At 44.3% G+C, this 144,179-nt stretch overlaps 2 protein-coding genes across 9 annotated transcripts; both read right to left on the bottom strand.

The window, feature by feature from the left end:
• Window positions 1-25,889: 25,889 nt before the first annotated feature.
• LOC135313243 (homeobox protein HMX1-like) lies at window positions 25,890-28,349 on the bottom strand. The gene is made up of 2 exons (XM_064450806.1): window positions 28,045-28,349; window positions 25,890-27,445 (listed from the first exon to the last, which is right to left on the bottom strand). The coding sequence occupies exons 1-2, from the start codon at window positions 28,262-28,264 to the stop codon at window positions 26,868-26,870; spliced, it is 798 nt and encodes a 265-aa protein (XP_064306876.1). The 5' UTR covers window positions 28,265-28,349; the 3' UTR covers window positions 25,890-26,867.
• Window positions 28,350-36,195: 7,846 nt separating this feature from the next.
• LOC135313030 (homeobox protein HMX1) lies at window positions 36,196-118,492 on the bottom strand. Of its 8 annotated transcripts, none has more exons than XR_010372580.1 (3): window positions 118,124-118,492; window positions 115,235-116,055; window positions 36,813-36,865 (listed from the first exon to the last, which is right to left on the bottom strand). XR_010372580.1 is itself a non-coding variant. In XM_064449049.1 (2 exons), the coding sequence occupies exons 1-2, from the start codon at window positions 38,766-38,768 to the stop codon at window positions 36,291-36,293; spliced, it is 846 nt and encodes a 281-aa protein (XP_064305119.1). In that variant the 5' UTR covers window positions 38,769-38,906; the 3' UTR covers window positions 36,196-36,290. The 8 variants fall into 8 exon arrangements, 1 of the variants encoding a protein (XP_064305119.1); XR_010372577.1 differs by lacking the exon at window positions 36,813-36,865 and adding an exon at window positions 56,021-58,725; XR_010372579.1 differs by lacking the exon at window positions 36,813-36,865 and adding an exon at window positions 98,978-101,556.
• Between the last annotated feature and the right edge of the window lie 25,687 nt (window positions 118,493-144,179).

The following is a 144,179-nucleotide window of genomic DNA, read 5'->3' as shown; positions in this document are numbered from 1 at the left end:
GTTTTCACTGGTTTGGAAGGGGAGGGTTGTTAATGCTCTGAAGTGCATTGAGGACATCCACTTGTTCCTGTTGGGAATTTTTTATGTTTTCCCCTGGTTTTGTAAAGCACCTCTAACGGTGGCAACTTCCCAGTCTTTGCTGGTTCAGGTATTGACTTACTCCCAGTGTCAAATATAGAAATCCTGTCTGCGATCACATGGACACTGCCATTCCCAGCCTCCATGCTAGATTTCTTGTCTTGATATTTTGAAACTTTAAATAGGTCCTTATAGACCTAACAACTGTTTTTTTTCCTGGTGTGGGTAATGGTCTTTTTTTGGAACAGAAATAATTCTATCCACAGGTCTAAACCTGAGCTCATGCTTAAATAATTTTCTGGGCCAGGTTCTGATTAACTCTTGCAGAAAATTCTGCTCAAAGGTAACAGGCAGCAACAATAAAATCCTAAATTCATAAAACAAAAATAAAACCCTAAAATCTAGAAAACAAAATAAAATTAATAAATTTTGATTAATTGTATAACTTTTTTTTTTTAACAATTTTTACCAAAACCTGCCGGTTTCATCTTCTTAGGCTTAACCAGGAAAGCAGTTTACGTTTTCAGCTGATATGCTCAAGTGCAAAATCCATGTCTGCTGAAAATGCCCATGTATCAGCTCTGTTCAGCTGTAAAGTGTGGAGTTATTACCTTTTCCTTTGCCTCTGATATATATTTCCATGGCCAGAACTTATCTAAATAGTTGTCAGTTGGGTTGGCTTTAAGCACCCTCTCATACCGAGATGGAAGCAGACAGGTCTGTGACCATGCTTCCAGCTCTGAGGCAGGAGCTGAATGAGAGCAGAACAAAAATAAAGTGCTTAACTAATAGAGATCTGCTTCATAAAAAAACTCCACAGTGATGCAGAACATACAGATACCACTAATAATAGCAACCAAGCACAGAGAAACTCATCTGGGACATGTGAATAAAATTATATATTTAAACACCTTTCCTCCATGGGGGGGTTGGGACACTGAACAAATATAACAATATATAAAATTGTGAGAAGAAAACTGCAATGTATAACACATGACAATATTTCCACCGTTTTATAGGAAGCTTGCCCAAACGGAGCCTTTGAAAGCTACTGTGGAAGCAGGGGAGTGGGAATAGAGTGCCTGGAGATTGCAGATGGGAAATCTGACACTCAGGATTAAAACTGAACAGTGTCCGGTGTCTATAATAGCTACAAATGAAGGCAATCAATACCATGTACAAAATACCACTGTAATGCTCTATAGTCTTAGATATCGCTAAATGAATACAGATGGCATGTCTTCATCTGAAGTACTTTGATCAGATGGAATATAACATAGATTTTTGTCCCTAACAAAGCTTGACTCAAAACAAGACACAAAATGTAATGGGCCAGAAGGTCGCGTTAACCTTGTGGTTTTATAGCAGAGTGCAGTGGGAGACAAAAATGGCCCGATGTTTAGAAGTTTTGCACATGGGTAGAGCCAGAAAGTCTGGCTGCTGTCTGTTATCCTAGCATTAGCAGGCAAACGAAGAAGCGTTAATGGGGGTTTAAGGCAAAGACTGGTAACCTAATATTAGTGAACCAATATGTCTGTCACTTTTGTGTTCATTAGTTTGATCAAGCTGTCAAAACTTTAGGAGACTGAATGATGGAAATAAATCTAGCAATTCCCATTTAACAGCCAGCACTATTTCTATCTGTGTACAGTCTGCTTCAGCATCCTTCACCAGTGTGGGACTATAGTAGTGTGTCAGATGCTGCAGCATTTTGATATACAGGCTGTGACAGGCTGTTGAATGGTTTGAAGATGGCAGAAAAAGGCTGATCAGTAGGTTTATCGAGAATTCAGATATATCTTCTGAAAGCATCAGTAAGTTTAATAGAAACATTTCCTTTCAATGCAAACTATAACAATAACACAGCAGCTTCTATTTCATATCATTTCACAAACATCAGTGGGTGCACTTTCCCAGCAGCCTTTTGGGATAAATCAGAGACTTATTTATGGCTCTTTGGCAAACTGAAGCAGAGGGATTCATTTTGCCAAAGACAGCAGCCTGCATTTGAGCAGGCAACCCCATTTTTGTACCAATCTAACAGTGAAGTGTCTGGCAAAGCCAGCTGTCTGCTTACAGGCACAAGGCTGGGGCTCTAGAGACTCCTCAGATCCTAACGTTCATTTCCAAATCAGGATACCCTACAAAGGGAAATGGTTCTTCCAAATGAGAAGCCAGCCTTCACCAGACGGTGTCTGTACCATCACCTATGGCCTTGATGCTCAGGTCTGACATGTGTATCAGACACTATTCCTGTGCCTAAGCGGGACCGAGTAAGGGATTTCTGTAGAAATACCATCATTATTCTCCTGTGAAAATCAATCTCCTGCCCTCCATACCTTGATGACTTTTGAAAATACTTTTTCTTTTTTTTTTTGTGGAAACCCATAGATGTCAACAAGCATTGCTGCTTCCACAGAGTGTCATTATCACCGCTATAATAAACAATCTTTATGGCCTCAAGCTGAATGTAATATTTCAGAGTTAAAGGGCCCCAATCAATACTTTCATTATCTGCACTATAAATTATCCATTAATGGAAGCTCATCTAGGAAAGGCACCATCTTCTTCTCCCTGCACCTCCAAATGTTGCTCCAGGCTCACAGCTGGCATTGCAGGTTGTACAGCTTTATGAAGAATGTTTTCCTTAAGAACGGCCAGGAAGCCTGCTGGTTCAGGGCTTCGGAAAGCAAGAGGGGAAGAAAGCAAGGGAGCAGCCAGAGCTCTTTTCCTCTTTAAGAACAGCAGGAAGATAAGAAATAGGTCATGGCAGACTACTCACCTGCTTTGTAAGCTTCTGGCAGGAATGAAGCTGATCAGAACACTTCTCTTTGAAAAGGAGAGAGTGTACCAGGAGCATGTTCTTCCTTCTCGTTCAGACAAGAAGTTCTTTACTCAGTTGTGCCCAAGAAGCAGAATTTGGAGCTTGAGATCCACAAAGTGTCACCATAGCTAGATTAAAGTACCGGAGAATATTTAATTCTGCTGATTTTACTGAATCCTTTCTCAGATCTCTGAGGTACCCACTAATTCCACCAGAAAAGTGAACAACAGCCAATTGATAGATTTGAGTATCAGATGACTTTTTATGCACATTGAGCTAATTAAGATAAAAGGGGAGGTAGATTACCTTAATTGGCTATTTTCCTAACATGACAAACCCCAATATTTTATCCACATTCATACTTTAGCTGAGTTTTTTTAACTCAGGTTAAAAGGTTTTCATTAAAGTTTATTGGGATCGAACTAGTTTATTTACAAAAGGAAGATAAATCCAGAATACAATGATGTTGGTTCAAACCACAGTATTAAAAGAAGCCTTTGCTTCCTGAAGCCCCCTTTGATGGTACCCCTTGGGCACATTAGTCTGAGAGTTCAAACCCTTCATAGCTCTGATACAATCAAGAAAACTGGAAACTAGTAGTATCATGCAATGGTATAATCAGGTATTTTGCCTTGCCTTCACCTGTGCTTGAACTCATCCTCCTTGACTATATACCAGCTAAACAGAAAAAAAAAAAAACATGTAAAAAGAAAAAGGAGCAGCTAGCACAAAGCTGGGGAAGTGACAGGAAAACTCACTTCAGCAAGTTATGTTGCCTGGTTAAGACACAATGAGAAAATGTGGGAGCAAGCCTGCATTTTTCACCATCCATGTGCTGCCCAGACAGCTTACAAATGCGCAAGTTCATTGTCTGTAGAAGTGTTCCTAACGAGCCTTTGTATTTGGTTTGGAGGGGTTTTTTCCCAACTTGCTATCCATGTATGTGACTTTTAACATATTCCTGATGAAGGAGAAACTAGTTGCAATACAATATGAAAGGCTTCTTTAACCCCCAGAGCATCCCAAAGGATAGGTTTCTAGGACTGTTGAAAGGAGCAGCACAGCAGTGGACATTCCTCCAGAGCAGAGGCCCCCGTCCCCTCAGAGCCAGCACAGGGTCGTCTGAGCTTCCACAAAGTCACAGCTCTAAAAGACTCAGAGAAGCACAGAGGTACTTATAACTGTTCAACATTTGACTGCCAGTGAGAGATGTAGCATGTTTGTTTCAGCTGCTCTCCTCAGAGAAAGGGTTGTGAAAGATTCTCCCACTGCCACATCACGTTGGAGAGCTGCCCCAAGGACAGCCAAAGCTGCAGCTACACAAGTCCCTGGACTCTGTCGTCCTTTATGCAAAAAATAATTGATGGCAGTGGAGGATCAACTTTTTTTCTTATGATTAGTAAAACATTTTACTTAAACTGTCACATCAGCCAAGGCAACTCAGCCTTTTAAAAAAGTCTCCTGATTCTCAGCAAACCCTTCAGCCTAGACTTGATGCAAAATGGCCTGACTGTACCTAGGACTAGACTTCCTAACTATGACATGACAAATGAATAATTTGTTTTGTCTGTATTGTCACAGCTCTTGCAGTTATGCCCTTTGTGCCAAGCAAAGAAAGAAACAAAGGTGCCACAGAAGATTTTAATTCGGATGTGGAAAATACAGCTGACTCACCTTCTGAAATTGAGTTTCTAAGATAATAATTTCTTGGTTTGTCAGTGACATACCAAACTTTCAGTCTCAGTTTTCTTGACTGAAGCAAGTGTTTCTCAGGAAAAAAAGGGCTAAAATATCTTTTTTCCTACAGAGATCCAGATTGTATGGAGAAATACTTTTTTTTGAAGTCATTCACCCCAAACTTCATTTTACTTGTATCAAAAATTAAAAAAAGACTTACAGAGCCCTCTCCTCTTATTTATAGTGCAGAAAACTCACTTTTTTGAGGGAGTATGGGGAATAATTCAGTTTCAAACTGTTTAACATTTCACCTAGAAATCACCATGTTGTTGAAAAACATATATTTTGGTCTTCTCTTTTTAACATTTTGACCTCACTTTCTAACTTCCAGGTTGCCCATATGTGCTCCTGCCTTTTCTTTCTCCCATGCAGCTCCATAACTGTACACCATATCCTGAATCACTGTGTAGGTGGCCGTACAAACACACGGCCGAGCATTGGGGTGAACTGTTACCACATCCTACATGTGCACAAGTTGTAATTCCTTCCAAAATACTCAGAACAATGTTGTGTGCATTTTTCATGCAAAATTTCAATCCTCAGCTTTCAACAATCAGGTCAAATCTAACACAAACCCTTGAAGTGAAAGGTAACATGACTGTTCTGCTGCACATGGCCTCTCCATTTCTGTTTTACCAATTCCCTTTTAATAAAACTGTCAATATCAATGTATTTTAGACAGATATTTAATCCTCATATAACTGTCAACTAGAAATCACCAAAACAGTGAATCTTACACTCAATACCTTAAGCCAAGGTAAGTACTTACTTAGAATCAAAAAATAATTTAGGTTGGAAGGGACCTTTAAAGGTCATCTAGTCCAACCCCCTACCTCTTCTTGACCAATATTAACCCAATCCAAGAATAAGAGCTATTAAAATGATGTCATTGTGGTTTAGCCAGCAACTCAGCCCCACACAGACTCTCACTCACCAGCAGGATGTGGGAGGGCATCAAAAGGGTAAAGCTCATGCATTGAGATAAGAACAGTTTAATAATTAAAATAAAACAATAATAACAACAATCATGTAATGAAAAGGAAAATAACAAGAGAGGCAAAACACAGGGAAAGGGGAATAAACAACCAAAACCAACAGCACATAACACAGCCACCCACCAGCCTGACAGCACAGTCCCCAAGCCACAACACTCCCCCATGCACCAGCTCTCCCAGTTAATGGACTGGTCATGGCATCACATGGTACAGAATGAACATCCCATTGGCCAGTCGGGGTCAGCTGACTTGGCCATGGCCCCGCCCCTCCCAGCCTCTTGCCCACGTGGCAGAGCGTGGGAGACTGGGAAGGCCCCTGACTACAACAGGTGCTACAGTGATGAGAATTAACTCTATCCCAGCTAAAACTAGCACAGATGCTTAAGAAACCAAGAGACATGTCTTCAGCTGCTGTCATTAAATTAAGGGATAAACAATCTGTGGTTGCTGAAAGCAATCAAAATATGCAATATTAATTCTGTTCTCACACTATTGAGCTGTTCAAACTTGCCTTTTTGGTTTTTCTCTCTAACCTTATAGCCTCATAGTCATCACACCCTCCAACTTAAGCTTAGATCAAAGGCACTCTGAAGCAAACATGATCACTTTGTGAATACATTTGTGATACATTTTGGCTATAGTCTAGCCAAAATGCATGTAAGGGATATTTCACACCAGATATTCAGACTGAAGTCAGGAGGGTAGGATGGGCAGAGGTCCAAGCTCTTTAGAAAGCTTCTCCTCTCTTTAGGCACTCTAGAGGACTGCTATGGGGTGTTTATTCACTTGTGGACAGGCAGGTGAGGAGCTGAGCAATTTGCCCTCTTTCCCCACAGCAGGCAGCAAGTCAGCAGCAAAGCCAGAACTTGCCTCCAGCCTCTCACCTGCGGAGCTCTCTGCCAGCCACCAAGGTCATACCTTTCTTCCTGGTGACACAGAAAGTCTACAAAGTATTCAGTGTTCATATTTACCATGGATAACAAAAAACAGCTGGGAGGAAAACCCCTCAGATTTGTTTCTTACATCTAAACTTGCTCATTTGTCCTCAGTCTATACCTCTACCACACACTCGGTGACAATGAGTTGAATATGGACTTTTTGGGAACCTGAGGCAGTAGGGCCATAAATGCCCCTGGGGCGCTTTGAGTAAGTCAGGTTAAGAGCTAAGAGTGTTCAGCACCTCTGCAGGTGTCTCAGCATGCTGCCAAATCTAGCCTTCTCATTTTTAATTTCCACCTTCAGCTATTTCAAACTATTCTTAGCAGCATCCATGCTTCACACCACAGCTTCACTGATATTCTGCAGCCTTGAGATATTTCGTATTCTGGGTGTCTGTGTGCTGATCTTTTAGCTCCCTTTCTGCTTGGTTTTGTGTTGCCTTGCCTTGGTGGTGCTACTTTATCATTTTCCTCCTATCTTTTCCTTTGATTCTGAATGGGCTTAAAGTTCACAGGGGTACCAGTATGATCAAAAAAATTGGGTCTAGCTACCATCTCTCCAGCAGCAATGTTTCCTCTGAAGTTGACCACCCAGGCTGGATCTTCATTGCTTTCCTACAGCACTCCGGTCACTGTACTGAACTCACTTGTGCTGTAGGAAATTTATACATGCTCATGTCCAGCTATTTCAGAATCGATCTATATCTTCAGGTTTCATGAGCAGAGATGCTCTAGGGAAATGAAGGCTGAGACTTACCATGAGTGTCTGTGGGAGCCAAGTTTTCTATTTATGTTCATAAATCTTCACTGGCATACACAGCCATGGGCTCAATACTACATTGCTCACCTGAGCAATTACCACTGATCAGCACAGCTCCCATGGAGAATTATTGTGTGCATGTGGACTGAATACAATGCATGAACCGAAAACCTCCAAATGCTGTTTATTTAGACAGGAATAGCAGATTTCTTACAATGAGTATTGAGGAAGTCATGATTTCTTTCTAGACGTTCCTCTTAAAGGAGAAAGATGGTAAACTCTCTTGAGTTATTTGTGAGTTGCTGTCTGTTACAATTGGAAGTACCTGAAGAGGACGTTGTGGTAAAAACACATTACATCTTCATTTCATAATTCAAACCTGCAGAAGCAAAGCCAGATGGGAAAAATTTTCTATCATGCACTGCTAAATTGTACAAACTCAGTATTAATCACAATGAGAGAGAAAACTTTAAAAGGGAAAGTAGTAAGAGCAGCTACAAGTTGTATCAACCTGCAAGCCTTGTCTATTTTATTACTTCCTTAGCATAACACAGTGAGAAATATATATTTCATTCACTGCTGTTATTGCAATTATTGTCAGCATCACAAATGGGAGGCCTGTCATTGAGAGAAGTTGATGAAGATGGTAAAATATCAGTCTTGGCTGACAAATATGAGAAAAAAAATTACCTCTTATCAAACCACTCTGGTAACAGCTTGACTCGTCTATCCCCAGAAAAAACTAGCACCAGGGAAACCTGCCAGGTGGATAAGAACAAGATAATTTGAGAAATAGACTATAACTTTTCTGTGATGAATAAACGACCTCATGTTCCTTCATGCTCTTATCTTCTCTTTAACTTGAAGTGTGACATAGTGAGAGGCCAGAACAATGTCAGCTGAAATATGCATTATGCAGACCATCACGACCTCTCAGCTTTCTGCTGAATAATAAATCACAGCAAAAGGTAGATGAGAAAGGACGGGTAATTCAAACGAAGAGTATTCTCCTTCATTTATGAAAACCAAAAAGCACCTACAAATGACAAACGTAAGGATGAGGGTGGCCTGGGGATTAAGGCACAGCTTGGTATTCACTGGGCTTGTTTCAACTGTTAGTTTTGGCAGAAATTTGTTTTGGTCCCCAGCTCCCTACAGATTAAGGAAAACAGACTATTTGTCTCACTTATTTAGATCAACAGTGATGAGTAGTAAAATCTGTTTTATACTGTGAGCACAAAGCCACACAATGGATCCCTTGGGCTGTCTAGTGTCTTTAGATATACTATAATACAAATGCTCAAATGCATTGCTCCGCTTAAAAAAAAAAAAAGCAATCTCTTCTATTCAACTCGGGGCGGGGAACTCAGCAACAGTAGCTGTTGTTTGAAACATCTTCTGGGAGCAATAGCAGGCCTGTAACCATTTTCCTGTGAATTTTGTGAGTTGTGTTATATTCATTGTACAAAGAACAAAATATTAAGAGAAAGCTAGACAGAAGAGGTGCCTGCCACCAAGCTATCACTTCATTGACAGCGCCACAGAACACAAATTAACCAAACAAAACACACTTTATTGTGGTAAGTTGAGTTTTGAGTCAATTTTCCAGTTGAAACACTTGTATGGAAGCAACTATTGGCCTGCCTTCGAGGGCACAGTCCAGTGCTCATGGAGGGAACATTAGCTCAGGACAGGACTAACAGGGCTGCACTGAGTAGGCTGAGAGCAAAACCAGAGATTCCTGTAAACCGTGCTCTGCTTCTGGCATCAGGACACAAAAGAACTTTTTCTAGGAAGCTTAACTGGGCATCAATGTGGAGAGCATCTAACAGCTTTAAGACACAGGAAGAGCACAGCAACAAAAAAAATGAACATTTAGTCAGTGGATAAACTGGTGAATCAGATTAGATTAGAGAGAACAAAAGATAGAGGGAAAAGAGCATCTAAGTCATAGCAAGATCTTTAGAGTCTGTGCAGCCTCTGGAGCATCGCAGATATTCCAGATCTCATGTGAACGGAGACTTTCAGGATTTTTCTCATTAGCTACCACCGAGTTGTGTGAAAATAAGGCCAGAAATGGTTCCAAGACTGTTCACGTTTACAGAGGAATATGACAAAAATGGCACAAAAGGATCTTGATGCCATGCAAACATAAAAGGACTTCTAAAAGTTATCTGAATGGAAGCTGTTTAGGACTCAGTCTGATCCTTTATGCATTAAGAGGGGAAAGAAAACATGCGTACGCTTCTTCCGATGTCTTTAATGAGACAGAGCTTTAACTGGTGAATGGACAACACTGATGTGGCATCACGTTTCTCATTCAGCTTTAACATAAGACACATGCAAGTTATTTTTGTTTGTATTGGGCTGGCAGATGCATCCATTTGAAAAAATATGCAATGGGAAGCTTGCTAGACAGTGACGCAACATGATGTGCAGTGCCAAAGCAAACTTTGTGTCTGTTTCTTTTCACAATGACATTAAATGAATTGAAAATAAATCCACTGAAGTGACTGGAATTACACTCATCTAGAAACCAAGCTTGAGTGTCTCCCACGTAGTGTCTTTGCACAAGCCAGGAAGCCAAGAGGTCCTTATTCCACAGGTCTCCTTATTCCCTGACCCATTTTGAGTTTTGGGCACTTCCATGCCAGTAAGCATCACCAAAGTATATTCTTCAAAGGGGACTTCATCTCCTCTCCAGCCTTTGAACATCCTGAATTTCACAGGAAGGAGATGATTGGATTCTTAACTCTCTCTTGGAATGGTTTTTACTCAAAGACATGTACAGTAAAACAACATAGAACATAGCCCACAATCTTTCCAAGTCTTATGCAAGAAACCTAAAGAAGTAAAGCACCTTTAGACTCCTTTCTTTGTCACAAACTTTCTCCCTTTAGCTATTGCAAAGTAGCAACTACCAACACCATGTGTGTATGAAGGACTCTCCAGCCAAGAGATGGAAAGACCTCACAGTATAACTCATCCTCAGCAAGGCTCTACACCAACAAACTTTGCATCATCCAGGACCTAGCTTTGCTCACCTCTCAAAAATAACAAGCCTGTACAGTCCTATGCTTCTTACGTAGGAAACTTCCCTACAGAGGTCTCTGTCAGCGACTGCCTTTATACTTCACTAAAGTACATACAGCCTTTTCCCCTCTCTTAATCTTAGAACAAGTGTTTTTATCAGATGGCTACTGCAAATGCTACTCAGTCCCTGGAGAGGTAGTTTACGATTATTTAGATATGTAACCAGTTTGTAGGCTCTTTGCCTTTCTTGCAGTCATTTAGCAATTATGGTTGCTTCTTCTTTCAGGAAGCATGCATAGAAGATCCATAGAAAGCTTTAACTTGTGTGGTTTGGGCTTTTTTTTTGCTATTGCTAGTCAGAACATTGAGCCAAAGCTGAAGAAACATGAACAGAACTGAGTATTTTTGTAGGGTAATGGTTGGATCAGTTCATGCATGCTATGAATCTCCTGCATGAATCTTCTTCTTCAGGATGAAGTTCATTTATAAAATCTGTAAAAATCTTATTGTAGACTTTTTCCAAGCCAATTTCAGGCTGCAAATCTAAAAACACTTATTCATATATTTAACTTGATACACATGAGCAGTTCTATTGATTTCTCTTTATATTGAGTTCAGTGGAGCTACTCACATGTGTCAGGGTAAGCAAAAGCATAAGTGTTTGTGGGACAGTGATTTAATTGCTCTGATCTCAATTTTTTCTTTGTGAAGGATTGACTGCTAGAGGAAACCACCAAAGCAGACAGTAAATTTTCCAGCTCTGGTATTTTCAAATTAAGCTTGCAAGCATCGCCTGGAAATATGCTTTATCCAGCCCAAGACAACTTAACTGAGAGGTAAATGAGTGAAATATAACAGTCTGAAACAGGCAGAGAATTGGGGTAACAGAGTACTCTTCTCCGTCTTAAACATAATGATCCTCTGAAAAAAGTCTTCTTCACTATGTATCTCTCTCTCATCCTTTTCAATCTAATATCTTTACATTTTTATACCTATATGTGCATATATATGCAGTATATGGTGATATATATGATGTTACAACACACATAATTCTACTCCATTATGTACTTACTAGGAATATATGCTTTGGACTGAAGGTAAGAGACAGAATATTACACATATATGGAATAACCTGGTAAATATTTATGCCTTTGGTTTTTCTTTCCTCTTTCAAAGCAATTACATTTTTGCTGTCATGAAATATTGATAGTCCAGCACAAAGTTCTACCTTGCTCTCATTCCTTTTTAGCATTTAAGACTGTTGTTGGCTTTTCCTTCCCCCTCAGTAGTTTGAACATTAAGAGGAAAGACTGAGCACTGAATCTCACTCAGTGTACACCAGCCTACCCTCATGCTGACCATGTTCAAGAAACTGCATGAGGAATTTTCTTTTTTCTGCTGAGAAGGAGAGGATGAAGGAGGAAAGAATGACCAATTATAAACTCTGTTGTGTTTAGATGAAAGAACCTTTTTGTGGTATTCTTCAATCTCTTGTTTGGGCTGTCAACAGCAATTTGATAAAGAATGTTCCTATGTCTGACCTGTTTTTTCAAGATAGTAACCTATATTGTGTATCATCTAAAGCCAGGGGATAATCATCCATTATACTCTGTACTGCTGTTCCTGCAAGCTGAGCATAGCTTTTAAAACCCAGATAAGTTGATTGATAGTTGTGTTGAGAAAGCTGCTACTAACGATATTTTAGTTAAAGGGGGAAAAAAATTAAAGTTTCTTTAATCTGATTCTCCCCCACCCCCAACACCACACTTCAGAGGCCAAAGCTCATGATAACTGTTTTGTGGTGAATGGTCAATTGTTACAAAATTCTAATTGGTTCTGGGTCAGTCCCTTTGAAACGGCTGCTGTGCTCTAGTAATTTTTTCAATTAATTCTTAACAACTGACAAAACTTTGGATCTTGTCAAAAAATGTTCAGATTTTTATAGTAGGTAAGAACATGGAACAAGATTAGCCTGGATTAAGAAAGATTCTTACATACATTATCACCAAGGTTATAATTATGGTTTAGCGCTCTGTTTTTTTTCTTTACTCTCAAAATAATGATTAACTAACTCAGCAGGGTTTTCATCCCTGTAAGTACTTACTGAATACTTTTATAAGGATAAATTGTACAAATGCATATATGTATTCCTTGGTTGATTTATGAATAAATTGGGCAAATGCAAGGTTCAGCTGGGAATCTTACCAGACACATTTTCACAGAACTAGCTTTTTGGACATAGACAAGTCCCGTACGGAACAGGACCTGTGTTAGTCAGTCTTATGCCCCCACTGACATAAGTCAAGAAATGGCTGAGGACCAGTTCTCCAGCAGTGTTACTTAGAGAAGCCTCAAGACTAACTTTCTTTTCTATTGAGTTCAGACTTTAGAGGTGAAGCAAGTTGAAGGACAAAGTCAGACCACATCTTTGTCTTTCACCAGAAAGTCCCCAGACAGACAAAGAAATCACCTTTAAGGTTTCTTTTCTACAGCAAAAAAATTAGCCTTGAGCCTAGGGGCTGATTATATCGTTTGCCTGTAATGGTCCTTCCTTCAGCAGAAATCTTAAAAATATACAGGCAGGCATATCAAATCAAAAGATATATTAAATCAAGATTTCATTAGTAAATCGGATTAGATTGTAGACACCAAATTATCTATAACTTGTCACAAATCTTCCAAGCTATCAGTAAAGCTTGATCATTTACATAGGATAGAGTTCATAGCTCTGTCATTTCTTCATGAAACCTGAAGAAATGAAATTTGGGTCCTCTGCAACTCCAAACTCTGGTGTGAATCCCGCTGCCGTAACTCAGGAAGAGACACACTGGCTTAACTAAAGTTATGACAGATTTATACCCTTGCACCTGATCATGAGTTGTCATCCACTACACTAAGAAGAGATCACCTTTAATCCACTTCACGCATTTAAGCCAGCTTGACCTGTTCCACACTTTCTGTACAAAGGTCTTTTGTGATGGTGGTTTAATGAACTCATTTTGACCACATTCATTTAAAACCTGAATCTCACCATTGGTAATATCCAATACATACGGTATAATGTAAATTAAATGTTTTAATCCAACAAGAATCATAGAATCATTAAGGTTGGAAAAGACCTCTGGGATCATCAAGTCCAACCGTCAACCCAACACTACGATGTTTCCTAAACTGTGCCCTGAAGTGCCACATCTACACGTCTTTTAAATACCTCCAGGGATGGCAACTCTACCACCTCTCTGGGCAGCCTGTTCCAATGCCTCACCACTGTCTCAGTAAAGAAATCTTCCTAATATCCAATCTAAACTTCCCCTGATGCAGCTTGAAGCCATCTCCTCTTGTCTATCGCTCGTGACCTAGGAGAAGAGATCAGCCCCCACCTCACTGCAACCTCCTTTCAGGCAGTTGTAGAGAGCGATAAGGTCTCCCCTCAGCCTCCTCTTCTCCATGCTAAACAACCCCAGTTCCCTCAGCAAGTCCTCATAAGACCTGCTCTCCAGACCCTTCCCCAGCTCTGTTGCCCTTCTCTGGACACGCTCCAGCACCTCGATGTCCTTCTTGTAGTGAGGGGCCCAAAACTGCACACAGTACTCGAGGTGCGGCCTCACCAGTGCCGAGTACAGGGGCACGATCACCTCCCTGCTCCTGCTGGCCACACTATTCCTGATACAAGCCAGGATGCTGTTGGCCTTCTTGGCTGCCTGGGCACACCGCTGGCTCATGTTCAGGTGGCTGCCAACCAACACCCCCAGGTCCTTTTCCTCCAGGCAGCTCTCCAGCCACTCCTCCCCAAGCCTGTAGCGTTGTGTGGGGTTGTTGTGACCCAAGTGCAGGACCCGGCACTTGGCCTTGTTGAATCTTATACTGTTGGCTCCGGCCCAACGATCCCACCTGTCCAGGTCCCTCTGTAGACCCTTCCTGCCCTCCAGCAGATCGACATTTCCACCCAGCTTGGTGTTGTCTGCAAACTTACTGAGGGTGCACTCGATCCCCTCATCCAGATTGTTGACAAAGATATTGAACAGGACCGGCCCCAACACTGAGCCCTGGGGAGCCCCGATTGTGACCGGCCACCAACTGGATTTAGCTCCATTCACCACAACTGTCCGGGCTCAGCCATCCAGCCAGTTTTTTACCCAGCGAAGAGTACACCTGTCCAAGCCATGAGCCACCAGCTTCTCTAGGAGGCTACTGTGGGAGACAGTGTCAAAGGCTTTGCTAAAGTCCAAGTAGACAACACCCACAGGCTTTCCCTTGTCCACCAGGCAGGTCACCCTGGCGTAGAAGGAGCTCAGGTTGGTCAGGCAGGACCTGTTTTTCATGAAGCCATGCTGTCTGGGCCTGATTCCCTGGTTGTCCTGCACATGCTTGGTTGTCTTCCCTGCCAGTTCATCTTGCGGCACCTGGGGACAGACTGCTCCTGCACCTGCAAGACTTCCTTCTACAAGAAAGTCCAGTCTTCCTGGACTCCTTTGCCTTTCAGGACTTCCTCCCAAGGGACTCTCCCAACCAGTGCCCTCAACAGGCCAGGGATGAATACCCTGACTGAATTCTGGGGGCTGAATACCCTGGGGATACAAAGGTCACTGATAATTCTGCAGACCGGTAACATTCACTGAATCCTCATTTTCCAAATGCTATAACTATGCTGTTCCTTTCCCCTACTTTGGGTTCTCTTTTCATTCTTATAGAGCCAATCAAAAATGTGAATTTCTGACTTTTTTCTCAGGGCTCAATTATTTCCTTGGTTCCTTGTGTAATAACTACGTTACTGTTGATAGTAACTTTTTGTGTTATTGGTAAGTTTTATTTTGTTGTGTAGGCAAGTGGGCTCCTGATTCTGCAAGATTTTTCTCAGAACGACTCCAACAGTTTTCCATCTGGAGAGCTTGCAGAATTGAGCCCTTAGTTATGAGGAATCTGGTTTCCAGTGGTAATGTGTTGTGTTCTCAGGATCTAAAAATTGAACTTAGGTGGCACTCAATCTGATATTTATAGATTCCAAAACATTTTGAAACAGTCCCGATGCCAGAAGTGTGACAAATTCTGCTCAGTTCAATTTCTGTACTCCAAGTTCTCAAGAGTCTGTATTACTTCAACCTTTTATAAAAAAATGCCAGCATGTGTTATTCCTTCAACAGGGTTACATAAGCCATGGAGAAAGGGCATGATTTCTCATTCTTTTCAGGGAATGATAAAGGAAGTATGGTGAAACATGCACACCGTTAGCGGAGTTGCAGTCACGCTTCTATTTCATGATCCAGAGAGTGGTCGTGGAAGCCTGTCAAAGTGCACAAATCTGAGCTGTTCAGAGCTAATTCTTGCCGGTTGTGTCAGGCTCCATTTACTACACTTGCACATGTAATATTGCACTCCTCCTCAACGTTTTTGTTGTGAACTAATCTATGGACTACTTCCAAAATATAATGAAAGTCAGTATTGATTTCACCATATTGTCATTGGAAATACTTCTTGAACAGTCTGCATGCATGGACTTGTGCAACAGAATGTGACTGGGAGGGCGGGATTATGTGGATTTTGTGGATATCCAGGTGTCTTCACAGCCCAAAGCATAACTTTGGGCTGAGTTGGCCTTTAACATGACAAGAAAACAGCCTTAAATCCAAGAACAGAACACAGATTTGAGTGATTAAATTAGTGAAAAATACTAAAAAAGATCTGAATTTTGCTCCTCTGTAATCCTTACTGGGTTTTTTTTAATCTGTTAATGAAATAGTTTTCCAGCCTCACAAATACTGTAATTATAAAAATGTTCCTACTCCAAACAAATCTGCCAAAAAGGGGGAAAATCAAATATTTGAAAATCATTGAAATTCTCTAGTTTGTCAATATTTCATTTCTAATTCAGACATTTGAAAATTTATTCAGTTGATCTGTAATTTTTTTCCTCTTTTAGGAAAAAAAAAAAACATTATTTCAAATCACAAAGTTAGCACTTGTCATTTGAAAATGTTGCATCTAAGAATTCTGGTGATTTTACAGTGTTTCCAGAATGCCCAAAAGCCATGTATTTCAGCTAAATACTCCTTTTCCCATGATGCATTCTGGATAAATTGGCATTTACAATTAAATAAATATTTTGCTGAAAAATTTCTTACCAGATCTACAGCCAGTATTCCTGTCTGAGGGGCAATAATAAAATGAAAACATGAACTTTGATATTCTAGTTATGATAGCCACTGAGATTGTCTTTCACCTGTGGGGATATCAAATTTCTGTAGGCCTGGGGACTCATCCTCACCCTGTCACAGACAACCACATAAGCCTGAACCACTTGATGAGTTATCCCTCTCCTTTAATTGTCCCCTTTTCATTTTTTTCTTCCCTGGGTCAGTATTACCTACCCATTCCATAGCAAGGCAAGATATATTATTTAGGACCAAATTAGACCTTTGAGCCACTAAAGTGCCCTTGGGTTCCGGCATGGACAATTAGATCTGCTGGTCAGAAGCAACAGTGGTGGGAGGACACCAACACCAGCTCTGAAAACCTAGTAGGTTAGGTAGTGTAGGTTATATGCTTTACATTTGACAGCCCATTTCTCCCACAGCAGTAATACAAGGGACTTGGCACAAATCTGAGTCCACACTACACCTTTCCTAGAGATTAGACCCTCGTGGTATGTATGTTCCCCTCACATCTATCTTCCACCTTCTGCCCTAAGGGATTATGCTGCTTTTCCAGTCATTCCCATCTGTTCACGCATCACAAAGTTGCATAGGCAAAATGCTCATGCATGTGTTACATGAAGATGTACTAGAGGTTATATACGTAACCATCGAACATCTTAACTGATAGAAGGTATTTCTGTTTTGCTTATCTGTATTAGGTGACATTCAGGCTCTCCCTAGCTGGACTCTGTTCTCCAGCACACACATATTGAGAAAGCTGGAGTAGATTTCAAGTTACTTCATGTTTACTCAGCAAGGGATGTCTAACCACACCATCATCATCATCACTGATGTGCAACACACTTGTATTTGTCAACCTTAAGATCACAGCCAAGATGGGTCCCATTTTGCTGTGCTAAATACATAATAAATTATATTTCTTCTTTACCATTTTCCCTTGGACATCATATTTAGGGCAGCAAGGTCACTGGCAAATGCTCTTGAGAGAGGTGTTGCTTACTTGAAAATAAGGGTAGGAGCCATAGATCTGCTTCTGTGAGCAAAATATGTGGTGTTATTGATATGCTGTGGTTAGATTGCATAGTGGAAGTGGAAGTGAGATAGATATATTGACAGACAGAAAGAGAGGTGGGTAGGTGGGTAAATGATAGGATTCATTCTATAAATAAAACTGAACAACATATTAAAACACTGACCCTGAACAAAAATAATACAGAAAACTGTTACTGTATTGTAGCATATTGCATCACTGAAATATAAAGAAAAGGAGATACAGCAAACTTTTTTAAACTTAGTACATCACCGGCTTAGGTACTACTTCACTGTACTTTGAGCGTATCTGGCCTATGCTTTGGGGAAGAAAAGAAAGAAGAACACACATTATAAAGACTTCAGGAAAGGGTGAAGAAAAGCCACATCAGTGGTAGAAGGATTGGACAGGATCCCAGTTCATAAGCCTGATGGAAGAGATTACACAACAAGTCCTGATGACACTGTAAACCTCTTCAAAGTGGAAGTTTCAGACAATGTGAAAGTGATCAAACCAAGGAATATAGCCTAAAACTACATGTCGTGTGATCCAAGCCATTCATTGCAGGGCAGGAGGGAATCGTATCAGACACAGCAGTTAAGCATTGGGAGAGAGGTAATGGAGGTAATTGAGGCACAATCACCACAACTATTCAATAATAGATTAGATAAGTAGTAGAAATAATGTAGGGGAATATCCTGCATGATGCAGGGAGTGGAACTAAATCACCCAGGAGGAGAATAATTGCAATTATAGATCTGTTCCACCATCACTAGAAAAGGGTGGTGCCAGGTGCAAGTATTAATTTCATTAAAAACTGAACTGGAATGTACATACTCTCAAACATAGCCAAAAGCCATATGTATTCTATCTAGGAATGAGACTCAACCCCATTTCAGACCTATATATTTTTGTGTTAATTGTCATTTTTTCAAAGTTGATGCTGTCTGACACTGGAAAATTATTTGTCCTACAAAATCTGCTGAGGATAAGTCCCTGCTCCTTCATTTTGTTCATACTGGGAGAGTGTTATGTTCGATTTGTGAATCTGATATTTCATTGCAGTTTTTTTGCATGTTCATAAAAAAGGCCTTGGAACAATCTGAGTATATAAAACAATCCAAGAGTATAAACAGTATATTCCTCTGGGGCTTGTGGCAGAAAGCAAAAACAATAGAAAATTAGTGCACATAGCCTTTCACAAGATGCAAAAGCTCCTCATTTTCTTTACCCATTTCTGAGAGACCAATGTATGACTTGCCTCCAGTAAATTGAGCCATGGATTTCTTACCATTTTTATTGAGAGGAGTACACAGAATCTCTTTCAGAAAAGACCTGATCAAAAGAGACTCTTTCCAAGCCACTTGACTTACTTTGGTATCATGCCCCCGTGGGTCTGCTAGACGTGTTCCTCAGCTTCCAAGCAGATCTGTGAGGGTTCGAGTAATCTAATCAAGGCTGACAACAGCGCTTTGCCAAAACATAGCTTTGGAGTGAAAAGCCATATGTTTAAAAATGTGTGCCTTTCAGAAGTTCCCAGAGCCTCTCCCCAAATTGCTTTCACTTACAATGTTTCTTGGTGTTTGCTTACAGTAATCCCCGGGCAGACTTATGGTGGAAGGTGCTTTCAGTTCATCAAGTGCCGTCCCCTGCTATTACTGTCACCCTCCTAAGTAGCCCCTTTCATAATAAGGAGTCAATTAATTCAACAGAAAACATGAGAATCCATTGGTCCTGGCATCTGACCCAGGGCAAAAGATTATACAATAAAGGGACAAGTAGGCGTATTAGGGACATTTCCCCATTGATTTAGATCAGAGTCCAATGACATGGCAAAGGGGACTGTGTCAGCCATCTGCTATTTCTGATAGCGATGCTGATAGATTCTCTGTTTCTCTTGACGCATGTAAATGACTGAGAGATTGAGTTTCTGATATTGGGAGGCTTCATTAAAGGTGGGATTTGTCTTAATAACTGAGTTGTTAGCCTTAATACTTATTTTCAAACTATTTTGCATTTCTAAATCAGAAATCTTTTCAAGAAAATAATTATTCTTTTGGGATAAAATTCATCTAGCAAAATAACACCATGGAAGCATTAAGAAACAGTTGTTGCTTGATATATTTTTTAGTTCTGTAAGCTCCTTAATATGAAGATGTAGCTTTATTTTCCAGGTACTTTTTCACAGATTTCATAAGGCAATCTGTAAGTTCAGGACAATAAGCTCACCTCTTTTTTAATTTAGCTGCTATCTTTTCATCTATTTTCTTAGATCCCAATTTTATAACTTTTACCATATGGTTATTAAAAGCTTATTGACACAAGGATATATAAACTAGTGCCATTCTCCTTATCCATTAAAAAGTCAGGTTTAGGAGTCTGGGGAAGCAGATACATATGTGAAGTAATTATCTAACAATGGAAATTGAATACAGATATTTAGTTACAAATCCACAAATTGCAGGCTTTTTTAAAAACATATGCACAACCTACCACACAACATTTCCTACAGAGTAATTAGAGTTCTTTGCATCTATAATTTCTCATTAATGACTCTCTAAGCAACCACTGAAATTACACAGTAATATACCATAACGGTTCCAGATTGCTTCACTTGTGTTGTACAAAAAGACAGCGAGCATGCATCAAAGTTGTCAAAAATCCTACATGTACAAAATGTTAGAGTGCTATAAATAAAACTTATTTAACAATTTAGCATTTTTTAGTATCCCATTATCTGTTCTAACACATACAAATATATCTCAAAATACATGAGCCTCAGCTGTTGACTAGGAATCAGTGTACAGATATTATAAATCTCAGTCTGCATGGAAGAACATGGGGACGTTCAGATCTTCTTCTGTTCACCCAAAGGATTCTCTCCAAGTTCAGTAACAGACAGTGAAAGATTCAGTAGGCATTGCAACCCTAAGGAAAGAATAAAAGACTTTGGTCCACGAGTCCCAGCTATTGATTTGCAATACAGATATAAAATTGTTACTTATTTACAAAAATGAGAAATAAGGAATGTTTATGTTGCCAGGAGTAACTTAATGAAGTATATACTTCTTAGTGAGTATAGTCTCTACCTGTGTATATTGATACATGTCTTCTAGAAGTCTGGAACTCAGAAAACATTATGGTTAGCTGGTAGCCAAATCTCCTTTCTGATTTGAATATTGGTGTTGCTTTAAAAAGACTTAATAATCACACAGAGGCATTATTTTTCAATAAAATATTCCATTCATTCTTTCCTGTTGTGTTGGCTGTGCGGATAGCTTTGCTTTTCTCATGGACGGTCACAAATAGAACTTTGAAATGTTCCTAGAGAAAAATCTACAGGCTGAACAGAGGTTCTTGTAGCTGCCCTATAGATGGCTGTTGAAAGAATTGGAGAGCTAGATCTGGCAGAGTTGGGGAGGAGAGCCAGGATGAAAGCTGATCTAGATTCAATCAAATGCTGATCCTCATCAATTGCTAGGATGCCATCCCTACTTGAGAAGAGCCATGCTGTTTCAATAATTTAAATCCAAGATAGAAGAATACCATGAAGAACTTCCCCAGTTGTTCTCTCATATGGGTTCATCCTTTAGAAAGGTCATAATTCTGACCTTTGTAAATCTCAGTATGAAAGTATTGAGAAAAATCAAAACTGTGGGAAAGTATCTGTTGCTTAATAAGGTGTCGTTTCTTCCTATATAACAATTTGCAATCAGCTGGTGAAGAAGGTTTGCACAAACCAGGGTGGCTTCTGCTCCAACCAGACCAACTCAGACATGACTGTCCCAAAGGGCACATGTGACAGAAGTAGACTGTGGAGAACTGAAATCCAGATGTGTGTCTGTAGAATGAGGTCTTTACCTAAAGCTCTGCTTCTGTCCTTAAACCACCTCGTCGATTCTGGTCTGACACAACACCCAGTTGTCCTGGTAGACTCATGATTTGTATCTGATATATTGGGTTGCTGACTCCAGATATGACTCCTGACCCTCTGACCATATACCTGCTTCTAAAAGCAGCCTCTGTTGTCCACTAGGTCCTAAAAGGCTCACAGCTGGGCACAAAATTTTACTTGAAAGTCTGTTACCTGCTGCCATGCCTCGGCCCTCTTTAGAGCCCCCTTCAGACATGTCTGTGTCCTCCTCCCCTGCTTTGTACCTTCTAGCTACTGCACATTTTCTGACCTTGCAGACTTTCTTTCCTTGTATAGTCTCAATTACTTTTTGTGCAAAATAACTTGATTTTGATGATACAGCTGGGAAAGTTGTGCTGTTTCACACTGAGCATTCCTTTACATTTCTCTTTTCTTAGGATGTTTTCTGGTCTCTGATGGATTTTATATGAAGACCAGTACCAATGGAATTGGTTTGTTGAGAGCAGAGAAGAGGCAGGTATGATTGTCGCCTCTGTGCACTGATTGCATTGCAATCACCATTTCCCTCACCAGAACACACTGTCTTCTCTAGAGATAAAATATTCTCCGAAATAAAAGGCATCCTGCTTTTAGGGGTAGAGCATTTCACAGGTGCTGCAACACAAAATGGGACACAAGATGAATATTTCTGATACTATACTGTTTGGTGGCCTTTAGCTTTACTAATAGACAGTTTCCAGATTTTTATTTTAAGCAATTTATGTATGATCTTTAAAATAAAGTGACAGATGAACCGATCGGCAATCATATCTCATGATGTAAGAGCATGTTCAACATCAGTATGAGGCAAATGTAGATGCATGGAGCCTCTCCAGCAAATCCGTATCTCATTTTTTTCAATATGGTTACTATTTCACAACTTAATTATGAGGATATTACTACTTTGCATACTTTAAAAAGGGAAAGATCTTAAGGACTCACTCTGAGAAATTCAGTTCTAAGTTAGACGTGTTGTAGAGGTCACACCCTTGCCTTCTAACCATGTAAGGGAAAGCAGAATCAGGCCCAGCCCAAGTTTAACCTGCAAAATGAACCCACTGCAGACATTCACAATAAGAGGCAGAGAAGAGACACCACTGGCATCTTAAGAAAAAAGTGCAGTTGGGCCTCCGCTGTACAGAAGATGCACAGAAACGTTTTGACTGTGTCTCGCTCCAAACCAATTTTTTCTCGTTCATGATGATTTTGGATGACTAATGTTGTGCCTTTTCCATGATGCTGTGATTAATTCTCATCTGCCTCAAATTTGATTAATCTTACCTAGATTCCAGTGAGTCTCCCCTGGGAAGTAAGGCTATGGCTCTTCTTTCTTTTCCTAATTCTAGTAATGTAACTCTGCAGTGACATGCAGAGCATGAAAGAATCCTGCATTTTGGGGTAATGCTGCAAGCCTTCCATTAGGCAGATGAAGCCCTGCTTCTGCTTATGAACATACAAAAGCTGCAGTAAATTCAATCCTTTCCTTAAAAACAGGAAGACAAGCTACCATTGCAGGTTAACCAATTTTTAAAAAAAATCAAATCAGAGGCAGGGTAGAAGGAGCAGGAGAGTTTTTCTGTACTCTAGATCAACCCCTGCCAAAGCCAAAGAACTATGCTGTGTAGCTTTTCTCTCTATAGTCTGTACCATACCTTCCCTCACCTTGTGGAGGTGAGCACCAGCCTGATTAGTAGCAGAAGTCCAAATAGCAGGGGAGATGACAAGAAGAGCTGATCTGTAAAGATGTCTGTGTACACAGTGACTAGAGAACAGCAAAGCAAAACAAAATGGTAGCAAGTGCCTGGTTCAGCCTCCTGATCAGGAGGCTCCAGGAGGAAACCAGTCCTAGGGGAGTTTTGCAAAACCTTCCAACAGAGCAGGCTAGTGAGAAGGCTTACTCTCCAACAGAAATAATTAGATCTTCTAATTCTCAGCATGCTCTTGAACAAGAAAAGCTCCCACATGCAGCAGTGTGATTGATCATCCTAATCCCAGGGAATTTTATATCGCAGGTGAGATGAAAGTCAAGTTATCTGGAGCTGCTGCACTTAGGAACAGCCATCTGGAGCTTTTACAAAGAGATGAAGGAGAGAGAGATGGAACGGCTCTTTTAAGCCCTCATATTGCACTGTTTCATGTGCAATACATTTATGTGTGTATCCAGTGCATTTATGTATGTATCTAACTGCTTTTCACACTTATTTTCCTGTTGAGAAAGGTTGTGTTTAATTACAATCCTTCTTTTGGAAGGTTCAGGGGCCAGGTCTTAGCCATATCTTTCTTTTCTACTCAGTTTATAGAGTATTCTGGGGTAGCCTGTCATTACACACGAGCTATGCCTAACACAGGGGATCTCCCAGCACAGGTAGGGCCTCTAGCTAGATTTCTAACGAAAAAAAAAGTTAACTGTAGCACTGTATATGAGCTTTTAATAGAGAATCCCTTCAATATGGAAGCACATCATGCCTTCCACCCACTTCTCACCCAGCTGCACTATCTCTTTTCATCATGTCAAACTTTAACAGCACGTTTTTAAATCTCACTTCCAGCAACTAATCAGTTCTAGCACTGTTTGGTTTGGGAGGGTGTGGGGTGGGTGTTTGTTTGTTTTGTTTTGTTGTCAAGCTGTTTGTAAGCTTTTACAGAGGGTTTTTAATTTAGTTCTGTTGTTGTTTGTTTTGGTTTTTTAAAGTATCCCATCAATAGGTTAGCCGTTACTAATCTGCTGTAGGGTATCTAGTAGCAATCTCTTATTGTAGTAGGAACGATTTGTAATCGCAAATGCAATTGTTTTAAGCTCTAAAAGAAATGTCAGTAATATTCAGTGTGATCAGCAGCGACTGCTCAGCTGGGAATCCTGATACATCGTGAACTTGGTTTTCTTCAGAGAAAGCCACCCTGCCACTGGCCGTGTTCCGCTGAGTAGCAACAGTTCGGTTACTATTTTTGGCCAATGGTCTCGATACCAGCAATTCTATCTTGATGGGGAAGAAGTATTTCGGGATGGCTATTTACTTTCTCCAGCTACCCGGGTGTTTCAGGCATTCACCGACCGTAGCATTACCGCCTAAAGACCGTAGATTTGCGTTGGTCGGCAGCAAGTTGTGAAATCGGAGTGTGGAGTAGAACGAAGATCTCCTTCTGTTGGGGTGGGTTTTGTAAAATAACTCGTCCCGGGTTTTAGGTCCGTATTTTCTTCCAGTTGCCTCTGTAACTCCAGAAACAATTCGGAGATCCAATTGATAAAACAGAGAGAAGAATAAGACTGAAAATTGTTTGATAAATGCAGTGAAAAGTAGATTAATTGTCGCATAGTGACTTGTCAGATAATTATTTTTCACCGCGGAGACATCTGAGGCTGCAGTTATGTGGAAGGGTAGTTTCTTTAAGTGAATTTTAGTTCCACTTTAAAGAACTAAAGCAAGGGACCTTAGTGTGTAGCTGCTGCATCTGATCAAACTTCCATTGCTAGGGATTTGGGAAAAAAACGGATTTGCCTTTACCGGTATTGATTAATCTCGTGTCAGTAATCAAGTAAGGATGCATCAACACTGGAAATATTAGAATTAACAACTAAAGGGACGTTCCGATACAGATCATCAGTTATGAAAAACTAGGCACAGGCGAACCATGTCACATCAGCCTCGGAAATACGGACACCATCGCTTATTTGTGTCTCCAAATGTTTTTAGACATGGAGTAAGTAGCGGGCTCAGAAAAGCTTAATTTCTTTAACTATTATAAAGCCACATCACAAAAGAGGGGTCGGTCGTGTGGGCCAAACCGTGAATTCGTCGCCCGCACCTTCCGGGAGCTGCAGTTCGGGGGATCCCGAGCTCCGAGGCGCGCCCGGCAAGTCCCCTTCAGCTCGTCGACTTCATTGTGATGTCCTTGCAATAGCCTCGATAATATTTTTTTCCTCCAGAGCAAAGGCATCTTGTGAAACTCCTCCTCTACTTGACACTAATTCGAGACCGATTAAAAAGCGAGAGGAGAGGTCAAACAACGCTTCCAGACCACCGCAGCCGTGAGAAAGCTTCACACAGCCGCCGAAGCCGCTTTCCAGAGCTCGGCTGGCGCAAGGGGCTGCCTTGGCACCGGCTCCCCGGCTGCGTTGCAGCCGCCGACAGTCCCTGCAGCAGCACTTCCCCGGCTGGGAAATAAATCACAACAGCGCCTTCGAGCCGCCGGGCCCCGCCTGCGCTGGGGTCTCGCCGCCGGGCTGGCCCACGCATCGCCACGGAGGCTCGCTGCACACCTGTTATAACTGTCCACGGAAAGGCAAATGGAAGAGTGGGGAAAGGAGACAAAGAACGTTCTTATCTAGCCGAAACACCTATCGCTTTTTTTTCCTACTGGCAAAATAGACAAGTTGCCCGTTTTCGCATGCACAGGTGAATTTCGTAATGCCACGATTGTGTTTCGAACCTTTATTTTGAAAATCAAAACCATCGATGCACTCTAGGCAATATCTTTCGTTTGACACTGCCTAGCAGTAACTGTACGGCAAAGGCATTCATTCCAGCTTTCTGAAAAGGTTTATTTCCAACCTTCGAATATAAAGCGTGTGAACTTGGAAACCAAAACACGACAAATGCGTTTGGAAATCTATGAAAAAAAACAAAACAAAACAAAACAAACCCAAACACCACTTCTTTACTCTAGGGTAGGAGATAAAATTGTCCCACGAGATTTCTGGGGGCGGGATTAGCACAAGAAGTGTGAGAGAGACGGCTTGTCCTGTTCTGCAAAAACACCAGACGAGCCACAGTTTGAGAACCAGTTAGCACAAGAAGTGTGAGCGAGCGCTTAGGGTTTTTCGTGAGGGGAAGAAAAAATCCTCAGAAAAGCCAGTTTAAGAACGAGATCTGAGGAAAGGTCAGAAAATGTCACAGATGGGGAGAAGTTAATCTGGGGGATACTAGAGGTGGAGAGTTTGAGATAGCAGAGCACATCGCGGCCTTCGCTTTTAGCAAGTTGTGTTACAAGTGACTCGGTTCACGGTACAGCGACGGCCACGGCGCTGGGGCAGACGCGGGGACACATTCCCAGTGGGCTGAGGCAGAGCATCGGCTCCCCTGAAATACGGGCACGGGATAATTTGGGAGGGAGGGAGGCAGAACACATCCCGGTTTCTTTGGTGGCTCCGTGTTGTCTCCTCCGTCCTGACCAGAGAAAAACCGCTGCAAGAGCGAGGGCGGGCTGGCAGCGCCCTTTGAAGCTTTAACATCGTGTCGGCGGCCCACGGACACGGGTGAGGGGAGCCCTTGCGGCCCCTCCGTGGGCCGGGGGACGGCTGCCGCCGGTGGTGGCGAAGGCGGACACCCCACCGACACGACACGGTGGGGGCATAAATAACATCGGGGCGGCCCCCGGCAGGAGGAAGGTCGGGGGCCGGGGGGAGAGGCTATACGTCCCCGTCCACCAGGCTGAAGTGTTTGCCCGGCCCGGGGAGGCAGAGGTAGGGGATGGCGCTGCCCGGGGGGAGCAGGGGGAAGGGCAGCGGCAGCAGGCAGCGGCTAAGCACGGTGCTGTCCTTGTAAAGGGCCGGGAAGGAGAGAGCCGCGGGGATCGGCGGCTCCCCGGGGGGCTCCGCCGGCCCCGGGCCCTCGGGCTCGGCCGACATCTGTCTCTTGAGCTTGTTGCGGCGGTTCTGGAACCAGATCTTCACCTGGGTCTCGGTGAGGTGCAGAGCGGCGGCCAGCCCGGCCCGCTCCGAGCTGCTCAGGTAGCGCTTCACGTCGAAGGTGGACTCCAGCTGGAAGACCTGGCTCTTGGAGAAGATGGTCCGCGTCTTCTTCCTGCTCCCCGCCGCCGGCGACCTGCCGCTCTCCCCGCCGCAGGCCCCAGCCTCCCGCGGCGGCTGCCGGGGACCGCGCAGCCCCTCCGAGGGGAGCGGGGAGCCCACGCGGCTGCCGCCGCCCTCGGCCTCCCGGCGGGGGCCGCGGCTCGTCCCGTCCGCCCGCAGCCGGCGGGGCTCGCTGCCTGCAACGGCAAAGCACAGCATCAGCCCCCCGCCGCCGCCTGCGCCCCCGCCCCCGTCCCGCATGCACGCACGGCCCGGCTGAGCGCTGGGGAGCGGGGCCGAGGCCGGGGGTGGGGGTACGATGAGGAGGGGGCTGCCGAGAGCTGGCCACGGCCCCCCCACACCCTCCAGAGGAGACAAGAGTGAGGAGCTTCCAGTAAGGGTCTAAGGAAATCTCTATGCCGGCTGCACGATAGAGCAGTCGGGGGCTCCTGGACACGGGACGAACTACCATGGAGGCCGGGAGGTGGGTAAAACACCCTGGAAAAGCCCCTGGAAGCAGGTGGGTGCGGGTGCGGGTGCGGGTGCCGGCGGCATCTCCTCGCTTCCGTCCGCGGAGCCTCGGTACCTCCTCCGGCTGCGTAGGCGCCGCGGCTGCGTGGGCGTGTATGTGTGTGTGTCTGCGTGGGCGCGGCCCGGCGGTGCTGGGGAGGCCCGGGGCAGACCCCCGACGGGTGCCGGGCTGCGGGCCGCGCCGGGGCCACGGCCACGGCCCGGGTGGGGACCGGGCTGCGACCCGACGTGCGAGACAGCCCGAGGCGGGCTGTCGGCTCTGTACCCGTGTTGCTGGAGCCTTTACTGGGGTCTTGCTCCGAAGGCCCCTCTTCCTCCTCCTCCTCTTCCTCCGCCTCCTCCTCCTCCGGCAGCGCGCAGCGGGCTCTGCCCTGCTCCCGGGCCGGGCGGCGGGGGCCGGGCTGCAGGATGCTGTCGATGCTGAAGGCCGGCGGCGCGGCCGGGACCGGCGGTGGGGCTCGGCGGCCGCCCCCGAGCTGCACCATGGCGCCGAGCCGAGCCGCGCCGAGCGGAACCGAGCCGCGCCGAGCCGAGCCGTGCTGCGCCGCAGGACTGGCTGGGGCGGGAGGGCGGCCGGGGCGGGCGGAAGGGGGGGGGTGGGGAGGAGGAGGAGGGGTCGGGGCGGCGGAGGGAGGGGATGGAGCTAGAGGGAGCCAAAGGACTGAGGACGGGGGGAGGCGAGCGGAGGAGGGAGGGAGAGGAGGAAAGAAAGGGAGCGGAGAAGGAAAAGGAGCAGGAGCTGGAGGGAAGCGGGGAGGAAGAGATGGGGGGAGAGGGCAGCACCTTCCCTCGCTGCTGGGGGGGAGGCAGAGCCAGGCCCAAGAGAGCCCACGGGAAAGGCGCAGAGGAGGTGGGATGGCAGGACGGAGATCTCTGGAGTGGAGGGGGATGGAGACAGAGGATTGGAAGCGAGAGCAGGGGAGCGGAGTGGAGAGCGGCAAGGAAAGGCGATGATGGCAGTGAGAGGGGCAGGAGGGAAAGGGGAAGCTGGGAGCCGGCGAAACCCTTCGTGTGTTTGTACAGCGCCTGGCACGACTCCAGGCAGTCCGCTGAGGTCGTTTGCTGCAGATTATCGACGCCGTTGTAAGGGGATGGGGGACCCTGGGAAAGACCAGTTCATACAGCCCGAGCCCCTTCCCCGTGGTCCTTCCACCTGCGGACCCTCAGGCCGAGTGTGCCGAGTTTCCCTGAGGAGAAAGGGAGCCCCTTTCCTCCCGAGGAGCCCCGTGGTGTCAGGCCACCCCAAAATCCCTTCCCCGTTGGTCTGCAGGGGTCTTCTGTAGTTTTCAAGAGCTAAAAGTTGTACGAGATCCTGCACTTGGTACGGGAATGGTGGGGAAGCGCCGGCTGGTGTGCATGCGTGGGCGTGAGAGCACGTCCGAGGCGTGTGCCTTTTGGAGACGGAGAAGCCCTTGCCTGTGCTGTGGGAGATGCTGGGGGACTTGGGGAAGGATCGGTGTGTTTCTGTATGATCTGGAGAACTTTTGCTCCCCGCCACCTACCAGCACTGCAATGTTTTAAAGCCCGTTTGCACTTCTCAAAGCCAGCGACGTTAGAGCCGCCATCAGTTGTGGATGGCAGGGAGCCCTCTCCTTCCCCGCGCTCGGGTAAAGCCAGGGAAATGTCTCCAACCGGCTTTTAAGAGGCCTTTTAGCCCCAGTCTTGAGGTTTCCACCACCAAAACTGCTGAGAGCAAGCGAGAAGCCCTTGAAAAAGAGTTGACAATAGAAGGACAGACAGGCTTTTAGATATTGTGATGCAGAGATTCTGTGAGCTAAAATCGGGGCATCATAAGGCTTTGGATCGCGTTAATCTTTAACGCACTGGTACTTGAGAGAGCGGGTTCCAGCTCTTTTTCCTGAGAATTTGTTTCACTTTAGAAATGCACTCAGATTTTAATGCAGCCGCCTGCTGGAGAGCTGTACATTTTCCAGTAGGCAAAGAAAAAAAAAAAATCTCCGTCTTCCATCAACACGATTATTGGCCAAATGCCCAATTCGTTACATTTGTCTTGCTATCTCCTGTATAAGCCGGTGGTCCTGGTGGAGCGAAATGTCCCATTAAGAGAGAGCGACAGGGCGAGAGAAGGAAGAGGGAGCAGGGGTACAAAATGCGAAGAAGCGGCTGAAAATATAAATTAAGAAATGCCGTGTGAGCTGCTAAAACTTGGAACACGGGGGCCCTGGATGCCAGGTCGGGTCGGTCTGTGCCCCTGCGCCCCTGTCTCGGCCTCCCTTCCCGCTGCCTGTGAGTAAGGCACGTCCCAAGTGCTCACATCTGTTCTTGCTGCAAATCATTTCCCCTTTCAGTCCTGCAAAAAAAAAAAAAATCTTAAAAAGCAAATGCATTGACTCAGTGTGCTTTCCTAGAAGACGTTTTCTTGGAAGAAAAAGGAAAACTTGAAGAAGGCAGAAAATAAGAAGGAAATTGCAGAAGGAGACATAAGTTTTATCTCCTATTTTTTTCCACCGCGGTCCCCTCCGCCCCGCGAGCGGTCCGAGCCCAGCCCTGGGAGATGCGGCCCCGTGACACCCCGCCGGGAAAGGTCTGTTCTCCTTTCCCAGCCACATTTGGCAGCTTTACAAAACGGACTTCTCCCCCCCCCCCCCCCGCCCGACAAACTGTGCAGTGAGGGAGCACACGGCGGTGCCGGACCTCCCCGGCCGCTGGGGCAGGTTGGAAGCAACTCATGGCACCAAGAGGCCTCCGGGGTCCCCTTGCAGCGAGTCCTACAAGCCAGACCCGCACCGTGCTCCTCATGCCCTCTGATAGGCCCCCCCTTATCTTTCGGGGGAGTAAAGACTTGGCTCCGCACGTCAACAGGTAGATCCGTACCCTGCAAAACCCAGACACCCGCCTGCGAAGTGCACCCGGCGGAGGGAGCGCTCCAGGCCTCCAGCAAACCCCTCCGAGGCCCGGCTCCCCGCATTTGGCCCCGAGCTGCGGAGGGGAGCTGTGTGCGATGGGGTGAGAGCCCTTGCCAGAAGTCAGAGGCTTTCCCGGGTGCCTGGCTCCCGGGGCGTGGGGGGCGCAGCCCGGGCTGGGAGCGGCTGCGGGGCGGGGGCGGCTTCGGCCGGAGTCTCCGCTTTCTGCGGGGATCAGCTCCCCGCGCTGAGCCCGAAGGGGGTCTCGCTGCCCAAGGGGGGTCCAGCGCGGCTCGTCTCCCGCAGCACCGCCCCGCCCCGCCGCAATCCACCCGCCAGGCTCCTCCAGGCCGTCGGACAAGCTGCTTAATGACTCCGTTTAAAAGCAACAACTTTCCTTACAATAGGTAGAGCTTTTCCAACACTTGTACTTTTTAATCCCGCGCTTCATTTGTATTTTATCTGGGAGGAATCTTGTCGTCCGGGACGTGTCACGACATGGCGGCCGGTACCGGTCGGCGACCGCGCAGGAAGAGCGAACCTTTTTCTTTGAATAATATATTCCTGTACTAGAAACTAACATCATGCTGAATGGAAAGCCTTTGCCTGGGAAAGCTTTTTACCGGAAATCACTCGGCACACATATCTTTATTTCCATTTTAGCTCAAAGCAGAAAAAGTCTCCTGCTCTAAATCTAAATCCGATGGGAATGAAATCTGATTAGATTCTAGAGAAACGCCAGAGAGTCCGGCATTGCTTGGCTTACGGAATCGGGCTTGTTTTACCCGCCGATGTGCTCGAGGGTAAAACCAGGCCCTCTCTGGGTTTCCCGTCGGTCGCAAGACCCGCGCTCCCCCGGCACCTGGCAGCGGGTTCGGGCCGGCCCGCGGCGCTCCCGGCACACGGCCCGGGCGAGAGGGTCCGAGCCCCGCCCGGAAAGGCCACCAACAGAGCCGGGCGGCCACCTTAGCGCCGCAGGTCCCTCAAGTAAGCCCGGTTTTGCGGCTCGGCAGTAGCTGGGTGTGGGTTGCCGGGGCCATTGCTGTCTCCCCCCGTCCCCGGAGGGGTTTGGGCAGGGCCTCGGGGCACCGGAGACACCCCTTGCTTGTGCCGGGCATCTCGGGCAGGGCGGGAGGGAAGACAACACGGCTTCCCTAGCTGGAAAACAACTCTCCCCGGAGTCCTACAGGAAAGCAGCTACAAGTGTCACACCTAAAGAGGCTTTCCGGGGACCTGGGCGCACCAAGGCGACTCCTTCACCCCAGAGGTGCGGGACACAGGCGGATCGGGCCCTGATGTGACCCCGGGACAAAGCATCCCCTTTCTAAGCCTTCTGTTTCCCTCTGAGGTCAGTTCAAAGTCCTCAGCTAAATCGGCTTCCTGCAACCTCTGCACTTGATAAGAGAGGCGTGCCGTAAAATCCTAGAGGGGATTTTGGAATAAAGTGAGCAACTCTTGGCTGTTCAGTAGACTGGAATTAAGGAGAGGAGAGGAGAGGAAAAAGAAAAGAAGAAAAGAAAAGAAGAAAAGAAAAGAAGAGAAAAGAAGAGAAAAGAAGAGAAAAGAAAAGAAAAGAAAAGAAAAGAAAAGAAAAGAAAAGAAAAGAAAAGAAAAGAAAAGAAAAGAAAAGAAAAGAAAAGAAAAGAAAAGAAAAGAAAAGAAAAGAAAAGAGAAAAATGAAAGTTTTAAATTTTAAGCGCACATCTAGATTTTCATTAATATATTTTCTAATAGACATTCTTGTATCTCACTACATAGAAATTAAAGCATGGGATCCGTAAGAAGAGTAGGGAAACTCAGGGTAGTTAAACGAAGCGTTAAGAAATCCGCCATAAAGCTATATTCACTGGGAATGGGACGGGAAATGTAATCAAACTGCCTGGCTCTGATTTGAGGCTGAGAGCACTAAGTCCTGCGGCTCCGCTGGAGGCCAGAGCGAGTCTCCGCGGATCGATGGTGAGCGCGGGGCCCGCACCCCGCCCGGCGGGCACGGTCGCGGGGGCACAGGCAGACGGTTCCAAGATAATGCAGTATAAAGGGGGGCGGGGGGGGGGGGGGGAATCGATCCAAACATATAGTTCAACAGTGGAGCCAGCGCGCACCTATGAGATTTATCAAGTATTGATTGCCATGAATATTTTAGACCCATGCCTACCAGAAAAGTTATGGGCCATCTTAAGCCGGTGAGCAATGCACCATTTGCAAAGTAGCCATTTAACAAGGTGCTTTTCAGCATATCGATCATTTTCATTTAAAGTGTAATTAATAATAACATCTCACGGAAGCTACACCTGGAATTTATTTCAGAAGGTCAGTTCAGATAGTATTTTGATTTTCGTTTGATTTGCTTAAAAAAAAAATCTTTTCACTGATTATATTTATTAGCGTCCAATAAACACAAGTTATCTTCGAGAGCAGTCTGGCAAGGTTTTCCTTTGCCTCGCCTCTGGAGTGCCATCTAGCTAAGCTGTTGTAGCAACATTCATTAAATAAATGTCAACAGACAAGGATTTATGCTGCATAATAATATTACAGCTGTAGTATAACTGGATTTATTTTAAAGCTATTCTGAGGTTGCTTTGATCTATAAAGCAGCAAAGTATGCCTCTATACGTTGCAAACGGCCTTTGAGAAACTACTTTGAGCGTTATAGTCCGCCAATATTCTCCTCACAGCGTTCTGTTTATAGAAGCAGCACAAAGTGTGACTCTTACCTCTTTGATTTGTTTAATAAAAAATACACACAGGGAAGAAAACTGCGAGGAATCTGCTGTCCTGATTTCAGGGATGGGTTTGGGGGGTTTTTTGCCTGCTTTGAAACGGTCAGTATACATTCACCAGTGACTACGTCTTCTGCCAGCTGTTTCTCTACATCCGGCAGAAATTTCTTGCCATCAGGTACGATGAAAAGCGTCATTAAGAAAGCTACGAGGTAAAGAAACCTGAGGTGTGTATGTTCCTCCTTTCAGCACACACTTTTAATAAGCCACTGTAAAGCACTTTCTGCACGTACAGAATAAGGCATACGTAAGCACTTTTTCTTAGATGAATTCACGTCTTGCACCTTTTTAATATTTTACTATGGTCATAAGTTACAAATACAGTGTATGAAAAAAAATCTGTTTATTGATATAGTCGGCACGTCTTTAAAAAACAAACAAACAAACTAATGTCAAAACACATTTTAAAAATCCGATTTATCATTTAGCCCTGCCAGTTCCTTAACTTCAAGAAAAGAATATTTAGTAGAATCAGAAGTATAATAATCTCATACGTTACTCCAAAGAAAAGGCATGTGGAGAGTGGCAGGCGTGTTAAGTTTCGCGTTGGATTACAATCTACTCTGATATGACCGTAGCGAGTCAGGATTTTACTCCAGTAAGGAACACTGGGAGATCTGGGGAGCTGGATATGACGGGAGAAACGGTCTGGTAGCTTCCAGGTTCTGAAGGGTCTCAAATCAAGTGTTTGCGCCCCGAGGAAGAGCCCTCGCCCCGGGTCACCTCCTCCGCGCTCGAAGAGGCCCAAGTCCACCCCGCCGCTCCCCGCGCGGCCGGCGGGGCCCGGCCGGGGCACCGGCACCCCCAAACCTGCCGCTGCCCAGTCCTTCTTACACTGCTCGGGCTTCAGAAGTGTTCGCCCCAAATTCGGGTGTTTGATGGATATGCAAAAAAAAAAACAAAAAAAAAAACAGCTGGCGAAGATCTCCCGGCGTGAGACGAGGGATTTCAGAGCAGTTTGGGGGAAAAAAAAACAAACAACGACCAAACAACAAAACCAAACCAGCTCCCAGAAATGGGGCTCAAGTCGAAACGAGCATCCCGGCAAGCGAGCGCTTTCCTCAGGAACCCGGAATATATATTTCTATTTATTTATTTATTTATTTATGTCTCGAGTGATTTTGAGGGTTTCAGCGCCCTGACTTCAACTCTGCAGGCTGATGCCCAGAGCTGTGTTTCAGGCCAAAGCGAAGAAAAAATATAATAAAACCACCAAAACAAAAACCTCCAAACACAAAAAGTGGTGGAGAGGTTGTAATCCGCCCCTGACCCTTCTTCTCGGGTTTCGTATCAAAGCTGAAGCTCCGCCGCACCCTGCCGATCGATTTCATAACAAGAAATCATGAGATTGCTCCAAATGTAATGCAAAGCGTAGGAAATAGTAAAAAACAGCTCGTTCTTCCTTCACTGGGGACTGGTCAGCATGCACACAGCCCAGCAGATCAGGGACTCGGCTTTCCCTGCGGGGACACCGAGTGCTCCGGGCTGGTCGGTTCAATTCCATCTGATTATGCCCCAAAATGTATGATCAAAGCTTGACCTTCCACCAAGGCTGAGTTTTATAAGGTCACTCCCCCCTTAATATTCGGAAAAATAAATTCCAACCCTTGGAAACAATGACGGACCCCGATATTCATATTAGCATTGGGCAGAGAGGGGGAAACAAAACAGTTATTAAAGGAAAAAAATAGCTTGACATGCATAATATTTCATATACTATCACATTACAGGTTAGCTTGCAGAACTAGCCATACAACTCCCCAGTCTGTCGCCATCTGATTATTTTCCTTCCCTTCCTTTTTAATTGCCAGTGCGAACTATTAATCGATTACACGAACCGACCCCGTAAGAGACGGACAAGCCGAGGTGCGTTTTCCTCAGCCTCCTCAGGAGACCGAAGTAAACGGCAAACCCACTGGTAAAACACAGTATGTCGAATTATATATATACATATATATGTGTATATATATATATGTATTTAACGGTGTATTTAGCCCATAGTTTCTCAGGGACATAAAACGAAAACAAAGAAACCAAATCCTCACAGCTCGGACTTCAGCGGGGCGAATTCATCCCAACAATTTGCCTTCAACTTGTTTCAAACAAAAAAGCCAGCACCGAGAAGGACCAGGGGGCACCAGCACACGCTTGGGGATCGATCGTATGGAAATGAGAGTAACAAGGGGCGGGGGGGGGGGGGGATCTGTACGAATTAAGTGGCTAAAACAAAGGGCCCTGGAGAAGCTGCTGGAGGCGGGATCCGCAGGGCCCCCGGCTCTGCACGGGAAGCAGCCGGGGCAGCGGGGAAAATACAAGCTTTCTCCGGCGGGAGCGCAGACCCGGGGCGGCGGGGACCCGGGGAAGGTCCCCTGGCCACGGCGGGGACCCCGAGACTTCGCCGGCCGAGGGGGGGGAGGGGGCGGGGGGAGCCCCGGCCTTTCCGTACATTCGTCTCACGCTCGGCAGCAATGCGGGGAATGGGGGGGAGGGAATGGGGGGCTGCTGACCCCGGGAAACGCCGGTCTGTGTCACCCGGGGGCCGAGGCGGCGGTGAGGGCTTTGCCGCTGCTACGGGGCTGCATTTTCTTTGGATGCGCGGCGGGGGGAGCCCCGCCGAGCCGCTGCCGGCTCACGGCTGGGGGTCCTCGTAGTCCTTTCGGTTCCCTCCGGCTGCTGCGCGTCGCTCCGAGTTAACCCCAAAAGTGAGTTTATTGCACGTTTTTTAAAAAAAAAAAAAAAAAAAAAGGTCGAAATGCAGAAAATAGAGAAACGTGTAAGGTGGAAATAAAAAGTCCGGGGAGGAAGGGGGGTGGAGCTGGAAGCCGGGGGAGGGGGCGAGGGGCCGCGGTCTCGGCCCAGGTGGGCGCTCAGACGAGTCCTGTCATCTGCGACCGTAGGAAGGGGAGGGAGGCGGCGGGGAAGGTGCCCAGGGGGTAGCTGACGCCGCTGGAGAAGCCCACCAAGGGGGGCGACATGTGGGGCAGGGTGAAGCCCAAGGCGCTCGCCGGCGAGTTCTCGTGGTACAAAATGGGGACCCGCACTATCCTTTGGGCGGCGTGGGAGAGGTTGGCCGCCTCCAGGTCGGCGGCCAGCTGCCGCTTCCACTTGTTGCGGCGATTCTGGAACCAGATCTTCACCTGGGTCTCGGTGAGGTGCAGCGAGGCGGCCAGCCCGGCCCGCTCCGAGCTGCTCAGGTAGCGCTTCACGTCGAAGGTGGACTCCAGCTGGAAGACCTGGCTGCGGCTGAACACCGTGCGCGTCTTCTTCTTGCGGCCGGCGGCGCGTTGCTCCGGCTCTCCCGGTTCCTCGCCGCGCTCCTCCTCCTCCTCTCGGCCTCCCGGCGGGGGCCGCCCGCCCGCCGGGCCCCGCGCCGCCGCCCGCCCGCCGCCGCCCGCCCGCTCCGCCGGTTCCTCGGGCAGCTCGGGAGAGTCCCGGTCGCTGGCTGCGGAGAGAGGCAGAGGGCCGGGACGTGGGAGCGGCGGGGACGAGAGCATCGCCCAGCCGCCCGCGGCCCCGCGGGGAGCGCCTGCCCCTCGCCCCGCTCCCCGGGAGAGGCAGCAACGCGGCCGCGGGGAGAGCAAGGCCGGGGCGCCCGAGGGGCGGGAGCCGGGCAAGGGCGGCTGCCGCCGCTCTGCCTCCGCCGACGGGCTCCCAAGCGCCGGCGAGGACCTGCGCCCCCGCGCACGCGTGCTTACACAGGCACGCCGAAATCGCGTTTCGTGTGCGTGTACGTACACTCGGCTCATTTATGTGCGTGCGTGTATACACACGCAAGTGCACGCACGTACCGAAGCGCACACATAGATGTGCATATAACATACATATATACGTTTAGATACGTGCTTAGTACACGTATCTGCGTACGCACATGTATGTATAGAAATATACCCCTACTTTTTCATATATGCATGTACACATACGGACACACGTGTACTCGTATTTACACACACAAGTGTACGCTCATATGTACACATATATACTCACAAGTACGTATGCAAGTACACTGGTGTGCGTAAGGGGGTGAGAACAGCAGTGCGTGTGTGTATCATAAAGGGAGGTAATAAAGAAATAGTTTCGCTTCACGAGAACTAGATAAACCAAACGGATCGGGTCACCTACTCTAGTGTCAGGGCATTGCCTCCCAGCACGTTTCCGCGGAGTTTCCAACATTGTGCTTTCTATTTGCAAATTTAAAGGGGAAAAAAAGATATTTCCTACTCCTTATAGAACAGAGGGGGAAAAAAAGAAAATTAAAAAAGCGAGAAAAACAAGGCAGTTGCTTCGGGAGTAGTTTTCTGTTTCTAGAGGTACTTTTGAGAGGAATAAAAAATATTGATAAACCCATCACTGTAAAAAGAAATTATTCGCATTACAAATCACGCCTCGTCTCCTTTCTGAGCAAGCGTGAGAACTCTACAGCTGCTATAGAATCAAAGAGATGCGCCAATATTTTTTCTATCAGGATAAAAATAACCGCCGATCGCGGCCCTTAAACTTTTTCAGATGTTAATTTCTGCCCCTGAACTCAGGCTCTCCCTCCCGCGCCCTGTCCGGCGGGACCCCAGCCCCGGCAGGCCGCCGCCGCCGGGGCCGGCTCTGCGGGAAGGAGCGGCGGGGGCCCGGGGCCCCGCACCCAGCCGCTCCCCGGCCTCCCAAATTCCCCGCTGCGCTGCCAGGGTCGGCGCTCCCAGCTTTCCAGCTCGCTGGGGCGTCAAAACAGCCAGACCCCCCTCTTAAAGAGAAAGAGGAGAAAGAAAAAAGGGGGGAAGGCATAAAAGGGAAAAGAAAAAAAAATCCCCGAGCGAGTAAACAACCCCCTGTAGATCTCGGGCGGCGGGGCGGAGGCTCCAGGTGCTGGCACACCGGCAGGATTTCGGGAGATGTGCCCTGGGCGGCCGAAATCGGGGAGGCAGGGCGAGGGCTGCGGGGGGCACTCCGCGCATCCCCCTCCGCGCCTGCCCCCAGGGGCCGCGGCGGGACCGGAGACCCCCCGGGGGGAGCAGGGACACCCCCCCCCCCAACCCGCGCCCCCCCATCCCCGGCCGGCGACTAAGGGTAGGGAAAGGCGACTTACTGTCGGGGCTGGCGCAGCCCAGGAAAGCGGCGTGCGCTCGGCGGTACCAGCCGACGGCGGCGTCGCGGAGGGGGCAGCCCGGGGCGCCGAGGCGCAGCGGCGAGCGCGGCCCGCAGCGGGGACCCCCCCCGCCGCCGCCACCGCCGCCCGCCGCCGCCGCCCGCCGCGCCCCGCCGCCCGCCGTGCCCTCGGTGCCCAGCAGGTCCTCGATGAAGAAGGACGAAACGCGGGCGGAGGTGGAGCCGGCGTTTTCCGTGGCTTCGTCCGGCATGGTCGGAAAGAGCTGCGGGAGGGGGGTCCCGGCTCCGCCGGCGGCTGGGTCCTCGGCTCCCCGCTGCCCCGCGGCCGCCTCCTGCCTCTGCCTAGCCCCGTGGATGCTCTCCTGGTATAAAAGGGTTTTTTTCCGGAGTAATCATTTCAGATCGCGGTTTGCCATCATTTCCTGCAAGCTAGGAGGGGAGGGGGGAGGGGGAGGAGGGGAAGGGAACGGGGAAGGAAAAAAAAAAAAAAGCCACCCGACAACCCATCGGAGGCGCCAGATTCTGCGCGAAAACGATAATAACGAAATAAAAATGTCATGCGAGTTAAACGCCGGGCACGAGCGGGGGGATCCTGCGATGGGAGGAGCGCCGCGGCGCAGGGGATTTCCGCGGGGAAGCGCAGGGCGCGGAGCGCGGCGGGGCCGGGGCGTGCGTGTGTGCGTGGGGGGTGTGCGCGGGGTGTGCGTGGGTGTGTGTGCGTGTGCAGTGCGGGGTGCGCGTGTGCGCGCGCCGCCGCGGGGCCGCCACTCACGAGCTCCTTATTTAGGTCAATTAAGGAGCAAATCCCGGCGCGGGGGGGGCGGCGGTGCCGGCCCCGCACACGGGACGCGGCCGGGGGGGGGCTCGGCCGCTCCGCGTCCCGGCGCTCCCATTGGCTCCAGCGGGCTCAGCGGGCAGCCCAGCCAGCCAATCCGCGCCGCGGGCATTGCAGTTATATTAATATCATTAATAATAATCAGCAGCACACCCCCCGCCCCCCCGCCCCCCCGCTCCCCCCTCCCACCCTCCCCGCCGAGCGCTTTCATGTCTGCGGCGGCGGCGGTGGACGGAGGAGATGCGCCCTCCGCCGCCCAGAGAGCCTGCATCGGCCCCACGGGACCGGCAGCCGCCGCCGCGGGCCGCCGGCGGAGCGGTGAGGTGCTACCCCTCCCGGGGACCCCGGGCTGGGGCAGCGGAACCGGTGGGCGGGAGGCGGGGGGCGGCGGCGGGGGGACATCTGCCCCGGAGAGCAGGCGGTGTCCGTCGCCGCGGGCTGTCCCGCCGGTGGAGGGGGGTGCCCGACACGGGGGGCGGGGGACCCTCGTCTACAGGGTCTCCCGAGGGCCGGCTGGGGACATTTATTTTCCTTTTATATATAAAGGACACACGCATATGCATATATATGCGTATTTGTGTATATCTGTGTATATATATACACACACATGCATATAATGTCTGCACAGTTTATTTAAGACAGCCAGCCCCGCTGGTCGCAGGCGGGGCCGTCCCCGCCGCCCCGGGATGCGCTGCCCGCTCCAGCGCCCAGCCCACGGCTGCTGGCGTAACCATGCCGCAATCCAACTTTTTAATTTATTATTACTCCGGTAATTCCACTTCATGGAAAGCCGTAAGGCCACCCGCCGCCTGCCCCGTCTTGCCGGGCCCTCGGGAACCGCCCGCCTGGGGACAGGGACCCGCAGCAGCCCCGCAAGCCGCCGGGCCGGCAGAGCTGCCCCCTGCCTTTTCCCGCGCGACGGCGGGTTTGCAGGGGGACGAGCCGCTCCGGAGCGCACGTCGGAGGCCCGCGGAGGTTTGGGTGAGTACACAGACACCCTGCCATGGTCACCTGCAGGCCAGCGCTCTGCGCGGCCTCCTCTGCCGGGGTATCCCTGCTTGCTCCCCTTCACGCTCCTCCCGGAGAAGCCCCCCGTTCCCAAGCCCCGCCTCCCCCTCCCGCTTTGAGCGGGGGCGCCCGTTGCGGCCCGGCGGGAGCGTCCGGCGGGGCCGGGGCGCAGCCGGGTGCGGGGCCGGCCCCCCCGGCGCGGAGCTGTCCCGCTCCCTTCCCCCGGGGGGCGGTGGGGACCCCTGCGGTCCCATTTAGGGAAGAAAAAAACCAAACCAAACCAAACCAACAAACAGACAAAAAACCCCAAACCAAACAAAAAAAAAAAAAAGAAAGGAATAATTCCACTTCCAAAGACTCCAGAACAAAGTACAAACAGCCAGAGCTCTGAAGTGGACTCTGGGAAAGTAGGAATACACAGAGGCACACGTTCGGCTTTCTGTCCTACCTGGGCAGAGACCGAGAGAAGTCTGGCGAGCTGTAAACCGGGAGAAAGTGCGTTCGTCACTTGTTGCACAGCACTGATGTGAACGAGCTTTGCTTTTATGCTGAGCCCATCTTGGTGCGCGTTGCTGGGTGGAAAATATGAGTTTGACGGATATGTCTTAAGCATCCATAAACCGTCAGGTCTCTTTGACTGGCAGACTCAGAAAATATATGTGTGCTTCCCCGAATAAAGAAAAAAGTGTGGACCCTGGTTACTTCTATACTTTTTATATACAATGTGCAGACGATATGCATGTGTCCCATACCCATATTTTATAAAGTGCTCCTACAGTGTGGTCATGCATCTCATGTAATATTATTTGATTTCCATCTAGAAACTTAGAAATAGTATAATAAAATTAATAAGAGTAAATTTGCTCTTGCTTCCTGCCCCCCCCCTCCCCCCCACCGTATTTCTTTAGCATAACTTATAACTGTTGGTGTGCCATACTGCTGACCTGTGTTTGTGAAAAGTCATGTGTACTCAGACATACTGCGGAAACACCACCTCAGGATGAGTATAATTCTATGCCTGCAAATAACAACACTTGCACATACGTGTCCGTGTGTACGGGGTATTTTTTTTTAAGCTTGTAGTTATGTTTACTTACCTTTCACATCGCTGTAGTCCATGGCCCCTAACACTTTGTGCTTATTATGATGATGAGGAGAAAAAGGGCGTGTGTTTACTGGATGCCTCCCTGCAGACCCCCGGCCGGGCTCCGCGTAGGGAGCAGAAAAAGCAGCCAGTGGCGGTATATTTTCATAATTTCATGTCAGCAAGACGTCCTGGGCCCCTGCCCGCACTCCTCCGCGGGGCTCCGGGCGGCCGCGGCGAGGCAGGACCTCTCCTTCCCCCAGCTCTCACCCACAGCCACCTCTTTGCAGCCCAGCCAACCTTTATGTTTTGCAGGCAGCTGAGAGGCGAGGCTTCCCCGGGGCAGCTAGCTCCTGCCTGCCGCCGGCGGGTCGGAAGGGATTTCCCCGTGTTTTCGGCAGAGGTGGCTTTGAGAACACATTTACACTATCGGTGTCGGGGCCCCTTTCTTTTTATCCCTGCCTCTGGCTGTTTCTCTCCCAGGTGCACGTTTTTCTCCAAGGATTTGTAGACCTCCAGGTGCGGGGCAGCCCTGGTAGATGCGGGCGGTGGGCTCTCTCCTGCTGAGCACCCCTGGCTCCCGGTCCGTGGCGGTCACTGGCGTGGGATGCCCGTGGAAATCCCGCCCCGCCACCATCTCCGACGGCCCTTGAGCCTTGGGGCAGGGTTTGCCCGACGTGGGTGCCAAGCACGGCCGGCTGCCACGCAGCGGGCAGGGGCGAGTGGGGGTTTGGGCCGGGCTCCGGAGGGAATCAGCAGACGGAGGGCTACTTTGGGGCCGAAAACGTGTCTGTGAGCGTGAGAAGCGCCTCCAGCGAGCCGCGGCGATGCGGGGCCGGCCGCTCCCGCCGCTGCCCGGGCGGCTCCCGCGCGAACTGGAGCGGGCCTGCCCGCAATGTGAATGCAATTACCCTGCCGGTGTTTGATGTCTCCCCTTGCTCTCCCCCCGCCAGCACTGCCTCGATGTGTCGTAAAATAGAAATGAAATCAAAGACAGGCTTTAGCGCTCGCTACCTAACCTCTGCTCCTCTCTGCTTTTAAGGGCCCGCGGTCCATTTGGAGCCCGGATCTTTGCAGAAGGCGTTTAACCCCCGGCGCTGCGGGCAGGGGTGGCTTTCTGGGAGGGGGAATCATCTCTCCCTTCTCCGTGCTGGACAGACCGCTCAGTTCCTGTCACCCTCCTAACACATCAGATGGCAGCGCTGCGGGTAAGGAAATCCTTGGCCAACATCTGCCTCTGGTTGATATATTTATATATGTGTGTGTGTATATGTGTGTGTTTATATATGTATGTATATACTCACAAATAAAAATAGTTTTTTAGCCAGGTTCGGTTTAGCTATAAAAATAAAACAAATAAAAGTCATATTCGCGTCTTCAGTAAACTGTCGGGAGCCACCAAAACGCAAAAGCAGATACAAGGATGCAAAAAAAGGGTTTTTGGGGTCCAACGCTCCTTCTAGAGAGGCAGAGGTGGTGGTGGGATGGTTTGGATACCTACTTAAAAAAACCAAACAACAACCCACAAAAAAGCCAAACCATTTAAAAAAAGGTCAACCGGAAGATAGTTGCTCGGCCTCTAAAGCTCTGTGTAACATCTTCCTCCTCCTCCTCCTCCTCCTCCTCCTCCTTCTCCTCCTTCTCCCGGGGACTGCTGGGGGAAAGGGGTCCGCTCAGCTCCCGGGGGAGCCACCAAAACCCCTCCCGCCGGGGCACCTCCCGTCCCTGCACGGAGTTCGCCAGGTCTCTGCTCCGGCTCCGCCGCCTCCCAAAAGCCGCGGGTGCGGAGCAGGCCCCGGGGGTGGGGGGTGGCGTCACGTCCCGCTGGCCCTTGCTGGGACAAGCAGAGTGGGCGTTTCAGGGGGGTGTCCCGCCAGACACCCCTCCTGCCCCGCCTGGGTGAGGGTCCTGCGGATATCATCTCACGGGGATTCCCCATTTTGGGTGGCCTTTCCAGCAGGGAACCCTCAAGGACAACCCGGCCATGGGACCCCCTTTTTTCCTGCAGGTAGAAAACCCTAAATCCCTCCAAATGTGGGTTAAATAGCACTTCAGTGCAGCAACACTTCGTGCAATTGCTTTTTGAATTTGCAGTTAATTTTAAGGGGGGTCCCTGAAGATGGGGAAACAGAGAAACTGATATTTATGGTTTAAGGTTTTTTGTTGGTTTGGTGTTCCTTTTTTTCAGTAAATTATAAACCCAACCCTACTGGATTGTTCGCGGAGTGATACTGGCAGAGAACTTTTCCCCTTTCAAGGACCCTGCACAGCCCATGCTGATTCCCATGAATGTATTCATTATTCACAGATAGTCGCTAAGTGCTCTGGATGGAACCTTCCAGCCCGTAGCATGTCCTGACTGTCCGTGATGCTTATTTATTGCTTGTTATAGATGTCTTACAATTAGGAGCATGAATCGCGTTGCTTAAGTGCTGTTTCCTTGCTAAGTGAGGGGTACTTTAGCCCATGATAAATTACCAAACTGGGGAATAACCTTGGGTATGTGAATATATTAACGAAGAAAACACTTTGAGAATGATTTTGGGGAGTATCTATGCCCATGTGCTAAAATTCCAGAGCCCTTTCAGAAATATTTATTAGTTGTCTGACTGGAGACGGGGAGAGAGGGAGAAAATGGATCATCAGCAAATTATGTGATATCTTAAAAAAAGGTAGTCCCTACTGAGAAGAGCTAACAATTATAATACAGTCCTGTTTTAAAGAGACTTTTCCAGAAAGGTCTTTGGCACTGATTTCCTTACACAATTTTAACATTAATTTTTTTTTTTGTACGTACAGTGAGAGAATGCATGGTTTTATTGGTACTGGTTAGGGTCAGCCACAGGAGAATTATGGAGGTCATGTGAAATAGGTGCCAATAAAGCTTTTATTATTGTTATACAGACAAAAGAGCATTATGGAAAAAGATCCTTACCAGACTAACCACGGATATTTTGTTCTGCTAACAATCAAGTTGGAAAATACAGAGACACAGTAAAAAAAAAAAAAAAAAGTGACTTTTCAGAGCTATTGAACATTAACCTATTATCCATAAGACTTTTGGAGTTATTTTCCCTCAGAAAATGAAGGTCTTGATTTTGCCTAAACCAAAAGATTTTGGGGGAAAAATATTGCACTGTCACAACCTAACATAATTTTATAAATTTTGAAATAATGTTTTATATTTTATTTTTGTGTTATGCAATATAAGAGAATGAAACTAGTTTTTTAATTAACAAGGTAGGCTTTATCTCTGGTTTGTACGTCCCCACAGTTTGAACATGAAGGTTTTCAGCCAGAGTTTGAAGTTGAGGATTCTGAGGTAAAATTTCATTAAAATTCTGTTCTCCTTCCCTCATCCAATCTTGGATGATTTTAGTGGAGTATTAAACCATTGTCAAGGACAATGTAATGAACTTCCCTGTGTGTTGATACATTGGATTCTTAGATCAAACTTCAAAAACAGTTGGAGCTTAGTAAATTGAGTAAAAACTCATACCTTCTTAAATCTGATTGACTCAGGAGTTTTAGATTCATTCCAGGACACAGCCAAATTCAGCCAGAGAAAGTATTAAGTACTTAAAGTACAAAACATCCTTTGTATTTATACAGTTGTGTAAAAGGAAAATTGATGCATAGATCAAAGTTAGCCCCTAAGTAACATTAACATTGGGGCAAAAATTACACTACCTTTCGCACTTTGATAGTCAAATGATTCAAACTGTGTATTCTAAGGGAAATATTTAAGAAAACTTGTGAAAGTTACATGGAGCTTTAGTACATGAAAAAAATCACCTATATTTGTGAGTTATATTAATAAGAAGCAAGTGAGCTCTGCATAGATAAAAACAGAAAGCATCTCCTTTCCACTGACTTGTAATTCAATAATCATAAAAGAGGACACCTTATCAGCTTTAAAACTGCCATTAGGTCAAGGAAACCAGTTTTCATTGTCATGAAAGATGAAGAAAATTATACTTTTGCAAATCACATTTGAGCAAGGCATGTAGATTTCCCCCCAAAAAAACTTCTACCACCAATGATATATATACAAATGTAAAACCATGAATTTCTGAATCAGTTCAGAAATAATCTTTATAGAAATCAAAGAGTAGTTAGAGTTTATGTGAGTCATTAAAACCTGGGGATGAATGTAATTTTCAAATTGTTCTGTAATGTACTATAAATGGTTTTGCAGTGCTCCAGCATATGTGGAGAGACATATCCAGAGATAGATACAGTTACACACTTACAAATATGTTTATTATGGTATAGAAAAATTACATTTTCACATAGCATGAAAGTAGTGTTGAAATGCTTTTAAAAAGGACTGGACCTAGTCAGAATTAATATTGTAGTGAACTCAGATCCCAGTGTAAATACATGGAAACCCCAAATGCATTCACTTTCTTGTCCTGAATTATTTTGTTATCAAGTCTGATTAGTCCTAGAAAACCCTGAAGCAGTAGGAAGGCTCGGTCAAACACTGAGTGAACTCGGTGGTAAAGCTCTGTTTGCTTTCTCTCGGCAAGCAGCACTGAGATGTGCTATCTTCCCCAGGATCTCAGTGGGGCTCGGCAGGAAACCCAGCCGTATCAGCTCCTTCTCATAAGATTCCCCTTTGACTTCACAAACTCCCCGAGTTGTGTTAGGACAGAGCGAGCCAGTTCCCACAGTAATTCCTCATGAAACCTGAACACCACGGCCCACATTCTGCCCTTGTGAGGACATGAGAAGTCAACCTAGAAATTTACACAGGCCTCTGGCTATGAATAATAAAATCTACACTGCAGTTATGTGAAATTGGAGCGATAAGTGGGCTTGCTGCAGGAAAATTTCCATATCACACTTTGTAAATCCTTGTCTTACCCAGAAGAAGCTAAAGTGTTGATTTAAATGGAGACAGTACTGGAGAGATGGGCAAGGACTGCTGAAGGTGAACCTTCACTGTGCGTCACAGGGGTACGTCCTACCGACTAATTAGGAAGAGGCACCCATGCCCCTTTTATCTCCTCTCATGCAAAATTCTCCTCCCACATCTACTGGGGGCCATGAATCAGACTAAGTGGAGACCCCTACATCTAACCTTTTCATCCTATGCTTCTCTTAAAGAAAACGCATATTTAGCTAACATTGTCCACTCCTGCAGGGGGGTAACTGTCATATAAAAATGTCAGATGAATCACTTCCCACGTCTGCTTCCTCCTGGTGGTCCTGGGAAGGCTTTCTTGCCACTTTGTGACAATACATACCATGGCGCAGATGGGTGAAGGGCAGCCCTGCAGAGCGGTGCAGCTAACTGAATTTTGTAAGGGGAGGGCACTCAGTGGGAGATATGACTGCTCTCTTCAGTGAGCATGCTGTTATAGCATGGCGTCTCCACTCCCGGCCACAGATAACTTGGTCTTCCCTTGTTCTGCTCAAATGTTTCATGTGACTTGGCTTTCTTGGCTGAGCGTGTATGGGCAAGCTCAAAAGGATCATGCCACAGGCTTAGGCAAATGCCTGTCCATAGTCTTCACCATAAACTTACTCCCTGACAGATTTTGGCCTTTCAGTCCCCTTCCAGACTGTGACAGGGCATTTATAGCATAGAAAATTCCTTGGACTGATCCTGGTAGGTATCAGACCACCCTGTTTTGGAGTGGGAAAGCATGTAGTCTGCAGAGCCAAGCTGTGTCGTGCCACTTGCTCTTAGGACTAGAGGATGGGGCTAGCTTCAGGCCAATCTGAAGCACCAAAAATCCTGTCATTCACCTGGCAAGGGACAGCAGTTTCCTTGGATAGTAGGAAGAAAAGGTGCCATGTCGTTATGGTGTGCAGTTAATGGTAGTTTGGGTAGGCGGTGTGTATTTTGCAAAAAAGAGTCCCTCTTACCTTCACGCCCTCCTCTCCCCAGCCAGCATCCTTGCAAGAGCCTGGCAAACACCAGCCCTTTAGCAGTATTTATAGCTATATCTCTATCTGATGAGCCACTCTCTAAAAGTAGGCTAACTCAAAACATACCACATCACTGCTTGGAAATGCAGATGTGAAAGGATATCTGGTTCTAATATACAGATCACCTTATGGTGTGGCAGGTTTCAGTTTCCACAATAGAGAGTGCATTTGTGCTAGGAGTGATTTAGGCCATTTGGGACCTTCAAAAGCAGAAACCCTTCATGAACCTTATTGGAAATGACTACACTTGGTGAAAAAAAAAAAAAAAGGGAAGAGAAACTAGAGGGGTGATCCAAGATCACACACATCTAAAGAGGGGAAAGGAAGCCTTTTCCAAAATGTTGCTCTTTCTCACAGAAAACGCCTAAGTTGAGTGTGAGACAAGTATGTCCATTCCTTTGTTGAGCTATGAAGTCCTGCTATTGCTGATGGAACTGACATCTTATTATGAAAGGCCACCTGGTTTAGTTCAAGACAGTCTGTTTATTAAATATTAACAGTATTGCCCATAATCTTTTCTATTGAATTTTCCATGTTGCTTTTCTTTTGCTGAGAGAGGCAATGAAGAGGACAACAAAGCAGGCTTTTCCTTTCAGATACACCTGGTGGATTTGAGCTCTGATATTTCTCTTTCCCTCACTGCACGGAAATCCCTTAGGAAGAGCAAAATATCAGCATAAAGATTGGCTGTGCAGATTGGAAAGAAGGATTTTGCCCTTGGGTCCAAAGGCTGGAATGTTTTCTGCAGATCATAGACTCCATAAAACATATGTACTTAATAAATAAGCAAACAAGGCTTGTGCTCGAGTGGGGCTGCCATGCAGTGAAGGAGAACAACATTTGGCAAGTCGGGGTCGGGGGGTTGACACTCAGGTCCTTTTTATCCCAGAGCCACTTTTTTGCAAATATCTAGTTTTATTCTTCACACCGACTGTACTGTTGAGGTGCATGAGAGGAATGTTTCAGAAGCCTATTCCCAGTGATCTGAAATGGTGTTTCCTCACAAAGCTGACTGTCCCATGCAGAAAATGGTCAGAGAGGTAAACCCGATGAGCTAAGAAGGCTCTCCCTTATTCACGTCTACTGTCTCACTGTCTGCACAGGTCAGCAGGGAAAACAACGGAGGGGAAGTAGCTGGAACCACGCCAGCACTCCGGAGTTTTGGAACCCCTCAGCAGGAGCTTGGGGTCTTTTTGTATCCCTCCGCTCTGGAGCTGTCAGCAGGTAACACACTCTGTCGTATATCTCAGAGCTGCTGAAACACTATGTGCTCTGTCTCCACCTTTTGCAGAGCTTGCCTGACCCTGCCTTGCTTCTTACTTAGGGTGAGGTGGTTTCAATCCCCTCTGCAGCCCCGACAGGTCATCCAGGCTTGGTCAGGCCTAAGAAGCTGTCCTCTTACATTTAGCAAAAGAGAAACATGTCCACCATCTGCTTGCAATTGCTTTCTAAGATGCCAAGGGTAGCCTTTGCTTTCGCATGTCTCCTGAACATTCGACAATCAGGATATTCAGACTCTGCAGGATCTTATCGATACTTTTTGGTTGTCAGACCAAAGGCCTGAACACTACCAGCTCTCCACAGGGTTTGGCTGGGATGGAGGATAAGCACATTAAACAAGGTGGCTGTCCACAGCAGCAAGCACGTTTCCAGTGTTCCGTGATGCCCACTTGGGGCAGGAGCCAGCCAGAAGTCAGATATTAAGTCTGATAGATTTGTCTTGACTTTTCTCTGTGAGGGGGCAAGAAGGGAACCTGCAGAAGGTGACCCATATCCCCTCTCCGTGCACCCCTACTTGGCAGGGATGAACACTACTGCAAGTGCTGCCGAAGGTCACTGTAGAGGACAATGACATTAAACCAAACACCTAACTTCTAGCCGGTTGATGCTGGTTGAAATGAAGCCTTCTTTTATTTCTTCATTTTCTGGCTGCTTCTAGCTGGAATAATTCCTTCCCCTTCCTCCATTAGTGCCTTTTAGTGTGAAGAACAGCAAAAGCAGACTAAGGACCTGACTCATCACTCCATCTTCTGCTCATCCTTAAAAACCACAGAATCACAGATTCACAGAATGGTAGGGGTTGGAAGGGGCCTCTGGAGATCAGCTTGTCCAACCCCCTGCCTGAGCAGGCACACCCAGAGCAGGGGGAACAGGAACGTGTCCAGACGGGGTTTGAATGTCTCCAGGGAAAGGACTCCACAGCCTCCCTGGGCAGCCTGTGCCACTGCTCTGGCACCCGCACAGGAAAGGAGTCTTTTTCTCATTTTGAGGTGGAATTTCCTGTGTTCCAACTTGTGCCCATTGCCCCTTGGCCTGTCATTGGGCATCACTGAAAAGAGTCCAGCCTCATCCTTTTGACACTCACCCTTTAGATATTTATAAGTATTGACGAGATCCCCCCTCAGTCTTCTCTTCTCCAGGCTAAACAAACCCAGGTCTCTCAGCCTTTCCTCCTAAGGGAGATGCTCCAGTCCCTGATCATCTTGGTAGCTCTCCGCTGGACTTGTTCAAGCAGTTCCATGTTCTTCTCAAGTGAAGGGGCCCAAAACTGGACACAGTACCCCAAATGTGGTCTCACTAGGGCAGAGTAGAAGGGGAGGGTAACCTCTCTCAACCTGCTGGCCACACTCCTTTTAATGCACCCCAGGATACCATTGCTCTTCTTGGCCACAAGGGCACGGTGCTGGCTCAGGGTCACCTCGCTGCCCACCAGCACTCCCAGGTCCTTCTCAGCAGAGCCGCTTTCCAGTAGTTCAGCCCCCAGCCTGTACTGGTGCAGGGGGTTGTTCCTCCCCAGGTGCAGGACCCTACACTTGCTCTTGTTGAATTCCATGAGGTTCCCCTGGGCCCAGCTCTCCAGCCTGTCCAGGTCTCGCTGGATGGCAGCACAGCCTGCTGGTGTATCAGTCACTCCTCCCAGCTTGGTATCATCAGCAAACTTGCTGAGGTTACACTCTGTCCCATCATCCAGGTCACTGATGCATATGTTAAACAGGACTGGGCCCAGCACAGACCCCTGGGGTCTTTACCCCAGGATATGTATGCATATAGCCTCAAAACTATGCCATGCAAAGGTACACAGCAGCCATTGCCTTACATAAAATGGCAAGTTTTATGTGACTGTGATTAAATTATTACCTGGTGTAGCGAAGTCAAAGTCAAGTTCAGTTGAGGATAAAAACCACAGTGTTTGTTTAGATTTGTTATTTTAGTCTACAGGGAAAAAACCAATTTTTTCATCTGGAACTCTTCATTTCCAGGATGATTTTAATTGTTTTATTAAGCACAACAACTATATTATTCTCAATTAACTATGTTTGGATATGTGTATCTTATCCTCATGTTCAATTCAGAAGAAAAAAACTGAAAATGAAATATTTCCTTGGGGTTTGTGATGGTCATTGAAGTCTTGTGGGCATCTCTGGGATCACCCGTGGATTAAAAAGACTTTGATTCTGAGTGAGAAACAGCAAGCATAATTTTGTCTGATGCTGAGTTGTTGTTTTCTGTCCTTTGCCGATATTCTGAGAGTTCCTACATTCAGGTTTTCCCTTTTGATATATCTACTAAGGCCAATTTTAAAAAATTGGAAATCAACTGAGATTTGGCTCAAAAAAAGGTACCTTAGTCTTACAAGGTACAAATTTAAGTGTGCATTATCCCTGAGAAAGCTGACTGGGGAATCTGAACTACTTCTTTCCATAAGGACCAAGTCTACAGTCTGCATGAGGCACAGGAAGGATTAATCAGGATTTAAGTAGTACTTGCACCTTGCTGATCCTAAGTAACCCTCAGTGTTATTTAGAGAGCTTTGGGAGCCTTGCTGACACATATCGAGGATTTACAAATTCTTTAGATTAGATTTCAATTCAGATTAATATTCCAGATTAGATTATTACTACCAATTTTGCAAACACTGATGAATCCTAAAGGTTTTATCGGTACATAATCAGAAATTAAGCAGGATATGTAGAAAGAGACTATTTAAAATTCTACCATAATCAGCATGTTTAGGAAAGAAGTATAAAAATCTTAAGGCTGTCTTTCACAGAGTCTGAATCTGGGGACAGTAGTTTGGATGTGAATGAGATCTGAGGAAAGTAATCTAGAATATGTACCTTTCCCTGTGTTGGGAATATTCTGAATAAGTGTCTGGATCTGACCTATTTCATGACCATGATCTTTGACCATAGGCCACACGGTTGTTGTTCTGGACTTGATTTATGTCTATTCTGCAGTCTTATCTGATGTTTCTCCAAGGTGCACATTTAGCCAGACTTCCTTGGTATGAAACAGTACACCTGTAAAGCAATACACGGGAAAATGTTTTTGCTAGCAGGAATCAGCATTTGCATCTTTTCATTGTGTAAATAAAATCAACAACAACAAAGTATCTGATGACTCTACACTTATTTTGAAAAAGATTAAAATATTTATCTTTCATTTCCCCCCCCCCCTTTAGTTTCCTCCTCTTGTACTGGATTGTTCTCTCAGGGTGTTTTAATCTGCTTTCAAAATGCGTGCCTGTATTTACTTGCATGGAAGAAAATGCAAATATTAACGTAAGCGAAACCAAAGCGAAGATAAGATAACATAGAAGAAGAACATCTTCGTTAACCCTCGCCCGTATATATGATGTGTAGATGAGTTTTAATTGCTTAAATTCCAGGGCAGGTAGCTACCGCGCTGGGTCAGCGTAAATGCGGAACAAACCGGCCTTGTCACAGTGCCACCTCGAGGACAAATCCCTCCCCGGATCAAGCACAGACCTCTGCAAAGCGCTTTCAACCCGGACCGAGGGGTGCGTTTTTCTCATTTCCCTTACTAGAAGCGTGGCCAAAGTGAAACACGGGTGAGGTCCGCGGTGTTAAACGGCTCCAAAGCGGCCCTGATACTGCGGGAGCCATCGGGATGTTCACAGATGTTGCGAGAGCATAACGCATGTAACTGATCTCAAATAAAAATGATTGCTGTGGTCTAGATGGATTAAGACTTTTCCTAGCAGTTCTGTATTGCACAATCCAAATGCATAATAAACTTAGATCTGTACGTTTGCCAAGTTGCAATTTATAAATAAAAGGATTCAGAGCAAGCCAATTTTCCTATTTAGTTTTAATAGCTAATACTCTGAAAACGTCAAGGCTAATTAAACTGTTCATTGTCCTGCTGTATTTAATTATTCAGATATTGATCTAACATCTTAACACACAAGACAAAACCGTGACATATTTTATATTTGGAAATGGAAAAAATAGGAAGCAGACCTGGTCTAAAAATGATTTAGCAGTTAATAACTGAACTCAGAGAACAGTGTTTCCAAGTGTTGAGTTTTTCATGAGCTACACAGTCTTTGTCTATTAAAAAAAGAAGAAAAAAGAAAAATGAAAAAAGACAAAAAGGGGAAGAAAAAACCCAAACCCTTACAGAATATTGCTACAAAGCCTGACTCAATTTTTACATCTAGTTGAAAAAATCCTACACAGCACATTGCCAAAACCATGCGTCCATACCAAGATGAAGACAAGACATTTGGCTAGGGAGGTTGGAGGAATCTTGTGTCCAAGTTCTGACCCTACCTGAGACAACTTCTGACCTTGGACTGAAAAATATTTAGCCTGTCTTGTTCCACCACCACCTGAAAACTGAGCCTCATATGTTTCCTTCTTTTACTGTTGTCTAAATTTAGGTCACCATCTTCCTGATATGGGACTTGGTCTTGCTGGGTGTTTAGCCTTGGGTCTAAAATAGAACCCCCACCACAACACAGAGCAAACCACACCGTATGGACAACCCACCAGTAAGGTTCTTCTGAAAGAATGAGTTTGTGTTCCTCCTTTGGTTCTTATTTTTTCCCCTTTTTATGTGTTGGAAATACCATCACATTCTTGGGAAGCATTCTCATGACTTCTTTGGAAAAGCTATTTTCTCTCTCCCGACCAGAATCTGTGAGGCCTTTGGAGAATGAGAAACACAGATGTTTTGGGTCTGCCAGCACCACTTCCTTTTTTATTACTACACACAGCAGAAGAACAGAACCTGCATTATCTGGAGTGGAAATCATCTATAATTTACAGCTAGCCTAGACACCCTAAACTGTACAGAAACATCTGAACCTAGCACACAGCCTGTCTCATCCACAGGACACATTTACCGGATGCACTGTGTGTTAAAAAAGCCTACTACCCTCCACTGACTGTGAGGACATCCCATGGGGACTGGCTGAGGTACATAGTTACCTTGCTTAAATGTGGCTACTTAGTGCCCTTTGATATTCCTAAAGACATCCAAGATACTTGCATAGGGCTTCAAATATGACACAGAACTGCTGGGAGACTCAGGTGATGCCAGAGCAGGACCTTTCAATGTTATATGGCTCAAATGACATTAGACATATTGCTTTGGCAACCGATTTCCACCTGAAAAGACAACGAGAGAAATGCCATCATTAATGTCTGTATTTTGTTCAGAGGACACACTGAAAGATGAAGTGATTCATCAAATCATAAGCAACTATTCACTCTGGATTTGATTCTGCCTGCTGCGTGTAAGTCCTGTGGCCAGAAGCTCCCTGGGGTGAGGGCTATGTGCGCCTTCTACTGATCAAGAAAGCAACCAACCATCATAGAGCAATTCAGTTGCATTAGCTGTCTATTTACAGTCCCTCTAGTAATGGTCAGAAGGTCTCCTTGGACTTGGTTTGGGGAAAAAGTAAGAAAGGTAATGAAATTACCGTAAGACAATGAGCTGCACAGGCAGGCCTCTGTGCAAACCTCTCAGGTACTCCTGACTCCTCTGAAGTGGAGACTTCATTGCAAGCCTACCGTGGATTGCTGACCCTGCTCTGGGGACCTCTTCACACAGGGCAGCACAGACCAGGGACTTCGGAGAGGCAAAGCCAAAGCTGTTGCAGTGGGGGAGCATAGGAGATGGCAACAGGCTGTAGGAAGGGCTTCCTATGCCTTAATCTGTTGCACTTCCGTTCAAGACTGTGACCCTACAAGCTGTTAAGGTCCTATGGCTTGTAATTAGATAGTGCTGGGATAATATTTTTCTTGGGAGGAAGTAAATTTAAACTTCTAAAAAGCACCATGTATTTCAGTACAATGGCTCGGCAGGGGGTTGACTTAAAGCCTGCCATTTGGGAGACATCCGCATCATGCAAAATGCAGCGTGCTTTGCTTTGTATCGGGAGAAAACACAGCTCGCCCCTTAATTGGATCTAGCACAAGTTATAGGTAGAATACAGGAAAGACACAAAATAGCACATGGCATATGGTCATTATTGCACAATTCACTGGCTGGTGACTCGGTATGCTGCGCCTCCAACTTACAGTAACTGACACCAGATAATGCAGTTGGGATTAATCCAGGCCTTATGAAGTGTTCCAAAAACTCAAAGCTGATTACTATGCTTGAGATTCCCAGATTGGCATATGGTGTTAAAACCCATTGTGCAATTCAGAAGAAAACATAAATTCTGCAAGAACTGTACTTTGCCAGAAAGAGAGCCTTCCCCTCAGATTATTTACTGCTAATTGCAGGGAAGTGTCGTACATATGCCAGTACATTTCTTTTTGAATCTACTAGTCCAGATCCTGGTGCCCTTTTAAAACCTACCTTATTAAAACCATCAGAAGAAAATCTGGTTCCCAGTCAGGCCAAGAGAGTAGAATTGGCTGTCATAAACTATAGCAGATCACTTTGCATTCGCATTAAAATCAAGCTTAGTAACATTAAAGTTGCTACATAGTGGGAAATTCCACTTTAAATTCCTTCAACATCTGTTGAAAAAAAAAATCAGCTGTGACTATTTCCCTTCAACTTCTCTTTTCCTTAGGGTGCTCGGTGCACAGATGCAAGTTTATAAAGGCTGTACTCAGGGTGAGGTGTGAGGAGGGTGAGCAGAAGGACTGCAGCCAGGCTGAACTGGGGCAGTGAGATCTGCTGATAGGTGTCGGGACTGAAATTTCACCTGACCAGAAATTGTTTTAACACAGTGAAATTATTCTAAAATTGAGTTGCTTGTTAAGCCTTTTCTCAATGCATCCTTGCTGTTCAGATTTTGGAATTGGAGCTGGAGCAATCTGCTGTTACACGGCTTTGGGTGAGCAAAATTTATTTTCATAATATAGCATTTTACTGCAGCTCTCCGAGACCTGAGTTCTGCCATCTAAACAGCACCATCTTCAGGCACAATTTAAAACCTATCAATTACCTAGCAGCGACCCAGCCGTTCCTCATGTTGGGAATGCTCTTTTTCTGGTGCTGTAGTTGCAGTTCTCCTCCTGTTTTCCCCTGGGCACTGTCTTTAAGTCTCGACACTTGTCAAAATTAGGCTATCATCAACTCAAAATGCGACAACCAACCTCCTCCCAGCTGCACCCTTTGTGTCTCTATGATCGAATCTTTCCTCAGATGGACTCTTAAATTTTCTTTAAATTGTTTTACCATTATACCTGTTTCATTCTGTTTATTTCAATTATTTCTTGTGGTTTGTTTTTTTTTTTTTCCAGTCTCCTCGATAGAAAGACCTACTTTATTTTCATTGGTAGGTTCAAACGGCACATTTTAAGTCGCTGTTTTTAACCTTGAAACAGACAAAGAGATTTCTAGACCAATTATATTTCATTATCTACTTGACTTGAATATAGGTTTTTAATCCAAGCAAAATCTAGTTAAGTAAAAAGAAATACATAAGTTATTAGGCTCCGGCAACTGTCTTTGTTTCATACGTAAACCAAACAAATCTGGGCTTGGTGAGCGCTGAAATCACAAGAAAATGCAACCAGAGGTACTCTTCGTAATGTCATCGTAACCGCCTGCTGTTATTTCCCCTAACGAAATGTCATTTGCATTGTTTATTCCTCAGTTTAGTTCTCTTCTGCGGTCCGCCGGCAAAGCAGCGGCAGCGACCTGCGCCGCAGGAGCGTGTTCCGTTACGGCGCGGTGTGCTGGAGCTGCGGGGCAGCGCGGGGGGACAGGCAGAGCCCGTCCCTGTGCCGCCCACCGCCCACCCACGGTCTCTGTGCAAGGCGGGTTGTAAAGCGACTTACGGGGGTGTTCAGCCTCTAAGAAACACAGTAACTCTTTCTGCCCTTTGTTTGCCAGGTAATAAATGGAGAAAAGACGCAGTTCCCCTTTCCTGCCCTCTCGTTGCGAAGAGAAGAATGATGCTGGACTCTAGGGAGGGTCTCCACACCCAGCGTTGCCTCCTCCACCAAGTTTTCCCCGAATCCATAGGACCTCTTGAGCTGTGGGGACTTGCAGCACTGATGGGAAAGCACACGTTCTCTTGCCTTTGCAGCATTAGACCAACAACATGGTGACACTTGAGGCTTTCGTTAGTCTTTATTTGGGAAAGAAAAAATCTTCAGTGCTGAAACTACCAGATTTGCCCATTTTCAGTACATACAGTTTTACAGCAAGAAGATAATTTAATCGAAAGGTTCTCAGCAAAATTATGGTTAACCTCTGCATGGCGTCTGTAGGAAATATTGCAGTAGGCAGCATGTTACAGGGTGCATTTTAACGCATGCACTTGACGGACGCAGCCACGGAGTGAACGATCACCAAATGAAAGAGAAGCAAATGCTTTCGGGGCAGGCCTGTCCTGGGGTCCCGGGGTCCGAGGGGCACGGGAGGTCCTGGACGGAGCCCCCCGGGTCGTGTCAGCGCGGGTGTGTGTGGGGGCGGAGTGGCTGGAAACCCAGACGTGTAGCTCTTCAGACATTGCATTTGTTTAGAGGACAAGGTGGGCAGAGCCGGGCCGGGCGGTACCGCCGTGCCTCGCCCCCGTGACCCCGGATGCGACGCTGGGGGGAAGGGGGTGCACGTAGGGATGGGTCCTGGTGTCAAAGTGGGGCAGCAAGATGGTCAGCCGCCCCGGATGGGAACTGGGCTGTTCGTAATGAAGGGGCTTTTGATGTCCTGCAGTCAATGACAAAAATCTTCCAGCTCCCCCACCCCAAACTTTCCTGTGCCCTACTTCTGGGCGAGAGATCGCCTTTGTGGGTTAATTTAAGGAGACGGAAGAGGCTGCGGTACCGGCCGGGAGGGCAGGGAAGGGGTGGGAAAGTACGGAGGCATGCCGGAGGGGCCGGCCGGGGGCAGAGGGGCAGCGCAGAGCCCCCCACACCTCCACCCCTTCTGCAGGCCGATGTTCAGCCCGGCCCCAAACCCGCCCCGCCGCTTCTGGGGAAGGAGAATGCCACCCGTGTCTGCGTCCGCCCCGTCGGTCAGGCCCGGCTCGCACGGGAGCCGCAGGTCCCGCACCTCCTGCATGATCGTGTCCAGGCCCGGGGCCAGCTCCTGGCCGTGCCTGGGGGCAGCGCAGGGGTCCCCGCGGCTGCATTTAAAGCTGCCGTGTCCTCCCCCGCCCCGAGCGGGGCTGCCGTCGGGTGGGAGCGCAGGAGACATCCCGAAGCCCTCCCCGACAGTCCGGACCCATCCCAGCCTCCAGCTCCCCCTCGCTCCTCCGGCGGCCCCGGGGACCCGGGCTGCTGCACCCGGCGCCTATTTCCGCTCCTGAGAGTAATCAGGGGCAGAGGAAAGGATTTTGTGGTTTGGGTTTTTTTTTAAAATGTTATGTTTTTAAGAAAACCCATTTTTCAGGTTAATTTCTTTTCGTCACAGCCACTCGGCTCTGGAGCCCCAGGTTTCATGGCCTCCCTTAGGAAGATTTAATGAAGTGATAGCACCCCTCCCGAAGCATTTGGGGTCCCCACCACCCTCCCCGCGAGGAGCCGGGGCAAGCAGGGACCGGGCAGTCCCGGGGGCAAAGCGGGACCGGCGCAGCCCGCCTCTTCGGCGGTGAGAACAGACTTCTCCCCCCACCAAAAACAGCTTCTCCGCCCAGCTGGGAGAATTCGTTCAGCGCCCAGTGCCCCCGGGGGGGCCGGGCCGCCCCTCCGCGGCACCCCCGCCCCAGGGCCACCCTTCCCGGCGGGGCCCCGCGTCCCAGCCCGGTGCGGTACCCGAGCCGCGGCTTCTGCCTGAAGAGTAACCCAGTCCCGACCGGCCGGGTGCTGCTTGTTCGATCGCTTCCCCTCGCCCCCGGATAAACTGATGATAATCCCGTGAATTTCTAAGGCTAACGCAGAGCAGAGCACGATGCAAGGCGAGGGGACCCTCACAGAGCCCTCCCGAAGGAGGACCGTCTCAATAATTTCACTTCAGGAATCTGTGTCTTCCCTCCTTTGGCTTTATCCCAAAGCCGGGAGATTTTTTGGTGTTTTTGTTGTTGTTGTTGTAGTTGGTGGTGGTGGTGTTTGTTTGTTTTGTTGTTGTTGTTGTTGTTGTTTTTTAAAAAAATTATTTTTAGAGGTGTTGCTGTCTTTATTGGCTGTTCGGGAAATGAAAAAGAAAAAGATAACATTTCCAGAATATGTGGTTTCGTTCAGATAAAGTTCTTAGACTTTTCCCCGCCCCCAGCTAACACTCCCTGGGACTGGACCAAACAGGGTCTGGTCTTAAATTAATATACAAAACCAAGGTGACTATCCAAGATAAAAGATAAATACCCAGCTATGCAGGTGTCATGTAGGAAGCCCCTGAATCCTGGCGTTCACTAATCTTTTCTAGGTTTGACTTTATGAATGCAAAGGTCTTTTAACATAAGTTTTGATGCTTCCCTAGTGTGCACATCCTCAGTAATTTCCTTGCTCTGGTGCCTTGCTCCCATCCGCCACATCGGAAACTTCTACCGTCCTTTTTTTGTGTGTGTATGAAAATCGATAGCAGAAGTATTTTCCTCTGGGAAAAACCCCATAGAGATATGCCCTGCTCCCTGTGAGCCGTGACAACTGCGTCTGAGCAGGGCTTCAGACCCCATGAAACGCCAACAACAGCTGACTTTCTGCACACAGTTTGCAGCAGATTTTCTCCTCTTACTTCTGCACCCACACCTTCATCCTCTTTTCCTCATCACCGGGGCTCTGCAGAGCCCTTCCTCAGCCAAACCTGTTGGTTACTACCCAGTGTTTTGTTTTTATGCTGGTTTACCCGGCTCTCACTGCCTTTCACACCACTCCTCCAGCTTTTTGTTTTCTTCCTACCCAGAAAGTGTTGGCAGCTGTTTCTGAACTCTGTTCTGTCCCATAATATTGTCACATTGACAATATTTTAAAAAAGGCAGATTTAAATAAAATGTATAAAGGATAAACAGAATAAAACATATGCCAGATCCTTCCATTCTTGAAGGTGAGCTCTGCCTCTTCTCCCTCTTGGAGAGTCTCCTGGAGTCAGATATTATTCTGAGTTGGTATTTAAGCTATCAGTGGTCTCAGAAGTCATGTCAGAATATGGCTGACAGAATTTCCTGCCCCATAGAAAACAAGCACCTAACTATAACTTCTGTAGCAACAGAGATGCTGACCTGATTCTTTTGTGCCACATCTAGAATATCACTATTGCCAAAGATTAACATTGTCTGTGCTTGCACAGCCTTGTGAGATACAAACCAAAGGTCACTTTTGGGGTAGGCTGTAACCTCTGGCTGTCTCCTGGCAATGTGATATGTTGTTAATGGACTTTGGTATTAGGGAGATGCAAATCTGTTCATACTCTGAACATCTCTGAGGTTTTGCATTTTGGAGCTTTTCCAGTTTTGTAAGACATTTAAGCCCCAATTCTTTCTGAAATAAGTTTTGGTTGCTTGGGAACTCATTAATATCAGCGTGAAATCTTACCTACAAAGTTCATCAGAGTGAGGAAATGCTGGAATTAACTTTGCAAATTTGCTCTTTATGATCATGTTTTTGAAAAGCCAGACCTACAAGTAATTAGTGTTAAGAACACACAAAAAATTAGGGAAGACTGAAGTAATTGCCCAGACTTTGGTGCTCCAAAACACAAACCACATGTTTTCAGGGACTAGGTTTGAACATCAAGCTGAGTTAATTCAGATCTGATCCTATATGTAATTATGGATAACATACAGGACCGATTCCATGCCCCACTAGTAGATCTGCATGTTTGCGGTATCTGCATCTTTTTGATGAGGAAGAGAAAATTAAGCTTAGTGCAAAAACATTTGTATCACACATCTGGATGAAAATGTCTATATGATGTGTGTGGCAACATTATTTCTGGCCAAGAAATAATTTCTCTTTCTTTTAAGAGATGCAGATGCTTTAAGCAGGGATGGCCACACGCTTGCTCTTGAACAGTCCAAGTGCACCTCTTCTACCTGGGCCATATCACTTTAGTCTTTACTTGGCTGGGGGCTACTGAATAATCCAAATTCCCAATACAGAGAAAACAAGGTGTCTTGAGCTGTGGTGTGATCACACTCAGTGAGTCACTCTGGGGAACAGCTGTCCCAGATTTTCAGATTTTTGTAGGAATTCCAGATTTTCATAGGAACCACATCCTTTTGCACTGCAACTCATTTCCAGAGCGCTGGTTCTCCCCCTGTAGCTCTTTCCAAGGTACGTGCCTCGCAGCTCCCAGCCTAATGGCATTTTGGCATGCTGCTTGCAGAGTTGGGAAGTTTGGCTGCCCTCACACTGATCAACAGGGGAGAGTCTACAGGATAACGGAAATCTGGAAAACATGAAGGGTGAAAGATGTGGCTTTGTTTAAACTGGAAAAAAAAAAAAGAGTGAGGGGACAACAGTTTTCTGTATGTAAAATGCTGCTATAAAGTTGCTGGTGATCACTTGTGACCAACTGAAGAAGAATGAGAAATCAGTTAAACACTCAGCAAAGAAAACCAGGCTAAATATTAGAAACACAATCTGTCTCTTCGTAGTATCCAAGAAAAGGGTTTGATAGAAATCCCAGGACTTGTGCTACAGAAATGCAGGCTGGAAGAAAAATCCATAAGAGATTATCTAAAGTGATTTACTTAACTGTGGGATGGTGGGAGAGTGGCCCGGATGATTTCTTGAATTCTCTTTCAGTGCTTCATTGCCACAAAGCTATCATCCCTGCAGGCAAGGCAACTATTCAGCTGGCTGACAGCTGATGCAGGATGGAGATTAAATTCAGCTGAAGACTGTCTATGGCGGTAGAAATATGTTGATTCATCTGGAATTCAGGCTCTTAATTCACACCCAAATCGCTGGCAGAGCCACTGCTGACTTCAGTAGCTCAGTACCAGGTCCTTAGCTGGCAGTCACTACCATGTCCATTTTGTTATGTTTTGAAGAAGTACGGCAGGATTGGCCTCTTACCAAATCCATTCCAGCTTTGTGAAACATGACGGCTATTTCAGTATAAGCTGTATGACAGTCAGAGATCAGAGGGGTGCGGGAAGGTGGTTAGGCTATTAAGTTCACATCTGTGTTACCAAATGGAATTATTAACCCCTTCATTCTCTCCTTCATTATTTTATTTGAATAATCTTAATCCAGAGTTTGGATACTAAAGTTATTGCCTGAGAAATGGTCTCAGTAGTGCAGAAGGGATAAAAAATTGACCTGCTTAAGGGAAGAAGTGGTGCATTTTTATTTCAATCATCAAGATTACTTGGAGAACTCGAAGTAGCAAGCGCTGTACTGTCTCTCTAAATTTTAATCACAGAGGACAAATATTGCACATAGGAAAAAAAATGATGTGATGGATAACACAGAGGCTGAAGATGATTTAGGCAAAGGTAGAATGGAGTTAAGAAAGTTCCTCGTGAACAAATCCCCTGAAACTGTTCTCCAGTTACCAGTCTGCCTGCTGACTCCTGGTGGTTTTCAGAAAAGTAGGAATATCTAGAAAATCCTGATTCAGACAGGAAAGAAAAGCCCCTGCTGCCTGGCAGCACAGTCAGGGGACTCTCACTGATACCTGTATTGCGCACACATATGCTTCAGGACCCAGCTGGAACAACAGAGGAGTGATAGTCCTCGGCTGGTCCTATTGCTGGGACTCTGTAACTGCCTGTCCCTTTCATGGCAACTGGGGGAAATCAGCCTTATGGTTTGGCTGAAATGCTCTGTTTTATTTTGCACTGGAACAGATGAGGAGTGCTCATATAAGCAATTATAGCATCTCTGATGGGGCATGGCAATAAACAGGAGGAACTTTTTAATTTAGTAGTTGGTTGTAAAGTTAAGAGGGAGCACGTACAACAAGCAGAAGGTGGTGGAATGGGTGGACAGTGAGGTGGACAGAGGAAAAGAAAATTAGGAAGGTGGATGCAGATGAAACAGTGTCAGGTTGGAGAGCAGGATCCAAATAGGATTGGGGTCACAGTGGAAAATCCCTAGTAAAGTAGTTTGTGGTGAGAAGGAAGCATCTGAAGAGAATAAGGTGAGGGATGTAAGCGTCTGAGGGAGGAAACAGGCGGAGACATGGTCCTGGCATGGCTGGAACTGGCACAGCACCCCTGGGCTTTCCTGGAAACCTTGCTCCTGGAATGAAAGTCCATGTCTGTGTGTGGATGTTGGGCAATTCACAGCTAAGGTTTGGGGGTGGAGGATGGGAAAGGATGAGCAGGAAGGAGAGGAGGGCCCAAGTTAACAAAATACTCAGCTGTGAAGGGCAGGGGAGCTCTGAGGGTAGAGGGACCAGTGTCTGTGACACTTGTTGCCCAGCTTGGCTCCCACCATGCATCCTCTCACCCTTTCCATACACCACTTTGGGCCAAAGAGCCTCACTGCCATCTCCTAGCACCTCCACAACCTGTCCAGTCCACAGAGGAACGATGCTGCCCTTGGCTGCTGCCATTCTCAGCGGGAGGGGAGTGGAGCCAGCACTATTTATTAAGCCACCCTGTGAATAATGCAGCAGAAGGGACCGTCCCTGCCCTAGGGCATCTCCAAGAAGGTGCAGCTCGGGTGCGTAATGCACTGGGTATCCAGTAGATGGTCACACCTCAAAATGGGGCAGGAGATTCTGAACTAAAAGCCGCCAGTCTGTGGGAGTTAATCCATGAGGGTTCCCCTCCCACCAGAGCACCAGACTGCAGTTGTGGCAGAGGGAAGGTGAAGGCTGCTACAACAAGCCTCCTCCGAGCCCCCATTGAAGACTGAGGTGATTTTAATTTCGTCTGGGAACTTTCCCTTCATTACCCTCCTGACAGAATGGGTGCAGACAGCATTAGGGACGCTGGGCTACACACCGGCCCCAGAGGAACATCCTCCTCCTTCTCCTCCTCCTCTTCCTCCTCCTCCTCTGCAGTGGCACCTCGGCACAGGGGGAGGCACATCAGCACTTCCAGCCAAACACCTTCCCTTGCAGGATTTATTTTTTTCAAGCCAAAGGCGGCTGCAGGAGGGCAGGGAGCCTCCACCCCATCCTCACCCCAGCTCCCCACAGCCGCACAAGTGAGTTTGGCCAATGTCTTTTCCCAGGACTAAAGGGGATTGGCGAATAAAGGGGCCTTCTGACCAGCTTTCCCCTAAAAGGAGCTTACAAAGTCCGTTTGTTTAACCTTTTCACAGCAGCTTGACCTTGTCACGAAGAACAAATCACTCCACAACAATGTCGAAGTGTGGGACTGGCGGAGTGGCTCCCACCGTTGCACACCCAGGGATGGGTCCAGCCTTGACATGGAGCAAGGACCCCATTCTGCATTCTGCCAGTGTCACAGCTTTATGCAGCAGCCCTGAGTTTTGACTCCCACAGAAGAAGGACCAGGAGTGGGAGGTTGTGCTGGTGGCACAGATGTGGCAGCTTGCTGGGGCAGCCCCGCGATTCACCTCCCTGCTTAAAGAGAAGGCTCTCGCCTCCAGTATTTTCCAAATATTAGATGCCCTTATGGGGTGGTTCTTTTTTTTTTAATGTTAAATTGTTCAGCCAACTTTTGGATTTATATTTCCTATTCTACACCTTTTGTGGACTGCTTAGCAGCGAAACCAGAGGACAAGTAGACTCACTAGTGACATGTAGAAGTAAATGTTTAAGTTTTGTTACATTCTTTGCTTTATAGACAGGGAAGGAACTATTCAGTTAGAAATAACCATTAAACACATTGAGATACGCAGATGTTAAATGATAGTTCTCTCTTCCCTTAATCCAAATGATCAAAGCAAAAATGCATAAATTGGACAAAAGTTATTATATTCCAATGTTTTCATGAAGTGATTTTCTACATGAACAGGAAAATTAATCTTAATTGCTTACCACAAAAATATCCTCAGGCGATGGTAGTACAATTAAGAGTTTTTCTTTAAATAGTATGCAAGCTAATGTAGTACACATGGTGCCATTAGCAACTTCAGACCAGTATTTGGATATTCATTTAATTTAAAACAGTGTGTGCTAACACAAAACTTAGCAGTAATAATAAATGTAAACTTGGGTAAGAAAGTAAACAATGCCATCTCTGTTGAGTGCATAAGTCATTAGTCTAAATCAACAGAACTAGATTTTGATAGCGAGTATAAGCACTACATATTTTGTTTTATAATAGCTATTTTTTAATCTTGTTTTGCTTGGCTTTGTTCTTTTTTTAAAACATAATTATTGTAAAGAATAGTCATATTTCTAATGTATTTTATTGTGCTCAGTGATGGTCCTTATGACAAACTTTTCCTTTGTGAATACCAAAAAATTTGACAGCAGAACAAACACTGCGTAAAATGAGAAAATGGATGAGCTCATGTTGCTGTTACAACTGCATGTGTGAATTTAAACACCGTACTGATATCTCTGTTTTTTTCATGCTGTGCTATCCAATGACATTTGCTGCAGAACAGCAATAGAAACAGCCTGATGAGCTGAAGGTGGCACAGTCACTTTAAATGACCGATGGAGAACCGGCTGCTTTAGTAGGTAGGTGCTTAAATATCCTTCCTGTAAAGCAGGCTACATTATTTAATCACTGTTTTAACCCAGACACTTTTAAAGTTTGCGGAAGGCTACTGAAATGAAGGTTGTTCATGTGTCAAGGATAACATGGCACAGGACATTCCCACCAGCCCTTGCAAGGGAAAATGTTAGTTCTTCATCTGAATTAATTTTAGGTAATGGTGTCAGCTAGCAGAAAAAATAACAGGAGCAACACTGACATTAGACTGGTAAAATAAATAACCCACATACAAGCACTTAGAGAGAAGCCAAAAAAGATGAGAGAATTTTACAGGCTTCCTCATCAGAGGGGAATTTCCTTACTTTCCCTGCCGGTCTGCACAGTAGCCCCTGCCAGCCTGGGAAATCCCCAAGGAAATTCGGGTTCCCTGCTGCCTCTCAGAGCCTGCCCCTTGCTGCAGCTGCCAGGGCTTCCTACGCTGCATAGTCAGCGAAGAGAGCTGAGATGCCAAGGGACGAGTTGGGTACATGGCTAAGTAAAACACTAATCCTTGACACTCGTGAAAAATGAGTCACTGGTGGGCGAGGGGCCATGCCTCCCTTGGTGAGGAGTCTCAGCTGTGAGTCCTGAGGATCATGGTGCCTGGCTCAGGGAGCAAGAACGAGAAGTTAGCAAATCACGATGCAAACAGGAATCATTCACTTGGCAAGGAGAAAACCTGCATCAAGTCACTCCCCAGGTTAAAAGGGAAGAGGTTTTGTGTAGTGCAGGAGAGGGCCATCAGGCTTGTCGGCATGTATGTCCTTCTTGCTGGAGCTGTTCCACTTTGTATAAATAATTAAATCATCTTCAGAGCAAGGACTTGACCCTGCATCTCTCGCATCCCAGGTGAGCACCGGCACAACTGGGCAATAGAATCAATCTCTTGCTTTTCTCTCCCTGGCCCAATGAATATTTAATCACCTATACAAAGTGAAGCAGCTCCAACCGGAGCGAGTGAAAGCCAGGCACCTTGCAAAAGCTCTGTAGCTCAGTGGTCCATCTATTTTTCCACCAGCGTTTGAGCCCCCATGGCATGTGAGAGAGGGGGTTGATATGGCTGGATGCTCCTCTGTAGTGGAGTCCTGAGACAGAGGGAGGCAGCCTCTGTCTTCTCACCTTCCCCATCTGTAATGGGTAGTCACCCACATCTTTTACAGATGGTGATATTGATGGCCCTTCATATATTTGCCTAATGATTAGAAATAGTCGCCTAGGAAGAAGACAACCCAGGCAGAACCTGCATCTCCCAGGAGACTGCAGCTGCCAGGGTACACATTGCTGTTTCTGCTGAAGTTGGTAAGAAAGTCCAACAGATGAAGTTGGATGGGTGGGAAAGCCTACACACCCACTGATGGGAGCTAATGTCTTGAGAAAGTTCTTGTCTCCCACATGGCTCCTGCTTCCACATCCAGTTCCATACTTTATCCACTGACAGATGCAAAACACAATCCCACACATCACAGCAGTAAAAAGCATGAGGAAGAGCTGCAGGGAATAAGAATGCAATGAATAAGGTCATTCTGCCCAAGGCACATTTTGGTTTTTTATAATTCCACAGGAAACTAGGCCATCCAGTAAGGTTTTTTAGCTAATGCAGATTTTAAAAAGAAAGCACAACTGAGGGGTTTTTAAAAAATGTGCTGAGCCAGAAAAGATACTACTCAGGTACTTCTGTAGTATATCAAGGTCAAAGCAGAATGAGAATTGCCCTCTAGGAAGAATCACTCCTAGTGTCACATGGTCCTGAACTGTCTCAATGTTTTCTTAGCATTTTTTTTTGCTTATAACAGGCACAAAGACTTAAAGAACAACTGTTATTTGCAACTGTACTAGAAATCCAACAATGGGATTGCATAGGAGAAAATGAGGAAGATATTTTACCTATTTAACACAGATAATTGGCTATAAATCCTCCATTCAGCTAGCATGTTGCTGCATTTTTCCCAGCAGAATTTCTTTTGGGAAATTTGGGTATCTATCATCACCTCTAAAAAAGACACTAGAAACCCATCTCTGTTATTTACACTGTCTTACCCAACTGTAAAACTAACTCTTACCTGCTGCAGAATGAACATTAAGCCTGGGTGGTCAATGATGGGAGAGACCTACCGCACCAAGAATACCACCTCCTCAGTCAGTTGTGCTGGCAGATGGAGGTGAAAGCACAGGCACAGGCAGTCCTTCTGACTTCAGCAAAGGGCATTGATTGAGTGCAATCTTGCACTGTTTGCAATGAATTAATTTATCACTTGGTTTTACTATTTTGGGCCAAACTTGCTGAGCCATGTTTTTTATTTTTATTTTCTGCAGAGAGACTGGGTCCTGCCTACCAGAGCTTGTCGGCAGAGAGGGTAGCAGGAAAGTGATGAGTCAAGAAGAATCAGATCAGAAGGGTCATTTCACAGACACACCAAAATGGCTGCAAGTATTTCCTGATTGTTTCCCCTCTGCCAGCTACAGAATGAGTTACCTTTGCTGGGTGTGTTTAAACTAACCTTGGAGAAGGGCTGTGAAAGGGCCTGGAAATGCAAATGATGTTGCAACCACTGCAGGGGATGGGAGACATATGGCTAAAGCATCACTTTAGCCACAGCATCTTGTCACAGCCCCACAGCACCATGCAATGTATGTACTAGCCATCATGAGACCTGCCTGGCTAGCAAAGAACTCAGCTTCTCCCTGTCATCCCTGATTCGCATTGCACAGGCTTCCTCAGCCACACTCAGGGCATGGATCTGGCAGAGTGTAGCTGGGAAAACCATATTGATTCTATGCCTTCGCCTGTGTGCTGTCTGTGTACTAAGCTAGCAAGAAAGCTTTTTGAACTCAGCCAGCTTCAGTCACCCTCCAATCTTATCTTCTCTGTTTCTGAACACCTGGTTGTCCGCAAGCTAAGCATTCCCTGCAAAGGGTTCCCCATCCTCCCATCACACTGACCTATTGCCTGGTAGGAGTTCCTAGAGTAAGCCTTCCTAATACTAATGTTGAGTCAAGGACAAGGGCTAGATTTAACCACATGTTATTTAATTTGAAATGCACTGCTTTGGCTTCAAAAAGCACTTGAAGATGTTGCTTAAGTTGCCAGTGATGCCACCTCGGTTTGGTCAGGTCTGTAGGCAATGCAATGGTGTTCTCCCAGTCAGTGCTCCAAAGTACGCTGCAGAAGTAGGCTTTATGATGGGTTGTCACAGGCATCACTTCCAAAATGATATGTATCCCGAGAAGATCAGAAAGGAGAAATCTCTTAAAAATCAGCAGTCAAATTATACTTGAGCTCAGAGAGAGCTGAGCTTCACAGGTGAAGTCGGAGGTGCACCCTCATGCTCAGTGGCTCGAGGCTGGCACATCTGGAGTGTGAACAGCACGTTGCACACACTCTTCCAGACATTTTCCAAGGCAGTGCGACAGAGAAGCCTGGGACTCACAAGGGTGTTGAGCACCAAGCAGACCACCAGAGCTGGACACTAAACTGAGAGGCAGGCACAGCCAGGAGACAGCAATACCATATATTTTCTCCTTATTCACTCATTTATATTTTCCTCCCCTCTAGTGCTGCGCCCTGCTCTGCTCAGGTGTTTGATTTGCCTTCACTTTCTCCTCCTGTCCTATATCCAGATTTCCTCAATGACAGTCAGAGCCTAAACCTCTCTTGTTGTTCTGCTTCTTCCCACAGATGATACAAAACCATGTAAACAGATGGCAGTTTGTGCGTTTGCATGTGTTTTCTGTAGATCCACAAATTGATTCAAAGAGACATATTGTACCCCCTTTGCTCTTCCTTCCTACCAGGGTAACGCAGGCTGAAAGCAGAGTTCCTGAGGATCCCTTAGTCCTGCTGTGCTCCATAAAATTGCACATAGCAAACCCTTCCATAACTCAATGGATTGGGGCCATAAGCCTGGCGTTATGAAATGTATGGAGGAAATATATGCTTCTCAGTAATGCGAGGGAAAAACTCAGCAGTTCCCGTATAATATATCTATATATATTATTTTGGGCAGTGTAGATGTATGTCTTTGTTTAGAAAAGTCGTTCTTATTTCAGCAGTCAATGCCAGGAGAGCACAGGACTGGGGGAGGGGTGCCCATGTAAATGTGGCTACGAAGGAGGTTTAATTTGCGAGCCTGCTCTGGCACACAGGAACAGGATATTGGGGAGTAAACGGGTGGTGCCATCGCTGGGGGGAAACACAAACAATGCAGTTTGGGCTTGCCTTGTGCCATCTTTCAGCTAGAGAAGATAAAGACTAGAATTCTCCTTTGTTGAGATGTCGATACCATATACCTGGTAAGATCATTTGTATGGTTTTGCTCTTACACAGTTCTTGGTCTTTTGTTCAGGAAAATCTAATGAAATTCGTGAACCTCTTTTTGTTGCTGTCAGGGACAAAAATCCGGCTGAGTCAGCACGGGGGGTGTGGGTGTGGGGCATTGTGGCTTTGCCTGAAAGACTATTCGCATAGCGAGCGCATTCGAGTTGGTTAAGCTCCAGCTCCAACGTGCTCGCCGTGTGCAAAAAATAACACTTCAAGTGAGCGGGGTTCTAGAAAATGAAAGAACTAATTGCTGGGGTTAGAAGAATTCAGCCAGTCTTAAGTTATTAGGATCACAGCCGAGCAGGGAATGTCATGGAGCCAATTGGAGCAAACCTGCAAGGGCTTTACCACGCTTAAGACCTAACCTTAGATTGCTCTGCGATCACACGACCACGGCTCTAATGTTCACAGGCGAATATTCCCCCCGCACCCCAGCAGCGCTTGCCTCCGCAGATGCAGCAATGAGCGCAAGGAATGCCAATTCCACAATACTCCTGATTGCCAGCAGGATAGGGACAGACAGGCCTGGTAGTTTAATTTGCCTTTTTTTTTTTTCCGAGAGGAATAAAAACAACAAAAAGACAACCTAGTCTGTCGTTGAGATTTCTGACTGATTGTGGAGTAATTTGGGCAGAATGGAATAGAGCCTGCTCAGTGGTTCATGAACAGCACTTATCCGTACTCCATTATTTTCCTTTTAGTTTGCTTTACAAATTAGAAAAGGGCACCAGTGTCAAATTCTTGATGCAAGCCTCTGTGTGAAATGATAAGCTAAATCCTAAATTGAGGTCAAAGCTGTTCATGTGGTTCCTGCTGTTCATGTGCTAATAAAAACGCTTTTCTTTGTTCCTGCCTGCTAAGAATGACTGCCCCATTTATAAACAAGATCTTATCCCAAACCAGACACCTCTATGCAAATATTAGGGAAAAGTACCCTGCTTAAACTGTATTCTCTCCTTAAAAATATATTATGTTCTGTAGGAAAACAAGTAGCATCACTGCATTGAGAGTAATGCATTTATGCTACCTAAAGTTCTGGTTTTGTCTGCATGTAACATCTCAGGGTATTTTTCTGAGTGATTCACAATGAGAACAAATAATTGGCAGCATCATAGAATTATGTTCCAGTGACTTGTCGTTTGTGAAACCTCCCTTTAACTCCGGTTCAGATCCTCACCATCATCAAACTCAGACACCAGCAGTCACTGTGACTCTGCCTTCCTTTGTTTGGTCCCCTCTGCTGTCACTGTAAAAGGTTTGGAATATGGTTACTGCAATCAAATATGGTCTCAAATACTGCAGAAGATGAATATTCAGACTTAAATTTTCTTTCCTTTCCTGGGAGAAAGGAAATCAATTTACCTGTAAATACAAGAAATGCCATTAATACCTGTTGGGCTTAGACAGCTCAAAGCGGTCACAGGAGCCTGATATTTTGGAGACTGCAGTATCTGTTCTTTTTCTTCCTTTTTCTTTATCTCTCTGCTAAGCCCTTGGTAACTACAGTGAGATGAATTTAAAGTGTCAGCTTAAAATGGTTTGAAACAGGTATAAATTGGAATTGTCTTTCCTGAGAAATAGTGTGAGATGGGATTGAGGCTAGTGGCAAGGGTGGTTTTAGAAGGGCATCGCGGTATATAGCACACTGGCATGCGTGTGCATATGTCTGCTTAAAACTACTGTCAGTAAAGCAGAATCAAAACCAGAGATGTGAAATCAAACCAGGGAAGATTGCTCCCTGGTTTTATAAAATGATTTTCTAATTAGATTTACAGTAATAAGAATAACACAATGCAAAATTAATATCTATTTATAACAAATTATGCAAATGTGGTGATATGAAGCAACACTCTCCTGCATTGCTCAGTGAAGCTAATCCTCCTCAGCCTTACTTCTGAAGAGCCTAAACACTTGCCCCAATACCCATACAGGGAGAGGCAGAGTAAGGATAAAGATGAAAGATGTTTGTCTGTCTGCCCTGGGAGCAGCTGAAGAGCTTGAAAGATGAGAAAACAAGATGGGTAAGGTCTACCTGGAAAAAAAAAAGAGACAGAAACATCACAGAAACAGGGACTGCATTACTCTGTCTTTCTCATTGCGGGGATCCAATGTGCTCCAAAGACAATATATTCCAAAGAAAATTACTGATTTTACTCAAACTAGGCTTTTGAAACAGTTGCCTGGTAAAATAACCTAACAGCAGAACCAGCTCAAAGGCTAGGCAGCATGACCTGCCCAAAGACAGCTGATGCTTGTCCCCAGCTCTGACATGTCAGGAGCTCACAGGTCTAGAGGTGACAGGCAGCTCAAAAAGGTCTGTTTTACCCAACTTTTCTTCCAGGAAGTGCCAGGTTAATTCACCAGAGGGAATTTCTCACAGCCTTTGGAAGTGTTGCTGTCAAAAACAGCCATGAAGTGATATTGTTGAGTAAACAGCCCATTTTCTCTCCTGTTGTACACCATCCCTCTGCAGAACCTTCCATCGCAAGCACAGGGAGGTGGGAGAGGAGTGGAAGGAAAAGCCCAGCAGAACCCACACAGCCAGTCCTCCCCAAACAGCTTGAGTTTATTCACAAATAAAACACCTCTCATCTCCAGAGACTGAAGATGCCCTGCAGCAGTACTGCCTACTGTGCCGAAATCCCAGCGGGGACACAGGGCTCACCGAGGAGGAGAGTCAGCCATGCTTTTAGCCATGTCTCCTGGGAACAGCCCTTTCAATGTCCTGCCCTCCCCGCTCATCTCTGCTCTGCTGAGGCTTGGGCTAGATGTAATTGGTTTCAAAGACCAGGTTTAATGATTTTTAATACTAGTTAAATGGGAGGGTTGAGATGCTAGTGTCGAAATGTCTTGAGGAGGGGAAGAATTCTGTGTTTCCTGTTATTTGTCTTTGTTAACAGAATCCATTTTTTAGTGAACAGATGGAACATTTTTGGTTTGTTGAACATTTCGTCATCACTATTCAGCACCAGCTAACCTGCCAAATGCTCTTGAAAAATACAGTTATTGCAGTCTCTGGTCGTCAATTTTGCAAGAGCAACTTTCCTCCTTGGTTCCCATGAATCAAAAGAACTACTTCTTTTTCTTTGATTTTTTTTTCTGCCTTAAGATCCAGAGACTATTCTCTACCTATCTTAACCAAGATATATTGGTCTAAGTGTCAAAAACTCATTCAAAGAAAGATAGATGTTATTCTGCCAGAGCAGCAAAACTCTTGGATGAAACCAGCAGGGACTGGAATTCCTGTTCAGGAAAATCTATGCCCTGTTTGCCAACAGGGGCTGACAGCCAAAGACAACTATGATTTTATTTTTTTTTCCAGTTAGAAGTGTTGGTTTCTATTAGCTTTTAAACCAGAAGTACAAGGAGATTTAGGCTCAGGGACTCTGCTCAGTCTATCACACTTTTGCAAACTTACCCGTTTGCTTGCTGTCCTGCTGAACCGATTAGCTTGTGCTTGGCTGAGGCACAGTTTCTATGGGGCAGACGTGTCTCTTGTAGAAAGGCAGGCTGTCTTCAATCAAGGACATAAAAGATGGACCTCACATGGCTGCCTTTGGTAGGACATTCCCCTGCTGAATCACCATGATGGTTAAAACCTGTTTTCTTTGCAATTTGAATTTGTCTGGCTTCATTATCAGTTGCCAGACATTTTTTTGTTTGTTATTCTTTTCATGCTCTTTTTCCCTTCCCCTGTTTTCTACCACCTCCTACTTTCCAGAAATCTTTAAACTGTAAAAACCAACTCTGGACCCAGGATTTTTTTATTGATTGCAACACCCTACATATAGATACAAAACACACCCTGATTTTTATTCACTGCTCCTTGGTCAAAAGGGGCAATACCTATCTCATGCATTTGGTTAGGATTTATACTGGAGTATTTCCATCCATGCTCTTTAGAAAATCTGGCTATGGTTTGCTACCAGCCTCTAGTTCATCTCTCAGGCTGAAATGACAGCAACAGAAAAGACTACTTTATGTATTTTACTGTATTGCGACCCTTACAGTGGTCGTCCATGTGTTTGTTCCCTCTATGTCTGGACTGAACTTGCCTGAATTTGAGACTGTGAAACCAGCAGAGAGTTGCAGAGTGGCTGGTAGTTTATTTTGCACCTGTCATCTCTGATTTCCTTGAAAAAGAAAAAAGCATGAGCATGGCTATAAAACAAAGCAAAGACAAACGATATTTTCATGAATTATGTGCATGTTTCTACTTGAGAAACTTTGGTCTAGTGAACAGCAGAGGAAGTCAGTGAAAATTTTCTTTCTACCATTGTCACTGTGTGGGGTCAGTAATACTTTGCTCTTCTACAGCACTTTCTCGCAGAATTTCTTTACAATAATCCACACTCCTTTTTTCCTGGTTTCCAGTTAAAAACACTCTTACAGATCTTAGGCTGTAAATGGAAGAAAAAAACCTCAAGAGACACACTGGAGTGAGTGTGACTGTTTTGTTAGGACTACAAAGGAAAGCTGTCTGAGGAAGGAATATTAAATATACCCGCCCCTACTGCTGTGGTAGTGAGTTATGTCCAATTTTGGATATTACGAGTCCTGGAGAAGACTTCCCCATGCTTCAGGAAGGACAAAGGGAAGAATTTGCTTTGAGGGACTCTGATCTGACAGAAAAAAATCATAGAATCATATAATACCAAGTTGGAAGGCACCTAAAGGATCATCTGGTCCAACATCATGTTCAAAAAGAAATTTTATACTATTTCTGGTAAATTCCCTTAATTTTTTCCTTTAACTTTCTCAGTGATTAAGATCCAAGACATACACTCCTATCCACTGCTCCCCAAGGAAGAAAGGTGACAAGACAGTTTAGGCTATCTATGTCTGATTGGTGAATTCTGGTTCATTGGATTTCTGAATTTGCCTTATTATGAGTATGCATAACATTCTTGCACAGCAGAGCCGGCATGTGATGGCAGGCCCATGCCACATAAGTCCCTGACCAGGAACAGCAGGAGATTCTTAAACCTTGACACACACCCAGGGAGGAGTGTTCAGGGACCACAGTGTTCCTCACTAGCAAAAGGCAGGTTTGTCAGTATGGACTGAGATTTCAAGGTTAGAGATCCCTATAGAGCAACAATAAGGAAAAAAACCCTAAATGTTAAGAGGAAGGACACACAGGGAAAGAAAATTTCAGGCAAGAAAATGAAAAAAAAAAAGAGGATCTGCTTTTGTGGAAGAGACAATTTGTGACTGTTGGACCAGCTAAGGTGAATGAAAACCCACTTAGGTCGGTTGAAACTCCAAGATTTGGAAAAAAAAGTATTCAGGAGGGCAATGTTACATCTCCCAGAAAAATGACTTAAACTTGAAAAAATCTGCAGATGGTGAGAAAGCTGAGGAAGAGGAATTCTCTTTTCTCGTTTGTTGCTGAACATTATATATTTATTCTCTCTAGTGCCCAGATTCAGGCACTACAGTATTTAAAACCTCTGTAAACCCAGGTGTGCCTGCCTCAACTAGCACGCTAAAAAGAACACCAGCCTTGAAATGCTCAAAAAATCAGAAGCTTTGGGAAAGAGTAGCAGAGGGAAAGTCCATGTCCAAGGAAAAACAACAAATTGAGTCTGCAGGAATATGGTGAAAATTTACACAGGAAGTTTAAGATGTGCTGGCTTCAGTGTGTGTAAGCCCGATGCATCAGTGCACCAAACGTGTGCCTGGAAGCCAAGCTACCCTTGGGTGTATTATCCTTGTGGGTAAGCCATTGACAATCTGCCGTATCAGATTTTTTCCAATAAACATAGCTTCTTTCATCAAATTCCTGAAGTTTCTTTGAAATCCTGATTGCCCAGTGCTCCTACTGAGAACATAAAAACTTTCTGAGGACTTTCAGGTATTTATTCTAGTATCTGACTTGGAGCTGGACTCTTCTATCTTTTGCAATTCAGCATAGACAGTGCCAAATGATTTTATATGAAGTCATGCGGTCAATCAATTTTAAAGTCAGAAGGGCCATTACAGTAATTTTGTCTACTGCAGAGCACAGATCCAAAGAATTTATTCAGTAATTCAGAACTCAAATATATCTGAACACATTTTAGTAAGTCTTCTGTCCCCAAAATCAAGAGCTTTAATTTTTAGCGCATGTCTAAATCTGATTATTGCCCAGTTGAAAGCTGACCAAGTTATTTAATGAAATATTTAATCAGTCAAAAACTTGAAATCAACAAAATAAAGTTTTTATGCAGGAGAATGTCCAGTGTTCCTACACATAAAATAGAAAAAGTTTGGATTCTTCATGTGATAGAGTTTTTATTTTCTTATTTCGGTTAATATTAGATTTTAATTTTTAAATAGTAAAGGTAAATAATGATATCACTCTAAATTACTAAAACAAAATGTTTTGTTCAACCTACGCTGTTCTGGGAAGATTTCTGTTAAAAAAAAATATTTTTGATTCAGGTCAAAACCATTTTTCAGAACCTTTAAAATTCTCATGAGAAGGGATCCTATCAAACATTCTCAAACTAGCTCCAGTTAGAAGAGGTTTGTGCTTTTAAATTCATATTTCTGCTTCTGAAATTCTCCTATAAATAAGCATTTGCGCAGTATTTATAGTATAAAAGCACTGAGCAGTTTGTATGTTTCTTACTATCGCCATTGCTGTAACATTGATTGCAGCTGCATTAGTGGAATATTTTCTGAGCCCAAACATAATCTTACTTCTACCACTGTAAGTACATTGACAAGAGATAAGAATTAATGAATCAGTATGCTCATAGACAGCACTGATGATAAGAGACACTCTTTTTGGCTTCAAACAAAAAGAATTAATATGTATGTTGTTATGAAGAGCATATTCCACAGACAGATGAATGCCTCGCTGAAAGTTCAGTCTGGTGACGTGAAACAATAGTCCCAAGGACCAAATGGATTTTGCTGCTTCTTTTGTAGAGCTGTGGAGCAGAGGCTTCCTGAAAACAAGAAGCAAATCAGCAGAGACTGTCTGTACGTCGTGGTGCCATTACCAACCACTGCTTTGGAAAAACCTGTCAGAAACTCCACATATCCCAGCTGCAATGCAGAAGAGAGGAAAGCCACAAGGCCAGTTGAATTCCCACTTTGACTCACAGTCACGGAAGTTCAGAAAACTAAGGTGAATTATGGTTATTTCTAAATTATTTTAATATAGTAATTTATTTTTGTAATAACTAATGTAAATTACCAGGCAGACTACATGAGGGCACATTAACCCTAATTGCTCTTTTATTGAACCCTTTATAAATGCCTTTGACCTGCATTGCTTGATATGTATGCATCTGTATATCTGTTATGGTTATGGTACAACTAAATTGTATCAGTGTAAAACAAAGTATTTGCAAACACATTACAACAACTGTATTTAACGGGCACTTCTAGGCTACTGTTTTCTTGGAGCAAGAGGAAAGATAAAACTGTATAAATGTCACCGTGTCAAAATTTAACACATTAAATAAGGCAGTGTGAGATGGGCTTTTTCGCGAGGTACAAATCGAAAGGAAGCACAATAAATCACTTAAACTTTAAGTGACATTTTTGTTAATCTTTCCTTCTTTGGTCCAGTTTGGCAGACTGGTGTCCCATTAAATCAACATTAATTCTCATTTATGGGGAGGAAGAAAACTCTGTCTGAGACTGAGACCTTATGTTGCTACTGAAACCAGATTTCTGTTTCTTACAAAAAAAGTAAACGCAAACGCAAAGATAGAGGGAGGGGAATAAAATTTCAGCTTCTACCTCATGGCATCTTCCACTCATCAGCCACTGCTGGAGAAATGAGTCTGACCCATAATCTGACCAGTCATTCCAAACCTGCCACACACATGCTAGTTTTGGCTCGTGTGGCTGGCCTGCACTAGCACTGCCATGGATGGACACAAGCAGGTGACCATGACTGAACAAGCACATTGGAAGGTAACAAAACAAAACAAAAAACCCATATAACACTGGGGAGTGAAAAAGTAAAGACAGGAGAAAACCAAAGATCATGGCTGTTGTCAGGATGCAGCCAAAGCCAGGGAGGAGGGGACACCTTTTCTCTGTCCCCTGCTCCCATTAAAGCCAAAGAGTTTTGCTATCACTGGAGGAGAGAATTTTACCTTTGGATGCTGGACACTTGACCTAGGGGTAAGTATTGCATTGCCTTACAGTGCTTTCATCTAGGAAGAACACCTTGCTGGATAAAAATATAGTCAGATATTGCTACTGATCTTGGCAAGACCTCTTCCTTTCTTTATAAATGCTCTTCAAGTTTTTCTTCTTGATGCTTAATTTAAGAAGACCCATTTGAGCTTTATGTTGGCACTGAAGCCTGCTTTCAATTTCTTTTAAATTCTTCCTAAACACTTTCAAAACACCTAACTATCATTGATTCATGGTGAGCTGAGGACCAAAGGGGTGTATAAGCTTCTCTGATGGGAAACTGCTTGGTTTGGGCCCAGGAGGAAGCTGCCAGCTCCATTATGGACATGTCAGAAATCAGCTGCGTTTAAAAGAGGACACCAGCCTCTGAGTGTCCTGTCCAGCATGAGGCAGTGAAGGAACAAACACAGATACCACACAACAAAGGTGAGAGACCCCAAACAGAGTTTTCAGCTGCTCACCCAGAGAGGTCGGTAGCCAGCTTAAGGCATCATTCCTGAACAACTCTCTTGGCAGGGAAACTGGTTTTGAAAAATGTTGCTCATTCGGTTTTTCTTCCTCTGACCCGTGACCCTAATGAGTGTATCATATGCAAAGGCAAGATCAGAGATGACAGATCAGTTTTGCTCTCAGATACAGTCAGGTAGATGAATAAATTCAGCTCAGTGAGTTTTGGCATTTAAGAGCAACAGCTGGAAAATTCCTTTTAGCACTTCCTTGACATAAATCAGTTGAAAACCAGGAAGGTTTTCTTTTAGGGCAATTGGCTGCACTGGTGTCCCTGGTCAGGCCCCAGCTCTCCCCAGTGTGCAGCACAGAGGTCAGCCTGCCTGGGAGAGTCATGGAGACAAATCTGGCCCTTGAGTTTTCTTATGCATTTTGGTCAGTGGAAGTTGGGCAAAGTTTTGTAAAAAAACACTTTTGCTTTTATAATTCTTTTTTGTCAATAACTTGATTTTGACTGAAGTATAATATTATGTACAGAAATCTAAGGAGTATTACTCAAGTCTTGTTTAATACCATCCCTGAACAGAGGCTGAAATGTCCCAAGAAAAGCAGCCAATATTGACAATCTGGAGAGAAAACAAAGAGCGCTGACAACAACATCCAGTGGGATTGAGAAGGATCCCAGAATCCAGTGCTAGTTTTTCCTTCCTGGCTTGGTATCTCTCATCAGCAGAAAGGCTGCTAGTAGAAAACAATCTCTCTCTCTGCTAAACTCCCACATACATCCCGGCACGAGAAGGCATAGTGGCATTTCTCCACCCTTTGCCTCGCCTAACCCTGTCCCAGCCACTGAAGGTTTCTTCTCATAGACTTCTGCATTGGTTCACCCTCCAGAGAGTCTCCTCTGCAGCCCAGTAGAATAAAACACCTCCCTGTTCTGCTTTGATCCTTTCAGGCATACCAATCCTCTCTAAGTCTGGGCTGGATTCTTATTTACCAAGCCCCGGTACCAATGGCTTTCCGCAAGGGAAGATATAAATGCTATCTCAATGTTCCTCGTGTGAGCCTGCTGATCGTGAAATGACTCAATGGTTCAAAGACTGAGAGCCAAATGACTTGAAATCATAAATGTCTGCAAAAAATATCCCCACAATTTATTAAGTTTGCGTCCTTGTAAAGTAGTGCCCCTCTAACAGATGGAATGCTGCTTTGCTACATGCACTGAAGTGGAGGAAGAAACATGCTGAGTGCTCAGCTACTGAGAAAGAGAGTGCCCACAGATGAGGTTATCAAAGTAGGCATTTTTCTTTCTTTCATACTTTAAAAAAGTCCCACACATTATTTTTTCACATGTACTATCAGGTCAGTGACTTTGTAACATATATTAATCTGTATTTCTGATAAAATTAAGAAATGATGCTAACTGTAGGATTCTTAGAATCATAGAATCATTAAGGTTGGAAAAGACCCTTAAGATCATCGAGTCCAACCGCCAACCTATCACTGCCAAGTCCACCACTAAACCATATCCTCAAGCACCACATCTACCATTCTTTTAAATATCCCCAGGGATGGAGACTCAACCACCTCCCTGGGCAGCCTGTTCCAGTGCTTGGCAACCCTTTCGGTGAAGAAGTTTTTCCTAACATCCAACCTAAACCTCCCCTGGTGCAGCTTGAGGCCATTTCTTTTCATTCTATCGCTTGTTACTAGGGAGAAGAGACCGACCCCCACCTCGCTACAACCTCCTTTCAGGCAGCTGTAGAGAGTGATAAGGTCTCCCCTCAGCCTCCTCTTCTCCAGGCTAAACAATCTCAGTTCTCTCAGCTGCTCCTCATCAGACTTGTTCTCTAGACCCTTCACCAGCTTCGTTGCCTTTCTCTGGACAAGCTCCAGCACCTCAATGTCCTTCTTGTGCTGAGGGGCCCAAGACTGAGCACAGTACTCGAGGTGCAGCCTCACCAGTGCCGAGTACAGGGGCACGATCACCTCCCTGTTCCTGCTGGCCACACTGTTCCTGATACAAGCCCGGATGCTGTTGGCCTTCTTGGCCACCTGAGCACACTGCTGGCTCATGTTCAGCCGGCTGCCAACCAACACCCCCAGGTCCTTTTCCTCCAGGCAGCTCTCTCTCTTGGTAAATCATGTATCAGAATAGACGTTTTCTTACCATTTACACTGGTGCTAGCTGTTGATCTGCTCTTGCTAACACTGTATTCTTGTTCCTAATTACGCAGGATGTAATCTTGCCAAACCAGTCTTTTTTTTTTCCTGTAGATGATTCATGCACACGTTTATTACACATATAAGGATGTAGCACTTTGAAGATTCTTTGCTTCCTGAAATGGATGGTTTCTCATCCTGGCTGGGTAATGACACCTCCTAAAATACCATCTCCTTTAGGCCTGGGCAGAGTTTGCAGTGCTGTGGGCAGGTTGATGGGGCAGTAACACCAACCCCAAACATTTACCCTCAGCCCCATGAGGACAACAGTGCCAGCAGGCAGCGGGAAGAGGGGGTCATTGCTAGATGGTCCTTGGTGGAACATCAGTATAAAACAGGTGAGATTATCGTCAGCTTCACTTAAATCACTGAGGAACACTGAGTTGGTCAAGGACAGATGCACCAATGCCAATGCTTCATACTCGCAAATAAAGTCCCACTGTGCTGGGTGCTTGTTCAGTAGTGGACTAGAAATAGCTGTATCTATATTACAAGAAGTCAGAATTTTTCTCTGTTTTTCAATCAGTGAGGTGGATAGATAAAAAGTACATTGTGTTTTGGTCTCGCTGCAGAGCTGCTCTCCTGCTGGTAGAGTTGTGCATGCCCACAGGGCCAGCAGCTGCAGGGTGAGCAGGGCTCTGCTGGGTGCCTGTGGGGTGGGTGCCCCCTGAGGGGACCAGACAGTCTGCCACGTGGTTGCCTGCAGTGATGAAGAAACCCCACTCCCATGGTACCATTCTTTAGCATCTGGAAGGGGCTTATGAGATAAATCAAGCCACAGGCATGAACCTCACTGAGCTGAGCAAGACACTCTGGTCAGGTTGTCACCAGCTCTCAGCATTTGGAAAATGCCTTTGTGGCTCTTACTATGCACACGGCAGGTCTGGCCAGCCCTAGGATAATGCCAGGCAGCATCCCTCGGCAGAGCCAGAAGAGCCCCAATCATCAGTATGATGTTGTTCATGTGTGTGTGCTCCTCCCAGGTGGCGAGCAGCTGCAGGCATGTGCTGAGCCAGCTCCTAAAGGAACCACATTCTTGGAAGTACAGCCCCATGTGTGGTGGGTGCCAGCCTGGGACATAAGAGCCCCTTACTGCTGTAAGCCAGACTTGAGCCTAGGAATGGCAGATACCCTCTGGGAGCCACAAACTCCGATTTTTACTTCGGTATAATAATTATTCGATGTGTTATGGTGTTCCCCTCTGGGCTGTGGTGCTGTGGGTTGTGGACTTTTGTGGAATTCTGAAAGCAATATTACAGGTTCACTTTAATGACCTCATTGATAAGCTGAAGTAGCTCCCATTGCATCACGCGCTGGGAGCAGTGCTACTTTACTGCTGAGATACCAACCGTCCATTGAGTGAATTGAAGGGCTACAGAGATTTCAGATTCTGCTGAGAATTCTGGAACTATTTAAATTCCAGATTGTTGAGGGAATAAGCAGTATTTTTCTTCTGTGTTTGGATAGATCTTATCATCTTTTAAAAATAGTAATCAATAAAAGATCAGAGTATCTTTCTGTGAAAGCTATTGCGTTAGCTCCGTTTGATTCACCCTACTAAACAAGACTGGTAGCTAGGAAAGTATAAAATATCCCCATCAAGAGGAAAAGCCATTTGCAACACGTTCCAGTCTTTCCAACATGCTTTAGCTATTGTGGAAAAGCTCTCCTACAGTGTCAAGGCCTCCTTTGCTTCTCACTCTGCCCCTCTTCCCCCAGGAAGTAGGCAGGGGGTGAGCAAGGGGTTGGGAGAGGACACAGCTGGACAGCTGACCCACATTGACCAAAGAGATATTCCATACCTTATAACATAATGCTCAGCAGTAAAACTGGGGATAGTTTTTCCAAAGAAGCTGTTGCTTGAAGACTGGCTGGGCATCGGTCTGATGCTAGTGAGGGACTACATTTACATCACTTGGGGTTTTGGTTTGTTTTTCCTTCACTTATTAAACTGCCTTTATCTCAACCCATAAGTTTTCTCAATTTTTACCTTTCAATTCTCTCCCCATCCTGCTGAGGAGTGAGCAAGGGGCTGGGTTGGGGCTGGGGCTCACCTGCCTGCCAGAGTCAACCCACCACAGACCTTGATTCTCTGAATGTGTCCAGTCTTTGTCCAGGTATCCCAAACTGGGTCCCTAGCTGGAACACCCTCTGTTATATGACAGCTCTCTGGCACGGCCCATGGTTCTAGGACACAGTGCTTTATAGGAGGTACCACCTTCATTTGAACTGGGTCTATTTTTTCACCAAGAAAAACAAGGTAATTTCCATTTAGCAGTGCATTACATACTTAGGTAAGCAAGTTGAAATTTAAAATATCCATTTGAATAGGGACCATGGTTTTGCTCGATGTTTTTGTAGAGTAATTTATTCTTAAAATAGTTTTATTTAATTGTTTATTCTTATAAAGTGCTCATGGTGTTTAACTACTGCAATTCCTGATGAAGGGCAACACAACAGGGTACAAGGGATGCTGGGTGCTTCTGAGGTGCATTGACAATAATTCCCTGGCACCTCCTCTGTCAAGGAGCCAATGTGAGGAGGCACCCTGCTGGACCTTACCCTTGCAAATGAGGAAAGACTGGTCAGAGATGAGAGGGTTAGAGTTAGCCTTGGCTGCAGTGGCCATGAAATTGAGAAGTTAAGGATCCCAAGGGGAAGGAAAAGAATGAATGGCAGGATGACAACCCAACAGACTTCGGCCCATTCAGGGCAAGTTCTTGGATGAATCCCATGGGATATGGCTGGAAAGAAAAGTGGCCCTGGAGAGCTGGCTGATTTTCAACCTCCTCCAAGCTCAAGAATGGTCCATCCCAATATGCAGGAAATCAAACAAAAGCTATAGGAGGCCTGCCTAGATGAACAAGGAGCTCCTGAAGAAATTACAACATAAAAAAAGAAGCAAGGGCAGGTGACCCAGGAGGAATACAGACACATGGTCTGAGCATGCAAAGATGGGACCAAGTCCCACCTGAAACTGAATCTGCCAGCAGGTAAAGGGAGGCAATCCTTCGTGTCTGCTCAGCAATGGCAGGGTAATCTGGAGTGCTTGGTCCAGCTCCGAGTTCCCCAGGACAAGAAACATGGTCTTACTAGTATAAGACTGGTGAAGGGCCACAAAGACGATTAAGGGACTGAAGCATTTGTCATATGAAGAGAAGCTGAGAGATCTGGGACTGTTCAGCCTGGAGAAAGCTCAGGGGAATCTTATCAATATGTGTAATGAGTAAGTTTCTGTGAAGAAAGGGAAGATGATGGAGCTGCACTCAGTGGTGTCCAGTGAAAGGCTAGGAGGCAATGGAACAAACTGCAATACTGAAAAAAATCCATTTAACTATATACAGACACAGACTCTTTGTATATACATCAACATTTATATATATATAAAATACTTATAATATATATAAGTTTTTTCTACTGTGAAGCAGGTAAACACAGAGAACAAGTTTCCCAGAGACATTATGGAATATCCATCCTCAGAGATATTAAAAACCCAACTGGCTACAGTCATGAGTAACTTAATCTAGCTGACCCTGCTCTGAGCAAGGGAGCTGGACCAGACAATCTCCAGAGATTCCTTCTAGCCTCAATATTTTTATGAGAAAATACACATGCACACATATAAAGACATACAATGTATACAGAATTATGTGATACCATTTTATGGCCAGAGATGCCCAAACTTATAATAATACAGGAATATTCAGTCTGGTAGGGATTCTCATTAGCACGCATTAGAAATCAGTCTAAGAAATAAGTGTGGGGGAAAAAGGAAAAAAAAAAACAGAAAAAAAATAAAAATTGAGAGAAAATCTCTACAATCCAGTGACAGATTTCACACTCAAGAAATCTTGGCTCCAGTCTTGCCTCAGTTTTTGCCTTTAGTTTTTCCTCTTAAAATGGAAGAGTGCTAACAAGAACTCCTCACCCTAGACCACCCCATAGTTAGCAGGGAATACAAAGGCCTTCACTCCAGGCCTGTGCTTCAATTCAAGCAGGGGAACTGGTCTTCCACATCTTCAAAGCATGGTTTAATTGCTGAGCAACTGGGTAAAATACATCAGCTGTGTCCAACATGACACACTAGGATAAAAGGGCCCCTAGAGATATCCCATCTGGTATGGATTGTCAGGCCTGGCCTTCTCCTGAAATCTTGTAAATAGAAGATGGAAGGGTCCCTGCTCAGCTTGTTGTGCTTCCTGAAAGTCCATTTTTCTCCTGGGCACTGGTTTGGGAGCCTGACAGTCTCCACTTCCTCTGGAGATACCTAACCCCAAACCAACTTGGCAGCACTGCAACAGACAAATCCCACTGAGGACTTGGCATCAGTGACAGATACTCCAAGGAGACAAGAGGTGTTATTCTGCTTACCAGTTCTGTCCCTAAACAAACTTCACAGAAACCTTTTAAATGTAGGCATCAAGACAATCCCATTATTATTATTATTCAGAAACCGGGTTAAGATCTTCATAGTACCATCTATTTCAGAAGTAAAACTGTAGCCACATATTTCCCTGGTCCTAGACCCAACTGCCTCTAAAATAATACAGGCTTTTTAGGGGACTGTTCAGGCTGTTTTTGATTTGTGGTTTTACCTGGTAGTACAAAAGTAAAAGGTGCACTCATTGCTGCTTTTTGTTCCACCTCCACGCAATGTGTGTTTTGCAACTTCCCATTTCAAGACAAAGTCGAGCTTCGAGGTCTAACTCTTCCCTTTACAGGTACAGTTGCTAATACCCAAAAGATGCTCTGACTGATCAGTGAGATAACCACAGCTGCAAGCACACAGTCCTGCCCTGAGATGTATTCCAGAAGAATATCTCTTCAGATTTCTTTAATGGCCAGTTTTAAACGGAGATTAATTCTGTTAATTTACCTTTTCATATTTCTTGAGACTATTAAATCTGACAATTAACCCATTGCTTAGAGGGGTGCTTCTCCCTGCCTGGCTGAATTAGGCCATTGCATGAGAAGGCTCCAGCACAGAAACCCATGTCCTCCGTAAAACTGACAGCCCCAAGGTTTAAGAGATTACACTGGATGAGTCATTACCCAAGATTTACTTCTGGCCAACTATTTCGATAAATAATAATGCTTTCTCCAGACAAAACTACCCAGCAACTGGCACCTGGCTTCCTTTTCCTAACCTCCTCCCAACGACAGCCCCCAGCAAGCAATGCCACCAGGCATCGCTGCCAAGGGCTGGTAAATACCAGGATTTATAAACAGCAGTGAGAGGGAGCTGTAATGAGATCAATGTCGAGGATTGCAGCAAATGGCCTATAAAGCAATTTTAAAATGGGATTTCCTGCAACAAAAGCCAGCTCCCAAAAACCTTTTCCAATAATACGAGGTGAAAAGGGTTGGATTTGAATTATAATACCCGATACTAAGGCATGGGCAGACAGCTTTGTACTCTCCTTACAGGCGACTGCTCAGGCAATTTATTAATCTCTCATCAGGAAAGAAAAGAAAATCTTAAAATTAATCTATACAGGTATATCCAGGCCCAAAACACTGTGCCAGGAGAATCCAGCATTGTATAGTCGAAAAGAGATGAAGGTCCTGTCATTATTTGCTGTTATCACATGGAATAATAGATAGAATGGAGGAACAGAGTCACAAATGAGAGCAGGCAGCAAGCACAGCCATGCTTGTTTCCCTTTTCCAATTCCATTCCAGACGTAGTTCTCAAGGGGAAAAAGATTACTAATAAACTTTATGAAACTTATCTGAAATAGGTGCTTTTCCTTCAAAAGTTTCAAGGCACTAAAACGTCCCTATTTAGGGTTAGTCAAAGGATTTCTTACCTGGAAAAAGCCCCTCCATTTCTCAGGGCTGATCCCTTCCCTCCTCCTGCAAGCCCACCCTTACAGCCGAATCTGCGATGCTTTGCCGACAGAGGAGCGCGCTGGGGCGCAGGACCCCGGCCCGCCACCCCCCGCACACCCGGCGCCGGGCAGACGCGGCCCCCGAGCCCGGGCACGCTCCCTCCGTGTGAAGGGGAGAGCCGCAGCCCCGGGCCCACGGCCGCCCCCCACGGGGTACTGCCCTGCCCTGCGGCAGCGCACCTCCTCGGCACCCCATTTTCAGAGCTGCTCCCTCCCAGCTGCACGCTTCTGCGCGGAGCACAGCTACCGCTTTATGTGTCGTGTCCCCCCCCCCCCTTTTTTTTTTTAATTTTTGCTAAAACAAAAAATCAAACTATTGCAAAGATATTTTTTTTTCTTTTCCTTTAAAAGGGGGCATTTTAGCAGAGAAAGCGCTTCTTTAGGTACATCTGGTCACGATTTTCCGGCGCTGTGTTCCCATGAGCCTGTAGTTAAAAACAAATCAAAGGCGGGGAACTCGGAGAAAGGGGTTTTCTTATTTCGCCGCTGCCCAGGCTGTTGTCTGGTCGTTAAACTGAATTTTTAACCCTTGGGGATTTCTTGCCACGTGGGGGCTATTAGCGCGGTATTCAAGGACTGTTAGCGCGGGGGTTGTTCCTGTTAACGGTGAAGCTTATTTAAAACTACGTGTGGCTTTACAAATCTTTAAACTACTAGCCTACCTCTCCCAAGAGAGAAAAGTGCTCTTTAGAGGAGTAACTACTGGTAGTCCCTGCTGCAGCTCCCATCGATGCTGCCTGATGGTGATAGGATAAGCGTAAATCCTGTAGAGCCTTAATTCCACACTTTTGGGGATTTTTTTATTTCTTTCAAGAAGAGCAAGTGTCTGAATTGTACCGACCAGCAGGAAAATTTCTAGAAGGTTATGAAGTAGGATTTACCACCGCTGTCGACAGTACAACTGAACTTAATTTGGAAAGTGAGCTAACAGCAAACAGAAGCGACAACTGTCCATCCCGGCTGGGTCCCTCTTTTCGCTTAGCCCTTATCCACCGCCTGAACTGGGACGGGGGGCTGTTGTTTCCCTGATTTTACATTTCGTCCTATCTGAATACCCGAGCGGTGCTTCTCCGAGGGCTGGGGAGCCCGGCAGCGCCGGCTGCCTCCCCCAGCTCGGCGCATCTCGCAGCGGCACGGAAAAAATTACTGGTTTACCCATATACAGACAGCAGCCGCTGGTCCCCCGGAGGCTTAGGGCTTCCTGGGGGTGAGCCTGGTTCCCCCCGGGACTGTCCGGGCTGTCACTGCCCGTGGCTGTCAGCGGGTGTCCCTTCGTCCCTAGGAAGGGGGGGCGCAGGTGGGCCCGAATCCCTGCTAGTCGCTTCCCGATGAGCTCTCACAGCCCCGGTCGAGGGGTGGCTGCTTTTCGGTGACGGGGAGAAGGGGGTGGGGGTGACGACAGGTTCATCCTTGGAAAATGGCGGGGGAGGCTGGGTTAGCCAGGTGTGCCACGCGGGAGCGTTGCTGTGCGCCGGGGTCCTGCAAGGAGCAGGGCCGGGCAGCCCCTCCCCTTCCCCCGCAGCCTGCGAGAGAACCCGCCCCTTTGCCGCATCCCTCCCTCCGAGCCGGCCCGCTTGAGGATGAACGGAGTAGATGGGGCAGAAAGCGGGGTTGGAAGGGAGCACATTTGCTCATTAAAAAGGTTTCAAAGGTGACAGAAGTCTGTCAACCCGCTGTTCTGCTGGGGGGGGGTGGGACTCCCCCACCCCCGGGTTCATCCAGGGATCCCCGCAGGCGGTCCCGGCTGGGGCGGGGATGGCCCGGGGGAGGGGGGCGTTCAGGGCCGGCCCCGGGCTCCGGCAGCCCGGGCGCTGCGGGGGCCGCTGCGGGCCGGCGGGAGGCCCGGCTCCCTCGGCCGATGCCCCGCCGCTGCAAGGGGCGGGAGCGCTGCAGGGCGCTGCGGCACTTGGGAGAGGGCTGAGGGACGGAGCCAGGGCAAAAGCGGAGTTGGGTGGAATCGATGTCTTGCAGGCAGGTCGGCGCAGGCTGCCCGGCCGCCGAGGCAGCGCCCCCGGCCGCCCCGCGCCGCCGGAACCGGGTGCGGGGAGCGGCGCCTGCGGGAGGAACCGCCGGGGAACCGGGGGAGGGCGCGGACACAGCCGCGGCCCTGCCTGACCACGGATCAATGAGCGCCCGTCAGCCGAGGCTTCCAGGGGACGGCGTGGGTCCTCCTGCTTCTCCTTTTGCAACCAAACAGCAGAGCAAACACGAGTAAAAGGTTGCAAGAAGCCAGAGTGACGGTACTTCGTACAAAACCAAAAAATCAAACCTTTGTTCAGTTCATTTCAAGGAAGAATGCCGAGAACAGCAATGCTGCTCTCCCTTCCGAAAAAAACCCACACCCCACCAACAAAATCACCCGAAACAAAAGAAAACAAGCCCCTAGTCAGCCCTAGATTTCAACGGTGCTCAGGGAAAAGCGGGCTTGCACAGAGACATGTTCGTGGCATGTCACTGCTGCACATGGTTTCACACACATACACGGGTGTGAGAAGAAGCCGGCGAAGTCCCGCTCGGGCCCGCGGGGGAGCTTCAATCACCGCCCGCGGAGCCGCGCCCGTCCCGCGTGTGCGGCCGCGGCTGCGCGCCCGGGAGACGGTCACAGCAGCTCTGCTGGTGCTTCAAATGTCACCAGAAACCTATTGACCACCTGCTTATTTCTCCTTCCTAAGAGAAAGGAACTATTTAATTTCATAGTTGTATTTATATTCTTTTCCTTCCTTCCCGTCTTCCTTCCTGTCTTTCATCCTCTTTATCTCTCATTCTTTCGTTCTTTCCAGTCGTTGGCTCTGGCTTGAAGGACATCCGATGTGATTACACTCACAGGGCGTTGGAGAGCAGAGGTAAATTAAGCCAAAGCGACAGAAAAGATGAAAGAGGCTTGCTCGATTCGGGTGCCCGAGGACAGCTGCCCTCCTCTCTCCTCCCCAGGGTCACCCAAGCTCCCCGCCGCCTCCCCCGGGACCCTTCTCCCGGTCCTGCCCCGGAGCTGCTTCTTCCGACCACACCGAAAAGGATTTTTTTTTTTTTTCCTTCTTTTTACCTATCGCCCCTCGGGGCGTGCGGAGAAACCCGCCCTGCCCGCCCTCGACTCACCGGTGCCAAGCGGGGAAGCCCTGGGGAGGTGATCGGAAGGGAGGGACGCGACCTGCTGGGGCTCCGCGCGGGGCCCAGCCCTGCAGAGGGGGTGCCTGCCCCCCGACGGGCCAGGCGAGGGCTGGCCGCGGCCGGCGCCGTGCCTCCGGGCGCCGCCGCCCCAGGGCAGGGAGAGGCGGCCCGCGGCTCTGCCGTGGCCCCCGCCGCAAAAAAGGGGGAGAAAGGAAGGGGAATACGGTCTCGGTCCTTACGCTCCGCCTGCAATTCAGACATCGCATAAATACAGTTTAAACCTTATATTTTTGTCAGCGCAGAAAAGAACGACAATCATAATGAAACCCCACAACCAACCCCAAAAAAAGCGGAGATCTGCCCCGATTCACGATTCCTTCTTTCGGAGCAAGGAGCGAATGTCGGCGCTTTTCTGTCCAACAGGACCTTTTAAATGTTAAAAATGTTCGGGACCATGTTAAACTTGTCTCGAAATCCAGCGACAGAAGAAGGCAACCAAATCCCATTGTAAATTTTGGTGGGTCCCAGTTTATCTTTCCGGGAATCAAAGGAAAACACAAAATGCCGGGACCGACAGAAGAGCTGCAATCCCGAGCAGCGAGAACCCCAGGCATAAATAATTTTCAGGCGATGAAAAGTAATCTAAACGGACGTGCAGCTGAATTTTAAAGTTGGTGGGTACCCAACCACCTGCTTCAGGGGTCGGCAAATTTAGAAATAACCCGTGCTCTGTTCGTTTCTCTAAAATAACATATAAAGCGCGACATGAGTTTTCTTTACGATCGTAACGAAACGAAGCTATCGAAACGGGAGAACGGTGTCAGCCAAAGACGCCGGGATGCGAGAGATCTCGTATCAGCCAAGGCGAAATTCATCGAAACCGCCGCGTAGTAAAATACTGCCGAGACTTAAAGGAATTACAAAATACAAAACAAAACGCGGCAAAGCACGCAGTTACTTCCCTCTTAACGATTATGTGTTTCAGGCGAGGAGAGGAGAAACTGCGTTTGGAGAGATCAATTCCGTGTTAAACAACCTCTGGCACAGAGTTGTGGGGGACAGAGAAATTTGCTACGTGTCATGAATGTGTTTTAAACTGAAGTGGGATTTTTAGGAGGTAAATACGCATTATTTATTCTGTTGCAGTCGGAGAGATCTAAAGCAAATACAAAGCAGTCTTAATTATTTAAACGGGAAAACAAATTAGTCGGGTGCGGGGTTGCTCGTGTATTAATTTACTTCTCTGATGGCTCGTTTCTCCAGAGAGTTATCAACAGGAAAAAAAAAATCAGGTGATTTTTTCCCGGTGAAAGAAGGTCTTGGGCAAAAGACAGAGTTCTGCTCCCGGGCCCTCACCCCTCCCAACGCGGGGCTTTTCTGGCTAGAAACCCGCGCGTGATTTGCAGCACAACCGCAACTCGCCCCGGTGACTACTCCCGCCCTGCCCGAGTCCCCTTGGTTTGTAAATAAGTTTCAGGGCCCCTTTTCACAGAACCCAGTTGAGCAGGTAATTTGTTGTTAGTGCTTGTTTAAATGTTGTGAAGCATGCACTCAGAAATAGGAAAACTGTACACAAAAGAAGCAAACATGGGAACACAACTGGAAATTACTGAGTTATAAAAATGTCAAAGAAGTGCAATTTGCAAAGAGGCATCGGTAATTGTCTCCTACATTAACGGAAATTATTTGCCAAGCCCAACACTTTTGTTCTCCCCAGGATGGACGGGCGCTTCGCCATCGGCCTCAGTGGGACTGGATCAGGACCTCTGCATGAGGTGCTCAGGCCCCGGGGCCGGATCCTGCCTTGCAGAATTGCGGGTCCTGGAGTGTGTTTTCAGGGGCAATCCGATGGATTTACAGTAGGCTGCCTGGATGGGAAGGAGACGTGCTCTTCCGAGCCTCAGACTTGAGGGCATCTCCCAAGGATTCAAGGAAGGCAGTCGCAGCTGCGTTAATAGGAGCGCTGAATGGAAAACACAGATTGTTGGCACGGCCTCTAGCAGGCCTGGGAGTGACACTCCGCAGCTCTGCTCACACCAGCCTGTGGTGATGTGCTGTGGTCAGGCTGGGACCCTGGGATGTTCCCCCCCTAGCCTGGAAGAGCTATACTTCCCCCAACCCAGGGAGGCTTGAAAAAGTCCATCCGCTGCTATTTAGCTCTATGATCTCCCCCAAATCACGTTTCATAAATGAACTCCCATTGTAAAGCCAGACTGGCTTCCCAGTCTGCAAAGAGCCAGTTTCCCTGCTAGAACATGGGGAAGAAATTTTTCACCTCAGGCTCAGCCAGGGCAGAAATGAAGCTTGCACAGATGGGCCATTGCTCTGCTGGGTTATGTTTTGTTGTTCATCTTATTCTGCCTCATTTAGGACACTGTAAACTTTGGAACTGATGTGTGAAGGGACAAGCCCCATGTTCAGAGCTCCAGACTCTGCCTGCCTGAACCTGCTCCCCTATCTTCTGCTTTTTTTTTTTTTCCCCAAAAACTTTTCCTGTGTCCACGGAGTCTAAAAAGTAAACAGAACCCCCAGGAGCTAGAGGCTGACATGATTGTATGACTGCAGGTGCCAAGGCTGTAACCTGTTGTATTTATGTGTTAAGCCAGCCCATGGTCAGAGCTGGTTTCTAACCGTTCATGTTTACATCTGCAGGGCTCTGCCCAAGCCCTTGCTTGTATTTTGAGAGGGAATGTTTTGCACAGACTCAGTAAAGGCTATTTGGTGTTAGGGCTGCCAGAAAGGTTTTATCTCAGATTTACTTACTATCCAGGGAAGCATAAAGCCAACATCCACCATACAACATTGCACTGCAAAAAATATATCTTAAGAGTTTCAAAGCATTATTATTGTTTAAAAGCAGAACTGCTTGTGTAACATGTTGCTGGAGAGAGCTGCAGTGAAGCCCCCACTGACTGCAGTGCAGCCAGGATTTCACTGAAGTCTTGCTTATGATTTCGTTGCTGAAGATACACCAGCCACTCATAACTAATCAACAGCAGGAAATAAGACAGCTCTGAGTATATTATTTTCCTAAAAGAATGGGAATTTACCTTCTTAAAAAAAAAAAAAAAACCCAAAACCTAAAAGAAACATCTAAATTTCAGACATGAAGTTCTCTTTAATGACTGGATTAGTATCTGGTATGTTAACCAACTTAAAAAAATCATTATATGGTCAAATTGTACTGATTTTAGGTAGAAATTCCTTTCTTCCTTCTATTCTCTACCTCCCAGTGGATAATTTTTTAACTTAAAAGAAAAAGGAATATTTGTACTTACACTACTGAGGATTTTTTTGTTAAGCTGATTTCTTGTATCCCATGAACAGTATTAGGCAACAAAATAATATGGATTTTCCTCACTGAAACCTATAAGATAGGATTAAAGGTCTGCTCAGGGCCTGATCCTGTCCTCCTGTGGTTTTCTAACTGGTGTGCCTGGTACTGAGGAGCCAAGAGGCCAACGAGCCTCTGCCGAGCAGATTCCAGCTCAGAGTCTCTGAGCAAACAGCCTCTTTGCAGGCCTCCCCACAGCGAGCATCACTCAGCTGCCTCATCCAAGCAGGGTGCCAGAACCCAAACCCCGCCTGGAAACACAAATATTAACAGCCATGCTTAGAAGATATGTGACATTACTTTGCTTCGATATGTGCTGTTCTGCTGCTCAGGGATTCACGGAAGTCTGGATTTTGACATCCTTGTTCCCATACGCTGCCCTTTGCCTTCCCAGCATATAAACAGGCTTGTTATTGAGCTCATATGGAGAAAATCCAGAACCAGGTTGGCAATTTTAACGTTTGGCCTTTGATATTTGGCACACGGGTAAAGACAACCTTACTCAGGATCACAAGTGTGTTAGGCCAGGATTAGATGTTAGTGGGACTAGCTGAGGCAAAAGGAAAGTTGACCTCAGCTGCTGTACTGTTGCTTTAAGAAGAAGAAACTCCAGGCGGAATGGGTATGAAGACTAAGTTTACCTGATGTTTCCCACTTTTAGACAGCCCTGTGACCTGATGCTTAGAACTTTGGCCTGAATTTTACTTGACACAAAGGGAAAGGATATTTTTGGCAGGGAAAACAGAATATGTTGGATATCTTTATAAACAGTGGGGGTTACTGCAAATGACCAAAATTATTACTGCAATGAAGTAACTACATGTCCTGTGCAGACCCTGCCGTTGTGATGTAGCTCCCAGAAATATTTCAGAAATAGCAACAATAATAATAATTGTAACTGTTAGAATGATTTACAGTGACAAAAAAATCACTACAGTGACAAAAATATCACCCTGTGTTTGCACTTAAGCTGGCAGCAGCCAGGCAGCTATCACTCACTGGAAAACATTCAACAGGTAAAAAAAATTGTCCTCAAAACTCTTCTGAGGAATAAAATAATTCTTTTTGCACCACAGTGTAAATGCAGGTCAAAGCTTTGTAAGGAGGCAAAGGAAGTTAAGGGATTTAGACCCGTTTTAGATTCAATGGCTGTCCTAACTTCTTTAGATAACTTTGAAAGTTGTGCTGTAAACCTTGCAGCAATGCCTCGATCAACTAAGTACATCAATCAGCAATGAGCCCTAATTTGAGAAAGTATTTCCTGTTACATATCAACTTGCTACTGATTTATGAAGCCAGGATTTAATCCTTCCCAGCGTGCCTCTAGTTTGAGTTTCAGGTAAGTTACTGTGGAGTACGTCTAATGCACTGATAGTGAAAGTTATGGACTTTTAACAGTTCTGTTTCTATGAAAATGCCAACAAATACAATTTAAAAAATGTCTAGGTGAATTTAAACCTTCTTTTAAAAGAAAATTTCATTACTTCTCACTGAGTTTTGTAAGTGGAGGGAAAAATATGTGGAATAACTCTCTGAGTATGTGTGAGTAGGAAGAAACCAGCTATCCTCTGCGGATAATTTGCTCAACAGGATTTTATTTATATAGAGTTATTTAAATTTGCAATTGTAATTTGCACTCACTGATTGGCATAACCTATCAATCCACTTATTTTAGCCTTTTCCTAGCTTTTTCTTGCATATACTTTCAGAAGGCTAGTAGTTTCTTTTTTGATCAGATTTGTTAAGGTTTGTTTTTTGATCTACCAGTGTGTTGTGCAGTCACAGTGACTGAATCCAGCTGACAGAAGGAATTTTGATAGCGTTGAGAGGTTTTTAGGAGTTTTGGTACTACTGCTGTAATCTTATAATTATAGATGTAATAATGATGTAATTATAGCTCATTAGAAGCATCTAGTGATAAGTCAGAACATGTCATGTCTCCTACCTTGTCTCCTGATCAGGAATAAATACGCACACAATGCTGCCCATCAGTTTGAACCTGATCATCTGCTGCAGTGATACAGCTGTATCTGCAAGGTGCCTGTATTAGGCTGCGCTGGGCCTCTATAGCAATCTGTGACTTCCCTTTGTAGAAGGTTGGCATGAGATGATTCTTAGGTACCAGAAACAATCTGGGACGCTCTATACGGTTTGTCTCATAATCAGGTGACACTTTTTGTTTTTAAATAAATAATACGTATGTGAAACATGACTCCCTGACATAATATTTTCAGAGGCACTTCTGCTTTCTTGCTAAACACATACTTAATTTTAATGTCTAAAGATTTGCCTTCCCGCTGTTAATTTGTGGCTCTAAAAACTCCAGCTGAGACTGTAACTAGTTCCTCCTGGTTTAGTACCATCCTTGCTAGCTAAGTCTCAGATTTAAAAAGTGCAATCCAGAGCTGTAAGGTGGGTGACTTGACTCCCTAGACAACATCCTCATCTCACCCAGTCCTAGGGTGTCTCTAAGAAGACACTGTAATCCCCTGCGTGTAAACTACTTTCAGTACTTCCAAAGTACTTCTTTTTGAGATATACTTGTCCTAAGCTCAGCAAGTATGTGACATGCAGGGACCAGGAGGTTAGTTCTTTTTCAAATGCAAGAGTTCTTGTTCTCTAATCTGTTCTCATATGGGACTCATTGTGCGTATGCAGCAGTCTGTCTTGAACTTTCATGTATCTTGTTTAATAAATCTTTCTGAGGTGAGGTAGTTGCATAAAGTATTGAAGGAGTATGTATGCATGATGGGTTTATTAAAGCAGCATCATTCTATATATTGGTCCCTCTTCCTTCTCTAATGTTTCCTATCACCCTATTTTTCTTTTTGACCACAGCTGAAATGATTCTTTCGAAGATTTATGCAAAGTGACTCATCACTTCTTTGCAGATGGTGATAGGTGGGTGAGAGTCCAGCACTGTGTACATACACATGCCTTTATTTATGAATAAGTGTATACATATATAGAGTTTCATTATTGGCTATGTGCATGGCTTTTTATTCTTCAGTATCAAATTTGCCATCTTGTGTCCATTTTGTATCAAAAGGTACTTCTGAAATGTTTCATAGATGGTTTTAATTCTGGCCACTCCAGACAATTTCATATCATTAAAAAAACCTGCTACCTCACTACTCACCTTCTTTCCAGACCATTCACAAATATGTTGAACATCTGGATGCCTGTGGGACTTCATCAGCAATTACCTTCTACCATTTATCACTACTTTTTGTTACAAATCTTTTGAGCAGTTATTAATCCACAGGAGGATCCTCCCTCTTATCCCATTAAATCCTGTCTACTTTAAATGGTTCTGATAACTGAGCTCATCAAAAGCTTTTTAGAAATCTAAGAACATTACATCAAGTATGTGACCTTTATCCACAGGCATATTTTCTGCTTTGAAGAACTTTATTACACTTAGGAGACATAGATTCTCTCTATGAAAGCCATTTCAACTCTATTTCTACCAATGCTTGAGACAGAAGTCAGACATACTAATCTCTGGTTCGCCAGGCATGCAACAGATCCTTTAAAAACTGGGTTTTAAAGTCAAGGGGTGACATGAACCCTTCTCTCTTCCTCTGGTCAGGAGGCTGATTTTAATAACTGATTTAGGAGTTTCAAATCTACATTTCTTTGGGACTCTTTGGGGAATGCTGGCTGCCCTAGAGATTTGTTACCATTTATTGTATTGATCTGTTCTGTAATTTCCGCTGGTGCAGGGAAGAGCCTACAGACTATGGTTAGGAATCCATATGCAAGGGAAGAAATATGGTTTGAATTTCCTCAAGCAGTTGAAGGAATGGGATGTGGATCTCCTTCTTCTAGCATGGGAGCCTTAATCCCTACGTACACACACTATCAGTGTATCTGTGTGTATGCTACATTTTGCATTCTGCTGTGTCTTACTAGATCAACCTCTTTTTGAGGTGGATATGCCGAGGAACGGCCGGTTTACAGTTTTGATTGAGTTTAAACATAAGCTAAAAAGCCTAGTTCTGTGAAGGCTGAGATAAATCTGAGCACAGACACAGAAGCTCAGCTGTTTAAGGACTTGGATGTTAGAAGTAAGGTGTCTGTAGAGTTTAGCAGCTGCGCACTTGAGCTGTACCTGTCTTATCCACATATCTGCCATTTTATTTCTATACCTACAGTCAGCAAGGAGAAGTGGACTTATTAAATGCAAAGGCAATATTTTTTTCATAGAAAAATCATTATTGTAAGGATGTGTTTTGATAAAGCACATGGAAGTGGAGTAATGAAATTTTCATCATTAATGCACTACTCAAATACATCTCACGCCTGGAATTTTACTGTTACAAAGAAACACATCAATCATTTCTAGATGAGTTCTTGCCAGACTCCTGTTGAAATCTGGCCCTTGGACTCACAGTGCTTCACTACCATATGTAAGTAAAATCATCAGAATGTCCTGGCTTTCAAATGCTTTAGGTGATGGAGAAGCATGCAGCTGTGGATTATGTAGGGGAAACATATTGTCATTGAGAGGCTGGGTAAGCAGCAACATCCAAGACGCTTTCAGTAAACTAATAAAAGGAGAAGAAATATAACAGGTGTCTTTTTTTGTCTCTTTTTTTTTGAGCACTGGAGTTGCAATGCAGTATCACTGTCTATCCTGCAGCATTATACATACCAAAATCAAATCCCATGCATCTGTTGTTAAGTGGACTTTTGCAATAATTCCTACCTATGTGTAACCAGGTATTGAAAGCAAAGCCATTAGTTTTTGTTTGTTGGTTATTTGATTTCTTAAGGCGCAATTTTCAAGGTTATATCCAGAAAATTCCCCTCTCAGGATACAGGTTGTTTAAGCAAATAGAAATCACAGCATCACCTGCGATTTTATTTATAAGGGGCACCATAGACCAGTGTGTACAAACCAGCCAGACGGTGGATCCCGCCGGGACCTCCATGGGGTGACATGCCTGCCTGCTGCACAGTTCCCGTTTGGCTCCCTACTTGTGACAGCCCAATGCAGATGGACAACTTCTACATTTTGCAAGTGTGCCAATGACTGCAGACCACTGAAGGTGACATTGTCAAATGTATTATTTCACTCTTGATCTTAATGTACATGTAAGAGTGTCTCTTTACATGTATGCTTTAAAGAGCTTAATCTAAGAGGCAGCTTGTAACAGCAGCTTTCGTGACCATTTGCTACTATTCTTTTGTAGTTTTACTAACCATGATATGCATTATGATCTAATAACATTGTATTATTTTATTATTGTAATATAGAAACAGGACATATTTGCAGTCATGGATATTCATATTAATTAAAAGATTGTGACCAAGGTTTTCAAAAGCATCCAGCATCATTTACCATCACCTGAATTCTATCTCAGTTTCCTCAGGAATTAAGCTATTGTTTCTCTCAGAATAACCTTTACAGACTTTTAGCTCTGCCCTCCAAGCCTGACATTTTCTCATGAAGTACTGAAGAGGGGGAGATGACTTCATGTCATCCAACCCATGAGGTCCACAACAGACCACTCTGGGCACATTTTTTCCAGAGCATTATGACTTAACACAGGGAAAGGCGACATCAGGGGACAAGGTGGGGATGCTGACAGAGGGAAGAGAAGTTCTATGCCTAGTAGCAGGACTTCTGTTGTCATCACAATGAATCCTCCTTGGAGGAAATACAAACCCTATAACTGTAGATGTCCATGTTTCTGTCCTGTCTAATCCCAAAACTTAAAGGGAGGGAACCTAGCTGGTACTTTACACATGTGGTGAAGTCTTAACTCAATGGTTGCTAAAAAACATGGAGAGTCTCAAAGCCTCAACACTTCACAGCTTCCTTTCTGAAGAGAATGTGTCACGTGCTGGATGGAATTACCTTGCACTGAACTAATCGATTATGTACAGAACTAGGATAGATCTGAAACATGAACAAAAGTGAGTGAGGGCCAGAAGAGCTGAGGAGAAGAATGGAAAAAGCAATGTGATATTTTTGCCAAGGAAAATCAGTACTACATGCCATTTTTCTTGAAAAGATTGGTCTCAGACTAAGACTGCAGCATAATAAAGTGCAGTGGGGAGTCACTGTGCTGTGGAGAGAGGAAGGAAAATGCCCCTGTGGCCGCAGAACTCCCTGAACTGGTGCTGTATTCCCGATTGTGGTATAAAATGTGTGCAGACAGGTAACTGTGCAGAAAACCCTGTAGGTATTTGGGAAAATGATGTACTGATGGCTCTTCTTAGACCAGTAGGGCTTTCATTCCATGCAGCATAAAATCATAGAAAACTGGGTGTAAAGAGAGATATTTGTCCACCTCCTGTCCTAAACCATAGTCAGGGTTTGTCTAATGTTTTGTCATGAATAATATTATGGGGAACAAAAGTACTCAGGTGCTACTCATAAAGACACTTCTGCTTTGCATATGTGGATTAATTTTAATTTGGCACATTATAAAAAACAAATCATGGTAGAATACTTATGCACTGTGGAAATGCCACCTCAAATTTTACAGTAATCAGTGGAAATCTGTTTTCTAACAGTGTGCAAAGACCTGAAGCTAAGGCTCATGCACCGGTGTTAGCACCAGTCGGTTTGTGTGTTATGCATGAAGGTAGAAGATATTTTTCTGTGTGATTCTAGAAAGGTAGAGCCAGCTCAGCACTGTGAAGCCTAACACAGCATAACTGGGAAGTAAGTAAAAAAAAAAAAAAGAAAAGAAAAGACAAAAAAGACAGAAATACATGGAGACATAAACAAATATTAAGACTGCTAACTGAACAGTCTGACTTTTAAGAGGTGGGCCACCAGTAAAGACCCACTAAAGTTAGGGATGCCCCTCTGTGCTCAGCAGGTTTTCAGACCAGGGCAGAAAATATTGATTTAGCCTAAAGAATGTTAAGGGTACAAGGTATTAAGGTCCTACGGTCTGTTTGTCTGCATGTTCCTCCAAAAATCTTGCCCTAAAACTCTTAACTTTGGGTATATATATATATATTTTTTTATTTTAAATCTTGACCTTACTGCATTCCAGGGACTCTTAGCAATGGATTAAGGGCATATTTAGCTGTGACCAATCTGTTATAGCTGAACTCCTGAGCTGTCTGCAGACTCCAGACTAGTGTGAATTGATGCTTGCCAGGGCAAATGTCTTTCTCTGTAACTTGTTTTACGCAGTGCCATACTATGTTTGTTTCTGACTTATACTTCAAGAACGAGAATACTTTTTTGTGAACACCTTCCCACTTTCCTAAAAAGGTTTTTGAATTTTTATTGACTGAAATTACAGGAAGAAAAAAGGTGGGTTTGTTTTCCTCTTTAATTTATTTTTTTAAACTGTTCTTGCAATGGTGATTTTCTTCTTCAACTCATTTTAACTGATTTGTGTGTTAAAACACAAATTCTGGTCTACTTTGCTTCCACCAGTCTCCTAAGCAGAAGCACAGTACAATTTTGATGAACTATGAAGCTCCTATAAAATTTGTAGAGGACTTATGGATTTATGGTCATATAATTAATCATTTGAAGAGAGAAACTGCATGCTAGGATAGCTTCCTAACCTCAAGATGTCCCTCTCTGTAGGTGAGTGCACACAACTGCAACACAGATCCATGTACATTGTGAGCTTGGGAGGAAACTGGCGGGTCACCTTATGTGTGGCTGCTCTAATGCAGGTACATTATTTCCCAGGAAACAGAAATGGGATTTCTGGGCAGTCAAAGTGTATTTCTGAGGAAAGGAAGACCCTTGAATATCCTTGATTTCCACTTATACACATTTAAGACCATTCAGAAGAAGCAATTTTCCTTATAAAACCTTATAAACCTTATAAAACCAGGCATCCCCAAATCTTTATAAACCTGCTGACCAGCCTTACTTTCAGCAAAGCTCAGGAGGGAGGCAGTCCTGGGATCAGAATCAATGTTTCTTGTGGAATTGCACTGAAACACATTGTACCCTGTGCCTTAATACGGGTGAAATCGGAAAAAGGTTAACATTTACCAAAACTCAAATGCAGTTGGTTGTCTAGCCCTTACAGGGATGAAAATGTATATTTTCCTACTGTCCTATAAGTAAGTGTTGTTAATGTGACTCCAAATAACTGCTACCACTCTAAAAAGATAAATCTAAACTCCCTTTTCATCAGTGGATGATTTGCCCTCACTTTAAAGGATTCTGGACTTAACAGATAATGGGCTTATTTATTTACTTATTTCTGTGTATCAGATAATGGTTATCAGATAAATGAAAACCTCAGGGGAATCAATCTGAAAATGTCTAATGTGCTTACCATTAGTTAATAGCAGAAGAAATAACAAATCCATTAAAAAAAGTCTCCCTCTTTACTTTCATGCCTATATTTGCATTTTTCTTAATGAAAAATTACCGTTTAATTATGAAAATATTAAAAATGTGTTTTACAAGACTCTCACACGTTTTCAATACTTCATCGTGGTTTCTGCCTAATCTCTCAGGTGCAAGTCTTGATAATGAGAAATACCAGAGATGCTTGTATTCCCAGCTTCAGATGGTCTCTAACAGCTCCGGGGATTTATAGGGTAACTTACGCGGGGAAAGCCCGCATCCCCGGAGCACCGCGGCAGCTCTGAACCGTTCCCCTTCACTATAACACCGATGACATCTAGCGGCTAACCAGATCCTTCACAAAGTTATAAAATAAATAAAAAAAAAAAAAGGAGGGGGGGAATATTCTTTTCTGTTTCCGTAAAATATTTGTAGGCACTCCTTCCCAAATGACGAAAAGCTTTCACAGCAGTTTCCCACCCCGACCTGGTCGCAATCGCTCTCCCAAAACTCCATGAGGCATTTCACCCCATGTCCTTTATCTTTATGCTGGTAAAGTCAAAGAAACTCATAACCTGTGAAGATGAATCACTGTGCAGAAAGTTTAAGATAGTGCAGTTCCTTCATTCACGATTGAGTGGTACAATCTCCTGATGATCAAAACCTATCTTGCTGAGGGATAACTTGATCCCTACAAAAACAAGAGAAGAATGAATTGGGGACTTTGAGCTCCCAGCTAAACCCAAACACTTCTCACTGAGAAGCTTTCCAAACCTACAAAAGCTAGAAGGAGAAAGGGGAGGGGGAATGGATCATCTCATTGCAGGAGAGTTGTCTGCTTCACTTAGAATTACTCGATTGACATTGCCAAGCACCTCCTCTGCTTCTGACAGTCCTGGGCAGTGGCTTAAGTGTGATACTGTGATAAGCAGAGCTAGAAGGGCCATATCAAGTCCACTGGCTTGCACTAAAGCCCTGCTTTTCTCTTTTACTGTGAAAAAAAGTTAGAGGATGAGCCCATATAATTTACCTTTGCTATTCCATCTGAATATCTTTTTACTTCCTTTTTAAGGTACACTGTGGAAATAATTTCCTTGACCTTCCTTGTGGATGTTCTTGCTATTAATACAGTGCCCAGGAGGCCCAGCCGCAGACTAGAACATGTGAGGTACTCTGCCAGCAATGAAAAGCTGACCGCAGGGTCCAAATAAGAGTTTGGTCTCTGGAGCCCATCTTCCCAAGGGCTCCTCTTGCTTATTACACTGCATCTCCTGCCATCGAAGATCCATCAATGGTATTGTGCTTGGACATAATGCCCTTTATTTGGCATCCCCCTCAATGGGTCATCTCTCTTGCCCTTTCCTTGCTACAGTCACAGTATGTAAGACAAAAGTCATAGACAGACAAATAAAAGTATGATGGAGCAAAATAAAGTAATGGGACAATTCCATGAAGATATCAACTATACTTACTCAAAGTTTTCTGCTAGATTAAGTTCTCTTGTGAAATATTTCTTTAGCTGAAATTAACAACCGAGAGTGCACAATTTTCATCTAAATTTGATGCCAAAATAATTTGAAACACTATATTTCATATAATTTCTAAATGTTGCAGCACTAACAGGAAAACTGTGATGATGATATTCCCATTTTATCTGGAATGACCTTTTTTTAGATAATGTTGACTTTAAGTTTTCAGTTGGGATGAAAGAAACATTTCAAAACATCATATTTCTCCATGAAGCAGGAAACCTTAATTTCAGCTGGACTCCACTGAAACTAATGGTGAATGTAACATATAATTTGGATTGCTCCGTTACTTTTTTGTAAGTAGGAGCCCCGAATAGCCTTAAGAGCAAGCTGATAACACTAGCTGAGACTCAAAACATTTTCTTCTAGAGCATTTGCAAAAGCAGCATGGAAAACGGAAGCATGATCTTAATATACAGATCTAACAGAGCTCTTGGAAGTCATTGAAAAGCTGCTGTTTGATTTTGAACCCTGAAAGACAAATAGGATCGTTTTGTGTGCCCAGTGTAGCAGTGATTACTAACTTAATTGATGGCTGAAGGAGAACAACAGTTCTCAAGCTTTACTGGTTCACGTACTACCCGCAATAAATTGTTGTAAAGTAGAACAGTGGACCATTAAAGTAATCCATCATTATAAGCTCACATACAACAACTTGCAAACTGCTGAAATGGAATCGGTCTTAGCCTTCCCAGCACGACTTAAATGGTCAGAGCAAGTTCCTCTCATTATGTGACCCTAGATAAAGAGTAAAAGGGAGTTTTAGACTGGAAAGTACTGCTGCTTCGAAACAAGCAACACGAGCATCTCTCTATAGCAGTTAAGTGTGCAGCGGTAGAGCTGTCTCTGGGGTTCGCTGGCGATGAGCAAGTTATGCCCCAGGTCCTTTGCAAGGCTGCGCTTAGTTAGATTTATACCCTTGTATTTCTCCTGAGCCTGCCTCTTCAAAAGGCATTTATTAGCAGCAGCTTAACCCAGTTCTCTAATGAAAGTGTGAGGACAATAGTTTTTTAATTTGTCAACAAGTGCATAGGTAGAAATGGCATTTTCAGTCAAGAGATAAAAGAGGAGGAAAAAAAGATGAGGCAAGATAAGCCATGGGCAAAAGAGGAATTAGAGTTGAAGTAATACAGTCCACTTCTGCACAGACTGTACCTCACTGCTGCATTTAAAGAGGAGTCTTGCAGAGCAAGCTAGAGAGGATTCACACGCCGGTGAGCGGTGCTGCCATCTCTGTTATTAAAAGTGAAACACATTACACTTGGAAGCAACTGCTGGATGATGACTACTCATTTATTGAGAAGGAGAATTTGGGGTTATAAACTGACTTCAGTTTTGCATAAGGTCACCTTAAATAATAGAGATTACTCCTAAATACTTGTGATTTTGGCCCATTACTTGTCCTGACAGCCACATACATGGAGAACAGGTTATTCCCTTTTTCTTCAGTAGGCTTTTCTGTGTTTGACTGTGTGTGTGTCAGTCCTCCTCTCAGCTTTCTTTCCTTCAGGCTACCAAACCTCAGCTCCTCCAGCCTTTCTGAGTCTGTTTTTATGCTTCTGAGTGAATTCTTACTGTTTTCACCCAGACTGTTTTCAAATAGGTCACATTCAGCACATAAACACAAAAAGAGTAGCTGAGCAGAAGAATACTCCCTATATTTCAGGCTAGATTGTTTATGCACCTTGACGTGTTGTTGATGCAGCAGGTTGTTGTTAACTCCGATTTGCCCTGTGTGGCACCATCATCCCACACGTTCTTTTCCAGTCAGTGTTACCCACCTGCCCCCGTCTCTCTCTGCATTGCTGAGATCACACTGAGTTCTAACCCTGTCCTCCAATTTTCTAAAGAAGAACTGCAGATTTGGTGCTGTCAGCAATACATGGACTGATTGAATGGAACAGGAGACACGATGTACCTCTTACCTTTTGACACTAAACTGCTGAGCGCTACTTGGACATTTTTACTGATAAATTTCATATCCACCCATGGAAGTGCTATCAAGACAAAAGTTTCCTTTGCTTGTTTAGAAGAATGTCATACAGCCCTTCCACTGATGTTCAGCACAGTCAAGAGATACCACATCTACTGCTTTCTTATCCATAAGACCTCCTGTTCTACCAGTAAAGCAAACCAAATTGAATTACTAAGCAATTTTTTGGAAACAGTTTGCTAATACACAGTGTATTAAGACTCCAATGGTGGGAGGTAAGGAACATTTAGGAAGTTGTATCTAAAGCTTTTAGTGCAGCAATCAACTCCTGTAATCATGTAAAAATAACAGCAGATACACTAAGTGTATTGCACAGTGACAGTTCCACATCACATCTCCTTACACTTGTTATCCTGGACGACAAGGAGATAGGCATTTACTTCTACCTGTATTTCTAGCCTCAGCCCATCTCCAGAGTTTAGCTAGTGCACTTTCTGGTTGCTTGCACTATACTTACAATTTACTAAGTACTTAATAAGAATTCATTTTCAAGAAGGGCTCCTGAGCCCAGACTGAATCAGCTCAATTAATTTATTGATGGGAACTATAAGGACCTTAATCAATCAGGCAGACAGTTGCTAATTAGAAATGCAAAAGGAGCTGGGAGTCTTTTGCAGTGTCTGCAGCAACTTGACGGGGCAAGTTTAGTCAGGTTTTAACACCTTGCTTGCTTCTGTAAATGAACCATCAGAAAATGGTTTGTGTTAACAGAACCTTGCAACAATGTTATTGTTAAAAGTATGTACAACTGTGACCTGCTTTTTAAAATTATTTATTTATTCTTATTACCATGATCATGCTGTTCCAGCAATAGTAATAATAATATATTTTCTTGGGCACATTTTCTTGTCTTTCCTTCCTGTCTTGCTTGTATAGCACGTGAAAAGCCATTTACCACACAACATTAAAGACTTTGGGTAAACAGACAAACATTAGCTGTTGCAGCTTCCTTTGAAGTCAACATTTTAGTATAAGAACATGCTTCTGTGGCCAGGGCTGTAAAGGAGTAAAGCTGTGTTCGTTATGGCTGCCTTTTTGGACTGCCTGATCTCTCTGCACTTCTGTGCATCGGGAAGAGCCCCCTTCTGTTCATTTGTAGCCTAAGTTCAAAGTAATGATTTTAAACCACACACAGCCAAAAAGCCTTATCTGAGGAGGAAGCAGCCACCGATGCCAACTCACTACCAGCTAAAACATGTGCCTGTTTCCTAATTTGGTAAGTGGGTCTCCAAGGCCAAAGCCCACAGGAAGGTCATGCTACTCAAACAGTGCAAACAAACATCCACAGGTCAAAGAAAGCTGTGGAGCCGGTGGAGTATTTATCAAGCAAGTTCTGGTTGCTTCTAGATCCTTCTTATGGTTTTCTGCTTTTTTTTTATTTTTTGCACACAAGAAGAAACACAAGGCACAAGAAGCTGTCAGAAAAAACCCAACCCTTCTCATGGTTTTTACTTATGCTTAAAATCTTCATGACTAACTGAAGTGCTGGGGACTGGTTTTACATGGAAATGGTGAACTGAGATTTTGGTCAAGGGCTATCATACAACACAACTGAAATTTTATCATCACAACATGCAACTAAGAACAGAAGTAGCAAGAGGTGGTTAAGAAGGTGAAGGAAAGTGGTAAGAGGTGAGTTTTCGTATATTCAACTAGTTACACAGATGGTGCTTTCAGAATGGCAGATAGCTTGCAATACATTTAGTTTAGCATGACAAAGAAGTTATTGCCCTCATGCAAAATAAAAAACCCCACAGAATCTGACAGCTGGAGTTCCTAGTCCCTGTACTGCCACAAGTGTCCTCACGAAGGGCCAGAGACTGAAAGCAGGACTCTGCTTTTAAACTGAGAAGGTAACACAAAAAAGAGAGCTCTTCAGAGGGAGAGTAATTAATGAGCTTCTGTGAAGGACAAATACAAGGGTTTAATGCAGAATAATGACAAAGGAGTCTCTGGTTAGATATCCGATTGTTACGCTCCAGTAGCTGTATCGTATGCGGTACCATCCAGACCAGCTCAGGGCAGTGACACCCACACGCGGGGCTGTTCTGAGAAGCAGTGACTGTACACTGGAGGCTGAGCAAAGAGCCCTTGGTGTCCAGCACGGTCTCATCCAGATATCCATACAAGGCCCTTTCATGGGATTGCACACGGATGCTTGTGGAGTGCAGAGAACGAAGAGCTGAAGGAGCTGTGCCCAGAAGTTTTTTGTGTGGTGCATTCAGTGGAAATCTTCTGGATTATTGTTACTTTAAGCAACACTGATTGATGTTGGACACAGGCACATGAATTTAGCATCAGAGAAACCACAATTTTCAGAGTTTCTTCTTACCACAGGAAAGTATGGCCTTAATAAGCAGCCAGAACATTTGGTTTAAAACTGGATTTAGATTTCTCAATTTTCTATACTTTGGTTTCCTCTTGTATTTGGAAATCAATTTGTAAAATGTTAAACTCCAGCCATTTCTAGTCTTCTCTCTGCAGAATTACAGTCTTGTGAGTGGGAAGGATTTAAATGACACCTATTTAAAGACTTCAGTGAAAAAAGCAATTAAGTAGGTGACAAGACATTTTCTTTTTTTTTTTTAAAAAAGGAATCAAACTAATTCCTTCTGTGCAATTGAAAAAGTAAGTTTGATCTACCCAGACAGGAGTGGCTATATTGATTTCATTAATTCTGGAGTCCAAAATATTATTTAAGGATTATACATACCATCCAGTGAGGAAATTGAACAGTAAGCCAGAGAACTCAGTATTTTTCAAGTTTACCAAAATTGTTCTAAAGATGATTCTGTGTTTCTCCCTTAAAGAGAAAACAGAATATAGGACCATGTTGGTACCAACAGTGCAAACTTTGCTGCTACCTATTCTACTTAAGCTTGGTCTGATAAACCACTGTAGAAGGTATCTGAGAAGGGGCTATGGAATGTTGAAAACAACAATAATATTTACATGAGTTTCCAATCTTTGCATTAGAGCCCTATTTCTAGGAAGATAAGCTGCAGATAAACATCTAAAGATTGAATGCCTAATCCCATATTATCACTATCAAACTGACAATCACTATCATCACTGAAATCCTATTTCAAGGGGGGTACAAAGATAAGTATAGAGTAATCTCCTGAAAGGTATTTTTTCATCCTGTCATTGAATCTAGTATCAGCTTTCATCATCCAGTCCTGCTCAGATTCTGCTCAAGAACTGACTTATTTATCAGGAACTTAGGGTCTTCATGCGAGTGCAGAACCTGTGGCTGGACCTCTGCACATCCCCTTAGCCAGAGATGCAGTACCGGGTCAAAGTCACAATCCCAGCTAGATCAAAGGTTTCAATGTGTTAACTGTGAAACAGCAGCCAAACCTTTGGCTTAAAATATGAACAGCGGTGGGTGGATATTCAAGGAAGCTCTTCCTGGATTTCAGGAGCTGTTGTAGGAAACAAAAAAGACAGTGCTTTAACCACTATTCTTTTTCAGTAGGGTCACACATGCTGCAGTCTCAGTGATGACTCTGTGCTTCCCAGCAGTAGCTACATGCATGTTGAATCATCTGTTAAATGCAGGCCTTGCTATTTGTTCACCTTTTTACCATGCCAGGCTATATTCTTGCTTTGACAGAGAGTTTAACTGGCAGAACTTTTTGCCAAACAATACTTTGGAATTCAATATTGTAAACAATGAATCCTATTTATCTTTCAAGACAGGTTGGTGACACTCATAAAAAGGGTGAGGAAAGCAAATCTCTCTCTGCTTCAACAATTATGAAGTTGCTGTAGGCTTCTAATTTGTGCTTTCTGAGACGTCAGCGGGAGGTTTTCTGGCTCCTAGAGGCAGTATGTGTATTATGTACTTAATTCATTGCTAAAAAGCTTTTAGTTGCATGCTTTTGTTTCCCAGTTAATGAAAAGCAAAGTCCAGTGGTTGCGGGCATTCACTCATGCACTTCAATATGACAAAACTATGCAGTATCAGTTCAAAATAATGTTATTTGCCATCCATATTGCATAAGCCCCTGTATGAACAGAGTGCCATTGTATGAAAGGTTGCAGACATAATGAATAACATTACACATCATTCCCAAATACATATACCCATTTTATTGCTTTGTATGAAGAGAAGCTAACAAATAATAGGGTGCCTACAGCTCCAGGCTTTTCACAGTAACAGTAGCTGTATCCTCTTTAGCCAGATTATTGAATACACATACATAATTTCAAGAGTTGCACTATAAAGGTTCAAAGTTTAAGAAATAAATATCCAAATGCCTCTACGTGCCCTCTGAAACAGTTGTTTCATGTGTCGTGTTTAACACATCTGATCAACAGAGGGCAGCAAATTCCTTGTAAAAATGCAGGAGTGCAATAGGTTTGCTTCAAAAAGTATAGCAACAACTGTATTACTTATATTTAAAAAGCAAATAGGGAAACACAGGATTTACAAAGTATCCACTGTTAACTCAGCAAGTTCTTAAGAGTGTTCTGGGACATCAGCAGTCCTTAGCTGATGAAGTTATAAAGGCTCCTATTCAACAGCACTTCTCAACATGCTAAATTTCTGCTTAATGAAATTTCAGCTTGATAAAATGTCTGCTTTGCTTTAAACGTAGGTTCCTGAAACTGGGACAGAAAGGAAGTATGGGAGGAGTTTGGGGAGTTTACATTCAGTTTTGAGAAATATTAGTCTTTTTGCATGCCTTTTGGATTCAAATGAGAAGCCTACCTCTGCCCAGTACCCACACCTCGCAGCCCCAACACAAGCCTCATCTTCAGCTCAGCCGCAGCCAGTTGCTTAAATAGCAATTCCTCTCTGCTTACTACTAGATCCAAAGTTGCCCACCCCTGAGCTCTTTTACACAAGAGTTCTATAAACAACAGAATAAATAAACAAACCTTGGTTTCACATTGCGTTCCTGGGGTTGGATTCTCAGTATCTGATGATGTGCAAATTGAAGATTTCCCTGTGGTTGGGAAATCCCAAATACAGTTTCTTTGCTGTATATTAGGGAAGGAGTTGCTACTGTATTCTTTCACTTAGTAGAAATTACAACAGTTTGTTTTGGGTCTCCCTCCCCCACCTTCTATCCAACTGCCTGGCTACTTAAATGAGATCTAGAGAAAATGAGAAGCTTTGAATCCTTTAGCGCTCAGTCAGAATTTGCTAAAATTAGGCAACATGTTTAAACACCTAAAACACCCCAAACCCATTTTCTACGGGGTAGGAGACAGATCTGAGAGACTGTGGATAGTAGAAACTTAACTTTCTTCTAAACAAAGGCTAAGACTTCTGCAGAATCAGAAGCTTTTCCTCACTGGGAAAAAAGTTTTAGTTTAAGAGACATTAAATATCTGTAGATGAAAGTTTCAGGAAGACAATCAACATCCTTGGGAAACTGTTTTTCTGGTTTTGCCCTACAGGAGATGGTAGAAATAAATGGTTTCAGAAAAACAAACTAACAAAACCCTTCAAATGAGGTCAATGCACCTTTTTACTGGATTGTATTTATTTGGGACATGACTGCATTAATAATTCAGTGTTTATCTACTGTCCGTTTTCTCTCTGCATCTCGATAAAAGTGAAGTTTGGTCTCACCATAGCTCAGGAAAAGTGTTACCTGCTAGTGTAACAGGTTTGAATTTGCCCATCAGAACAGAAAAAAAATAATGCATAAAATAGAAAGTCTTAAAAGACTCAATTAAATAACCAAAGGGACAGAAGTAAAAATATATGGAAGTACAAAAATAATGGTGGAGACTACACCGTAAATTTTAAAACAGGTATATACAAGGACAAATCTCCATTCAGTTATTTATAAACAATCTTTCTTCTCACCAGACCATTAGGTATCTATAAGATAGGCTGTGAAAGAGCAGATTTTGGATTTATTTAGGCACCTTAACATAATTGAAAGCCAGTCCTTGAAGGTATGTGCTTAGTCATTCCTGTAGCTTAAGTATTATCTTTTCATTAAATTTATGACAATGACAAGAATTAAAGACTAGAACATTGAAAATAATAGCTCCTTATGTATTTAAGCAGCAGCTTAAGAGGAATAAAAAAGGCGGAAAATCTAAGTACTCCTATCTGCTGCAGGTTTTTCTGGATTTTTCTTTTCTTCCTTCATTAAAGCATTTTAATGACTTGTGTTCATCTGTTCAGTTATACCCTCCTGGCAGGCATCTTAAGAAGACCCACATCACTTACCTAGAAGGATTGCTTAGTTTCTTCTCATTCTCCTGCACAAAACTCAAATCAGGCACATGGCTTGATTTTGTTCCTACTGATACCACTAACGTACCATAGACTATTGCTCCAATGCACCAGTTGTTTAACAGCAGCTTTAGCAATCCCTTGCAAAAGCTAGTGATGTTGAAAATTCTCTGAAGATACTCTGACAGAATATCCCCAAGGAAATATACAGGCATAGAAAGTGGTCTCATTCTTTATTCTAAAAGTAAATTTTTATGACAGATTCCAAATTCACCCCTCTCTAAGAATTTTGTTGTGTTTGAACCAAGAGACAAGAAAATACGGCAAAGATTTCTTAGCAGACTCTATCCCTGTTCATCTCCCCAGGCACCTCTGTCCCTACCCGTTCCTATCTTTGTGCTGTTAAAGGAGAGGGCTACAGCCCTCAGCATGCCCAGAGAACCTTCTTGACCTTTCTCCTGCCTAATTAACATGCAAGAAAACAAGACAAGCTTTAGACAAATTGGCCAGCAACTCATAAAGCTAATCCTACCAAAATGACACAGGAACAACAAGAAACATAACTGGAAACCAAGTCTTTAAACCGTCACTAGGAACAGAAAGGAAATTAAATAAAACTTTAACAGGCAAAAAACCCAAGAGCCAAATAAGGCATGGAGAAAGAAGGAAGCCGATATTTGGGAAGTACATTAATTTAATGTGTTTGGGTAAGCATAGACAGCAACAGGCTCTCAGCTTTACTGCTGAGCTCTCTGAAGAACAGGATGATAGCAATGACACAGCTCCTAAATCCAGCAAAGGTAATAAGCTGCTAGAGATGTTCCTTTACCTCAAGCAGAGCCAAAATCAGAGATCTGTTGAAAGACAATGCATTTAGCTAATGCTGCATGCTATAAACACACAAAGAAATCTCTCTAGCTGTAGCACTGCTGAAGAAGTATTTATAAACTAATCATGAGACATTTCCTGGTAAAACGTCCTTCCCAGCTGAAGAGCTGGAAGGTTAAGTTCCAGCAGGTGATGGAAAAGTTCTAGTTAAGCCAGCTGAAACAATCAGGTACAGCAGGGCCTTATGAAACTTGGTTTCTTAAAATCAAGGGAGGTAAGCATAAAGTGTTCTCTCTTGAGTAGAAAAGCAGAAGTGAATAGTTGTCTGAGTAAGCTTGTGTTTTGCTTTGGCTTTATTAAGGTAAGGATACTGTATAAAACAATTATTTTATTAGGGAACTTGATCTGAGGTTTCTGATTTATGTGGATTAAAGTCATATAAAGAAGCTGGAAGTCTTTCTAATGAGGTTTTGGACCCTTAACTTACAACAGACAAAACTTTTATCAGGATATTTGTAAAAAAGTTTAATGTAATTTTCCTCTTTCATTATTTCAGGAGTGAACTTGGACCCTTGTCTTGTGGGTTTCTGAAGCTGAGAAAACTCAGCCTCAGAAGTGTTTTATCCATTTTAAGTGTTTTGCCCTTCAAATGGATAGCATGGTATGGGGAATTGTTGAATGTGTTGGTATATGGTGTGGAAGACAAACTAGTAAACCACTGAGGTACCTGTGTTTAGTTTTTTGCATTTAACTCTATTTAATGTCTGGTAGCTTTCAGTTATTGGGGAGCAGGTAGAAGACAGCGAGACTGAAATAAGTAAAATAAAATAACGATCCTGAGATATTATTAGAGGAGCTTTGAGTATGCCTTAAGAAATAGCTTTTTTTTTTCTTGAATATTAATGTTTGCATTTTACCATATGTCAACTATTTCATGTTTTTAATCACTTCTTTCAACTACTTAAATTATCAATCTCTAGGGAACCAAAGTTTTAGAAGAGAAACTTAAAAATTATATCAAATGCATTCAGGATAAAAACTGCTAACCTGATTAGCTCTTTTGACTGTAATGACTCACATCTCACTTGATAGAGAGCATAGTGCTTTGGGTCCTGGCTGCTGAGGCAGATCCCATGTAATTGCTGATGTCTCTGCCCCACCTAAGGAACTCTGTGTTTAAATGTGCACCTGGGTTGGCAATCAAGGGAGAGTGAATCCCTGCCATTCTTTTCTCCTCTATTGTGTATGAGTAAAGGCTTACTTGGATTATGGTAGTGCTAGGGAGAGGGGACAGGAGCACAGCCTATTTAATTGGAAAATGTGATGAAATAGACTGTATCAGTGAAGGAGTGAAGAGTCGCATTTAAAGCAGCTGTAGGAGGAGAGGGGAATTCTGGTGTGAATATGAGAGGATCATACACCTACTGGTTCTTATGTTGAAGTGGAAAATCTGCGGATTTGCTAGTGAATGTCTGATATCTGTGTGACTGCGATCTACGCTTTGTTGGTGATATGGTTATACATACAGCTATACAATGCCATTAAAACATGATACTAAAGTAGCACTGCCCCTAGTTCTGGAAGTCTCTGATGGTCTTTGATCATAGCTGGACCCAGAGCCATAGTTAGAAACAGTAGGAACATCTTTTCAGAAACAGGTATCACCAGTGTTGCATCTTGGTCTAGTTAAAATATATTATCTTCTACAATGCAGCATCTGGAAAGGGAGAGGGGGGAAAGCACTGGGGTAGTAAGGCTCTTGGGACTGGCTGTTCATCCCTCTGAGCCAGGTCTTGGATCCAGGTCCTCTACATCCCAGTTTGGGTGATTGTGTAGCTGGGCTGTGCACAGCCTGCTCTCCTGAGCAGGTTTCAAAGAGGAGCTGTCTTCTGGTCAGCTGAAGCTGCAGCATCTTTCTGGAGCCCAGCTTGCTTTATCTAGCAAAGCTGGGCTAGAAAAAATTTGGGCTATTCCTGGAAATCTTACTTTTAGGGTTGTAAATAGCTTCCTGGTACTTTCAGCAACTGGGCACCTTATGTAGCTGCCTAAGGAATATGAGAAGAGACTGAGTTTTCACAAACAGCTGAGTAAAATAGGGGCATAAATCTATCCCCACTGACTGATACATCTCACTAAAGCAGGTGTACTTGGTACTGTGCAATACATGGTAAGGTCAAATCCTTCATTTACGTAGCCAGGTATACCACTTCAGTGGCTTCTAAGTAGCATTTATTGAAAGAAATATTTTATCAGACAAAGTAAGGATAGCAAAAACTTACAGCCTGGATATCTGATTATTCAGCACTCATAGGAGAAGATGTCTAAGCACTCTACCATTTACAATGCAATTTCATGATCTTTGACTTCCTTTTAAATCTGTTGGCATTTAAAAACTCACCCCCCCCCCCCTTTCTTTCATTTGCCCCCAACCCCTCTGTAATCATATATATAGCTGGGTGGTACCATGGCAGGTTGGTGGTTTATGGTGCAGGTGCTTTGTACGCGTATTTTGAAGCACCCTTCTTACTTCGCTTTAAATCTGTGTACAGACTTGCATGACTTTGAGTAATTTAGCACATTATATCTGCAGGTTGTTGCTCTTCATTACTTAAGTTTTCAAAGATGAAGAACAAGAAGTTAAGATCAGAGTAACAGAATACGCTTCCACTCTTCTTTCTCTCTGGCAAATGTAGAACAATTGATTAGTTACACTCTACTGTAGTTTATTCGAGACCTTATGTTCAGTGCCAAAGTACTTTGTCTTAATTTAGACCTTGAGCGTATAAGCACTTGAGCACGTATCTAGAATTACTCACATGAGTAAAGCTATTGACTTCGAAGTTATTGACTACCATGTAAGTAAAGTTAAGCTTTCATAAGGTGAAAGGTCTGGAGCCATTATTTCTTGCCTATGTAAGGAAAGGAGGCGAAGACAGCTGTGGCTTTTGTACTGTTAGCAGATTTTTCTCACAAATAAAGATCTACAATGAAAATAGTTTTCAGTATTGTTACTCTGCAGATGTCAGGAATAGAAGAGTGAAGATACCACCTCCCAGAGATTTTGCTCAAAGTGTTCAAGTTACTGTGTACAGTATGACGGAATCTTTTTAGTCTAACTTCTTCTGAAGGTTCTTCTTTGCAGATCTGGTGTAATGAAGATGGATCCAAACGCAGTCAAAGCAAGCAGAAAGGACTTTTCCTTCTCTGCTTTTTTCCCCAATGACTGTCTTCTGGGAATGCACTGTGGTGCTTCTCAGAACCTCTGCAGAAGCAACAAATACCCGGATTTGTCCTGTGTAGCCTAAGGAACATAGGGTCATGCCTGACAAAATTAACTTGGTGCTGCTGAAAGCAACTCCAGTATGGGACTTCAGAGCTGTCTAGAACATGTGTCACAAGCCCTGGGTAAAAAACTCTTAATACCTTCTATAAAAAGCCTGCCTTTTAAAGAGTAAATCCCAGCATTATGTGCTGAAAGCTATCTGAAGTATTCAGCTCTGTGTGACTAATAGATTCCATTGCTACCAAGAGCCACAGCCAACATGAGAGGCTTCACTGTGAGATGATCTTCATGAGAAGCAAACTTTAAAAAAAAAAACAAACAAAACCCACAACCAAACAAAAAAACCCTCCACAAAGCAAACAAAAAAATCCCCTAAAATTACCAGCTGCCCCCAACCTCCAAAACAAAGAGGCCCCCCCATAGCTCCCACTCCTTTTTGGGTGAAACTCTTGTGTGAGCTGACACAGGCAGGACACAGGAACAACCACAAAACCAGGGATGAAATGCAAAGAGGAAATTTATTTTTGTTACCTCGTGAATCTCAGGATCCCCGAAGCAGCACCTGGGCAGAGGCACACAAGTGGGGACGCAAGCACCACGGAGCTCGGTCCTTGCTAGAGGATCGCTGAACCTGCTGGTTTTGCCTGTGTATTGGGGAATCACGCAGGCGTATTTTACCGCTGTGTGTTGATCTTTCCCACAGCGGGGCAGGAATCTCAAGCATGTTTGATAGGGTGCCTCTGAGTCTATCACAGGCCTATGTTATCTAAACACAGATGTTGTACTTGTCAAGCACACAAGACTAAACAACAATTAGTATGATATATGTGTTTTTCTACACCCCAGCTGCAAGTCACTGGAGTGTATTTACAGTCCTCCTCACCCATCTTCCTTTATTTTCCCACATTCTACCCCTTTGCTCAGAAGACCGCTTCTGCTGGGGCTGGCAAAGCTGGAAGTGTCCCTTTGGGCTTGCAGGGTGCAGCACAGTGTAATTTGCAGAGGCACACAATAAATACGTATAGATAAAGGAATAAACATAGCTCTACAATAATGCTTTGAATCAGGTGTCCCATTCATCGTGCCAGGGAATTAAACCACTCATCCAGCCAGGCACCACCAATAGATTGTTTAATTTCATAGAATGTCCTGAGTTGGAAGGGACCTGCAAGGATCACCAAGTGTACCTCCTGTTCCTGGAGATGTTGAATGTCCTCCTCTACTCTGGCTGATTCATTGGTTACGTTGAAGCGACATATGCCTTCAGAATTGATGCAGAGTTTATTGTGTTGAAGGAGGAAACAGTCCACTGCCAGTCAATTTTGTAGTGTTCATCGGTGTACAGCTGTTGCCTACCCAGAAAAAAATAGCAATGAGAAACATTAATATCAAAATCACTTCGTGTGGTATAATTCTGCAAAACAGCTACTGGGGCTGGCATGCTGTCAGAAGGTCTTCCGCTATTAATCTTCCCTTAATACAAAAGCAGAGGAGTTAGTTACAGTGGAGGCTAACCAAATCCAAATGTTTACATGTTGATCTTGTGGAAATGTATCCAGGGTATGTGCTTGTAGTACAGGACTACAAAGCACAACAAGCCAACCTGTGAAGGGGAGGAGAACAGGAGTGTCATTTCCTTCCAGTCATTGCTCCAGCTCCTTCAGCTAATATTACTCCAGGTTTGATAACCTGGTGTAAGGTAACTGACCACACAGATTGGAGAGCTATGGCTTGGGCTTTTTCAGATTGAACTTCAGTTCAACATTGGGTTTGCAACACCAATAACACTGCTCCAAAGCCATCTCCTCTGGATAAGGCACAGGTAGTCATAAAGGATACCTGAAACACAAGAACTTGAGAATCTGGCATTGACAAAGGATGTAAACAAAGAGGAGAAGATGTGGTATGGAACCATACACCATTCTCAGGGGTCGTCATATGAATCTTCATGTCTAGAGTAACAGGTCCCGTCCCCCTCCCGCCCAGGCCTCACCCCTGCCGGAGCTGAGCTGCCTGGGGGCTGGTGGCATCCTGCCATGCCCTAGCAGCCACGGCTGGGACAGGCCCTCCACTGGGAGCGGGCTTCTTTGGGCAGGAAGCAGAGGGAGGGCGCAGGGTCCGGCCGCTCGGCTGCAGGAGAGGGTGAGCGTGGAGTTGGTGGTGGGGCCAGGGGTGGTTAGCTTTTTTGTGTAGGTGCAAACTTTTGCCATCGGCAAAACATTTCCAGTGGTGTAATCCCATTTATTTCTGATCTTGTGGGACAGTGGCCTCTACAAGATCATTGCACATTTGTTTACGCATTGCCTGTGCTGTAACTCCTTTCAGTTTTACTAGCTTTCCTTTATTCACTACCTGAACAGATGTTCCCAAAATTACAGCCCCCATTTCCTTCAAGGCATTTGCCAGGGCGCCTGCATTACCTGTAGCATTTGTCACTGCTGGTATAATCAAGGGTTTTAGTGAGGCAGGCGCTCCACTCAAAAACTGCATTTTGGTACTTCTCGTTACTCCTACCCTGTCCAGATTGGATCCCGTAACCAACGCATGGCCATTGCTGTTACTGCAATGTTCCCAGGCACTGCGCAGTGAAACGATCATCGTACAGCTGTACAGCAAGCAGCGAAAGCAAAAAGAAGCCACTAACAAGCACTACACTCTAATATACAGTGAGGCAAGCCAGCCCCACCGCAAGCACAGGAGCTTGCCCATTAATAGCTAAACAGTGATAACAGCGATAAATTCAGTCTAGCACATTCCAATCAAACCTGTCATTATCTCAAACCCTTTGAGCCCCACTTTGGGTGCCAAAAAGGACTGTTGTGGTTTAACCCCAGCTGGCAACTAACCACCACACAGTTGCTTGTTCACTTCCCCCATTTATTAGCAATGCACGCTATCAATCATCTTACAGTACCTTGCTACCCATGGCACCACTCTGCTTGAGTAGTAATTTCTTCTTGTGCAGTTGCCTTTGCATCTTGTAAAGTCCCGTCTTCCTTTTCCAATTCTCTCATTTTACTCCATCATGCAACAACCTCATGGCCAAGAGCTCTAAGTCTGGTAAATAACAACCATCCCAATCTCCCTACTAACTTGCCTGAAGAATCCAGTGTCACTTCCCATGGCAATCCACACATAGCCATTTCAGTTTTGTGGGGGGCAACCACCACCCCATCACCTATTTCAGACCTTGCTTCCAGCAGAGCCAATGTAGCCAGGAAGTGGCCACAGGGGTGGGTCCAGTGTTCAGTACTGGGCCATCCCAGAATACAGGGAGTCACTGTTATGGCCTCCCCAGTCCATGACATTTTGCCAGACATGGCATTTGACTGTGTCAAATGTGTGAGCTGACACAGGCAGGACACAGGAACAACCACAAAACCAGGGATGAAATGCAAAGAGGAAATTTATTTTTGTTACCTCGTGAATCTCAGGATCCCTGAAGCAGCACCTGGGCAGAGGCACACAAGTGGGGACGCAAGCACCACGGAGCTCGGTCCTTGCTAGAGGATCGCTGAACCTGCTGGTTTTGCCTGTATATTGGGGAATCACGCAGGCGTATTTTACCGCTGTGTGTTGATCTTTCCCACAGCGGGGCAGGAATCTCAAGCATGTTTGATAGGGTGCCTCTGAGTCTATCACAGGCCTATGTTATCTAAACACAGATGTTGTACTTGTCAAGCACACAAGACTAAACAACAATTAGTATGATATATGTGTTTTTCTACACCCCAGCTGCAAGTCACTGGAGTGTATTTACAGTCCTCCTCACCCATCTTCCTTTATTTTCCCACAACTCTCTTCATTCAATGAAAGAACCCTATTTTTTCCCTCCTCCTCATCAAAAATGTCACAAAATTGTTTGAGGCAAAAATCCAGAGGAAGGGAGAGACTCCCAAGCTCAGAGCAAAATGTCTTTAGTTGTGCCTCGTGGGGGGAACATTACTTCAGTTTTACAGTTTTTTCCCAGGTCTCAGGAGTTCAAGAGGGTGACACTTCTGTGTTCTTAGTGCTATTTTCCTTGTTTGCTTGCTTTGTTTCTGTTTTCCTAGAGTTAGTAAAGGATATTGTACTGAGCAGTCCATTCTGACATGAAAAGGAGGCTGTTTTGGGGGATTATTTCCCCAGTTTGCAGATGTCTCAATGTCCTTTATGAGGTGCTCTGCAACAAAGAAGAATGGCCCACTGCAGGCGGGGCCATTGTTGAAACAGAACAATGTGACTGGGGTGCTCTTGTTTCTTTCCTATCTTCTGTTCATGAAACCAGGTATCTACTGCAGCTGGTCTGGAGTTGCATGTGGGATTTATGGAGAAGGAGAGTAGTTGTGGTTTGTGCTGCAAATCTGTGATATGGGAGGAGTGTAAAAAGCAAATTGATAGCTCCTAGGTAACGTGTGAAACCACACAGGTCTCAACCTCTCCAGTGGTGACAAATGTTGCTCTGCACTATTTGTGATGAACATAAACGTAATTCCTGAACAACAGGTTATTGCAGATTCAAAAAGCTTGATGGCTTACTTGAGTCTTGGGGGAAGCTCTAGTGTTTGCTCCTTATAATGGTTGACACCTTGCAAGCTGCCCTCTTCCATTTCAGTCCTAATCTAACCCTTTTGGCTCCTTATAGGAATTATTCTGAATATTCTGATATTCTCTCTGAGCCCTGCTGAAGCAGGTGCGTTGGATGAAAGCTGTATACTATGTATAGGCAGAAGGACTGCCACTAGTTCTTCTAGAACCTGCAATAGGCTCTGTTGAACTCAGTTTCTGAATCATGTTTCTTCCTTTCCTCCTTCTAACCTCCTAGCAACTGTGCATGCTTCTTTTTACTTCAGGGTAAGATTTCTGTTAAAGAGAATGCACAAGATGACAGAACCCTTCTTAAGGAAGCCAGATAAGTCAGTTCAGAGGTTACCTGTGTGTTTCAGCACAGTAGGGTTGGGATGATTGTGCTGATAAGCACAGCCTAATTCAAAGTTGCATTATCCTTAATAGTATATATTATCGTTATATTACTTTTTTTCATAGGGCCAAAGCCTTGTGGAAGAGGAGATGGTACTGGAAAGAAACCAGGACTAAGAATCCTGGCTAATATAAAATAAACAGTCAGACTCTTGTTATTGCATTGTAAGCAGAGAGCTCAGCATAGACAAACAGGAGTGAGTTACCAGTAGCTGATGGTAGTGAAGTGCAGCCCAAAATAAAAAGCTACTTGACTCATTTAAGGAACATAACCTGATCTGTATTTTTCCCAGGATTAATTGCTGCTTACTTTCTATAAAAAGCTGGTTTCCACTCTACTGGGTCTATTGTAGAGCAACATCATAACTTTGACTCTTTTGTGCATACTGCTGATGGTATTATCACTGCATGGTGCCTGGTGCTCAGCACTTCCACTGTGTAGCCAGGCCAAAACTGGAAGCCAAGGAGGCTCTTGTGATGACCTAGTGAGCTTTAGATATAAAAAAAATAAGAGATGAAGCTTCACAATTCAAGCTGGGATGTCTGGAAAACTGCTGCCAGTGACAAACTGTACCCCAAAGACACCACCTTCTTCAGCAACAATCTCACTTCTAGACTTTTTTTAAAACCTTGTGGCCATGATTTATCAGACAGATCAAACAGTGCTAAGGGAGACACATTTGCAGGGGCCTGTGAGACGCTGAGAACCAGCCTTCAGTCCTTGCTTTACTGAAACTGAGGAAAACTGAGGATGCTAACACCTTCCCTCTGGATATATGCATCTGAACTGGGTCAGAGGATTATTTCAGAAGTATATGGCTTTCTGATGTCATTTGTGTAGTGCAAGCTAGGTGTACACTTATGTAAACACAGGGCAGCAGAGGGACCTGTCAAAGGCCGTTTTGTCAAAGTCTAAGGACTAACTCAAACTGGAACTACAGCAGGGATCTCTGCACAGCACTGCCTTTTGTAGGGGACAAGTAAACAAGTCTCTTGTACTGAACAGAGCATGGAGCGTGGCTTCTATGTGTGGTTGTTTCTTCTCAGTTCCAAGTACAATACTGCAGCCAAGAAGTCTTTAGTGCAAAGGCCTATGACTGAATTTGCATTTGTGTTAAAATACGGTCACATAGGAGGCAATGTAGTCCTATATCCAGGGATTTTTCTGAAAAGGAAGAGTGGAAAGGCAGGTGACGAACTGGATAAATTACAAATGATAGTGCAAGTGTACCTAAGGGAAAAGAGCCTGGTCTCCGCAGAAGTTTGTACTTGGAGCATGCAAGCTATTTTCTAAGAATCCAGCTAATAAATGTAATAAAGAAATGCAGCACGTGATATCTGTGAGTGTTAAAACAAATACTGATAAAGTATAACTGGATTCCGTTGCAGTAGCTGAGGGTGGAGGTGTTCCAGTCAGACAGCTCCTCTTGGTTATTGCCTGGCTGTGGTCATGCTGAGGAGGGACAGGTCACTACCTGATTAGGCAAGCCAGCTGTGGCCAGTTGCCTCCAGTCCATGGAGGAGAAGTGTGAGCAAAGGCTTGCTGACTGACTGGAAGAATAAGACAATGTATTTGCATGAAGTTCTCTGTTTCCCACTAACATATGGGGAGTTCATGGTCTCTACTTCTCTGGCTTTCTTGTGGTTTAATGATGCAGTATAATCACTGTCCTTCAGCTGAGGAATCAAAGCATGTATTGACTTGCAAAGTGCAAACGGGTGCTCCTGCAGGAAGAAATGGACTCATGTGTCCTGTCCACAAGACAGTCTCCTTTTTCTCCCATGTAGCTATCAGTCACTGCCTATCTAGTGCCTCCTGTCTAAACTGTTGCAGAGATCCTCACAGGAAGCAAGGAAAGGGACAGTGAGCAATATGAATGGTTTTAATAATCTGCTGTTTTTCTTCCCTGAATTGATTGATGAATCTCTCTGACAGAAGAGTGAAACTCCAAAAGCATCTTCCTAATGGTAAACCCCTCTTCTAAGGGGCTGGACTGAGCTTTGTGACACTAACTTCATCAGGGATGAGGGGGGCTGGAAGAAAACCTGTGTGAACTGGTCTATTCAGATGTTTGTCCTATGGCTCTTCAGAAACCGTGTTTCAGTGCTCCCATTTCCTTGCTCCTTTAACTCCTCAGCTGTGTGAACGGTTCCAATCTCTACCTTCAGTCTCTAGGTTGCTCTACCTTAAATTCCATGAACTTTTATCTAAAGGAGAGTGGGGAACTGAGGAAGAAAATTGGAGGTAGATTCCAAGTCCAGTTGCTTTATGACTAATAGGTAACCAGACAAAATCCATGTGATGCACGAACAAGTATGTTAACAGGTGCATTACTTCTATGAAAGTATTTGTAGTTGAGATCAACGGTGTAATGATTTTAGTCTGTGTGGGGTATGTAATATTGCCTGGCTTCCTTTCCTGCAGAACAGCCGTTCTTGGTGAGTATCCTGGTTTACCTGCTCTGTGTGCCTGAAGGCCTCAGCTGATTCCAGAATGCAATATCAGAGGGGCATTTTTTATACTCAGACCATGCCCCTTCCCACAAAGCTTAGTGTGAAGAGATGAAATATGGAAAGTGGTGGGAAGAAGCCAGAGGAAAAAATTGTGATAAGAGTTGCCTGAGGTGATAGAATAACAGGATGACTTCTAAGGCCTGTATTCTCAGCTCTTGATCTTTTGTAAATTTAATTCTCTGGAAGCATAGAAAGAGCCTTGTAGGCATTCTCCACCAACTTTAATGTAAAGAAATATAGATAAGTCTTTCTGGTTATTGTTGCCCTGTGACTGTAAAACCATCTTTGTTAAATAATGCTGCCTGTCCACAGTCCCTAACCAGCCCCAGCTACGCTGTATGCTGCGGTAACGCAAGCTTAGCCAACTCGCCCCGTGCTTATCTGCAGGTGTACTGCCTGAAGCATGAAAGTTCAATGAAAAGACTGGAAACAGCTGAAAGTGCTTTTTGGAAATGTTTGATTTCTCTTAGTCAAATATTGTCTTGAATACATCACTTCTTTGTTGTTGTGGTTCAGCTAAAACCGTGACGTTTGTCTTTCCTATTAATTATCTTCTCAAACAATAACTTGATGGTTTGCCATAGTCAGTTGCTTGCTCTGCCGTGTGGACTGGCAGTTCCTTCTGGAACGTCTCCCTCTTACTGGTGCAGATGCCCAATGCACATCAAAACTACCACTTGAACACAGGATCGCTGTCATAACCTGTGGGAGATGAGTCCCTTTCCATCTGGTCTGCTGTATATGGTATTCCCAATTTTAAAATGGTTGAGGAGGCCTCTTGCTTGAGTGCTTTACTGAACCAGAAGATTATGGGAACGATGAAGCCTATCTCTGCTGGGGCAATATCAGCCTTTTAGGGTCACATCCTTTTTAATTGTGGGAATAAAGGGGTGGTGTGCCAGAGTGGGGACACCTCTGAAGGGACAGCAGGCAGCCCAGGGTGGGAGCAACCCTAAGGGGATCACAGCCCACACCAGAGGGAGGATATCTCTGAGGGGACTGTTGGTGCCCCAGGGCAGAGATGCCCCTGAAGGCACTGCCCCTGAGGGGATGATGGCCCATGTCAGAGCCGGGGACGGCAGCCTGGGCTAGGTGTAACCCATACCAAAACTAAGAGAAATTGAGCTTAAGGAAGGGGGAGGATAGGTGTTTCTACTGTTGTCTGTTTAACTGTGTCGGTCCTTCATTTTCTCAACACCTCAACCAGTTACCAGGCACTTGTATTGACTGGCAGTAAATGAACTGAATTTCCCCAACTCAGCACTATGTCACCTGTGATAGCAGGGCATGAGTTGACTCTAAAGAATCCATCTGAGGCATCTACAGCTATCTCATTCATCCTGATACGGGCTTGTTGAGCTGGTTTAGGTTCAGTGAGTTAATTCAAATGTGAAAATGCATGTGGAAATGCTAAGTATGTAAAGGGAACTTGGACTTCTTGTATTGGTTCCCTTCCAGTTAGCAACTAGTCTTTGCAATGTTGCTCTTTCCAGTAGTTAGCACTCGCAGTTCTTATGGACTTAGGTTACTTCAAAAAAGGGCAAGATGTGTATTCCACTATGGCTCATTTTTGTGGCTTTTTTCTTTTCTTTCATGTTTTATTATAGCTGGGGAGATAAAGGAACCATTCTTATTAAAAAAAAGGGTAGGCTTTGTTCTTGTAAGATAATCACTTTCTTATATTTATCAGTTACTCTTTAAACAGATATTGTTACAAAGGAGTGGAGTCTTTTGTTTTCAGGTTTGATTTTTTTTTTTTTGTATCCTCTTTTCTTCATATCACTGCTCCCTCTGCCTGAATCACCATCAAAGGCTTCAGGATTCTTTCTTTCTTTAATGCTGTTCTGTAACTTTGTTTTCCCTCTTCGACATAAACTTCTAGGAAGATGGAAAAGTACTTGGGTTAAGGGTTTGTATAGGCCAGGACCTCGTTTAGTATACACAGAGTGATGGGCAGGGAGGTAAGGAAGAGGAGGTGGCTGCATACTACTTCTCTCCTTGCATTTGAGTGTGTGCCTGTAGAAATACTTAATCACACTTGCCTTCCACCTGTTAGTAAATGGGCTCAGTCTCATCTGACTGTAATGCCATCACCCAAACAATGCCCTGTTATGAATCCTCTAATCCTACAGTATTCTGTGCATGATGGTCTTTCCCCCACCACCCCCATGGCATTATTCATGCAGCAGGGGTATGTACTTCCTTCACAAAACTCTTCTTTTTCTGTATTATGTGTTTTTTCTGTGGTTCTCCATTCACAGGTAGCAAACTGGAAAAACTTTTCTTTAATGCCACTGTCAGGACTGAAGTGCTGCAAATGTCTTGAGCATTCTTGGTGGTATTTTTGGCCAGGTGTGCTTGCAGGAGCACAAAGGTGTGCCACCTCTTTCAGCTCATCTCTAGTGTCTCTAAGGAAAGGGAAAGCTTGACAAAAGGTGTAGCTCTAACAGAGATGGTAGGGATGCCTGAAACTAATTTTTGTGGTGCAAACTGTGGATTCTCATTTCTGTTTATCTGACTCGCTGCAGGACCTCATTCCAACAAGATACAGTAGAAGCTAAGAGTTTACTCAGGGCAGGAAAGGAAGCAGGACCAGTTAATAGAAAAGAAATCCACAAAGGGATGCTAACTGCACAAAAATGCCTGAGTTGGGAAGTTGTTGAGCTCTGAGTAGTAGAAAGCTGGGAGTGCTGGGGAAATACACTGCCCTTGCTCTTCCCTAGGCATTCAACAGTGGCTTTAGGTGAAGAGGAAGGTAGTTAGACTAGATGGGCCCTTGGCCTGACTAGATAAAGTACTGATTATTTAAATGACAGGTAAAATAGTCCAAGTACAGTGTCTACAGTCAGAACAATGTTGCTGTCTCTTGATATTTTTCTTTTAAAAACTGAATGACCAGCTAGGATTTTGTGTGCTTTGAGGCTTAGAGGCCTTGGTGGGAGTAGCTGCATCTCTTTCTCTTGATGATGATGATGGATAACAGGGAGTTCTGTCTCCTATTTCTTCTCAAAACCAGGTTGTTCCCTTAAAATGCCTCTTCCATTTCCATGAAGGACTGCCCTCTGAAGGGTGAGGAGGAGGTAGCCAGTGGACTGCTTTTACAAAGAGGTGCTGCCAGAAGGTCCAATGTGACAGGTAGATGTAGAAGCAGCAGCAAATACTGCCAGTAATGCTGCTGAAGTAATACCAAAACTTACTCATATTTAGATTAATTTATCTAGGATTAGTTGCTAAATTACCACTTGGATCTAGCTAACAGAGGCATGATATGGGGCTAACAGACAAAACTGCTACTAAGAAGGTTTCTTTTATTAAACTCTGGGTACATTGTGACCAGCTGCTTAAATATATCATTCTGGGAAACAGAACAGTGTTAACTTTCACCTTATGAGTGTCTAATTGTCATATGGCTTAGAGAATTTAACATCTTACAAGGCTAAACAGTACTTGGGTGATCCAACAATTGGATTGGTTATTTTTTTTTAATTAAATAGCAAACCTTCATAGCATAGGTAGCAAACTCTGTAGGGAAGTAGTAAAATAGCCTTTAATGTAGAATACGGATTGGTGTGCCTAAGGGCAAAATATCCTACAGTATTTTCAAGGGCTCTTAAAAGCAGGAGAGGGTGTTTAATTCAGTAGGCTGATCTGACTCTCACCCCCAGTGGCCAATTCCTAAATGTCATTGAGAACTCAAGGGGCTTGAGTAGAATAGTTGCTCTTGAACTTCTTACCCCAAAACTCTTTTGAGTAAAGTTGAGCTGACGCATAAGCCCACAAGGAGCCAATGGAAAGGCTGAATAAAAATGGAAATGGGACTTATGTGTTTAGTGCAGTAGAACTAAACATGGTAAGGACTTCTGTATCTCAGCCTGAGTTCCTATCTTTTTGTTCTGGCACAGGCTGCAGCATGTATAGCTATGGTGCAATAGAAAAGAGAGAAGAAATTGTGAAAACAAACGGGACACCATGAAGAAAATAGCTGTACAAAGGTTTCTATACATTTTCTTGATGTCTGAATAAAAACTGAGGAGGAGAGGATATATTTTGTATAAGAGGAGACTGCAGCACAAAACTGGTTAAACGCTTCCTGCTTGGTCACTTGTTTCAGAAAAGCCCAAAGGGCTTTGAAAGAAAAGGCTGAATTTGCAGGGGAATGTATAGACTTTTGCAAAATAGATGAAAGTAGTATTGTCTTCCTTTGCTTCTCTGCACTTCAGTTTAAGAATGTCACTTAAGCCACAAGAGATGAAGTCCCAATCCCTTCCCTTTTCAAGCTCCTCTGGGAAGAAACCTAAACAATAAGCCCCAAATTAGAGGGCTAATGGATATGCCAGGATGTTCTACTTGGTATCTTGCTAAAAATGCTGCAGCTTGTTGTTTTAGTTTTGTAACCAGAATATAACTTTAGGTCAAAGGGAATCTTTGAATATTCATTTGGCTGGAATACTGATGGGGGCAGTAGGGGGAGAAGAGATGTAGTTCTCAGTGTGCTGTTTTCCATAATGATTTATACAGCTCCAAAGACTGTTGAGAATATTTAGAAACTGAGTTTATTCCTCTCAACATTTCTTTTTTTGGTAATTGTGTATTCAGTATAAATCAGTAATAGTTTGGCCTTACCTATTTTTGGTGAGAAACAATTGCCAACTAGTTTCTTTGCAATTTTTCCCCTGTGCTGCCTATAGCCTACCTTGGAAAACATATTGATCCCTTTCTGGGCAGGAAAGTTGACTGCTGGGAGAGTTGAACAAATGAAATTTGCAGGTCTGATTTCTGTTCTCCAGGACTGCTTTGTCTCATGAGATATTTAATTTGAAAGAAAATAATAGGCTCTAACCCTCTTGAGACTTGATCCCTCTCCGTACATAACAAGATTAACTATACCTCTGTCATTTTTGACTGACTGTAGAATTGTAACTATGGTAGTTTATAGATACATTTATATTATCTGCCTAAGTTTGTGAAACTTCTTTTTTTTTATATTCACCAGAAGAATTTCCAAATGTAAACAACTTGAAAGGAAGAAAAATTGTGCATAATTTTAAGCTTATTCATGACAAGCAAAAGCAGTTGTCTGGGAAAGGGGTTGCTTCTTCTATTTCTAACTGCTCCTTCTTACCAGAATGCTGCGATGGCCTTTCTTTGTCTCTTCCAATGCTGCTTAACAGCAAACTTTTATTCATCCCTTACACTTTTTAGGCTTCTGATCATCTAATACTCTGTGGACTCTGCCCCACTAGCATTCACACATATTAAAGGATGCTGGAATATATCTCCAGTTTTGCACTAGGAAAAACTTAGCCAAACAAAATGATTGTGGGATATGTTCCTGTTTGCACATACCATTGTGCAGCTCCTCTTAGATAATGTCATGGCACTGACCTGTAGATCATGAGTATGACCTTCAGGCTTTTTCCTCAAGAATTGTTCTTAGCCAGCTGTTTCCCATGCCTAAACTCATAACGAGCTCCTGGAACAGAAATGTCTTGTGTGTCCATGATTAGACTGTGTGCAAGGCCAAATTGTTCTTTAGCTTTCCTACTGTTCCTTGTGCTATAAAGCCAACATACTTATCGATGCACAAGCTTGTGCATTATTACCAGAATTCTTGAGTTTTGTAAATGGTATTTAGTTATTTCACTTGAAGCTGGTTTAAGGGTGGAACCTGACTTTCAAGGTCAGAGTGAGTTTGCAGGGCTTTGAGTAAAGCCACTTAATTAAAGAAAATACTTACTTGTGAATGTTTTCATGCGCCTGAGTGTTGTTCAGGGGCATTATGATTCACCAGGGTATTAATGATTGATGATCCTATAGGCAAGTATGTGGTATGTATTTAAAAATTATTCATGGAATTCTTTATTAAAAAAACCAACAACAATCCAAAAACTTATGTTGAAGATGGGTGGTATACACTTATTAACAACTACTGATGTAAATTGGTTTGATAACACTCTGCTCAAAGAGCTGGAATATAATGCAAATTAAAACTAGTCAAAACAAATTGGTGAATATTTACCAAATAACTACCTATGCAGAGACATCAGGGCCCTGTTCAACTTATCAGATACAGGAGAAGCTGTGCTTTAAAGAAAAATCTACTTGAGAACAAAGGGTACTGGTTGATGTAGATAGTGACTTTAAAACAAAATTGTAGAGCTCTCCATTACCAGGGGCATTATCGTATATGGTTTCCAGGTGGCATTTTGCAGCCTCTGTCTAATATGAATTTTCTTAGTTATGCTGGTTACAGATTATATTTATGCTCAGACTTACAGGTAAGCAGGTTTGATTTACCTTAGACATTGATGTTGATTTAGATTTGACTGCAGTATTATGATCCAACTGATGGTCTGTCTCCCAGCAGTGATAAGGACAGAAACTTAAGGAAGGCTACAAGAAACTGTGTGTTCATTTTCCTTCTCAGCCACTCCAGGGGATTTCAAGTCCAAGCCTGTTCCAGTTGTGTTTCTTATTGATGGACCTGCCTCCAATAGATGGGAATGTAGGCACATACAAAGGGCATGTTAGTCACAGGGTTCAAGGTATATAAACAATGTTGTATTTAGTGGCCTTCAATAAATCTAGCCTGTAAGACTACCCAAAAGAGTGTTGGAATTATTTACCATCGACTTCAATTCAAGTCGTTGTGCCCAGACTTTGAGAAGTGAACACTTACCTTAGGTTGTTCAAAAGCAGTTTTCACTAGTGTTAAATACACTTATACTGAACTCTTTCCAAAACCTCACTCTGGACTAATTATTGTATGAACAAATGATTACTTGCTGAAAAGACACTTATTTTCATCAAAGGAAAGAAATAAATTAAATTATTAACTGTTGTGTATTTGACAAGACATGACTATGGACAATTAGTTCCGTCATGAATATATATGATTTTTTTTTAATTTTCTTTATTTGCTTTTGTGACAAATAATGGAAACAGGTTTTTATAATGAAATGTAGTTTAAACTTTAAACCTAGATAGTGTACATTGGAAAAAATTTACCACAATCTATGGAAAAAAGGGTATATGTTATCTGCCAAACCTGCAGTGACTTTACCTTTGTCATTAATTTCAGGTGGCTTAATTCAGTGAGTTGTTTTTTTTTCTTTCAGCAGAAACCTTTCATTTCCTTATGAGCTTTAGCAAATGTTTCTTGCTCTGCTGCCTATCGTCCCCACCCACTAGTTATTTCAAATAAGGTCCAGCTGAGGTATATCTGTTAGTCACTGGAACAGACTTCCTAGAAAGGTGGTCAATGTCTCAGGCCTGTCAGTGTTTAAGAGGCATTTGGACAATGCTCTTGACAACATGCTTTAACTTTTGGTCAGCCCTGAAGTGGTTGGGCAGCTGGATGAGATGGTTGTTGTAGGTCCCCTCCAAATGAACAATTCCATTTTGAGTTCTCATTGATATCTAGGATATCAAATGCTGCAAATGTCATTAACACAGAAAGCTGGGTACAGACAGATTGGCTTTGCTCATATGGTAGGAAAAGATGTTCAGCTCCAGTACCAGAGACCCAGCAGCATGATACCAGAAGAGGAACTACTTGATTAGTTGCAACAGAAGCATCACCAGAACAAGTTGACAAGCTGCTCTCTTTCAGTCTGTTGTGCATTCCAGGAAAGTGCTGGCAGATTGGCTCACTACAGTATTTCAGCTGGCACAAATACCTGCTGGGCTGCTGCAGAACACCAGATTCATTGTGTACATGCTACCAAATAGCAATGAGTTGATTATGATTTTATTTTTTTAATGATCCTTAGTGGAGGATTTTTGACTGGAAACCTGCATACTATTAAAAGAACAAACAAAAGTACCTTGCCTCTCCTTCACTGCTCCCCCCCTCCCCCTTATAACTTCAGAACTCTGTTCAATTAAGTCCAGTACCCACTCAGTGATGCACTTCTTCATAATTACTTAAGTTCACCAGAATGTAGTTTTATGAATAGAAAAGATCTGGCAGTTATTCTTCCTTGATGCAAATGCACTCCAATTTCTACAATGTGATTTTCACTCTATTTCATGCGTGCAGAAGCAAGGAATTAATTTGGTCTCCCTGGTTAATGTTTCATATGTTACAAGTCCCTCAGTGACCTCAGACTGTAAGCATCGAACGACCATATACTTCTAAATTACTACCTGTCCAACTTCCTTTTCTCTGGCTGCTTACTGACACCTACTTGCTGGTTACAACCTACACGGCTTATGTTTTTAGGCCAAAGTTAATTTGTTTGTTTGCTTGTTTAAGAGTTGAGCAAGTTATTTTCCTTTCATAAAACTTAAACCAAAACAGAGCCCTGTTTTTCATGGGGTTAAAGCTGACACCTTACCAAGTGGAGGAGTTCAGTTCAGTGGGAGGAGAACTGCACTAGCTTAGTTAGGCAGATTGAAAGACAGATTTTCCTGGTTTGCAGGATGTTTTTCGTTAGTTTTGGTATGTCTTGCTATTCATGAAGATGACAATGCCAGTAGGAACATTAGATTAGAAAGGTAACTCTGAAAAGGTCAGCAGGTCTGACATGAAATTTGTCTTGTTCAGTTAGGCTTTATATTGATATCCTGTCTGTCTGACCAAGATGGTAATCACTTCAAATATAAATGACGTGGGGAAATTATTGTATATTTTTGTTTGAAAAACAATCAGAAGCCTGAACAGCTCTAATGACAAAGCTAATAAACATTTAAGCTACAGTGTGAGATTCTGTGTTGGCTTTGGTCGTGAGCTCTTACAGTCTACTCGATTTAGGAATTTAATAGGCAAAAGAGGTGTCCAGCTGTGGCATCTATAGGTGAATTAAGAAATACTGTTTGGTTTTCATTACTTAACTGAATGAACAGATATCCAGAATTAATCAGAAATGCATGAGGCATACCCACTATGTCTTCCTTAATCTCATGCTTGTTGCTGTGATTCAGCATCGTATTGCAAATGTCAAAATATATTGACCCGTGTACTCCTCCAAAATGCTTGCTCCACATACTTACTACATGTCTGATGCTGTTCAGTAGAACATAAAGAACAGCTGTCTACATTGATTTGTTAGGAGAAATGAAGGGAGGATGAGAGCCTCAAGGTTAAATAAAATACATGTAAGCAGCAAATAATTCAGGATAATTAGAATTTCAAATCCAATTCGTTTCAGTTATCTATTGTGGCTTGCCAGTATAGGAGGATTTTCTTTGTTTGCTGTAACTTCGTGTTCCAATATCTCTGGAGTTAAATCAGAAATTATGAGAAAGAGCATGAGGTGATCTTTTTCGTGTAGTCACAGCAACACGCCTGATTATTTTGTGGAACAGACCTTCTTCATCTTAATGAAACAAGAATACTCATTTATAAATCCACAGTGCAAAAGAATGTTGCAGGAATTCAAGTCAATTGGAATAAAACTTATGAAGGTATACTTCTTGATAGTCCTAATGCTACTAAGGAGCGTAGAGTTTAAAATTTGGAACAACTATGCTTCTTAAATCTTTCAAATGATATTTGAAACTAGTGTTTGAATCTTCTTTTATGGATTATTTACTTCCACAATGCCACTGAAAGTTTGTCCTAATCCACTTTTAACACTTTTTTTGGAGCTCTTGCTCTTTTCAGTGGCTGAAGTATTGATATTGTTTATCAGGTAATAGAAATTTACATATTTACTCTAACTTATTTTATGTTTCCATAATAGTGATTAAAATACTTATTTCAAAACTGCTTTAAGTATTGCCCTCTTCTACCAAAGCACTTTCAATTGCAAGTAATTTACCTCACTCTACTTTGGCTCTCGAGCAAACAAGAAGTCCGGCTGGTAGAGGGCTGAATATCCCTTTGACCCTGGTTGTGCAACCAGGTTTTAGAAGTCAGTTAAGAGAAGAAAAATAATGTACTTCTGTTTGAGAAGAGAAGCTCCAGCCTTGCCTCTTGGTGTCTGGGATGTGACTGTGTCCCAGACAACACAATGATTATTTCCTTGTTTTTCTTGGAAGTAATAAAGCCTGAACAGTAAGTCTCTGATGATGCTAAAAAGATGCTGATTCCCTCAGTGGAAACTGGCTGTAGGAATTAATATTTTTTGTATATTGTATCAGGAACTGAGAAGGAGGCTATTTGCTTCTATTTCAAGTTGTCCTGAAATATAGGGATATATCCTGTATCCCTCTGTAACTGAAAAGGGTGAAATACTCTTCAGGAGATGCAGGAGTTGCTTTGCAACATCAGGTAAAACTTCTTAAATTCTCTTCACATTATGGATGCCTAAGCAGAATTGCTGAAAGAGTCCCTCTGAATATAAAATGGCAGATCAAAAGGTAAAGGATGCTCTTTAAAACCCTTGTTATGTTTTCCTATGCTGTCCTTGTCTCTAGGAATCAAAGTAAACAGGTAAGGAGCAGTGTTCAAATACTTCCAAGATCCATTTGTGGAGTAGAAAGTGGTAGTATTTCATTAACTCTGTGGGTCTTGCTGCTCTGTAAGCATGTTAGAAACTTTGAGGAGATCAGAAGAGAACTATAAAAATGTTACAGTGACTGGAAAAACACTGGGGAACACTGGGGAGCTCTCTGGTTTTAACCAGTCTTGAGGGAGAATGCAGGTGACACGGCCTTTATGAATAGAATGTATCTGGAGCTAAAGGGCTCTTACCCTAATACAGCAAAACTTTAACAAGAACTTCTGTTTGGGAAGCTGATTCAAGGCAAGACTTGTATCTCTAAACAAAAAGAACAATCTTGTCCCCTCTTCCTTCCCTCAAAAAGACTGAGGTTATTCCAAAGGCTAAAATAATAAACATTAAAAACCCTTTTGGAAGAGATAAATGTTAAACTTATTTTAATTCTTGTGTTTGGCTTTTACTGACTCTGGCATCCTGAAGGAGAAAGACGGTAAGACTTACACTAATAATCAAACTACAGATGTAATGAAAATCGAGAGGTATCTGAGTTGTCTTTGTTTTCTACAACACCAGTCTCGCCTCCTTTGGGTAAAATGTTAGAGGTGTGAGCACTTGCTTTGTTCCATTTAGCTTTATACAAAAGTCAACACTGTTGAAAGTAGTAGATGAGCGAGAAGGAAAATATTCTTGAGCAGATGAAATCTTGCTGTATATTAAAACAAAAAGGTTTTAAAAGAAGACGAATTATCATACTTGAAACAGAAGCCAATTCTGAACAACACATTTGTTGATGTCTTTTTTCATCTACCCAAACATTTTAAGGTATTTTAGTACAATGAAGTGTCCACTGGTAGTCTACAGGCAGAAATTACTTCAGAGGGTATTTGTATTATAAGACAAAAAGAGTATTCACCCTTTCTTGAGGTGTAATTATTTTGAATTGAAAATATTGCATTCACATATCTTTAATTGCACATCTTGATGGAAAATTTTTCAGGATTCTAGATATCCTGGGCATACTAGAAAGGCTTTAGTGAAGCTCAGGTGTCTGACATTAAGTCTGTCCATCTGTGCTAAAAAGAGCACTTCATGGAAATGTACTCTGTAAAAATAGTGTATATGGATCACATGATCTCCTGAAAGATGGGACACTATTCAGTTTTGAATGAAGTAAGTTAAAGTTATGTCCTGTATGCAAGCACCTCTGAGAATTAGGTGACAGCAGGCTCTGGAGGACTATACTTCAAGAAGAGCCCCACTTCACTTATACAACAGAGTTTTTTTGTCTGTAAGTCAAATGCCAAATGTGTCAGCACAACAGTGGACTTTGTGCAAGCCATTTTACAAAAATTGTCTGTCTCTGTACTCATTCACTCCCCGTCAGACCATCTGCTGTTGGCCAGTCTCGGGAGTGCTATGTGAACTAAGAGTACAGGCCCATGAAGGATGGCAGCTTGATGTTTGGGTGGATTTTTTGAGCATGTTTTGCAGGGGGGGAGGGAGAAACTTGGCATCATCCTGCATCCCAGGAAAGGTAAAGCATCCAGATTCTCTGCAGGACAATCTGGTGTGGGTTTTCGCTGGGAATCATGCATTTTGTACTTGAAATTACTTTGGTGGGGGATAAATAACAGTGTATTTTGAAAGAAGTGGAACACATCATTCTGGAAAGATGTTAAAACATAACACTTATTGGAATTTTTTGTGGAAAAGTTTGATGTTCTGGCAAAATTGGACACTTTTCAGCTTTAGTTCCAGGGAAGGCATACACTAGGGGCATGCACATTTGCTGATGTCTCTAACTGAAATGATAATAAATGCTTAGTAGTCACCCATTGGTGAAGGTAATTCCATCATTAAGTTTTTCACTTGTTTAGCAGTTGACAAAGATGTTACAACATCTCAGCATTCTGCGGGACCAGCTGTGCCAGGAATGTGTACCCTAAGCTAATGGCAGTATTAGATAAACTCCAGCCTTACTGGTCAAGACTTTTGCATTACCTGTAACCCAAATTATAACAGTTCAAGGCCTTCTGACAGTTTAATTGGCTTGGGCTTGACCGAGATGATGATACTGGTCAATCTGCGACAGCGGTGGACTTCAGTGGCAATTTTTCTGTTTGTTCATTTTTGTCTACACAATGATTGCGCATCATGTGAGACAATGCAAACAGGTTTTTCTGCTGGTAAAGACCTGAAGTCTGTAGGCCAAATGCATATGGGAAACACTTGTGGAAGGACTGCTTAGACTTTAACTCTCCAAATTTGTATTCCATTTTTGTCGTTACCATGATGCAGCAGTAACACTTTTGGTCAGCACAGAAGCCAAGAAAAGAGGCTAATCATTAGTATTTTTCATGACCTTGCTCTTTCTGTTTACACCATGGACTCTTAAATATGGTGCTTTCCAGTAGAATCTACCTGTGCATTTGTGTTAGTGGTCTAATACACTTGGTAGCTTCAAGCCTTTAAAATAGGAGCTCTTCCAATTTTAACACTCTTTTTGTAAGAAAATACCTTGTCTTGCTTTGGGAGTTATCTCTATTTAGATGATGATATGCATGCCCTACCTAGATGATGCAGCAGTTTAATTAAATTAATAAATCCTATTTAATGTACAGACTGCATATGGATTTTCTAAGTCTAAGTTGCTCTGCAAGAGATAATTGATGGCTTCTGGAATGAAGATATTTTTGGAAGAAAGACTAGGTCTCCTTCTTAATTGACATCTTACAACTTGGTGTACTGTCTTGTTGAGCAATGAGTTAGTCACAGACAATACCTGTACTATTAAATAACACAAGACCATGACACAGATGTAAGCACTGGATCACAACCACGAGTACTGTTCAGTTTGTTAGCATGATCCCTGGTATCTTCTGGGCCTGTAGCAGCTCAGACTGCTGTCAGAACAACTTCCACATGCAAATCTCTTTCACTAATAGGTTTAAAATGCAAGCTCACAGATAAGCAAGTAGCAGCTATAGATGGGTGACAGTACAGTTGAGGTACTACAGACTTAAGAGCCAGGGTACTTTTCTGTGTCAGTGCCTCCCTCGTTTGCACATAGCTGGTGGGCCTCTCAGGACCAGGATGAACAATGTACAGCTCAGTGGTATACCCTGAGGTACCGGAAGATAATTGCTGATTGTGCTTATATCTGTAAACTTCTGCAAATTATTCTGAGTTCATGGCTACTTGGCCAGAAGAATACCACTGTGCATAAATCTGCTTTATGAGGCTAGGAACTCTAAAGAGAAAACCATTTTTGATTCCAGCATTGTCTACTGAAATATTTGAGTGATGGACCAAGAAGAAAGACAATGCTCCATTGTGTTGGTGCTGTCACCAGTGCTGACCCTGCCACCTAGCATGGTGGCAGAATCCTGAGCAGAGTTGTATGGAGATGTGGTGTTTCTGTGCTTTCTCTCCCTGACTGAAAGGATCCCCAGGAATTGACAGGAGGGAAGTAGCTCCTGGCTTTGTTCCTGAAGTAACTCTGGGGGAGCCATGGGGAAAGAACTGCTCATACTGGCACAGACCACCTCTGTGATATGACCAGGTCCTGTTCAAAGAGAACTGGCTGTTCCGGGAGATGGAGCAGTTTGCTTAAGTGTTGGCACCTCCTGAGCCATCAGCATCTTGCCCAGATGAGCATTGCTGATACTTGGCCAGGTGGCACTGAAGCTCCAGGCTGCTGAAATAGTATCTTGGAAGGATGGAGTATCTTCATTTTACTGACCTGTCCCCATGCACACCTGGAGGATATCTATTTAAATAGCAGCTAACTATGGGGTTTTTTGCCCCTCCCTTGTGGTGATGAAATTGATTTTCAAAAGAGTAGTTGCAAAGAGAAGTTGCTAAAAGCTATGTCATAGCCTTTCAGCTGGGGATTTACAGAGACTATTGCTGGTGGGATTCTGGCAGGTACTTGTATAAGGGGTAGCACGAGTATCATAGAAAGTCCTGAGCTGGAAGGGACCCACAAGGATCATTGAGTCCAACTCCTGTCCCTGCACAGGACAACCCCAAATTCACACCATGTCTCTGAGGGCACTGTCCAAGCGCTTCTTGAACAGCGTCAGGCTTGGTGCTGTGACTGCCTCCCTGGGGAGCCTGTTCCAGGGCTCCACCACCCTCTGGGGGAAAAACCTTTTCCTAATATCCAGCCTAACCCTCCCCTGGCACATCTTCCTGCCCTTCCCTCGGGTCCTATCGTTGGTCACCAGAGAGCAGAGATCAGCGCCTGCCCCTCCTCCTCCCCTTGTGAGGAAGCTGCAGACCGCGATGAGGCCTGCCCTCAGCCTCCTCTTCTTCAGGCTGAACAAACCAAGTGACTTTAGCCATAGAGAGGTGGTAGCAGTTTATTCATGAAGAATAGAGAAGAGGGGATAAGAATGTAGAATCTCAGTTATAGCAGTGATCAGTGTGACTCATGAAAGAGTTACCAGCCGGGACTGTCAGTCTGAATATAATCTACTTCATTTATATAGTATTGTATGAAAGCAAGGCACAGAGACAGAGAAGGAGCTGTGTTTAGCCAGAAAGGGGGTGAATGCTGCTAAGTGCTTGTGAGGGTTTGGTGGAAATATGCCTCATCCAAATTGCCACCTCCAGTTCTGGAATTAGAAGAGGCAGACAAGTGCGCATGACCATCTGTGCCAGTGAGGCCAGGCAGTGTGTATGGGAACTGGACGGCCCAGCCCTGCTGTAACGCCTCTGTCTTGCACGAGGATGCTGCTGCCCACTACCTTGTGGTCAACCAGACAGACACACGCTCCACTGAGACAGTGGTTGTTGCAGACTGGACCTGTGACCTGTGGTCAGAGAGGGAAGGCAACATTTTCTGTTTTACAGTATACAGCCATTGCTCCCAGTAACTACCTCTAATTCCAGCCGCAAAGAGCGTGTCTTGTCTTACAGATCCCAAAGGCTTACTAGCACTGCTATTGCCCCAAACTAGAAAGTCCCATGGGAACTCCAGATACAAATGAAGTTAATCTGCTGTGGAGCCCCTAACTGAGGGCAGCTTGCCTGGCTCCAGCCTGAAGGAGGAGGTTGGACTACAGATAGGCCATAAAAGGCATCTAAAGATGTTTGACAAGCGTAATGAGAAAATGCAGGAATAGGCAGAATATCCATAGCAGACGGCAGGATATTGTCACAGCCAGTGCCTAGTGCACATTTCCAGCCTGCAAGCATAGAACAAGGTGTGCTGAAAGGTTTCATACCCTGCTGTCTGCTTCATCAATGGAACGAAGTGAATGTGACCACCTGTGGAGCTGTGGGGATTATTGAGGGTCAAAGCATGTCAGAGTTGCTCTGAGCTGGGGCTGGCTACCAGTAATTTGCATCTTGGATGTAATGACTGTATTCTGGGGGTGACTTTTAGCTATGTGGATATGAATCAGTCTGTGCTATTTGGCCTTGAAGCTCAAGGGTCCTTGGCCCTCTTTTTGTTAATATAGTTAAATTTGTCTGGGCTTACTGAGCTTTACCTCTTCTTCAGCTGGATCTCTTAAGTTTCCATTCTCAGAGCAGTAACTGCATGTTTTTGAGAAAGTGTACAAAACTTGTGGGGTATGAAAGAATAATAAAAGAACAGGTTATAAGGAAAGGGAATTTATGAAATTATTGACTTGTCAGCTTAACTTCGATGAAGAGAAAAATTCTGGAATGGAAAAAATCAAACCATCTGTAAGCTCCTGGAAAATCATCAAAGAGGTGAATAGTCGCCAACACGGTTCATTTGTTCAACCCAGTTCCCTTCTGTGACAGAGTAATTGGCCAATGGATAAAGGAAACACATTAGATGTCACATTTTGAGATTAGTAGGGCTTTTGCTACTCCCTTGCATCACACTTTTGCAACTATGCATGGAAATTAAATTACAGGGTGAAAAGCCAAACCAGTTGGATAATTGTGCCCAGAAAATTAATCTGATATGTGACCCAAAAAAGACATCAAATGAGGTTTCACAGAGTCTTTTGTATGGAATAGTGAGTTAACTTATTGTCTACAATTTTAATAGCAAGCTAGAAGCAAAGAGACTAGTTTTATTGCTAAACTAGTCCTTCAGTCTTGATAAACTCAGGATATAATCAGAAATAAGGATAGAATCTAGAATCACAGAATGGATTGGGTTGGAAGGGACCGTAAAGGCCATCTAGTCCAACCCCCCCTGCAGTGAGCAGGGATATGTTCAACCTGATCAGGTTGCTCAGAGCCCCGTCCGGCCTGACCTTGAATGTTTCCAGGGATGGGGCATTTACCACCTCTCTGGGCAGCCTGTGCCAGTGCTTCACCACCCTTGTAGTAAAAGATTTCTTCCTTCTATCTAGTCTGAATCTACCTTCCTTTAGTTTAAAACCATTACCCCTTCTCATACTGCTATAGGCCTTGGTAAAAAGCCTGTCCCCATCTTTCTTATAGTCCCCCTTTAAGTACTGAAAGGCTGCAGTAAGGTCTCTCCGGAGCCTTCTCTTCTCCAGGCTGAAGAACCCCAACTCTCTCAGCCTATCCTCATAAAAGAGGTGTTCCATCATTCTGATGATTTTTGTAGCTTACTCTGGACCTGCTCCAACAGGTCCTTGTCCTTCTTGTGCTGAGGGCTCCAGAGCTGGACACAGCACTGCAAGTGGGGTCTCACCGGAGCAGAGGGGCAGAATCACCTCCCTCCACCTGTACTGATACTGTGGGTTGCCCTGACCCAGCTGCAGGGCCTTGCAATTTAGAAGAGGAAGTATAAGGTTTTAAATTCAGTTGGGATGATCAATGGAGCAAATATGTGATGGGTGGTTCAGAAAGATTCCTGGACAAGGAGATGGGGAATCATGGGATTTTGGATATGATAGGAATTGGAAGAATCATGCTTTTTATTTTTGGCACAGGAAGGAAGCAACAAACATTTGTATTGCACGCAAAATACAGAATGTACTCCCATTCTGCTCAACCTTATCAAGGCCTTAGTTGTAATGATATGTCCAGTTTTTGGGCAGCACACTTTGGAGGAAATACGGACTACCTGGAGATTTTCCAGAGGAGATAGACTGGAGTGATTGTCTGGTTTAGAACTGCTCCTCTTCGATTAGAGAAGGCTGAATACAGCAGGTCTTCTAACAAATGAAATCTGTTGTGAATCTGTTCATCAAGGCTGTGATGTGCAGGATGATAACTTTTGTTAGTGGATTCAAATCATAGGAAGGAAGGTCACCATGTATTTTCATTTCCTTTCTTTCCTGAGCAAACTGGAAACTGTGTGGCACACTATGATGGATTGCTGGAAGACTCTGTGGCACTTCTGCTTTGGAGAGCTCACAGAAGAGGTGAGGCTTAGTCCAGTGTTTTGTCTGTTTTATGCAGAACTAGTCATCTAACAATTTTCATTATAACATTGCTAGCTTATAAAAGGCACAAATTCCTAACATGTTAAGCAAAAATTCTTGTCTTGATATCAGGCGTCTTCCTGGCTGAATTTTAGTCTGCACAAGGAAAGCAAGACCTTCAGCCAAATAGAAGAAAACAAAATGGGAGAATTCCGAGTTTAAGGCCATGCCCATACTTTCAGCAAAAGGAGAAGGTAATGGAAATTTTGGCAGTCCAGCCTGCCTCGTGCTATTTGCCACCTTGCATGTTACCAAAATGGTTCAAGGTCTAACTGAAATATTTTACACTATCTGATTATTTGTCTATAGCTGCACAGCATATGTTAGGAGCAAGGTAAGGGACATCTCTACAGTGTAACCCAGCTCTCAGGCCACAGAGCAGCTGATACTTGCAGGAAAAAGGGGGGATATACTGGTGATACAACCCCCTTGCAAGCAAATGGTTTGAATACCAGCTGCTCAGACCCCCATCACAATCTAGCTGCTGTAAGTCCTGGCTGTCCACCGACTGGTGACTGTTCAGATGGCAAGGCTACAGAGGGAGATGGGAACTTCTCCTCTACTGGTTTGGATTGTCACAAGGTGGTGAATGCTTCAGAGACACTTCCATGTCTTCCCCTTGCTGAAAGTACAGGCCTGGTCACTTCTTTCAAGCCTGTTGGGTACCACCATGAATTTTAAAGGATCATACATTATGCATGATGTGTTGATCATGCGCTGGAGTGGCACACACATTATGTACAACAGTATCTAGACTATGCACTGAGTTAGAATTTTTTTTCCACACTAGTGTGGAAAAAAAAACAAAGGGTCAGCCAGATCTTACCTAAGTCTGCAGTACTTAGCTGGTGTGATTGAATGCTCCTCATTGCTGATATGGTCCACAGTAAACACTGATGCTGTTTTGTTGGGATGATACAGTCCTTCCATGATCTGGTGCAGGAACTTTAAGCTTTAGAGACACTGGAATGATGAACCTCTTCCCCGCCCCCCAACAGAAGTCTGCTGAAGCATGGCCAAGTTACCAGACCTGCCTCTGCCTAGGGGAAGGCAGAACAGTTTGTACAGGTCACTCAAGAGCAGCAGCATTTATATCCGTTGCTTTCAGCTGAGCACATCTCTTCATTTTGATGCAGCTGTTATGGGCTGGCCTAACTACATAGTCTAGGCTAAGACTTCGGGGTACAAGCGGGTATATAATTATTAATCTGTATCAATGACATCAATTGGCACCAGAAGAGAGGACTGGGCATGGAGGATTCATTAACTTTTACCTAGAGCAGAGCTAGAGTGTATTAAAGCTTGTCTCAGTTACAATAAGCAACTAATGGCCTTCAGAGGTCAGATTTCATTAGTAACAGAGTAGTCAACCAAAGTGTTCAGGGGCAGACCGCTATGTTTCAAAAAGCCTGGCACCTGTATAAGACCACTGGTTTCCCTCCCTGTCCAGCTTTTTCTGGGGTGAATCACCAGAAGAAACAGAACCACCCCAGGCTGAATTTTGCATGGAAGAGAATGTGGAATTTAAATAGGGGCAAAAAAGAGAAAAAGGGGCTTTAGGAGAGGAAGAGAGTCAAATGAGAGTGTGCTGAAGTGAAAACCTGGACATTTAACCAGAAATCCCATGTCTTTTACCAGGTAAGGACCTGCGAAGTGCAGGGGCTTCCAACCTGTGATGTCCTGGCAGGATGTCTACCAGTTTTAAATGTCAGAAGCACAAACTTGCTGGCGGTGTGGTGTCACTTCTGCTGCTGTGGTTTGCCTTTACAGAAGATAACCCTGTTACTGCCTATTTGTTAGGTCTGTGATCTTGTCCTCCAGGTCACAGTATGGCTAAATGTTTGTTGAAAGAAGAGATTGGCATCCTACATCAAGCCCTACATTTTGTATGACATTCTCCCTAGTTTATGTCCTTTGACCAATTTCTACTGCCTATGTGAGCAGATTAATACAAAGATTTGCAGAACTAAGTTTACATTAAAAGCCTCTTGAAAACTCTCAACTTTGCAGCCTCAGTGCATACATGCTTTTATTTAAAAAACAAACAACCTCCAAAATCTGTAGAAGAGGTTCTTAAGTGTGTGTTGTGGTGTGTCCCATGAGACTGCTTACTGAAACATGACCCTTCTTCATCTGTTGCCTTGATGGAGTAAGTTAGGTGATGTTTATCCTGAAAAGCTAGACTGACCTTCCACTGAGTGCAAGTACATGTGATTGCGTCTATTTCCTGTGATGAAAGTAAGAAGAGACCTTGGCCCATGCTGTTTTCTGGAGCTCTGAAGTTGCTCTTAGACTGTATTGTTAGTGTTTGTTAAAGTTCAGAATACAGAAGGAAGACTGCTTAAGATTCTTATGTGCCATAGCTTTGTTTTTATGAGAAGTTATAGTGTTTTAGTTCTGCAGAGTAATCTGCTCTGCCTTTAAAGAGCACAGCTTCTACTCGGGTGAGCTCAGTCTAACACATACCAGGAACTGTGTGGTTAGAGTCATGTTTTTTGACATGGGAGGAGTTCAGACGGATGAAAGGCTGCAAAAACTTTAAAGCTGCTTTAAAGGTCATTCTCTGTACATTCTCTATTTAATATTATACTTGATTAATCTAAACATCACTATCCACCTCTGAGACTTGATTCTTGTTTCTTTGGGGTTTTTTGTTCGTTTTTGTTTTGTTTATATCTTTGATATAAACAGTGGTTCTTTATACCACTGTTTCTCAGACACTTAGTATTTTATGGATGCTTGTAGCTAGCTGTAAAACTAAAAATCTTTTTACTAGACAGGAAAGCTCAGTTTCCTTCTGCTTTTGTAATTATTTTTTATTTTTGTGGCAGTGATAGTAGAGAAGAGGACATTTTAACTATTGCTGTAATCACGCATTATTGTAATCTCAGGAGAGACTGAGCTGCTCTTCTAACTGAAACTTTGCTTACAGCATGACACCTCAAGTTTCTCTTACTTAGTATAAATCCATTGAACACCCATGCACAGTTAGCATAAACATCTGGCTGCTCTCCTGCTCTGCTCAGTAAAAGTGATCTGCTCTGTCTTGAAGATTTTCTTTTCAAAAACAATTGTATTTAACAGAACAGCAGTATTTTTATACTATCTTTGCCTTAGGTTTGTATCCTACCTACCTCATGAAGGGAGGAAAGTTAATCACAGTAAGATTTTCCTAAAGGTATTTCATTGAGTAGTTCAAAATCAACTAAAATCCTGTTGATTAGCTTGCACTTATATTGTTACTTTTACTTTAAAGGTGTTATCAGATTGGTTCAACATCACAGGAATGGATTATAAAATGGTAGATGGAGGAGAGCTGAGGAGTTAATGTATCTAGCATGTGTTTAGACCAAGGCACTTGTTCCACCCATTCCAGACTAACAAACCTTTGGTGGGAACTATATTATGGAGTTTCTTTTAGCCTAATTCCAATGAAGTAATGGGTCAGGTACTAACTATCTGAAAATCAGAGCTGACGCTTTGTCATGAGGGAGCCTCAAAACTTGTCTTAGATTTCTCAGCTTGCAGCAAAAGCTTCAGCCTGAAAGGTGAGGGATGCTGTCACTGGAGACAGATACTAAGTGGAGTGCCAATGTTTTCAAAAGCATCCTTCTGCTGGCAAATCCTGTTTATGCTTTTCCTTTAGGCTTTGAAAACACATAACTTGTGGTGCTACCACAGTGTCATTGAGTTGGAATGTATCATGTCTTCAAAATCTTCAAATCATTCTTACATTTTGGTTATTTACATTTTTTATTACATTTTGTAATAAAATGAAAGATTTTAGGCCTTTTAGGGAAAAGGCCAACTCAGAGGTAGCTGAGCCCAATGCAATTTTATGAAAAGCTGTTCAAAGTAACATGGAATTATGTGGCCATGATATCTTGGTGCTTTTCATGGCCTAACTTTGCTTCTTACTGTAGATGGATGAGGTTTTCCCACTGACCCCAGACAGTGAGTGCCAGTTACAGTAGTGAACAATGTCATGGTCTGTCTTTCATTTTTAAACACAGTAACAGTGCAAGTCTATCTGCATACCAACAATAAGCAAAACCAGACTCTGCTCTCCTGCTAGTCAAGCAGCAGTGCATTTCTTTTTAGGAAGAGCTTTTTTAACCTAGAGAGCTACACTGTGACTGACCTCCTCGAGTCACTGTCTGAGACAAGAATCTAGTGCACGCTCTCTTCCCTGAGAGCTGGAAGCCACTTTAAATCTGCCAACACTTTTGC

Source organism: Phalacrocorax carbo, chromosome 4, assembly GCF_963921805.1.
Source record: "Phalacrocorax carbo chromosome 4, bPhaCar2.1, whole genome shotgun sequence".
Classification (NCBI taxonomy): domain Eukaryota; kingdom Metazoa; phylum Chordata; class Aves; order Suliformes; family Phalacrocoracidae; genus Phalacrocorax; species Phalacrocorax carbo.
The sequence above is the reverse complement of the archived record's forward strand: the minus strand, read 5'-3'. Positions and strand labels throughout refer to the sequence as shown.

Coding starts and splice junctions, on each gene's coding strand:
- LOC135313243 (XM_064450806.1), bottom strand. CDS start 28,264: ATGGTGCAGCTCGGGGGCGGCCGCCGAGCCCCACCGCCGGTCCCGGCC. Junction 27,446..28,044: donor TAAAGGCTCCAGCAACACGG/GTACAGAGCCGA, acceptor TTGCCGTTGCAG/GCAGCGAGCCCCGCCGGCTG.
- LOC135313030 (XM_064449049.1), bottom strand. CDS start 38,768: ATGCCGGACGAAGCCACGGAAAACGCCGGCTCCACCTCCGCCCGCGTT. Junction 36,866..38,497: donor GGGCTGCGCCAGCCCCGACA/GTAAGTCGCCTT, acceptor CTCTCTCCGCAG/CCAGCGACCGGGACTCTCCC.